General features: G+C 50.5%; 2 protein-coding genes across 11 annotated transcripts; both read right to left on the bottom strand.

Moving 5' to 3' along the window:
- Positions 1-18,910: 18,910 nt before the first annotated feature.
- On the bottom strand, positions 18,911-75,271 carry KMT5B (lysine methyltransferase 5B). 9 transcript variants are annotated; one of them, XM_060607462.3, is made up of 11 exons: positions 75,027-75,271; positions 53,151-53,386; positions 47,253-47,400; positions 42,007-42,075; positions 37,553-37,718; positions 37,060-37,169; positions 35,373-35,539; positions 35,059-35,078; positions 34,840-34,976; positions 28,355-28,551; positions 18,911-21,579 (listed from the first exon to the last, which is right to left on the bottom strand). In XM_060607462.3, the coding sequence occupies exons 2-11, from the start codon at positions 53,308-53,310 to the stop codon at positions 20,111-20,113; spliced, it is 2,643 nt and encodes an 880-aa protein (XP_060463445.3). In that variant the 5' UTR covers positions 53,311-53,386; positions 75,027-75,271; the 3' UTR covers positions 18,911-20,110. The 9 variants fall into 9 exon arrangements, with proteins under 9 accessions (XP_060463445.3, XP_060463446.3, XP_078289898.2 ...); XM_060607463.3 differs by lacking the exon at positions 75,027-75,271 and adding an exon at positions 74,745-74,852; XM_078433772.2 differs by lacking the exon at positions 75,027-75,271 and adding an exon at positions 74,169-74,386.
- A 35,466-nt stretch (positions 75,272-110,737) lies between these two features.
- On the bottom strand, positions 110,738-120,825 carry CD1H11orf24 (chromosome D1 C11orf24 homolog). Of its 2 annotated transcripts, XM_078433773.2 has the most exons (4): positions 120,659-120,825; positions 116,427-116,778; positions 113,215-113,388; positions 110,738-112,104 (listed from the first exon to the last, which is right to left on the bottom strand). In XM_078433773.2, the coding sequence occupies exons 2-4, from the start codon at positions 116,776-116,778 to the stop codon at positions 111,020-111,022; spliced, it is 1,611 nt and encodes a 536-aa protein (XP_078289899.2). In that variant the 5' UTR covers positions 120,659-120,825; the 3' UTR covers positions 110,738-111,019. The 2 variants fall into 2 exon arrangements, with proteins under 2 accessions (XP_078289899.2, XP_078289900.2); XM_078433774.2 differs by lacking the exon at positions 116,427-116,778.
- Between the last annotated feature and the right edge of the window lie 18,504 nt (positions 120,826-139,329).

The following is a 139,329-nucleotide window of genomic DNA, read 5'->3' as shown; positions in this document are numbered from 1 at the left end:
CGGAGCCACCAGGTGCCCCCAAAATAAAATCTTTAAAAAAAAAAAAAAAGGAAGAAAAACTTTCCAAAAGCTCTGATTGATGCTGAATTCCGAGAGCAGACAAAGAGGGTGTGGGTGGTCGGCCTTAGGAGCAATAGGGATTCGGGGTTATGGTAGATCGGGAGGTCCCTGTCCAGTCCCAGGCATTCCCGCAGACTGATTCCTCTGGCCTGAGGGACTGGCCAGGGGGGTCCCCAGGGCCACTAGGCAGACCAGGGTCCCACGGGCCACCGCCCTGCCACCAAGTGCACCCGCAAGGCCTATTCCAAGGAAGGGCTTTCTGAGTCTGCCTCCCTGGAAATGGAGGGACCGTTCGTCAAGCACTTGATAGGAGCAGGCCCTATGCTGTGCCCTTTACCTGTATGCAGCATTTTTGAGCTTTCGGAACTAGCAATGAAGTGAGTGTAATTAACACTTCCATCTCCAGCAGGCAGCTAGGAAGGGCAGAACCCGGGGACCCACCAGGACTTCCTCTGAATACAGGGGAGCCTTGGCTGTCAGCACCAAAAGCACCTTTGGCCCAGGAAGCGGCAGAAGCTTGGCGCAGTGGGGGTTCCCTAGAGGGCCGGCGGGGCTGTGCTCACCACCCCCTCCCAGGCTGCCGCCAGGACCAGGCTCCCTTACTTCATTTCTGAGCCTTAAAATATTGATGTGAGTACTCACAGGCCAACAGGCTGAAATCCCACATGCTCACGATTGGGTTTCAGCCCCCGCCAGCAGAGTAACAGAGCTGGGCCCCTTGACGGAGTACCTGGGTTGGACCCCACCCCAGGATGCTCTGTCAGCTAGCTCGAGACTGGGCAGGCCTGGCAGCTTCCTGGAGGCCTCTGAGCACTGAGAGCGAGTGTGGTCTTCCTTGGTGGCCTCCTGCCATGCACCCAGCCTCAGTGAATGAAGGCCACAGGCAGGGCTTAGGTCCCAGAGGGCTTAAGGAAAGCAGGTGACTTGAATGCCCACGTGTCTGGCGGATGGGACAGGCCCTCCCTCCCGCCGTCCTCCATTTGCAGGGACCCTGAGTATAGCATGAAGGGTAAAAACCTGTCTTTGCATCTTGTGCCTCCACTCACAGTGTGGCCTTGGACAAGTCACCTACCTCTCTAAGCCAGATGAAGATAATTGTTCCTACCCTAGAGCATTACTGCAGGGGTGTGGGGGTGGGGAGTGTCACTGATGCAGGCAGAGAAAGGCCTGGCCACAGAGTCAGGGCCCCGCAAAGGGTAGCTGTGCTCTTCTACTGATTGTTAGCTGGATTCCCAGAGGCTGGAGGAGACCATAATCACCTGTGGTCAGGGAGGATGCACCTGTAGCAACCCATCCCAGGTGCCACCAGGAGAGCAAAGCCCGTGGGAACTCTGGCAATATGGGCCTTATACTGAACAAATCGATGCTTGTATCCCACATGCAAAGGTTCCCGTACAAGATCATTTTACTGTTCACAAGTGACCGTGGGAAGGGACATAGCGTGAAGAACGTCTTTCAAGCCTGGCCACCTGTCTCTGTGAGAATCTGGCTGTCCTTATTTAGAGCCGACAGCAGAAATCTAAATCTGAGGTCCTACGGGCTGGTAAAGCCCTCCTGAGATCCCTGTGGGAGAACCTGGGCAGTGGCCATCCAGCTATGGGAAGTGATTCCCTAAGGCCCTCCCAGAGCACCTGCTGTGTCCCCAGAGCCTGTGGGGGTGGGGTTTCTTAAGTTTATTTATTTTGAGAGAGAGAGAAAGAGAGTGGAGGAGGGGCAGAGAGAGCATCCCAAACAGGCTCCACACTTTTAGTGCCAAGCCCGACATGGGCTCCATCCCATGAGCCATGAGATCACGACCTGAGCTGAAATCAGAAGTCAGATACTTAACCGACTGAGCCACCCAGGTGCCCCCAGAGCCTGGGTTTTAGAGCAGACCTTTCAAACTCACTTTCCAGATTTGGTGCAAACCTGCCCTGTGGTTTTTTGTTTTGTGTGTGTGTGTGTGTGTGTGTGTGTGTGTGTGTGTGCGCCTTGCATGCATTACTTTTGTAACACAATAAATGCATTTTTTAAGAGATCCTACGTATGATGAAAGTCATACCACGGAGAGGAGGCTTCTGGGTTAGAGGTCCAGAAACCTTGGTTCAGACTCTGCAGCCTACTGGGCTCCCGTCTCCTTGGTCAGCCCTAGGCTCTGAGGCTGGACTTGTGCCAGGTGGCTTTGGGACGGCTCTCCTTTCTGTTTAGAACGACCAGCAGGATCCAGGGATGCCCTGTGCAGATGGGTAAGCTGAGATCCAGGGTCACCGGTGGGAGTGAGTGACCGTGCTGACCCAGGGTGCTATGGCCCCTGCTGTGCCAACCCCGCTTGCCATTCTCCCAGCCCAGGGTCTGGCTTCTTCCTGCTGGGAGGGCCTCCCATCCCTAGCCCGAGTGCCCCCAGCCCTGTCCCCACCGACCTAGAAGCAAGGAAGCTGGCAGCCCCCAACCCCAGCCGGCCTGAAGAAGCCGCTCAGAGGTCGGTGGAACCCCACTGGCGGCCCTCCGTGTGACCTTGTCCGGTCCCAGAGCCTCTCGGCATGCCCCGTACCGGGGCAGAGTGAGAGAAGGAAGGAGAAAGGGGAAGGCAACTTTGGAAGATCTTCTGGGTCCCGGGAGGCTGTGGCCAGACGCTTCTCCCCCCCCCCCCCAGCCCCGCCGCCGGGGGCCAAATTCCGAGGCCAGCTGCTGTCCTTGCGGTGAGGAATCCGGCCCGACGGCATTCCTGCGCCACTCCCCCTCCTCGAGAGAGGGTGCTGGGCCCTGCGGGGGGCAGGGCGGGGGTGCGCAGAGAGCGGGGTGGTCCCCCGGCCCCTGGGGTCCCTCCGCGGTAGGGCCGCCCCCGACAGCGCCCCCAAGTCCCCCACGCCCGCCCGACCCGGCGCGAATCGCCCCCCACCGTTGGCCTGGCAGCCGCTAACGGCTGGCCCTCCGACTGGCTTGTCGAGGCTGCCGCAGCAATTAGAGCAGGAACAAGGTACCGCCCCCAGGCTGCGGCGCCAGCGTGTGACCCGGCAAAGGTGCCCGGTCCCCGGGGGCGGGACTACTCCCGGCTGCGACCGACCGGGGCCCACCGAGCACCCGCGCAGCCCGCCCGCCAAGCGCAGCGGCCTCGGGGCTCGGGCCGGAGACCCCGACCCTCTCCGGTCCCGGCCGCCTGCACCCACTGACCCCTCGACCTCCTTCAGCGCCTGCACGTGGTGGGTGCCCAGTGAGTGTTCAACGAGTGAAGGGACTGGGAGATCCCCGAGGTGGGGGCGCCAGCGTGGCCTGAGTTCTAATCCCAGGTCCGCCCTATTCCCTATTGGCAGTTTGGCGCTGATCGGGTGATTGCTCCTTTTGCACCTCTCTGTTCCTTGCCTGTAAAATGGGAAGGAGGGGGAGCCCCTGCCTCATGTGGTTGTTAGAAGGAATGAATGAGCGAATAGTTACAAAGAGCTTAGGACGGAACCTGGCACACGGCCAGAGTGTGAGAGGAGGAAGAGTACTGTATGTGCAGAAAAACTTTTTTAGGGCCACCTGGGTGGTTGGGTCGGTGGAGCCCTGGACTTTGGACCATGGATTTTGGCTCTGGTCATGATCTCACTCTGCTGACATCGAGCCCTGCCTCCAGCTCTGCACTGAGCGTGGAGCCTGCTTAAGATTCCCTCCCTCTCTCTGCCCCTCTCCCCTGCCTGCACGTGCTCTCTCTCTAAAATGAAAGAAACTGGGGGCGCCTGGGTGGCTCGGTCGGTTAAGCTTCCGACTCCTGGTTTCTGCTCGGGTCGTGATCTCACTGTGTGTTGAGGTCCAGTCCTGCATCGGGCCCTGTGCAGACAAGCAAGGAGCCTGCCTCAAATTCTCTCCCTCTTCTCTCTCTGCCCCTCCCTGCCTCTCTCTCTCTCTCTCTCAAAATAAATAAACACAAGAAAGAAAGAAAGAAAGAAAGAAAGAAAGAAAGAAAAAAATTAAAAACTTTTTTTAAGGTTTATTTAGAGAGAGAGAGAGAGAGAGTGCACCTGTCTGGGAGGGGCAGAGAGAGAGGGAGACAGGCTCTGAAGCAGGCTCCAGGCTCGGTGCTGACTGCCCCACGCAGGGCGCGAACCCACGAGCCGCGAGATCATGACCTGAGCCGAAGTCGGACGCTTAACCGACTGAGCCACCCAGGCGCCCCGTGGAGCATTCCCACTTGGGCTTCACCAGTTCCAGCTCTGTGTGTAGAGCTCCCCACCAGGACCCTCCCTGGCTACAATTGTGCGACTCCTTCCCACCCTCCGTTCGCGGCCTTGGCACTGTGTGCCCTCCAGCCTTCGCCTCCCCCCATCCCCAGGTGGATCCCGCCGCTCACCGAACACGCCCGGCCCTCGCGACAGAGGCACCGCGAGTACGCCCGCCATCCAGACGCATCTTGGGCACACACTGCCCAGTCCCCCGCCCCTCTGCGGCGGGCAAGGACCACGTGACTCCTTAAGTAGGCCACTTCTCCTGGGAGAGCCTCTCTGCCCTCCTATTCCCCTTGTCTCCGACCAGCAGCGAAGGATCCAAGAGAAGCAGCCGGGGCCGCGACACGACCGCCAAGGCGCCCCGGGGCCCTGAATCACCACGCGGAATTCTCCCTGCCCACGTGAGCGAACCAAGACAGGAACAACAGTCGAACATGGCCCTCGAGGGCCATGAAGGTTAAATACCTAGTACACCTGCCCGGGACTCTTCCCTTCCGTGGGAACCCAGGGAGCTGGCCGCAAGGGGAAGCCAACAGCATCGCAGGAAGGAAGGATCTGGATCCCAGGGCCGAAGAGAGGCCTGGCCGGCAACATGGGCGAGGAGTTTGCTTGACCCAGACGCAGAGCTTCGCGATCCACAGGTGCTGCCCTTGGGGGACTGTCCTCATGGCACCTGGCTTCCCCTTCCTTTGCCGTGTCCACCTGGCAAACCCCCATGCCAGGTGAACCCAATGCCCTTCTCAACCGCCACCGGAAAGCTGAATGTTCCTGAAGAACACCCTATAACTGGTTCAACTGGTTTTACTTTCAATTGGTGCCCTGAGCCAGTGGGGTCCTTACTCTGTCCTACTGCCTGTTCCGGGAGGTTGGTCTTTCTCAGCCCAGGTGACCCACTTTACCATCGTAAATGCTTCTAAGGGTACAGCTCAGGACTGTTCACGTAAGTTCTTCAAGCTATTGTGAATCAAACTGTTAGGAATATTGGTGCACAAATACCTGTTCAAATCCGCACTTTTTTTTTTTGTAATGTTTTATTTATTTTTGAGACAGAGGCAGAGTGTGAGAGGGGAGGGGCAGAGACAGAGGGAGACACAGAATCCGGAGCAGGCTCCAGGCTCTGAGCTGTGAGCACAGAGCCAAACGTGGGGCTCGAACTCATGAACCATGAGATCATGACCTGAGCCGAAGTCGGTGGCTCAACCGCTGAGCCACCCAGGCACCCCTCCTTTTCAATCTTAAAAAGGAATAAAATTCTGATTTTTCCACGGTGGCTGCCCAACACTTACTGTTCTCTGTTCCATTTTTTATAATAAGCTTCCAAAGGGTGTGAAATGCTATCTGCCTAAGGATTAGTGATGTTGAGCAACTTTCTATGTGCTCACTGGCCATTCGCATATCTATTAAAGCTTTTCATAGAAATAAACACCTAGACAAAACACACACAGTACCCTGTTTTCTTCCTCCAGTACCTTCTCCCCAATTTCCTTCTTCAGTGCTGTGGGTGATGAGATTCTCCCCCTTTTACTGACCACCTTTTCTCACCTTGGGGTGTCCCTCTGAGCCCTTCACTCACACCTCTTAGGATCAGGAGGTTGGGGGGGGCAGTTTGCTTCTGTTGTACTTCCTTGGCCCCTCCCATCTTTTCTTCTTCTGGGGAGCTCAAGCCGCATCCCCAGGACTGAACTCTGATCCCCATGTTCTGAAAGCCCTGGCCGGTCTCAGAAGCTGCCAACGGATTGCTTCCCCCCAGCGGCTGCTGCATCAGCTTGGGGACCATTGTTTCTGCCCTTGGGGGACCCTGGTAACCACAACACTTTCTTCTAGCAAGCCAGGTGAGGGTTTTGCCCAGAATTGATGGTCTCTGGCCAACCTCCTCCCCTCTTTTTTCTCCAGCTGGCACCTGATTCTTCCCCGGCCTCCTGCTTTGTTGGGAGGGGACGCAGCCACCCCTTCCTCCTCCCTACCCTTGTCTCTGCTCACCTCTCCATTGCTTCCCTTCCCCAAGGGAAGAAATTCCAATCCTACAAAGGACAAAGCTTTTTTTCTTAATTAAAAAAATTTTAATGCTTATTTTTTTTGAGAGAGAGAGACAGAGAGAAAGAGAGAGAGAGAGCATGAGCAGGGGACAAGCAGAGAGAGAGGGAGACACAACCTGAAGTAGGCTCCAGGCTGTGAGCTGTCAGCCCAGAGCCTGATGCGGGGCTCGAACTCACGAACTGCAAGATCATGACCTGAGCCAAAGTCAGACGCTTAACCGACTGAGCCACCCAGGAGCCCCCTCTCTTTTAATTTCAAATGGATTTTTTTCAGGGCGCCTGGGTGGCTCAGTCGGTTAAGTGTCCGACTTGTGATTTTGGCTCAGGTCATGATCTCGCGGTTCATGAGTTCCAGCCCCACATAGGGTTCAGCGCTGAGAGCCCCAAGCTTGCTTGGGATTCATTCTCTCTCTCTCTTTCTCTCCACCCCTTCTCTGCTTGCGTGTGCGCTCCCTCTCTGTCTCTGTCTCTGTCTCTCTCTCTCTCTCAAATAAGTAAGCTTTAAGAAAAAATTAAAATGGATTTCTTCTTGATCACAAAAAGGAATAGGTGTTTACTGCAGAAAACGTGGGAAATACTAAACGAAAAAAAGAAAAATCCTACCAGGCAAAGGTCAACGTGGCCAGTGGGGGTTTGCTTAATATCTTTCCAATCTCTCTGAGTCTATGACTTTTGAATAGTTTTGTACTTAAGGACCAGGAATCGCACTCCTGGATACAGGTCCGAACTTGATAGAAATGAGCGCTTACGTCCACCGACAGACACGCGTGAACGACGCCCCGCAGCACTTCTCGTACTAGCCCCAAAGAGGAAAGAAGTCAGATGCCCCGGAGAAGTAGAATGTACAGACGGGTTGTGGTATATCTCACAACCGAGTACCACCACGGTGACAAGGAGCACACGCCACGCTACGAAGGAATCTCACGGACGTTAACGTGGAGCGCAGGAAGGTAGACAAAAGGGGACACGCCGACCCCCAAGAACTACATTCCCCAGAATCCCCTGCATCAGGGCTCCGGGTAGTTTCTGCTGATCACAGGCATTTGCTCGAGGTCTGGGAGGCCACAGGGAAACAATGGTGGTGGTGTAGGCTTTCCCAGATGTGACACTTGGCCAGTGATTTCTGGGGGGGTGTCTTCCCGCGGCTCACCCCCTGGTGGCGCGGGGTCCCGCAATTCCTGCGTTTCCTGATTTCCAAGCACCCTTTGTCAGCGGACATGCCTGCCCTTGGCTCTCCCGGCTCTTCCAGGGGCAAAGCCCCCACGTGCCTGGGTTCGATCCCTCTCTGTGTTCCTGGCTGAGCCTGGCTTGAGACGGCCCCGTTAGAAAGATCTTAAAGGACGTAGTTGGGGTCTCTGCCTTTTGAACAGAAAAACTGGGGTTTTTAAGCCAGTTCTGTGGGTCTGGGTCTCCTCTTCCTCTGGGTCCTTGTTTAGAAAACAGAGTGAGGTCTACGCACAGTCGTGTGGGAGAGAAAGCGAGATCACGCGCAGAGGATCCGAGCCCCAGTGCCTACACTTGAGGTGACAACAGACAATCGGCTGTTACGATTATTTATCATCCTTCCCACTTAACAGATGGGAAAAGCGAGGCCTGAAGAAGTGGTGCCATTTGCCACAGACCACACAGCCAGAAGGTGGCAGGGCGTGTGTCCAAACCCAGGAGTGTGAGCCCCCCTCCTCCCCGACTCCTGTTTCTTTTTTTATTCCTTGAAGATTTGTTGCTGTTGATTTTTGAGAGAGAGAGAGACAGACAGGCAGACGGAGAGAGCAAGCAGGGGAGAGGTAGAGAGAGAGGGAGACACAGAATCGGAAGCAGGCTCCAGGCTCCGAGCTGTCCGCACAGAGCCCGATGCGGGGCTCGAACCCACGAACCGTGAGATCATGTCCCGAGCCAAAGTTGGACGCTTAACCGACTGCGTCGCCCAGGCGCCCCAGTGACTCCTGTTTCTTTAGCTGTGCCTCAGGGCTTACAGCACCCAGCAAGCCTGGAGTAGCTCTGTGTCCCAAGGACGGTGCAGCAGGATGAAGGGAGGAGGGCCGCCAGTCCGCCTCGCCTCTCTCCTGAGGCTGTCAACTGGGGCCGAGGACGGCCGTGGCCCAGGCCTGTCACCTTGTCTCACCCGGGGCCCTGCTAGTCTGTGTGCTTTTTGCAAGGCAGGGGCCAAAGCCTACTGTCGACAGAAGCTCAGAGAAGGGCAGCGCGTGGCCTGGGTCCCAGAGCAAATCAGGGGCCAGGCTGGCCTCTGGCCTGACCTCCGGGCTCCCAATCCGTCACCGGGCCGGGCTCACCCAGCACCGTGGATGGTGCTGAAGGCCCGGAGGATGTGACCAAGCCGCGGGCTGAGGTGTCCAGACTTGCCAATGCTGTTCCAGGCCTCCCTCCTCCCTCCACGGTCTCCCTCCTGGTGGCAAGAATGTGGACGTCCCACCGATGTTGCAACTCCAGGGGAGAGAGCGTTCCTCTTGCCTCCGGGTCCCAGCTAAAGTCCCAAAGTTGCATTTCATTGACTCAGCTTGGCCACGGATCCATTCCTAGACCGGTGGCCGTGCCCCGGGGGCCAGGGGCACACACTCTGGCTGGCCAGCCCTGGGCTCAGGCTGAGGTGGCTGGGAGGCGGGTCTACCCTGAGCCACGGGGACTGAGAACCGGGAGGTGACCTTTTCCGAAGAAGGGGGTCGGTGTCCAGGATGTAGATGCAGGCGATGACCACAACCGGGGGCCCGGGGGCCCGAGCCTGTTGCCGGCCCCAGCCCTGCTGGCAGCGACTGGACTCTCTTCTCCGTCTGCTTGGGCCCAGGAGGAGGCAGTAGGAATGGCCTGCAGGAACAGGTCCAGGAAATGATGGAGGATGGAGTGTTCTTTGGGGAAGGGGAGTATTGGGTGTCCCCGCTCCCCACAGACGGAGTGCTGGCCTCCGTCTCGGGGGCCCCCCCCCCGGCTGCTGATGAGGGGCGGTGCCAGGGAAGTGCGGGTGAGGCCTTGGCCTCGGGGTAGACAAGGCCCTTCCCCACCTCCACACCCGAAACCAAGCTTCACGGGACGCTGCCTCCGAGAAGCCTTCCCTGCTGTGCCCATCACCCGCTCAGGAGGCCTGCCCTGTGTCCCCTGGGCTGCCCTCATCAGAGCTCCAGCTGAAGTGTGTGTGTCTCCCTCTCAGAGGGTGGACAAACTGAGGGCAGGAAGGCGGGGATTCCCTGGTGGCCGGGGTGTGCCCAGGGTAGATCTTGGCACAGAGCGGCTGTTCGGCAAACATCCCACGAATGAAGGAAGGAAGGAAGGAAGGGATTGCAGGAAGGCCCTGCAGACAGCCCCGGGGAGCCCACGCCTCGGTCCATGGGTGGCCAAAGCTGGGGAGGGAGAGTGTCCAATCCTTTGCGGCTCCCGATGGCCGGAGTCCAAGTTCAAGTTCGACCCATCTTGACCCTCTCAACCCCGCTGGCACGGAGGCCTCTGAAAGCCACGGGGCCAGTAACACGCTGCCACGCCTCTGCCGTCTGTTTGTCTGACCCAGTGCCCGGAAGGCTGCCTGGCACGGAGACTTGCTCACACCCTGGCTCCTCCCCAGGGCAGCCCAGCTCTGCCTCCTGTCTGCCCGAGGGCCCGATGCCAGCCTGGCCGTCCCACCGCATCCTCACTGCGCCCACTACCCACGGGGCACTGGGCGGCGGAGGGAGCAGCTTCAGGATTGGGTGGCACGGGACCCAAGCCTTACCTGGGTGGGTAGGCTGGCGGGTGCGGGTGGGACTGCTCCCACGGCCCCTCATCTCCAACCGGGCACCCTGCGACCTCACCCCCTCTCGTTCCTTCTCGAGGCGCCCTGTTATCTCTCATGCCCCCAGCCTCGGTCCCTGTCAGAACATACCTTCCCCTCTCGCCTGCAGGGAAAGCGGTCAGCCTAGAGGGGACAGGTAGCGTCGCGCCCGCCCTGCCCCTGCCCAGCCAGCACACACCCCGGGGCCCTTCGCAGGGCCCGTCTCCCTCTCTGTATTTCCTGGCTGCACAGACGGGCCCGATCTTTGGGGCTGCGGGGAAACGCCCAGAAGCGGCAGCGTCTGGGCTCACAGGGGGCCGGAGGGCCGGTCAGAGGACAGCGCGTTCCCCTCTTGGCCGGTCCACCGCGCTCCCCTGGCGTGAAGGCTGTGGCGGCAGCAGGTGCCTGTACCCACGTCCCCCGTGGCCATCAGCCCTCCCCATCTCCGACCTTGGGCCACGTCCCCGGGCCCAACATGGAGCAAGTTTCCTGCTCCCCACTTCTGACCCTTTCTCCGCTGGGAGCCACCGGGCAGGATGCAGCGGTCCTGGGGGCCCACGCAGGGCACAGCCGTCTTGCCCAGCATGGCCTCCTGGGCCCCACTTTACTGGGAGGAGGAGAGGCCGGCCCAGGGGCCCCCGTGGCCGGTGGCGACCTGAGGCTTTGGCTTTTCTGGGCGACCCGAACCCGGCCCCGTGACCGAAGGGGACGCGAGAGGCTGGAGTGATTCCAGGGTCTCTGTCTCCAGGGAGGAAGCCCCTTCCCCGTCGGCCTGCGGGGGACCCCCGGGGCTAGAGGGATCAGGGCTGAGCAGACAGATCAGGCTGAGAGTGGGGCATCTGAGAGGATTCAGGAGGTGACATCAGCCGGGTGGAGAAGTGGCTGCTCAGGTAAGGGTGGGGCAGAGAGAGGGTCCAGGAGGAGGGAACAGCAAAGGCCTCCTACCCCAAGCGAGCGCCAGGCTCGTGACCAGCCTCACACACACACCCCCCCCCCCACCCCACCCTGTGCTACCAGGGCCCGCCAGGGGCCCCGGGGACTAGCCCAGTGTGGCGGAGTCCCGGGCACTCTGTGCCCCTGGTGATAGATATTACCCCACTCTGAGCCTCAGGCTCGTCCTCCCTCCCAGGAATGGCAGTGAGGATCCCAGCCCGCCAGCCTTCAGTGTCCCCAAAGATCCAAGAGAGACGCTCGGGGTCTTCGCCTGGCCCTCTGCAGGGCCAGAACGGACTCGTGTCACTGGGGGGCAAAGGGCAGACAGGCCGTGGCCTCCTCGCAAGGGTCTCACCAGCCCTGCTCCCTGCTGCGGCTCCAGGGGCTGGGGCAAGCTGGACATTGAACTCTCGGGTGAGTGATTCCACAGCTAAACAAACACGTGTTAGCCCGTGTCAACAGCAGCCAGGCCGACTTTTTTTTTTTTTTTTTTTTTTTTTTTTTTTTTGAAATCACAAGCAATTCAAAGCGACTATCGCTGAGGCGTCTGTTAAAAATTTTGCCATGAGTGGGGGCGCCTGGGTGGCTCAGTCAGTTAAGCTCCGACCTCGGCTCAGGTTCACGGGTTCGAGCCCCGCGTCGGGCTCTGTGACAGCTCAGAGCCTGGAGCCTGCTTCGGATTCTGTGTCTCCCTGTCTCTCTACCCCTCCCCTGCTCGTGCTCTGTCTCTCTCTCTCTCTCAAAAATAAATAAACGTCAAAAAAAGAGTTTTTTTCCCATGGCACATTTGGCTGGTTCAGTTGGAGAAGCACGCAACTCTTGGTCACAGGGTCGTGAATTCGAGCTCCACGCGGGGTGTAGAGATTACTGAAATCAATAAAACTGAAGTTATTTCGCTCCACAGTGTGGAGCCTGCTTGGGATTCTCTCTCTGCCCTCCCGTGTTCTCTCTCTCTTTCTCAATAAGTAAAATAAACTTAAAAAAAAAACTTTAAAAGAGAGCTCTTCCAGCAAAACTGCCCCAGTCTTAAGATTAAACAATATTACACTCTTAAAATTTTCTTTTAACGTTTATTTATTATTTTTGAGACAGAGAGAGACAGAGCATGAACGGGGGAGGGGCAGAGAGAGAAGGAGACGCGGAATCGGAAGCAGGCTCCAAGCCATCAGCCCAGAGCCCGACGCGGGGCTCGAACTCACGGACCGCGGGATCGTGCCCTGAGCTGAAGCCGGACGCCCCACCGACTGAGCCCCCCAGGCGCCCCAATATTACACTCTTAAAATGAACTTCAGAATCTTCTGCACAGACAAAAAATACTGCTTCCATCTGCGCTTTTCTTGGACTAAAAGCGCATGCAGAAAACTCTACTTTAAACATGAACGCTGTAACACGGTCAGGTAGATGCTTTATCTTCTCTTTTTTAGCCAAGACGGGAGAACGGATGAGTGTCGTGCGTGCATTACGTCCAGCCACACCTGAGAACGGAACTGGTGAACGTGGCAGGTTCAGGGCAAAGGACTGAAGGAGACGCCTTTGGTACGAGCGAAGGGGGCCTCTCGAAGGCGGTGGCTGTGATCCGATGGCCGTGGATGTTCTAGATCCATTGGACGAATCCTAGGAAGCAGGCACGCTCCCCAACACCTTGCACCGGCGTCCCCGGCCCCCCGCTTTCCTCGTTTCTGCTCCCGTGGCTTCGGCCAGTAGTTGCTGACCACCCGCCGTGTGCCACACCGGCACCCAGGCATCCTCTTCCTGCTTGACTTGATCCTCAGTGAGGCTGGCGTGACGATCAAGGCCGTTTTACAGACGGGAAGTCAAGTCAGGAGGTGGCCTGACCGGAGCCCTTGGTCCTAACCCGGGTGACTCCCTGTCTCCCTGTCTTTCCCGCCCCGGCTCCTCAGGCGGCCCCCCCGCCCCCCACCCGCCCCTTAAAACCTTCTGGACTGGCCATGCCGAACTTCTCACCATCCTTCCCGGAGAACATCCTGTCCTTCCCTGTCTCCAGGACGCCAACGCTCTGCTGCCTGTCTGCCCCTGGGGCTTAGGAAGCGGCTCCTCTGGATCCTTCTTAATCTCACCTCCTCTGTGCGTCTCGGCACATCTATCACACTTGGTGCTATTTGTGTATTTGTGTATTTGTGCGGGCAAGAGCTGGGCGGAGTCGCTCCTGCAGCCCCTGGGCCTTTTGAGGGCCCTGCACCTCTTGGCTGAAGTTGAGAAGGTTGTCCAGGGAGCAGGTAAACCCAGAAGAGGGATGGGGATGAGGCAGGGAGGCCCGGCTTGGCCCACAGAGGCATCGGCCGGAGGGAGACAGAGCTGGGATCGCGGCCGCGGAGACCAGTTCCGGTGGCCCAGAGTTTCCAGGCTGGAATGGAGATGCTTGTGACTAAGGCTGTTTGGGCGGATGTTAACTGGGGAGGGCAAAGGTCAGAGGCCAAGAGGAGGCCCACCAGGCGGCACTAACTTGACTTGGGGACCGGGCCCCAGGGGAGGGCTCACGGCAATCTCTCTTACCCCTCGGCAGCCCCAAAGTTAGCGGCAGGGTTACCCCCCATTTGACCAGTGTTTCGTCCACGCTCACGTAGCTGGGGGACAGCAGCAAGACCGTCAGCCCTCTGCCAGCCGTGACCCGGGCTGAGCATTTCCCGGGGCGGCTCCGGGCCGCCTGGAGGCTGGTCAGGCCATCCTCCGCTCCCCCGCTTACCCCCAGGAGAAAAATGTGGTTTGACTGGCAAGAGGAGGAAATAAGCGTCCTTCTATTTGCTTTGCAGGAGAGTGACCCTGGGAGGGACCGTCTCCAACCTGCCGGCGTCCGGGAGAGAAGCTAACAGCCGCCCAACCAGCAGGTGCAAGGAAATCAGAGCACGTATCCGCTCCGGGAGGTTAACTACGCAAGACCGCGTGAACGTCCCCCTCCGTGTGACTGTAGCTTCCAAAGTGTGTCCCCTGAGCAAACAAGTGCCTGAGGATCCCCACCTCTGTCTTACGAGATGACACAGGTAGCCTCCCGGGCACATGCGGTTCCTCCTGTGTGCCTGGGTCGCGTTTGTGGAAAGTCACTGTTGAGAGAGAGCCAGCAGCTCGCCAAGCTGGAGGAAACCTCGGATTTCTTCTTTGCTGTCTTGAGGCAACCTCGTGCTGGACTCTTCCGGATAAAGACGAGTCCACACCCGTCCGGGCCCAGCAAACACATGGGGCACCTCGTATCCCTTGCAAGCCCCCGGAGTCTATTTGACTAATGGGGTGAGGTCACCGGGCTTATCTGCATGATAACCTTTGGACAAAGTTCTCCTGGCCCCACGTCGCTGCATGGAAGGGAGGGTGCAAAGCAGTGACTGCTATGTGTCATCCACGGGACTTTTTAGGAGACAGAGCTTTCTAGAATTAACCTGGTGAAGGCGGGGCCTTGTGACCGAGGCTGGCCCCCGTGACCCTCGGCTCTGTGACTCTCTCCAGGCGTGGCTCCCAGTACAGCCAGGACCTCGGGAGCTGGACCTGGGGCTGAAACACAATCTCGGAGCATTTACTCACCTCACCGCGAGACTCAGCGAGGCGCCCCCACCCCCGAGTAGGGTATCTGCCCGTGTTTGTCCCCTACGGGCTGTTTCTGTCTGGGGCTGTTGCTTGGTCCTGGCACTCACAGTGAAGGCCGTCTGCTGCCATCTTGGATGACCTCAGGTCTGTCCAGAATCTTGTTCTCCCAGAACCAGGCCACTTTCCACCCCCAGGTGCCATCAGGGACCTTGTCATCAATTACATTTTCCTTTTTAAAAAATATTTATTTTTGAGAGACAGACAGACAGAGTGCGAGCAGGGGAGGGGCAGGGAGAGGGGGATGCAGAATCGGAAGCAGGCTCCAGGCTCCGAGCCGTCAGCCCAGAGCCCGACGCGGGGCTCGAACTCACGGACCGCGAGATCGTGACCCGAGCTGAAGTCGGACGCTCAACCGACTGAGCCACCCAGGCGCCCCGTTTTCTGGGGGGGGGACCCCGTCATCATTTCAGTGCAACCCTTCCCAAGTTCTGAGAGTCAATTCTGACCTCAACCTCCTGTCCTCTCTACGTGCTTGTCTGACTCCTGCTGGACTGTTCTCTGACCACAGGAGCACCTCCAGGCCAGGGGTCCACTCAGGCCGTGGACACATCTCCTGTTCCCTCACACTCTCTCCTGCCCACCCGAGCCCTATCCTTCTGCCTTCTGCGACCCCCACCTGGCTGAGAGCCTCGCACCCGGGCTGAGAAGTGCTGCCATTGGCCTTGGTTCCGGTGGGTACCTGGGACATCGACTGGCACCTAGAAGGTGACTGGTGAAGATTTCCAGAACGAATTTTATCAGGTTTCTACAGTCAGCCCGCTTTTCCTTTCTCGATATCGACTCTCCTTCGCGCTCCTTAAGCTTTGGGGACTCTCACCTCCTCCTCGTTCCCAGGTGACCTCGCCTCCTGTTTGCGGACAAAATGGAAAACCTCGTGCCGGAGCTGCCCCCCCCCCCCCCCCCACTTGTCACCAAGGAAGACGGACCCGCACGAAGACCAGACTCTGAATAACTTTACCCCTTCCCCTTTGGGAGCCCGTCCCCTCCGGAAGCTTCTCGCCTCACCACGTGGCCTGCGTTAATGAGGAGAATCGCCTCCTCGCCACCCCCCATGCCAGCTGCCACCCTTCCCTCCGTCACAGCCAGACTCCCGTCTCCCCCCCGCAGTCCGGCTACTCCGGGAAGTGCCCGCTCTCTCCCGGGTCAGGAGGAGGGCCCGGGGGTGGTCTGCCCACCTCCCCTGGGTCACCTCGCCGGCTCCCGGGGCTTTAGTGACACCCGTCACACACACACGCGGAGGCCTGTCACCCCCGCCTCCCCACCCCCGGCACTACTACAAACGTTAAAGAAACGTCACCTCACTGCCGTCCCTCCGGATGGTGCCGCTCAGGGTCTCAGACCGGGCGCCCGTGTGCGCGTTGCCCGCCAGCCTTCTGGTGTGTGAGCAGACCCAGCGGGGCGGGTTGCCCCCAAGAGGCGGAAGTCAGGATGTACTGAACTCAGCAGAAAGACTCACAAATCTGACGAGGACCTGGTAACGGTCACTCGCCTTTTAAAGACCGTTGGCCCGAGGCCAGGGGCCGTCTGCCGTCCTCCAGGCTGGAAACTTTCCAGCTGCTTCCATGAACGTTCACTTACATCCCTGGGAGGCACAGACGGTAAGAGGGGGCGGGGGCGGCCCTGGTGGGAACCCCCTTCCCAATCCTGCCCGTCCACCCGCCCTGAGAGTCAAAATCCGCTCCCCCCCCCCCACCCCCGCACCGGGCCTCACCCCTAGCGGGTGCAAGCTGTGCCCGCACCCCCACGACACCGGTGAGGGAGAAGCCGGAGGCCGAGTCACCCTCCCTCGCAGGCCAGGGCCACGCTTGCCACACCCCCGAGGGTGCAGAACTCCACTTGGCCCCGCGGCCAGCACAGCGGGGCGCACGCCAGTGACAGGGCTGGCATTCGAGGAACAGAAATCACGCCAGGGCCCCGGGCAGAGTGCTGCACGCCGGCTGGCCGCTGGGCAGGGGAAGGGACCCGTTTCAGAGACGAAAGCCGAGAGCGGACCCCAGGCCCGAGCGCCCGCCCCGCCTGCCTGGCTCGCGCCGGCACCCGCAGACTCGCGGGCACTACAGGGAGGTCGGGCCCACGCGGACGCCGCCTGGCTGCGCCGGCTCCGGCTCCCGGACTCGAGCCAGTGGGTCCCGCGTCCTCCTTCGACCAGGTTTTGCTACAGTAACTGGGAGAAGGGACCCAGGCCAGCTCTGCATGCCAGTCTTGTCCGGTTCAGCAAGGGGAGCGAGCGGGTCCTCGGGAGCCGAGTCTTGGTGGAGGGCCGTGTGGTCTGAAAGGAGCCTCCCCGCCGAGATAAGGAGCCCTTTCCCCTCGTTGTTATTATTATTGTTATCATTATCTGTTCCGAGGGAGAGAGCCCGCGACTGGGAGAGGGGGAGAGAGAGAGGGAGACAGAGAATCCCAAGCAGGCTCCCGCACGGCCAGCGCAGAGCCCGACGCGGGGCTCGAATCCACAAACGGCAAGGTCACGGGCTGGGCTCAAACCAAGAGTCGGACGCCCCACGGACGTGGCCTCCCAGGCGCCCCTCCCCTCATCTTTTACACTGAGGGGGCGTCAGAAGCAAACGGAGACCAGGGCTCAGAAAGACGCCACGCTCGCAGACGCTGAAAAGCCCGACCGTCTTTGCGTTTACAAATTCTACTTTACGTGGAAACCTTCCGGAGAAAGTCGGCCCTCGGACCTTCTCCGTTCAGATACAGCGAACACCGGCCACATTGTTTTAATTTCCGAATTTATTAAAATGATTAACCTCAATACTGCAAGTGCATGTACAAAATATTTGTAAAAAATGTCTTTAATGAAACGTTAAAGAACTTACCTCAAATGCTGAAAAAGTCCTTTTTTTTTTCAATTCTTTCAGTACAAGGAATACATTGTATCTCAAAAGTATTACAACTCAGCAAAACAATTTAAGACAGTAATTTGAAAAACGATCGAAAATTGAAAACTTTACATGTATTTTTCTGATCGCTTCCTGATTCTTACACAACGCCAGAATCTGTTACGAATCATTGCATAAGCTCGAGCTAAAAGCCGTATTGGACGCAGCCCTCTTCCAAGCGGTCACCGGCGCGTGGCCCTGGCCAGGCCCCACAGTGAAGCTCTGAGCAGAGCCAGAGCGGCCCCGAGGCCCCGAACTTTAGAAACGGAAATGGGGTCTCCCCGGAGGGTGGCGGCCGCCACCGCTCAGACCCACGGGGAGGTGGGCCTCAGAGGACGAGGCCGCCGTCAAGTTAAAGCAGACATAAATAAGTTACTAGAACGAAGCTGGAAAGCGGAGAAAGGCGGGAAACGGGGGACCTCGGGACTTCTTCCTTAAGATGGAAATTCCTGAAATGGCCGTTGCTGGTATTTCAAGAGGAGGTTTGGAGACTTAGTCTCCGAACCTCTTCGCAACGCTCCAAACTAAGGCGGGAGTGGCGGAGGCGGCCCACCGCTCTCTGGGACTTTCCAGACGCAGGGTCCGCGCCCGGCCGTCCTTACTGGCGCGGGCCGCACGCCTCTCCTACGAGGGACAGCGCGAGGCCGGGACGTGGTCCCTAACGCGCTCCGCGTGCCTGGGGACAGGCCTCGGGGGGCCGCCCCGCGGGGCGAGGTGAAGGACGACACGCGGTGCAGAGGGGGTGTGAGCGCGTGCAAGTGTGCACACGCGTCCGCGGGATACCTGAGGGGCTAACGTGCACACGACAGACGGGAACGAGACGATGTAAGACCACCAAGTAAGTCCTTAAAGAACGTGAGGAGAAACCACATTCTAAGTTTCAAACGCTTTTATGAGTATTATTAATTTCTGCTTGGAACCCGTTAGCAGTCGTTTTCAGGAACTCAAATGACGTCCCCAGAACCTGGAGGCTGGTAGGAATCCACCAGAAACAACAGTAAGCATTGAGGTTTTCTCCACTGGACTTTTCGTTACGGGCAGATTCCTTTTAATATTTTAAGACATGGGCTACTTTTCTACAGACGCTACACAAATCCCCTAAATTGATTTTACTTCGGAACACGGTATTATCTGAAAATACATGTACACATTTCCCAGAAATAAAGAGACCCCCTGGCGTGAAACACCTGCTACAGACGCGTATTCCCAAATGCTTTGTCCGATGGTTTGTAGAATAATCCACAGAAACGAAAGGTTGGTTTTGAACATAAAGTAGGAATCAAAAATTTGCTCATTAAGTTACTTAAAATTAATTTCTCTTCTCAAAGTGCTTCAAAAAAAAAACACAACAAATTAAATCTGACTCCTCTTTCTGTTTAACTGATAACAGAGTCAAAAAAAAATCTTTGATATTTTCATACATAAACTAACATAAGCTGAGAACGCTCACTGATGCAGTGCTTAAAACTATATATTTTATACTTTCCTATTTTATTGGCATGAATATTTCTAAACTTAAAAACCTTCCTGGTAAGTTCTTTTAATTTCTTACGACAAAAATTTCTCACAACACACAAATATTTACAACATATACATGGTTTTCGGTTCTTTACATTGAATTTTCAGAGACAAACGTTTTTATAGGTTTTACCACAGAACAAAAGCTGTGACTCATGTTTTTATTTCATAAACTATTATAAGTTAAAGTGAATAGAGTTTTTAATATTCCTTGTAGCATTTTACAAGTGCAACAGAAATCTTGAAGACCCAAATTAAGAGAGCTGTAGTTCATTAGATAAATGTTGCTCGTTGTCATCACATTGTTCACAGCAAAGTTTTGAAAAAATAAGCACCAATCATTCTTGCAAAGAACAATTTTATCTAAAAGGATTGAAAAGTGTTAAATACAAGGTCTTTAATTTACATGTCAAGCAATAAATACGCCGTATCGAAACCCAGCCCGCACACTGCCTACCCCCGTCCATACGCCGTACTGAAAAGTGAGCTGTACTTTTTATGTTTCTTTTTTCCCTTGTTTTTTACAGAAGCCAATTCGACTCCCAACCGATGGTCTGCTATTTTAACCAAGGCCACAAACAGCACATCCGGGCCCGCAAACAGTGTGAAACTGACAAAACTCCAAGGGGGAAACATCTAGCAAATAAATCAGAAAGCCAAAGATCATTGCTGGTGATATTAGCATATACTAGAAAACCTTAATATGCTGCTACTATGATTTGTTTTAAATTATTGTTTAGTCATATATTAAAGAGCCACTCGATGCTCTTGGTTAGAAAAAAAAAAAAAAAAGAAAAGAAAAGAAAAGAAAAGAAAGAAGAGAACCGTGTAGCCACATTATTGTTTTCAACGTCCCGTGTGGAAAGTTGCTATCACTGTACAATTTTGCTTGAGCCTTTATTTTACAACAGGGCTTTTACCTCTAACTCGGAATTGCACGTACGAAGGCTGTTTAAAAAGTACAATAAAAATGTGCACAAATCGGACCTCGGCGGAGTCAGTATGCTGTACACTTTCTACAGTACGAGGCCGAGAAGAGAGAAGGGGAAGTGCTGCCTCCACGAGGTCTCAGGTGAGCAGAAACCGACTGGAATTGTTGCTGATTCCTCTCAAGCAGGCTTCCCGGGCCAAGGGAAGACCGAGACCGAGAGCTTACGCGTTGAGCCTCAAAGACTGATCTTCTCTCCTCCGGGAGGAAATGTCGATGTCTATGGAGTCCTTCCCGACGATGAGCCGCAGGCGCTTGGCGGGAGGGAGGGGAATGAAGTCGTCCTCCTCGTAGTCCTCGTCCTCCTCTTCGCCCTCCGAGGAGGAGGGCTCGTCCGTGCTCTCGTCGTCGTACTGACTGTAGTCGTCCACCTCCATGCGGGACTCGAGCAGGGACAGCGGGTCGCTGCAGCACACCCCGTTCTCGCGGAGCCCCTCCGCGTACGGCCCCCGACCTTCCTCGTCCCGCTTCAGCTGGATCTTTAGTTTTGTGGAACTGCCGCCCGATCCTGAGTTGAACCCGTTGTTGAGCTTTGCTACATAGAGATTGTTGTCGTTTTCGTGGTCTTTACTCAACTTGATGCTGATCTTCGAAGAATTCACTCCGTCGTTCTCTTGGTCGTTCGTCTTGCTGCTGCTGTCGTGCCGCCTGCGGAGAGTCAATTTGGGAATCCCGGAGTTATTTTCCAGGATCAACTGTGCGTCATACCGTGTGATTCGCCTCTTCTTTTTACTTTTCGCAGTTCTGAAGCCGTCTTTTGTCTTGAAGCTCTCGGACGTCACAAGGGAAGCGTCACCGGGCGAGGGAGCCCAGTCCGGGTAGGTCCCGGCCGTGGCCTCCGGGCCACCGCCCTCGCCCTGCTCCGGGTGGGACCCCAGCACCTCCGGCGCCACGCTGGCTTCCCCAGGGGAACCCTGGCCCGGAGCCGGCTCCTCGGCTTTCGCCGACTGTTTCCCAAGTTTCCCCTGTCGGGATTTCTTCTTGGCCGCGCCGCTGTCGCTCCTCTGACACCTGGCCTCCCCCTTCTGTGCGCTTCCGGGGCCCAGATCTTCCTCCCGCGGCGCGGGCGCTGGCTGCTCCTGGCCGTCCGGGCCCGGTTCGGTCAAGCTGCTTTTGTAGCCGTCCGCCGCGTCCGCTTCCGGCTTGATGTCGGAAGCCTCCCTGGGATTCGCCCTCGTCCTCGCCGACCGCCGGGTGGGGTACGTGCCGGGGGCGCTGTCCCCGGGCGGCGGGGCGCCTCGCCCCGCGCTCGCTCTGTGCTCCCTGGCCGCGTGTCTGGTTAAGCACCCGCCAGCTGCTGTGGCTTGGACTGGTCCCTCTGGCTCCTTATCTTTTTTAATGGGTAAGTTTTTATACAGAACTACTTTGGGCTCTTTAAGTACTAAGTTTCCCATCTCGAGTTTTCTTGAAGCACTCTTTTGCTCCAGCCGTTTGCAATGATTTCTTAATTTTATCTTTGAAAGTAAAGGCTTTGCAGGCTTTTTCAGTTTCTTTGGTACCCTGGAATTATTTACATGAGTTAGCTTAGATGAGGTAGAGTTGGAAGAAGCTGGAATTCTTGACATAGATTGCCTTGTTAACGTTCTGCTCTGGCCGTTCTTTTTCACACCAACTGAAGATTTTCGGTTAGGAGCTGCAAGTTTAAAAAAAAAAAAAAAAAAAAGGATGAAAAGCAGGCTTGGTAACGCAGGAGCGCTCAACACAACAATGCCCGACCCTGTCAGCTACGAAACGTTAGGCTTACACCGGCACGTGCCAGACGGTCGCGTTCGCTCTCTGCCAGGCACACGGGCACCCCCTCTCTGCTCCCCTTTTACTCCCCGACTGCGGCCTCCGATTCATGGAGCATCTCTGCATTTCGCACAGCAAGGACCGGGATTTCACTCTGAGCTTGTCCACAATCTATCGTGATGCCTGTCCCAGCTAAGTACTTCTTCTCCAGAGTTTGAAGTAAGCTTAGAGAAAGAGCGGTTTTTCTTTCACAAATTCTTAACACCCTCATTCAAAACAGGTTTCTGAAATCCATTCCTCAGGAACTCAAAGCAAGCAGACCACTTGCTTTGTGATAGGGAATACAGAACGGAAGTAGATTACTAATGAGCTCTAACAGACACATCCTATCACAATGGTTTCAAACAAGCAGGAGAGACCCTAAGCAGCACATATTGTGATTCCCGGCCGACACTGGCCCACAAAGAACTGCACCGCGCGTTCTCCCTGCAACTCCGTGAGGACCAGCAGGCTTCCGAGGGCTGAAGAACTCACTCGGCCCCGTCCCTCCAGGGACCGCCCGCCGCCAACGATCAAACTCGGGAGGAAAGCAGCACGCTGCTAGCGAGGCTCTCGGGACCGAGGGAGAGCCGATCCAACGTTCTCCAGACAAGGACACAAAGGCTGCGACGACCCTACTGGGAACGGCCACCCGCGGACCAACGGGAGAGTTGACCAGATTGTCAAAAGGCTTATGTGTGACTCGAGTTTCGGCTGCCCCCGGAGTTTCTTTCCGACCTTGCCACGGACCTCTGCTCATCTTTGTTCTTCTCTCCATTTACAGTTTGGATCTGTGTGTGCAGTGTTTTACACGAGTCAATTTCTCAGTTATTTGGTGCCCCCACCCCCCCACCTGAAAACCTTTCCCCCCCTAACTACACTTTTCAGTCACTCACTACGGAGCCTGAGATGACCCAACTAACGATCCCCACTTCTCACCAGAGAACAGGGAGAGAGTAAAAACGACTGTGGGTAAACCCAGCACGCTGCCTCACGCTGCCGCCCACTACATGCCCAAGGGTTGCCAGGGCGACTGTCCCTCCTTCCACATGGCTGCACAAGTCACCATTAGTCTCTACTGAGACAGAAGAGCAAGGATGCATCACGAGCCATTTCCAAAAATATCAAACCACCGAGAACAGAAGGCTCTGTGCTCGGGCCGGGTGTCTCATGAACCGCTCTGGGGCACCCAAACCAGCCGAGTTCCCAGGGAGGAGATCCTCTGGCGAGAACGAGAATGTGCTCATCCACGTGGGCCACCACCAAGGCAGCCACTCGGTTTTAGACTTGGTAGGAGGAGTGGTTTGGATGCCGTCCAGTCGGAGAACAACTGAGGTGCATGAACTGGAATTATGCAAGCAGCCAGAAGTTGTTTTTTTTTAAGCAGAAGGATACGCAGGGCATTCTTTTGTTAAAGGATTTCTTTTACAAGACTTCCCACAAGGTAGACCGAGCAGACGTGCCTGTGGATGTAAAGGCGTGGGAGCGTCCGCCACTTGGCCGTCTCCGACGTGCCTCGAGTCCTCTGCTCGGCCCACGACTCCTCGAGGGCCATCCTATGACCCAGCTTAGCTGTTCTCGCCTGATTTTCCCTTTTTCTGGCCTGTTCTCACTCTGCACCGCAACAAGCCCTTCACGGTGCAAACGTGCACACCGCATGCTTGGCGGCAGTCCCCCGCCCGCAGTCTGGGTCCAGCCTGTCCCTCAGGAGAGGCAGCCTCGGTCGGCCTTGGAAAACCTGCTTGTGAAAGCCAGCGAACACTTTTCAGCCCTTTCCCCCTCTGCTGTCTCCGCAGAATGTGACACTGCTCACCGTTTTTCTTCCCGAAAACTCCCGTCCCGTTGGCTGCCCCCAACAGCACTCTCTCCTGGCCTTGCATCTGCCCCCCCTTCAACCGCGCCCCTCAGGCCTCTGCTGTCCTAGACCCTCTGGAAACTACCCGCATGCGCCGGGTGGTAAGCACGCCCGCCCCACGGCTCTTACCGCCGATGCCCTGGCAGCTCCCGAACCACTTTCTCTAGACCCTCTCCTAGATTACGGTTCCGGATCACCAAATACCCACCGGCATCCAGATCTTTCCGTGAGGATGGGCTCCTCACAGTCAACATGCCCAAACTGAACTCACCATCAAGCTTCGCGGCTGCTTCCCCTTCTAAATTCTCCATCCCGCTCAGGTCACCACCACCATCCACCCAGCTGCTCAAGCAGACACCGGGAGGTCCTCCTGGACTTCTGCTTTCCCTTGCTCACCCCATCAGCTGCCGCATCCCTCCTGCGGAGCCCACTCTTGCCGCGGCCCCCGAGCCATCTACCGCCCTCTGCTCACGATCCCTTGCCTGAGCTGTGGCGGCGGTCTCCTACCTCTTCTCATCTCTCCCACTGCTTCCCGGACGTTCCAGTCTGCACCGTGTGGCCAGAGTGGCCTTCCTAGGATGACGCGTCACTTCTGGGCTTTAAACTCATCAGCGATCTGATGCCCCGAGAATAAGTCCAAAATTTTGAACAACGGTCAGATCCCTCCTTCCCGCCTTCTACTCCAGCCGTGATGCACTTGGCTTACCGGAGTCCTGCAGCCACCCCTGGACCTCCACTGATGAGCCCCCTCTGCTCCGAACCTGCTTCGCTTGGCCAACCGCTCGTGCCCTTTAAGACTCAGCTGGGGCAACGCTTTGCTCAGGGGGCCTTTCCTGACTTTCTGTAGATGGCAGGTCAACCTTGCCGTGTATTTTCAGAGCACCTGAGAGTCTCCTGACTCTGGCGCTCACCTTAACCCACTAGAGGTGTCTCATTTTATGATGATTCCGAATCCACCCCTGCTTCCGACAGATTCTCTGCTTAGCTGGTGGCGGTGAGCCACCCGACAGAGAGCGCTTTATCGTTTTTGTGTTCTCCACGGCACAAAATGGACCGTATGTGAGGCTACGTGTCACTTCAACACAGAGATCTCACGTCCACGTTCGTGTATGTGTCGGCCTGGTCTTTTGTTTTAAAAGCAGCATCTCATCAAAAGCCAAGCCAGAAGGGATGCTCACCAGGGCAAAGGGCAGAAAAGACACGGACAAGCTGGGCACGGGCGCCAAGGGCTCTTCCCTCTCCCGAGCGGGTCCACCCTGTCGTCGGGGGCTCTCGAGGACGAGAGTGGCGCAGGCGGGACGGATCGTCGGTACAACGCAGGCCAACGGGAGCCCGTCCGGAGGGCTCGGACCGGCGGGCGTGAGCTACACCCCCTGCAGCTGCCCCGCTCTCAGCGCCACGGGGGACTCTCTTGCCTGGAGGCGGGGACAAATCCCACATGCGGAAACCTAAGACAGTAATTTCAGGTGGAGACACACTTTCTCAGCAATTACTGCATACCGGGTGCTGTGCAAAGTGGCCAAATTAGCGTGACCTCAACCCTCATACACATTCTCTGCAGTAATGCCACCGCACCTACGTGAACAGCACACAGGGACAAGCGTGCACGAGACCGTCCACCTGGGAAGTGGAGGACACGGGATCTGGACCAAGGCCTGTGGCTCCGGACCCGCCGTTATCGGTGCGGCCTTGAGGCGCACCACAGAGTCACGGTGCCAGCCCCAACTCCCGGGGAGCGGTCGTCACAGCCATTCCGGGGGGGGGTCCTCCAAATCGTAAGGCAGCCCTGCGTGGGCGTCAACAATTACAGCCAGACACAAGAACGGCAAGATGACATCAGAGCCTTCCGCGCGCTCGGGCCGTGCCCTGTACTGGAAAAGCCCCCGAGACGAGCGCTACCAGCGTGAACCGAGGGCCATCCGCTGCCTGGCATCTTCAGCACTTGAAGATCCAGAAAACCCTCGGTGAGACTTTAAAGGCTTCCGTTCCGGTTTGTCAGGCAACTTCCAACCTCACACGACCGACAGACTGGCACGGCTGCCCGGAACAGGGTGTCGGAAGGGCCTCCGAAGGAGCCCACAGGCTTAGCAGCAAAGAGCGTTCAGACCAGCAGCGATGTCCGTGCCAGCCGAGTTAGAGCGGGGCCCAGCCCACCATCTCTAGGACAGGTGCTCCGGAGTTAGGATAAGCTTATGGCACTGGCCTCGTCTTCTGGGCCTCACCCCAACTCGTGACAGGACTCACATCCCCTTTCGCAGCACTGACTATGGGGGCGGGGGGGGGGGTGGCCTAGCCACGGAGGCACGAGAGGCCTAAAAAACCAGAATCTTCTAACAATGGCGTTATCATTCAGGCTTGTGGACCGAATTTTTGTGAAAGTGGACGTTGCTGTTTCCTGTCTCCAGACGCTAAAGCCAACAGTCAACTCGTGGCTCTCGAGACACCTTTCAAAAGAGAGTGCACAGAAGATTGTAATTTTTCTCCCGACTAGGCAGAAATGCTTCTTTAAAAAGAATACACAAGCTGTTCCAAGCAAGCAGTTCCGTGCCCCCTTTCTCAGCAGACTGCAGGGAAGACTGGCAGCCGCACACGGAGAGGGCCCCCTGGGTCCACACGCGGCAATTACACCCGCCTCCTCTGGGAGAGGCTCGGGCAGCTCGGGCTTTGCCGCCGGCTGGCATTTCAGAAAGTCTTTCTTTCGGGGGGGGGGGGGGGGGGGATGATGGTCGAGACACAAACACCAAAAGAAATACCATCTGAGAGAATACCTGGGGGGGCTTGCAGGAATACTGCTGTGAATGTATCCTCGTGTGGGGTGGCCTCAGGGGTGACCGGTGCTAAGCCTCTGGCTCCTCCAGAGCACGGAGCCACGCCTGTCAACGCTAACACACGGCCCTCAAAGTCAGCTACCTCAACCTTCCAAGTACTCGAAACCATCGTTCTGCAGAAAGGGAATTTGAACCAAGTCAGCCCCCTCTGTAAGCAGTCACTGGAAAGTAACGCATTTCTACTCGGTAATGCTGGGACCACAGCTCAAAGGGCTTACTTGTTCGCTCTGAACTCGAGCCATGGCATTTCTAGCGGGTTCTGCGTAACTACCTGTGTATCCGTCGTATCCCGGAGCTAAGGCGTAAGCTCCCTGACGGAGGGCCCAAGTCCCACACATCTCCGTATCTCTTCAACAACTAGCAGGCTTTTAAGAAGTATTTGGTTTACTAATAAATATTCCCTAGCTGGTCACATAGTCAGTACACTTCCAGACGCTGTCTATCTTACGCTCTTTTAGACTCTGCGGTGTACTGAGTTCAGTATGTATACAGTCGGCATAGAGCTAACGCCCCCCGTGTCACAGAGCCATTCGGTGTGGGCAGCGTGGTGGCCGTGGCCGCGCTCTTTAGTGTTTCATGCACATATTTCTAAACCAGGCTTCACAAGTCTCCAGTTTCACCAAGGAACCAGACTCCAAAAACAAAACATTGGTTATGTTCCATTTATTGTTAGAACCAACAGTCAACAGTGAATGACGGGCTAACTGCTTGCTCTCTCTCTGTTCACCTGGGACAGTAAGGGCTGGAGTAGGAACGCATCACTGCTCTTCCACTACTGGGCTTACACCCGGCCCCCGGCCCCCGGCCCCCGGCGGCAGGCAGGTGCAGGGTTCACGGCAGTGGCATTCACCATCGTGGGAGCTGCCGTCCCTTTGCTCCAGGGTTTTCTGCAGGGAAGGGGTGCACCTGTGCTGGGCTGAAAACATCCGAAGACAGGGAGAGGAGCCCAGAACAGCCAGACTTAAGAGGGCACGGAGGCGCGACCAAGTAGCCGGGGATACTCGGCGCGCCGAAACGGGCGTCCCTAGGGATCACGGAGTCAAAACTTTGAGACTCTGTTCCTGTCAGAAACCAGCAGACTAACGAGCCTACAGCTTTAGTGGCAAGGAGAGGAAGCCGGTGTTACCAGAGGAAACCGGCAGCCATGAAACTGGTTCCAGGACTTCAAAGCTCCACAAACACGACGCGTTTCCTTTTTGCCCGGCTAGGCTTTCTTCGCTTTCTTTTCTTTATTCTCCATTCTCTCTTTTTCCAGTCTGCATATGGTCTTGCCCCCCTCGTACAACTGGCATCTTAAGGCTTGCTTCTTCTTCTCACCTCTCTCGCTGTTTTCAGTAGTGGCTAACACGTGTCCTAGTACAGCAACCTCCGAAACGCTCCTCTCTCCCAATTCTGAGTCTGGGAACTGGCGGTTTGGTGAATTGGTTCAGTTCATTTTGAAAAGGGCAAGCAAGCAGTAAAAAGGTGGAGGCCTCGAGGCCAGAAGCTACAAACTGCCCAAGTCCGCGTCATGGGTGCTAACGGACCGGGGCTCGGCACGGGGACGCGTGAGCGCCTCTACGCCTCTACCCGGTCCTCCGTCTTCCCGCAGGACCTAATGCCATCATGACAGTCAAACTAACACCTTGAAAATGTGTCTCTCAAACACAGGACGACCCTGGAACACATGATGAAGAACGTAATATCCAGTTACCAGGTATTCAAGAAAAGCAGACAGTTCAGTCGAGGGCACAGGACTGAATCTGGAGGTGGGACACAGACTGCTTTTGTGCTCAGATCATGTCTAGAACCTTGCAGTGCTGCTGAAGCACACGAGTCCCAGGGTTTCTCTCAAGATTTAAAAGATCAAAACTACTGAAGTGAAGCACACTTTAGAAAGATAATTGTGTGAAAATACTTAAAAAAAGAAAAAAAGAAAAACGAAGATATATGCTTATCAAATCTCCCTTACTTACTTGCATTGTTTTTTTCCTGAGTGGTATCTGCATCAGTGTTAGAGCTGACAGATTGACTGTCTGAGTTTTTGCTGCTGTCACCTAACTTTTTAAGCCTATTTAAGCGTTTATCTGTCTCTCTGAGTCCGTATTTGCTATTGATAACAGGAGCAGGTGCAGGCAGTCCCGCTCTGGATTTAAAAGCACCGGTTCCCCGTCTGAAAGAGAAAACAGCACAGGTTAAACAGCGTACTGACAGTAAGTTCAGCTGCTGAGGGCTCGAGGCCACATCAAGTCAACAGTTGTGGTGCACTGATGAGGCCTCAGTCATCACTGGAAACGTACCCGGTCTAGGACTCGAGGAAGAATTAAAACTGTATATAAAATTAACACAAAAAACCCTCTAGACGTAAAGTAACAGATTGTTGGACTACTGTCAATTCATTACTAACTGCCCATGAGAAACCACCAGGCCCTGTAGAAGTCCACGCGTAGGTGAAAAGAACTAATTCGTCAATTTCAAAACTGGTTAGTGCAATAGTCAGGTCTGCGTTGTGGCTTAAGTAACCCACCTGTTAATTAGATTCTAGCTCTGTTCTACACAATTTAACACTACAACACTGACATCAAGAATTAAGGGATTAGGGGTGCCTGGTTGAGCATCCGACTTCGGCTCAGGTCATGATCTCTCGGGTCGTGAGTTCGAGCCCCGTGTCGGGCTCTGTGCTGACAGGTCAGAGCCTGGAGCCTGCTTCGGATTCTGTGTCCCACCCCCCCTCTCTCCGCCCCACCCCTGCTTGTGCTCTGTCTCTGTCTTTCAAAAATGAATAAACATTAAAAAAAAAAAAAAAAAAAATTAAGGGATTAAAAAAAGAAACCAGAGAATTTCCATAAATTAAGCCATTACTTAAGAATTCAACATTAGATACAAAGAAACCTTAACTGGCATCCCGTATAAGGTGGCTACACTGTATCAGTGAAAATCTGACTTGTGGGACAATAAAAACTGTTTAATTTCTTTCAAGTTATTGAGATAACCACAATTAACAAAATATGACTAAATACAAGACGTCAGAAACTTGCTTTTACCACGGGGCAAGAATGATCTGTAGTCCACTCTAATAATAATTTATGTTTTTATGTAAGTTCTTCTGAAGTGAAGGTGCTCGCAGAGGCTCTGATCATTCTCAATTAGCCTAGCTTTGCAGACGTTAACTTGACTCAGTGTGTAATGGTACATTTCTACTCGGCTCTATTCAGAAGAATAAGTTAATGAGGTTACAAAAAAGCGCTACGCATCACATGCAAAAAATGAGAAATTCGTTTGGGCCGAAACTGCCTTCCCGGAGTTGCCTCACTGCCTGCCCTCAGCTTGAAGAAAAGCCGTATAACCAACTCGGTTTTTGAACTCGCCGCACAACTGTGGGCACCCTCCAGCCTGGGAGAGATGCTGGCGCCTACAGGGTCCCTCCCTGCCATCCTACGTCTCATCGCCAGGGGGCACACACCTAAACCTACTGCCAAAACGACTTCCGGCAAGCAAGGTAAGCATTCTTGCTTGTTTCACCTTTCTAGAACATATCTGGGATTCCATTTTCATTAACACTTCTGTGAAAATCACAAGCTTATCGTGTGGCTGCCTCAGTGCTGTTTTTGGAAGGTGCATGAGAAATTGCGCTAAAACCTGTAGGTGATAGTCGCCAAGCCAGGCAAGCAGTTCCCCTCCCTCCACTCCACGCTTAAGTATGCGCAGAAGGGAAAATAGGAAATGTCAAAGGCGATTCATTTCATAGGGATTAAGGGAGTAATGCGTTATTTTCAGACATTTCATGCCTTTTCCCCACAACTTGTAACATTTTTGGTTCCTTCCTAGAAAAATGGACCATATTGAAAGTACACTTCACCACAAATGATCACGGTGCAATTATTTTGTCTGGAAATCAGAGAGTCGTTTTTGTTGTTTGTTTTCTGTTTTCGTCACAACTCTACCACTCCCCTGCTGTCTACTTCCCTGACGTTTTCTTCCTAAGGAAGAAAGACCTGCTCCTGCTGCCGTGACCAGCAGAATGACGCTAGGACCTAAATCCACGAAGCACAAGTCGACAGCCAGCCAGCCCGCAGCCCCGGAGCCCCGAGGCACCGGTGGGGGGGCCGTCTGCCAGTGCGCTATCCTCCGCCACGGTCTTGCCCGCCGGTTTACACCGCTGCATCTTTTTAAGCAAACAAAACCAAAACAGGAGCACACCGTCCGTCTTACTCGGCAGTCGGCTCTGCCGTTACACAACGGACGGATAAATCTCCACGGAATGTGTGTTCTGAAGAGTGTACTTTTTCCACTGAAGAAACAACCCGTGATGGATTCGATCGCTCCTCACTGCTGGTTCCTGGAACTCGCAGGGCGTCTTTGGGTTTGCCGGCCACCACGGGCACGAACTGCTACGCTGCTCTGAAAGCAAATCCTTACTAACTACCGCTACTTCCACAGGCTAGGTTCTTCCGCCCGGGACCGACGGCCAGCTCAAAGGGCGCGCTGATCGGTAACAGCCATGGCCGGACAATTCACGTCACGCCTGCTAACAGTGTACGAGGGCCCGTTTCTCCGCATCCTCGCCAGCACTGTCAGGTACAACTCTGAAATTCCGCTGCTCTGACCGACCGTGACAACGAATCCCTGGTTCCCGTCTCCATCGTCTGCTTTACGGCCCTAGTTTCCTGTGCGGCATCCTCCTTACCCTGCCCTCCTCTCGGAGGCTGTCTCTTCCTCGTGAGCTTCTAGGAGCTTTTTATTATTAGGATTATTAACGCTCTGCCAGATGGGTGCCGTTGCCTCTCTGGTTCATCATTTGACTTCGATTTTGACCAAACGTGTTCGTGTTCACCATTTCTTGTCTTCTTTGACATACAACGTTTCCGCTACTCCAACATTAGACAGAAAGCCTCCTCGATTTTTTCTAATCATTTTGCATTGTATTTTAAACTTTAAATCTTTAATCCGCCTTGAATCTGGCTTCTCTTCCAGATGCATAATGAATCATACTAACATCATTTGTGACAGAAATCGTTTCTCCACATGCGATGTTAAGATCTCATACACACTTGCCTCTATCTCAGGCCTCCATTCATATCCCATCACCCATTTGTCCATTTCCGGGCCACTATCGAGTGTCGGTCACAACTGTCTCCTCCTAACTTTTAGGATGTGTTAAAACAGATCTCAAGCTACGCTTCAGACGTTTTTTCTTAACTTCATCAGACGTATTTTCATATAAGCTTAAAAATAATCTAATCCTTCCTATTTTGGGGTCATTCGTTAGACTTTACTCCTCAAGCGTTCTCCCGGAAAACTAGCAGTACCTAAGAATGCAGAACAATCACTATCGTGTCAGGATGGTCAGAGCTACAGACACGCATCAAACGCATCCAGGAGATTTGACCCATCATCTCGGAACCTCCGTAAACCTTCTGCTCACCGTTTCTTCACAGAGCCGGCTCTGTGACGTCCTGCGGCTCCTGGCAGAGCACGTGCGTGCGTCCTCACGGCCGGCACTGTGCCAGCCTGGTTCGCCCTGCACGCACGAGCCCTAACAGGAGTTAGCTCCTCAGCTGATACCTGAGGAAGAGCTGAGTGAGTCCTCTTGACCAGTCTCACCCTCCTTGGTGTTCCTGAGAACTCCCCAGAAGAGCTGCAATCAACTCTAAATCAGCTGCTCAAACAGTCTGAAGGTGGCTATGGCTGTTTAATGTCAAGCCTGTCCTTAAAAAAGGATCTGCTCGTGTGTCTCTATTCCTCATACTAATAACCCTGTGGAGTAGGCAGGATCACCCCCACCTGACCAGTAAGAAGAAACTGAGGCTCACAGAGGAGAACTAATCTGCCTGAGGAACACGATGACACATGAAATGCTCGACTAGTCACACAGCTGTCTCAGGCTTGGTCCGGAATCCCGAGTAGGTGGTTACCCTTCTCAGGACAGCCTCCAAAAGCTTACTTAGCATACTGTATGTCCATTCATTCATCTGTTCATTCATTCGTCAGGGACCTACTATGTGCCAAGTAGTGTTCCGGGTGCTGGGAATGAGCGGAAAAGGTAAAAGCCTCCATGGAGCTTATATTCTAAAGGGCAAATAACCAGAAACCACAAAATAATTTTATAGATAAGGCCCGAGTGTTAACTGTGCGTTCTACACACATCACGTGAAGTAACCAACGTAATTCTCACAGCGACCCTGTGAGACCGCTGCTAACATTCTCTCCGTTTTACGGATGGGTAATTCAGGCACAAAAAGCAGTTAAACTGTCCCAAGATCACATAGCTAATGACGTGCAGTCACAGGATTTCAACTCCGGGAGGCTCCAGACCTCAGGTACTTGACCGCTACCCTATGTTGTCTCGAGATAATGAGTCTGAAGCATTGTTCAAGTACAATTAAATTATTTTGTGGATTAAAGGTCTTTTTCTGCACTGGTCTAAGATTGAACCAATGTTCAAACCATTTTTTACGTAGAAAATGAAGGATTTTTTTGCTGCCCCTCCCAAAAGGGGGGGCAAAACCTCAGCAGCATCAGGAACAGGTTTCCTGCCGTTCCTTATGGCGAGGACCCCGATGATGGGAGAGAAACAGCTGGGGCAGCACAGGACTCCAGCCTTCTGCTCTCGCCTGACAGAGGGGGACACTTCCCACTACTTGGAAAGAAGGGAAGCGGGACCTCTGGGGCGTTCACAGTCCCTCCGCAGGCTGGCCAGCGGCTGGGTGACTTCGGCGGGAGCCGCGGGGCTACTGGACAGCCCTCCCCCCACCTGCAAGAGCGGCACGAAGTGGCAAGAACGAGGGCCAAGGTTCGGCTGCCCCGGGCTCAGACGCTTCGGTTTCTGTACTCGCAGTGTGGACATGCTTCTATTTACTCCCTCTCTCACAGATGGCTGTGCAGGCTGAATGAGTCAGGGTTAGCAAAGTGCCCAGCTCAGTACAAGACGAGAAAAATGAGCTCGGGGCGCATGGGCGGCTCAGTGAGTTAGAAGGCCAGCTCTTGGTTTCGCCTTGGGTCATGATCTTACAGTTTGTGAGTTCGAGCCCCACCCTGAGCTCTGAGCTGATGGTGGAGAGCCCACCTGGGTTTCTCTCTCCCATTCTCTCCCTGCCCCTCTCCCTCTAATGCTCGTGCGCTCTCTCTCAAAATAAACAAACTTAAAAAAGAAAAATGGGTTCAACAAGTCCAGGTCGGCTCCCCTGGGTGACCCATGCAAGTCCGCACTGCCTGGGAACAGAAGCTTTCCTGCAGGACTAGCAAGACAAGCGTGTGACGTCGCCTCCACGAGCCCCTGGGTGCAGAAATCACTCCAATGAGTAGTGTGAGCTAGCAGTCTGGCTAAGTCAGATTTGGGGGATTTCTACAAGGACTCCAGAATCTTGATGGGTCACAAGAGGAGCTTCCTTATTCAGAGACAGAATTTAGGAATCTTGAAGAGTACGTGCATCAAAACGTAGAAATTCCTGTGGTGAGGACAGCATGATGTACAGAGATGCTGAATCCCTGAGCTGTACAGCTGAAACTGATGGAATCTTGTGTGTCAACTATGTTCAAATAAAAAAAAAAAAAAATCCTGGGCCACCTGGGTGGCTCAGTAGGCCAAGCATCTGACCCTCGGTGTTGGCTCAGGTCACCGTCTAGTGGTTTGAGATCGAGCCCCGTGTTGGGCTCTGCCCTGTCAGTGCAGAGCCTGCTTGGGTTTCTCTCTCCCTCTCTCTCTGCCCCTCCCTCACATGCGTGCACTCTCTCTCAAAAATAAACTTAAAAAAAAAAAAAAAAATCCAGAAGCCACAGCTTGGTAATACACAGGACAACTTCAGTGTTTTCACATGATTATCGGAAGTGAAGGTCACTTGCCATTTTTTGGGCAACCCCACTCTGGCACTGTGGGTGTCTGTGTGCACACGCGCGGATATGCACGTGTACACGCGTGTACGGTACTTCCCGTCCTCTCTTTAGGCACGCTGGGACTCTGATCTACTCAGAAGCAGCAGCTGGTGATAAGAAAACTCTAAAGGCTGAGGGGCCACGGCCCCCAAAGAGCTCTGTATCCCCCGACTGTTTATGCACATTTTATCGGACCAAAGCTACAGAACGTAAGGACTACCCACCACCCCCCCCCCCCCCCCGCGTCCAAAGGAGGAGAAGGAAGCAGTGTTAGTTGGTGCCCATAATAATCATTAGGCAGTTACAAGAACACACAAGCTGTGGGCGCCTGGGTGGCTCAGTCGGTTAGCATCCGACTTCAGCTCAGGTCATGATCTCACAGTCTGTGAGTTCAAGCCCCACGTCGGGCTCTGTGCTGACAGCTCAGAGCCTGGAGCCTGCTTCGGATTCTGTGTCTCCCTCTCTCTCTGCCCCTCCCCTGCTCATGCTCTGTCTCTCTCTGTCTCAAAAATAAATAAAAACATTAAAAAAAAAACTTAAAAAAAAAAAAAAAAGAACACACAAGCTGGACATTTTACTTGACGCATACCTTTCGCAAGTATAACACTCGCAGAACTCGTTATTTTCTCCAAAGAACCCGTCTCCGTAATAACAAGAAATCTCTTCTCCAGGTTCAATGTCTCTCAGAGCCTTCACACACGCCGTATCTCGACCAGTTGACACAAACTGAAATACAATGAACTCATTAAGAAACTCATACCTGCAGCAGAAACAAAATACTTGCAGTAAAAAAAAAGTTTATGCTCACCTTACAGTTAGGTCTGCAATCTGAAAAATGTCCAAAAGATAAAGTCAATTAACTGTAGATAAGATCTGAAACACGAACAATTACAGAAATCTGAAATAAGCTTTCCACATCATTTCACAACTTTTGATAGAAGTTTAGGTCTCAGGTTAAGCGACAGGATTGTTTGTTTAATACGCTGGTGGGGAAAAATAAGGAAGTCCTATTTCCAGCCTCCTCTACAGGGAGACGAGGTTCCACGCAGTCTGACAAGGTCATTGCTGCGTCTTAGCAGTTCTGCCCGCCACTCGCACGGCCACCCGAGGAGCGCAGCTTACCGTGGTTTATAAAGGCGGCGGGACCAAGCCAGAGCTGGGCACAGTTTTTCCTTGTGGAATACATGACACTGAAGTCGTTTTCTCCGTGTCTAAGCAGCATGTTCTCCTCAATTTCTGAAAGTTCGGCAATACAACCCACCAGTAATTCTATTTTGTCATTTCGTTTCCTATTTAAAATATGTCATGTTAAAAATTACTAGTAATGATAAATAACAAGGCTTCTTTTAATAAAATACGCCTGTCCAATAAATACCGGGAATCCAGAAGACCTAGCTGTGTGCATCTTGGCTGACCCCCCCGGGACCTTCACTGGGCTACGCTCTCCTCCTCCCTGGACGCCCGACGGCCTCGGGCCACAGCCGCCCTACAGCTGCCTTAGCCCTACGAGAGACCGGGAGGTGCTCCGGGCCAGAAGCCGTGCTACCTCGTCTCCGAGTCCCCTACGGTCCCTAGTACAGCGTGGTGCAGGCAGGGAGGACTGAGACATCTGCTACAGCGAATGCAACTTGCTGAGAGTGGACGGAGGAGACAGAGACAAGCAGTAGTAGTAAAGGTCACGGGGACCTGGGATGAGGACACCACCCTCTAGAAGAGCGCCATCCAAGGGAAACGTAACAGAAGCCAAACGCGGGGTCTGCAGTGTTCTAGTAATGACCACCAGAAAGTAAAGAAAAAACAAGTGAAATTACTTTTGGTAATGTCTTTGAACCCGAGAGGCCCCCGCTACTATTTCAGCAGGTAATCAGTAGAAGAAACATTAACGGGGAACACAGTTTACCATAAAACTTGGCGCGTGAATCACATTTACGGTACTTCTCACTACAGACTAGCCACCGTTCAAGGGCCCGAGAGGCACAAGTGGCTGGTGGCTGCCGTGCTGGACGGTGCGGCTCTAGACCACAAGACCAGAAAGCTACACGTCCACCGACGGCACCGGGAGCTGGGGGAGCGGATCAGCGGACTCGATACACTACGATGTGCGCTCGCGCGCGCGCACCTGTCCAAACTGACGGTGCTCGCGCTCGCGCACGCACACGCGCACCCACCCGAGAGGCCTGGGTATACTGCTCTTTGCCCATTCCATTTTCAGGTACCTGATCCTAACGTTTCTGTTATACAAAATACGTGAGGACAGCTTATAAGAAGGGCAACATGTTCCTTCTTCTGGGAGGTGAGGTGGGAACGGGCATTAGAGGAAAAAAAACGATCACACATTCTCTCATGAATGATTTTTACCCTTCCTAGCTGGCCTCAACTTTACTACCCTTACTTAACTTAAGTTGGCACATACATGTACACGTGTATACTTAAGCAGGCAATTCGGCAGGACATTTCCACCTGTGAAGTTCCTAGGATCGTTGAGACTTCACGCCCAACCTTTCTCTAGGCCGGCAGGACGCGGAGGGCCTAGGGCAGGCCTTCCGGGACACGGAAGCCAGGTTCTCCAGCCCCGGCACCTGGACTCCTTCGGCAGCCTCACCACCGAGCAGCATTCCGACTCGGTCAAGGTGCGCGGGCCGAGAGACGGGATCTGGTTCAACTCAGGTTTCTAATTCCACTGTCCTGACCCAGGTCACTGGGCCGAGGCTCTGGCTTCGCTCGTTCCCACAACTTTCTTAGCAACGGTAACTTAAGAGAGGACTCTAACCGACGGGATATTACGGGTTTATACTAGCGTAATAGTTACCACTCTTTTGTTGCAACTATCTTGGCTCCGTTTTGTTCTGAGGAGTATCTATTACAGGGCAGTATTTCAAATCCACTGTCGGTTGCAAACATTCGCAAGTAAATAAATACCTAAAACAGAAGAAAATAATGGTACTTGTGTTAAATTGTTTCTCCCGTCAGACTCATTCAGAATCACAAAAGCAAGTCGTCACCGAAATGTGAAACGTTCAGGACCGTCAAGTGACAAACTCCGTGATTTTACAATTTCACGTATCTGAGCACCTGACGGCCTGGCCACGTTCCTCTGAAAGTTCATGGAGCATTTCACTTCCGGAACCAAGCTGTCTCTTTGGAGGGTTATACGAACGACCTTACGTGTTATTAGATCTTCACATTGATCAGCTTTATGAAAAACTGACTTACAAGTTTCAGTGTTCACTAAAATGTAAGTTTTAGTTTACTCTACTCTTATCCACACAGATAAACAGCAGTAATCTTATCAATACACCTACATGTTCCTTGAATAATTTCTCCTGCATTTTGTTCTTGTTGAGAAAATAGTGCCGTGCCCAGTCGCCTGAAGTCAAACATTTGAAGGCTTTCTCCAAGTGTTCATCTTTCTTAAAACGTTCAATGACTTCCTTTAGTTCTTCTTGCCTTCCCTTAATAGGCCGAAATCTGAACGAAATCAAAACATTCGCTTTAGTTAACTGCCATCCCTGGGCCACTGTAGAGAAATCGTGAGGCAAGAAATAACCTGAAAACAGCCAGACCTAATAAAAGAGGATAACCAGCAATCCTGATAAATCATTACTGCACAAGTAATAGCCATCACCAGGAAACAGAACTTCTCTTTCTTCCAACTGTATTTTGATTTTTTTTCTTTCACTGTTACTTCGTTAACCGAGAAATGACCAGATGACTCAAACGAAGCTGTCTGCCTCAGGCTCACACTAGTCCCGTAAATCTGGATGGTACAAAAAGACCTACAATAGAGCTGGTCTGGTTGAGAGTCAGAGCGACAAGAACTTTTCCAGAGCACGCACAACCAAGCCAGAAGAGTGCAAGGCAACGAGCTTCGGGAGGATGAAGCAAACGAAATCCTGCCACAAACAGCACACTCTCCATGTGCGCAGTTAGAAACCCCCCAAATCAAGTGCCCCAAGAGGTCCTGAAATACACCCTGATGTCCTAATATCCGCGTCAAATTAACCTTTGAGAGGTGCACTCGGAAAACAAAAAGGGCAAAAAGCACAACTCTAATGGTGGTGTTGCTAAACTGGTGACGTCAAAGCTGAAAGGCTTCCGTAACAAAACCAGCTATAATGCCTTCAGAATGCTGTACCGCTAGCAAGAGTCACACACGATGCGATCGTGGTCCAAGAAAGACTTACACTGGTAAAGCCCTTTTTCTAAAGTTGTGTTCCCAGTAAAACATGTTCCATGACAAAGGTACTTGGACCTTAATTTCAAAATGTCTTCTCATGTCAATTGCCTTTGGCTCATTTTCCCAAACAAAGTTCTTTGTTGTTGTTGTTTTTAAATCTACCAACAACAAAAGGAGTAGACTGCTATTCAGATAAGGTGTTAAGAAAAAACTATTAGTGGCTGAGAAGAAAATATACTTGAACTACACCTTACTCCAACATTTACAAACCGCACGTCTCATAAACTTGAGAACTCTAAAATCGCAGGAAGATCTGGCCCAAACTCCAGCACAGGAAGCAGAAGTCTTTTTCTAGGTGAGCTATCACAAACGTATTCGTAACATTTCAGGGACATCTCAAGCCACAGTCTCTCACCAAGGATTCCTCGCTAGGTGCCGCGTGCGCAGGTGCTGTGGTGAAAAACAGGAGAGAGAAGACCTGACCGCTGTTCTGGAATGGAGACTCCAGTGGGGCTAGAAGACACATGTATGCATCCAACAGTTAAGCAAGGCGTCGCCATGCTAATGCGAGTTAGCAGGGTACAAACGACACGCTACAGCACTTTAGATACAGAAACGCTCGCTGAAGCGTAAGATCCGTTCGCGAAGGGGTTTTGGAGTTGACAACGATGTGGGAGTTGACAATGAGGAATGCTGTGATTTCAGCCTTCTAAAGGAAAAGCAGAATACTACCATAGGCAGGAAAGAATCCAAAGAAGGATGGCACAGTGAGAGGGAGCCTACACAGAGGATCGTAAGGAAGCTGGGTTCAAAGACATGAACGAGGGAGTCAGCTGGCCGGCAACAGTGAGGGTGAGTACTAGAACAAAGAGGAGGGAAGACGTGAGATCCCGAATGGGTAAAATACTGTTTACTGGACAGGACCTCTAGAGGACTTCCGGAGCTAGGAAAGCAGGCTGACGCCTTGGAGAACAAACTACCCACGGGCTCCTGTTTCAGTAAAGCTTCTCACAGCTGGTAAGCAGGACTATCAGGAAGACTTCGAACCCATCCTGGAGACAGCAGATGGACAACTGGACAATGAAATGGACAAATGGGCAATGCCCCGTATTACTTTCCATTTCGACCAATGAGCACACCAGCCCGCCCTCACGGGCAGACGAACGCAAGTCCTTCGGACAACTCTGAAGGTCTTCAACCAGGCTGTCGGAGAACCACCACTAAAATGATCTAAAAATCACCCGCAGAACTGTGGGAGCACCCATACTCCCACGCAGGTCGACTACCCTACGGGGTACCCGTGGCCACAAGCGGTCTTCTCCAGACCGGGCTCCTCAGAAAACCCAAGTCCGTCTGGCTGCAGCCCTGCACTAGGGGGTCACGTGCGCGTGCAGGACGGGCCAGACGAGCAAGCCGCTGCCGGCTGAGGCACACCCCTGCAGGCAGCACAGAATGCGACACGGCGGGAAGCAGAAAAGCAGCAGCTCACTCAGAGCACGACGAGCAGTCCAGGGTGTCAAGCGGCCAGGCTACGAGACCCCGGAAGGGCCCAGCGATCTCCGGATTCCCGTGGAACTGACCAACGGGGACGCTCTGTTCTCAAATAATCACACGGCTCGATGCGTTCAAGAGCAAACCAAAGTCAGGGCTGAATTCGCCTAAAGCTCCTAAGCACCTGTCACAAAAACAGGTTACGGACCTGGAACGGACACTGGCTCCTCCTGACAGGCTTTCTGTGTGCCCTCCACCTCCTGAGGCATGTCCCTCCCTACCCGAAACTGCCTGCCAGCTAGCCTTAGTTTTGTTCATGATGCCAAACCATTTATATGCTGAAACCAACACTAAGTAATCAACTCTTGACTGACTAATGGTCTGCCTTCTATGTTTCCTGTGCTGACTTTCGTTTCTGCTCTCCTGCCTTCTATTGCCTCAAACACAAACAAAACCCCCAAAACCGTCCCTCGTGCTACTCACCAGCAAGAACCTCCATTTCACTTAAAATGTAATTTACTGTCAAACTCTGTCTCGGTTGGCTGCTAGAAGGCGTGAAATGACACTGAGGCAAAGGAGGAGGAGATGGTTCTGGGTGCAGACAGGAAGGGGACGAGACAGTCGTTTTTGAGAATCCTACAGAAGTACATCCAAATCACCTGGCTGACAGTTCAAGTCAAATCCCATCATGACAGATACCACAGGAAGATAAAAATTACTTAATCACATAAGACTCTCACAACTAATAGGGCCAGAGCAAAAGGCACTCAAGACCCTTGAAAGCAATGACCTGGGTCTGTATTACGGAGTAGGAAAATTCCCTCGGTCCCCTCCTGACCCACGGTCATTCTAGACCTCCCATACGAACTGTACAAAGCTATCCTCACTCACACCACGGTTCTCAAGGCTAAAGGGGAATTTAGGTTCTCTAAAGCAACCCTCTTGTTCCATAAATGAGAAAAACCAGGTCCAGTGAGGGCCGTTAACAGAGGGACTACCGTTACCCAGTCCTACTCGCTCACGGGAGCTCCGGGGGCCCCCCTGGTGGCGTTTCACGATCAGAATAGGATTTGACTTGCGTTCGCCACGGAGCACAGCACGGAGCCCAGCCGGAGACAGTGAAAGGGCCGGACACAAATATATACTTTTGAATTTAGTATCTGGGGGACGGGGGACGGGGGACGGCAAATGGCATGGCAGGGGAGGCAAGAGACAGGTGTTTGGCATTTCCCAATCGGTCCGTCCTTCCTCCCCCTCTTCATACAAACTTGACAACTTTAAATAAACCAAACATTTATTTCTCTCTTCCCACACCTCTGATCAGTGGCTGGTACGTGAAATACAAAAATATGTCATTTAAATCATTTTTATCACAAAGGGCAGAAAGAAACATGAATTCACACTCCCACACACCTGTTCCCCACTCTTTCCAGAGACTGACTTCCCAGGTTTTCTTGCTATTTGGTTTTTCTGTTTCCAAACCCAAGTGACCAGGGAAGGAAAAGCTGCAGATGTGTGTGAGCTGTGCTACTGTGCCCTTCCATGAGCAAGTACAACCAAGAGCTGACTGGAGGGAGGGGAAGAGGAGGGGGACAGAAAAAAGGGAGCAAGGGAAGGAAAGAGGAAGAGAGAGAAAACGCTCAAATATTTAAGATACCAAATAAGAAGACCGCGAGGCAATATCGTGAACACATTTCCCCCTCTCGGAAAGTTTAACTGCACACGGACAGTTGGCAGGTGCCGAGGAATCATGCTAGAACCACAGCTCTTCGCTCCTTCTTGACCTGAGAGTCGACCACCACCAGAGACATCCCCGGCTGAGTCCTACCGGCAGTGCTCAGCTAATCCCAGGGAGTGACTCCTGATCTTTTGATGAATGCTTTCTCTTACAAAATTACCCTGTTATGCAGTACGAGTGGTTCTTTAAATATAGCTGTTACTAAGACCAAGCTATTTGAAAAGGTTTGCAAAACGTTCTAAAAGTCGTGTTTATGCTGACACCTCCAATTACGTAACATAAAAGAACATCATAAAGGCCGAAACAGGTTAGTCGGTATCTTATTATTGTTTGTAATGCACTCTACCTACCTCACAGGGTTGTTGTGAGGAAAACTGTCAGATTTTGAAAAATGCCTTGAGCTCCTCGAAGGAAAGGCGCTATATAAATGCAAAAACAAACAACAACAATAAAAAACTATTTGAATAATTTGTACTTGTCATTTCTAAACAGACTTACAATAGCAGTTGTTGCAGAAGTCCTTAAAACGCTGTGACACTCGAGAAGATTGTGACACCACGGGCAGACTCAGTATAGTAACAAAAGCCGAGATGTTGAGATTCTTTCTTTCCCACACATCATTTGCCCCTCGATCATATTAAGTTAGAAGGTCTGGAAGTTTCATTACGCTTTCTAGTCAAGCACTTGACTTTACAGCCAGATTTAGGGTGACTGATTTCTAGTTCGCATCCAACAGTGGACACGAAACATACTACGTAAACAACCAAATTAAAATTCGACAGTTACAGCACTGGCCAAAGTACAGCTTGGACCAAATAATAGAGAAAAGTTCCAAAAGCCCCACGAGGACTCTTCCCATTTGTCACGTTCTCTCCTGCTCAGCCCAACGTCCAGTGAGTCTCCCCAACGCCTCAGGAGACTGAGATCTCTGGGTCACGCAGCCTAAAACAAGGGGCCGTGACAGAAAGCATCCCCCCTGCTGTACAACAGCACTCGTACAAGATCTCCGCTTGTTTTTAAAAAAAATCAGAGGCATGACTAACAAGTCTATTCTCTGGTTAGAGGGAAGAACTTAATTTTCATAACTGACAAGAGTCACTCAAATCGAAGTACTTCCCAGTAAACTGAAATTTCTATTTTGTTTGTACCATTTCCAGATATTCCGGCTGCAACTCTGACTCACTTGTGCATAAATGGAGGGACATATCAAGATTTAAACATAAGCATTCGGAATAGAGCCAGCTAAGGAAGTTCTTAAATCGTTAAATATCTACCGTATCCGAACACCATTTCTGATGGCACGCTGAAAGAAGCAGAGGGAGGGAAGAAGGCATAAAACAGAGAAACTTAAAAATTTGACAATCAAATTACAGATGTACCAACAGGGCAACGAAAAGATCCCTCACACAAGGGATACACAGACAGCTGGGACGGTGAGAATCCAAGCTGTCGTATCTTCCGGTCACATCTTTCACACCTCACAGAAAGAGAAGTCCATAAACTAACAATTTATAAGGAATATTTACGATTATTCTAATACGGCACTACAGAGTTCCCTTATTTTCTATAAAATGGTATCTTTGGGAATGACATTAAGTCAACATTCTGACAAATTCTTGCTCAAAAGATGAAGAACAGAAAAGACAGTCTTATTTTCAAGTAAGTGACTAAGATTAAATGAAAACGTGTGCCTTTCACTCAGATTAACAAGCTTCATTAATGAAACTTCTGCGTTCTTCCCAAATGTCAGCTTACAAAAGAATCCGTTAAAATACCTTTGAAAAGAACGCCTCTGGTGCAAGGTGCCCGGGGACACAGCAACGTCCCGGCTCGGCCACGCCGGCCCAAGGTGCCAGTGCTGCTGTTGGCTGACCTGCTCTAACCAGGGCGCACCAGACTCTCTCTCTACATCACCAATGGCTACTCCAGAAACTCTAGGGGTAGAATTAAACGTTGTAGCAGAAAACACAAATAAATGTTTTCTTCTGAATGTTTAACGTGGCTTAACCAGTTTTATAAATACGTATATATACACATACGTATATATATATATATATATATATATAAATTTTTTAACATTTATTTTTCAGAGAGAGAGAGAGAGAGAGAGAATGGGAGAGAGCGAGTGAGCAAGCAGGGGAGGGGCAGAGAGAGAGGGAGACAGAATCCAAAGCAGGCTCCAGGCTCTGAGCTGTCAGCACAGAGCCCGATCCAGGGCTCGAAGCCATGAACTGTGAGATCATGACCTGAGCTGAAGTCGGGCACTCACCAACTGAGCCACCCAGGTGCCCCTAAATATATAAATAGATTAAAAAAAAATTTTTTTTAACGTTTATTCAGTTTTGAGAGACAGAGCACAAGCGGAGGTGGGGCAGACAGAGAGGGAGACACAGAATCCAAAGCAGGCTCCGGGCTCTGAGCTGTCAACACAGAGCCCGATGCGGGGCTTGAACTCACAAACTGCTCAAAATTCATGAAACCTGAGATCATGACCTGAGCCGAAGCTGGACGCTTAACCAACTTAGCCACCCAGGCGCCCCTCCTTTTTTAAAAGTGTATTTATTTATTTGTTTTGGGGTGGGGGGAGGGGCAGAGAGAGAGTCCACCAGAGAGAAACTGGGAGATACAATCCCAAGCGGGCTCTGTGCTGAAAGAGCCCGATGCGGGGATCAAACTCACAAACCGTGAGATCATGACCTGAGCCAAAATCAAGAGTTGGACAATTATTCGACTGGGCCACCCAGGCACCCCTAACCACTTTTAATTTTAGATCCTGTATTTTAATTCAGGGATGCTCAGATACAGTAATGTCTTGGGTTTTAATAATATTTGTGGGGTAAACGCTAAATTTTACATTTTAGGACTGCACGTTTTTAAATGAGCCTAGGAAACTGCTGATAAGGAAGTTTATTTATCTTGAGAGAGAGACAAAGCACTAGCTGGGGAGGGGCAAGCAGAGAGGGAGAGAGGGAGAACCCCAAGCAGGCAGTGCACCGTTAGCACAGAGCCTGAGGCGGGCTTAAACTCACAAACTGCAAGATGACGACCTGAGCCGAAATCAAGGGTCGGACCCTTAACTGACCGAGCCCCACCTGGCGCCCCCTGATAAGGCCCTTTTATGTAGTCATCACGGGGCGCCTGGGTGGCGCAGTCGGTTAAGCGTCCGACTTCAGCCAGGTCACGATCTCGCGGTCCGTGAGTTCGAGCCCCACGTCAGGCTCTGGGCTGATGGCTCGGAGCCTGGAGCCCGTTTCCGATTCTGTGTCTCCCTCTCTCTCTGCCCCTCCCCCGTTCATGCTCTGTCTCTCTCTGTCCCAAAAATAAATAAAAAACGTTGAAAAAAAAAAAAAAATTTTTTTATGTAGTCATCACATCAAAACAAAGTTCGGGAGGCCAGATGGCCTAGGACCTCGCTATTCCAAGTACAGTCAGGAGCTTGTTAGAAATGGAGCATCTCAGGCCCCAGCCCACAGCTACTGAATCAGAACCTGCATCTTCACAAGACTCCCCAAGTGACTCATATGTAAAACTAATTATAGGAAACAGTTGGCAGGACTTTTATTAAAAAATAGGAGTAACTTCCTATCGTAGAAGCCAGTAACAGGTAAACTGCTCATCTTCTGGAGCAAAGGACGGCGGGAGGACGGGGAATTGACTATAGGGAGTTCCTTCCTAAACCAATGACCCTTCTGTTATTCTGATGCAGTCTTTCCATGATGGTTTATGTGCTTCCACAGTTCAGTATACAGGGCACAGTGAACGTGACCTACCTAGCTCTTTTTTCTCTTCCTTGATGACTCCAGGTCATAATTATGGGCCTTTGCAGTAATAGCCTGACCCTCTCTAAGACTGTTATGTGAAAGCGATTCATATTTCTTAACTATTACCAGGACCTTCTAGGAGAAGCACCAGTGGCCTCGCTGGGGAAAAGAAGGGAAATGGACTGAAAACAACGCAAACCAGGGGAGCCCGGCTGGCTCAGCCGGAAGAACGTGCGACTCTTTATCTTGGGGTTGTGAGTATGAGCCCCACGTTGGGTATAGAGATTACTAAAAAAACCAGACTTTAAAAACATTCCTTGAGAAAATAATTTAAGAAAAAAATAATGCAAACCAGATTTTATTTGGCTATTAGGGCATCCAGTACTGCTGATTTCCCAGCCAACAGCTATCCACCTGTCTACTTACAAAATTTAGTTAGGCATCTGCCCCTCTCAGGTCAGGGAGCTATTTAAATACGTTCTCAAGTCCACTCCAACTTGTCACTTCATTTTAGCAAGGAAAGATCTATGGTAACAGGAATCATGAAAATACCAAAGGCTCATTTTTATCCAAATTACTTCTTTCTGGATCTAGAAAATAATGGATAAACGGATCATACAGTCTTTTGTTTTCATCTTAGCAACGGACAGAATTAAAAGGGGGAAAATGGCACAAGAGTTTCCTCTAATCACCTTTATTCACCAATTCCTCCCTCCCCAACTACTGGCGACTAGTCACCTGGTGATCAAGTTGCTCTGGGGTTGTCACTGGCCCTGGAGCTACAAGCCACCACTGCAAGTATCAGGAAGGTAGGAGGGATCAGTGGCCTAGAACTGGCTCTATACATTCTCAACCTCACCAGACTTGAAAGCCCTCTGCCACTCATGTTAAGAGGGAAAGTTGTAAAGTTCCGAGTTAGTGTTTGGTGGCAATCGTGAAAGTATCTAAGGGCCATTTTCAGGGGAGAGATGCTTAAGAAAACATGAATTACAAAATTAAAAAAAATTTTTTTTTTAGACAGAGAGAGACAGAGACAATGTGAGCAGGGGAAGGGCAGGCAGAGAGCGAGCGAGCGAGCGAGCGAGAGACAGAATCTGAAGTAGGCTCCAGGCTCCGAGCTATCAGCATAGAGCCCGACGCGGGGCTCGAACTCACAAGCCGTGAGATCATGACCTGAGCTGAAGTCGGACGCTTAACCAACTGAGCCACCCAGGCGCCCCATGAATTAAAAAATTTAAAGGATAACAGACTTCAAAAGCAGTGTTAATATTTTATACAGATGGCATGTGATCCTCAATAAAGCACCTCCATGTCTGTTTTCTTCTCTGCAGACTGAACAGACAGATGCAGGTCTTTAACATTCTCTTCATTCCAGTGACGAGGTGAATCTCAAAGATTAAATATGACGGCAATACATTCCCTATATACGGTTGCATTTAGTTAGAAGAAAACTCTGTAATAAAATCATGAAAAAACCCCTGATGTAACCTACTTTATGTAGAAAAAAAAATTATTGTATTTTCAAGGCTTCACAGGATGCTTCTAAGATTTTTCTTTCAGCTTAATTATCACAACATTAAAAATAGACTAGGAGATGCTCCCCCAGCTTCATATTTTCATAGGAACAGCCTGAGATAAAATAAGAACACAGAATTAAAACTGACAAGACTCCTGGAAGCTTTTGTTGCTTTTCTTGCCTCAAATACAAAATCTTCTACAGCAAAGACCTTTCCTTTGGTGTCATCTTAAATTCTGACTAAAAGTAAAATTAGCATCTATTTTCTTAAACTCAACATCATCATCCGCTCCACTTCAGGATACAGACTTACAATTACCTGGTGTTCATTTTGTGTGTTTGAAAACCTAGATAGGGGTCAAGAACCAGACTGGTCGCCAGGTCATCGTTCTCACAGAGCTCCTTGGCAGACATTCCAGAAGACGGCACATATCGACTCTGGCCTTCGAACCCCGAATTACCATTACCTGTGAGGAGAAAGAGAAAGGAAAGTAACTCAAAGGGAAAACCACTTAAATCTACCTTTAAAACCTTTAGTTTCGTTGCCTTCTCAAGTCAGCCATTAAGAACGGAGTATGTTTTGCACAGACAGAAAGCCAAACACAGCGAATGACCGAGAGCGTTTTGCTTAGCAGATAAGATTACCAGCGTTCCCAAGAACAGGGTCTGGGTAGTCGTGAGAATCTTGGGCTCAAATAAATGCCTTCCCCGTCCCATCAAGGAAGACGAAAAACGGGATGAGTGGACGCTCACCACCGTGGCAAAAGACAGCATCAAGCGCCACTGCGGACAGGGCCGGGGGACACAGGAGACAAGAACACAAGAAAGTCTCTGCAGGAAGTGCCAGGACGGACATCAAGTACGAAGAGGGGGCCCCCGAGGGGTGAACTCCGCCATCCTCCTCTTGGGCAGGTGACTCTCACTCCCCACCTGGTAGGTGAGGCCCACAGGAGAAGAGACTTGCCTGTGACTACAGAGTCAGGAAGCAGAAGTGGGGAAAGGAGGAGAGAGAGAATGACAGGCCTATTTCCAACCTGTCTAAAACAGATTTTGAATGAATGGATAAAAATAGAGAAATGCCGGAAATACATAACCGAAGTGATGAGGTTTAATGATGGTGTTTATAAAGAGAGCAAAGGAAAGCCAAACTTAAATGGGTGAAGTTTCATCCGTGCTGATTTAAGCCTGACATGCGTGTCACAGACAATCTTTTCAGGAATGTAATTATGCCAACAGTATAACTTGAAGCCTCTCAAAATTAAGATGTGGAAGAATGAAAGACAGTGCAAGGTATAACTTTCTTTTCCACACTCTTTCAAAAAGCAAATTAAACACAACATGTTAAGGCCCGTAGGTAGGCATATGTTTTGTAATCAAGTTATTCATTTGCATGTAGGTATGTAAAAGCTATCAAAGTCGTTATGTTTTTTCTTTATTGAAATGTAATTCACATACCATACAATTCACCCATTTAAAGCGCACAGTTCAGGGGCGCCTGGGTAGCTCAGTCGGTTAAGCGTCCAACTTCGGCTCAAGTCATGATCTCACGGTTCCTAGGTTCGAGCCCCACATCGGGCTCTGACAGCTCAGAGACTGGAGCCTGCTTCTGATTCTATGTGTCCCTCTCTCTCTGCCCCTCCCCCACTCACGCTCTATCTCTGTCTCTCAAAAATAAATAAACATTAATTTTTTTTTTTTTTTTTTTTTTAACTAGGCTTCATGCTCAGCATGGAGCCCAATGCAGGGCTTGAACTCACTACTCTGAGATCAATACCTGAGCTGAGATCAATACCTGAGCTGAGATCAAGAGTGAGATGCTTAGCTAACTGAGCCATCCAGGCGCCCCATGTGTCCTTTTAGTTTGACACATTCTAACAGCTGTGAAGTGGTACCTTGTGGTTTTGACTTGCATTTCCCGGATGACTAATGATTTCAAGCATCTTTTCATGTACTGGCCATTTGTGGGTCTTTGGAGAAATGTCTGTCTATTCAGATTCCCTTGCTCATTTTAAATTGGAGTTTGTGGGGCGCCTGGGTGACTCAGTCAGTCAAGAATCCAACTTCAGCTCAGGTCATGATCTCGCGATTTGTGAGTTCAAGCCCCACATCAGGCTTTACGCTGGCAGCATGGAGCCTGCTTGAGATTCTGTCTCCCTCTCTCTCTCTGCCCCTTCCCTGTGCACACTCTCTCTCTCCCTCTCATAAAGGAAGCAAGGAAGGAAGGGAAAGAAAGAAAGCGGGAGGCAGGGAGAAAGAGAAAGAAAGAAATTGGAGTGTCTTTTACTGCTGACTTGTAACAGTTCTTTATATATCCTAGATACTAGTCCTTTATCAGACGGATATGTGATTTTAAAATGTTTTTCCCCCTTCTGTGTCTTTTCATGTTCTTGATGTTAATCCCTTAAAGCACAAAAGTTTGTTAACACTGATGAATTTCAATTTACCTTTTTTCTTTTGTTCCTTGTGCTTCCAGTGTCCTATCTAAGAAACCTCTGCCTGATCCAAAGTCATGAAGATGTATGCTTTTGTTTTCTTCCAGGGATTTTATAATTAAGGTCCTTTGATCCATTTTGAGTTAATTTTTCACACATACCGTGAGGTAGGGTCCAACTTCATTCTTTTGCATGTGGATATCCAGTTTTCCCAGCACCATTCATTAAAAGACTATTCTTTCCCCACTTAATTTTCTTTGCATGCTTGTCAAAAATCAATCAACTACAGACATGAAGGCTTATTTCCAGACTCTTGATTCTATTCCATGGATAGGTGTCTAGCCAAATACAACACTGCAGCTTGGTAGTAAGTTTTGAAACTGAGAAGTGTGAGTGTGCCATCTCTGTTCCTTCTCAACACTGTTTTCGCTGCTCTGGGTTCCTTGAATTTCCACAAGAATTTTAGGATCCGTTTGTCAATTTCTGCAAAGAAGCCAATTGAGATTTTGATAGGGACTGAGTTCACTCCCTGTAGATCCCTACAGATCCCTGTAGATCTGTAGATCATTTGGGGAGTACTGCCATCATAACAATATTAAGTCTTCTAATCAATGAACATGGGATGTCTTTCCATTTATTTAGGTCTTCTTTAATTTCTTTCAATAACGTCTTGCAGTTTTCAAACTGTAAGTTTTATAGTTTGCGTGCTGATCTATACTGCTGAGCTCATTTATAAGCTCTAATGTTTTTTGTTTGTTTTTAATGTTTTTATTTATTTTTGAGACAGAGAGAGAGAGAGAGAGCGCGCGCAAGCGCATGAGCAGGGGAGGGGCAGAGAGAGACGGAGACACAGAATCCAAAGCAGGCACCAGGCTCTGAGCCGTCAGCACAGAGCCTGACACAGGGCTCGAACTTACAGACAGTGAGATCATAACCTGAGCTGAAGTCGGACGCCTAAGTGACTGAGCCACCCAGGGGCCCCAAGCTCTAATGTTTTTTAGTGGATTCCTCAATCACGTCATCTGCAAAGAGAGATGGTTTTTACTTCTTTTCCAACCTGAATGCCTTTTAGTTCATTTTCTTGCCTAAATGCTGTGGTTAGAACCTCTAGCACAATAGTGAACAGAAGTGGTGAGAAAAGATACTCATCTTGTTCCTGATCTTAGGGGAAAAGCATTTACTGGTCTTTCAATATTAATTAGGACATGAGCTGTGGGTTTCTGTAGATGTCCTTTATCAGGTTGAAGAACTTTCTTCCGTTCTTACTCTGTTGAGTGCTTTTACCCTGAAAGGGTGCTGAATTCTGTCAAATGCTTTTTCTGCATCTATTGGAATGATCATACGGGTTTTGTCCATCATGCTACTGAAGTGGGAGCATTAATTTTCAGGTATTAAGCCAACTTTGCATTCCTGGGATAAATCCCACCTGCTTATGCAACAGAATCATTCTCACTTGTTGCTGGATTTGGTTTGTTAGTATCTTGTTGAGGATTTTGTGTCCCCGCTTTAATAGAGATATTGTACTTTTTAGGGTATTTTTTCTTGTGAGGTCTTTGGTTTTGGTAGCAGAGTTAATACTGGTCTTACTGCATGAGGAAGTGCTCCCTTTCCTTCTACTTTTTGGAACAGTCTGCAAAGAACTGGTGTTGATTCCTCTTCAGATATCTGCCGGTATTCACCAACAAAGCCATCCAGGCCCGAGACTTTCTTAGTAGTGTGTTTTAAAAATTACTGATTCAACCTCTTTACATGCTACAGGCTTATTTGGATTTTCGTACTTCTTCTTGAATCCATTTTGGTAGTTCGTGACTTTCTAGGAATTTGTTCATTTAAGTTACCAAATTTGTTGGCATCCAAGTGTTCAGAGTAGTCCATTATAACCTTTTTTATTTCTGTAATGCAGCAGTAATGTCCCCTCCTCCATTCTTGACTCTGCTCTTTTTCTCGATTAGTCTTGGATAGAGGTTTGTCGATTTTGTCGATCTTTTCAAGGAGTCAACTGTTGTGATCCTCTCAAATTTCCATTATTCACTTCTAATTTTACTCCACTGCGGTCAGAGAACGTACAATGTATGGCTCCAATCCTTTCAGGTTTGTCGAGACCTGTTGCATGGCCTAGCCTATGGCCCATCCTGAAGAACGTGCCACGTGCACCGGAGAAGAACGTGCGTTGTTGGTGGGTGGAGTGTTCTACAGACGTCTGTCAGGAAGCACTGGTTTAGGGTAGTGGCTAAGTCTTTCCCCGTTCATCCTCTGCCTCGCTGTTCTATTCATTATTCAAAGTGGGGAACTGAAGTCTCCAAATCACTGAATTGTCTGTTTCTCCCTTCAACGCCGTCAGCGTCTGCTTCGTGTATTTTGTGGCTCTGTCAGGTGAAATCACTGACGTTTACCTAAGATGGAACATTGCTTTGTTTTGCTTCATCACTGGCTCTCTTTTTGTATCATTCTTGTCCAATGACACTCAATACGATGCTGTCCGTCTTCAACTCTCTGGGTTTTTCCAGCCTGTCCTCTAAATCTGTCTACACACGGCAAAGCGTAGCCCATCTAACGATCGTTTTTCTAAATTATCACGTACCTCCAACAACTGTCAGACCTTTTTGCTCTGGGATGCCCAAAAAGGCGGCCAACAGCAGTTTGGAAAAATTAAAAACCGACCAAAAAAAGTCGCCTAATTTACCACCCGGAACCAATACCCCTGCTATAGTCGCTACGTTTCTCAATTCCTTTCGGTTCCCGTCACGTGCTACAGGGTGGGCGGGTGTCCACGAATAGGAGAAATCTATCCAGTCCTGGGATCTCTCCCTCCTACCCCAAGCAGGGATTTCTGCCTCGTGTACTACAGACACAGTGACCTGCTCTGACACGGAGAGGCTAAGGGCAGCCTGGGCCCCGTAACCTGCATAAACCTCTAACAGGTATGAGGGTAATCAGTCAGGACTGGTGCAATCTACCTGAAACCGTTCCAAATGCCAGGCAGAGCCAACCCTACTCAGAGCGGGCCAATTCCAACGCAAACGAAGGATGTTCCGGAGGGGCTAAATTAACCTCAGGAAAAACAAGAACGGAAAAAGCCGTCCTCCCTCACGCGGCCGTCCGCCACCGGGGATCTTCACCCAAGGCAGCTGCCTACCTAAGGCTCACACGCATCCCGGGGCACTGTCCTGCTCTTAAAAGAACTATTTCTTGAACTCTCCACAAGCAGCCCCACCCTCACCAAGGAGGAGCAAGGTGAGAAGTCACGCGTCATCAACAGTGCTCTGATGTCGGGACACACCACCGTCCGCCCTCCAGAAACGGAAGGAGCGGCGACAGTTTGTGACGCTGCCCTAAATTCCGTTTCCCCTGTAAATGAGAGTTGAATTTATTATTCACACGTCTCAGTTTTCAAAGAGATACATACTTATACTTACATCAAACATAAAAATACAGTTTGAACTTCAAAGAAATTCAGCAGCAGCACTTTAATACAGTTTATAGAGCAGGTCAGCCATTCAGACATCCACGCTACAAAACAGAACTTCAAGTTATGGATACAAAAGCATAATTAAAGCGATCTTATTAAGCACCGAACTCGAGGCGTACACGTCAGAGGAGAGTAAGGACTGTCAAAACTCTGAAAGGGTGAAAAAGAAAGAAAGAAAGAAAGAAAAACCTGCACCGTTAGCTGGGAGAACATGAAAACTTGTTTTGGAAACAGCAGAGACAGAACACACGGTACAAGCTGCGAGGCATCACCGCCCCGCGCGACAACGGAAATGACAGTTGCATCGTGTACATACATCTGCTCGACCTCCTCTCAACCGCGTGTCTGCCGGCCTTCGCGGCCTCCTTCCCCGCGGGCTGCAATTTGGCCGGGCTCTGCGGATGGTCATTAGACAACTTGCCTCCACTCCTCCTGCCATTCACCACCATGTTCTTGGATTCTCCCAACCACTTCATGCCCACAGACCGCCTGACCCAGGTGCATTGAGTCGTTCTCTTCAGATAGCTTAGAGAATAATTCCAACGTTCTCTCCTAACAAAACAAAACATGAAAAACAGAACCGGGAGGTAAGTACGTAGGAGACCATGCCACCCGGACCCTTGAGAAAGGTACAAAGTATTGAAAGGAATTCCGTCTCGGGCTGCCGGGGCCACCGAGGGGCCACCGAGGAGCAGCAGCCCAGGCTCTGCGTTGGGCGGGGGTGGGGTGGGGGGTGGCGCGGGGGCGCTCAGCAAAGGGCCACCAGGAGGGAAGGACAGGAGCAAGTCAAGGCCCGGCCGTGGCCCCCTCACCAAGCACACCCCGAGTTCGTGCAGGACGCCACCCGAGGTGCGCCATGCGCTGCCCGACGCCTCCGAGGACAAGCGCACCACAAGTTCGTCGAGAAAAGGGAGGGGACGCACATCCATGCCAAAAGGACGAGGGAGGTGCTGAGCGACGTCCTGGCAGCCGTGAGGAGAGTGGCAGCCAACGACTGAACTCCTTCCCTCTGTATGTAATAAATAATAAAGACTTTTTCGGAGGAAAAAAAAAAGGTAATTTAGTAACTAATGTTTCCACTCTTTAAGGACCACTCGGCTCCCCAAGCCATCCGGTGTCATCTGTGCTGTCATTCAGCACGCCCAGACTCTGGACAGGAATTTACTCTTGCTCATTGCTTGTGCTGCAAACAGCCACCGACAAAGAGTTAAGTGCTCGTGAGTATCTATCTCTTGCTCGCCAGTGAGAATAATTTTGCACCTTGTTATGCGGACGTTTAGGTACAGCTTAATAATCTGCTCAAATTACACGTTTTGGTAGCGGCGTCTGGGTGGCTCGGTCGGTTAAGCATCGGGCTCTTGATTTTGGCTCAGGTCACAATCGCACGGTTCCTGAGTTCAAGCCCGGCGTTGGGCCCTGTGCTGGCAGTACAGAACTCACTCAGGACTCTCTCTCTCTCTCCCCCTCTCTCTGCCCCTCCCCTGCTTGTGCACTCTCTCTCTCTCTCCCAAATAAGCAAATAGGGGCGCCTGGGTGGCTCAGTCGGTTGAGTGTTCGACTTTGGCTCAGGTCATGATCTCGCAGTCTGTGAGCTCGAGCCCCGTGTCGGGCTCTGGGCTGACAGCTCGGAGCCTGGAGTCTGCTTCAGATTCTGTGTCTCCCTCTCTCTCTGCCCCTTCCCTGCTCATGCTCTCTCTCTGTCTCAAAAATAAATAAAAACATTAAAAAAAAATTTTTTTTAAAAACAAAATAAGCAAACAAATATTAACAAAAATTACATGTTTTGGGAACAGTGTATTAACTGTGTGAGAAAATCCCAAGGATGTTCTCTTCTGTTACGAGGAGAGCTTAAGAAAAGGTGTCTAAGTCAAGCTTTGTCCACAACAGCTCTGCCTTTCTGTTGTCAGTTTGAAGTCAATGCTCAAGGTACTTCAGGGACCGATACTCAAATATCAAAGTCTTGCCCATCATGAAATGTCTGCCTTTACAATAGCAACAAAAATTGAGTAATTGTAATATCTGCTAATATAGAGAGATCCCTCACCATCTGAATTTTAATTAGCTGAATTTGGGAAGTGAATGATTTGGCTAGTGAGGGATGCTCATAATCTGTAAGGCCCTTTGGAAATAAGAGTGTAACAGATCACAGAAAGGGGTGCCCGTGGCATCACCTCATTATGGAATTATGCTCTAATATAAATCAGACTAAAAAGGCTCCAGGATAAGAAAGTGCAAAAACACAAAAGTTCAGAGCTAAAGGTACCTGAAGAGCCCAGTACAGTTCCTTCCATCTGCACGTGGAACCGATGCCAGAGAGGCTGACGCCCGTGCCCAGAGCCACACGATCAGGCTGGGGGCAGGATCCCCAGGAGAACCCGGCACTGCCGCCCGAGGGTCTCTCGCTAGACCACCCACAGGCCGACTTCCCTTATTTTTTTACGAACGCACAGAGCAACACAAATGATAAACTATTCTGAGGTACTTCCAGAAATGTATACTTGGTCACGCCTTTAACAATACCCAACAAAAATACAAAACACTGAATTTTTACCTGATCTCAGGTCTCCTCCACGGTCACAGGACTTGCGTGTGACTTCACGGTGGTAAAGTGCGTGTGTGAGGCACACGCTTACGTACAAGGTAAAGAATGTCTGATCCGTACTAAGGATGCTGTTTACAAACGTTCCCTACTATGTGTTCTTCTCCTGGCTCTTCCACTTAAATTCAACTGGCACTCAACTTTCATTTGCCTAGCCTTTCCTTTTTCTTGTCCGCCTCACGAAACCCAGAAAACGCTGCACGAACAACGGAAAAGGCAGGTACGGGGCGCCTGGGTGGCTCAGCTGGTGAAGCGTCCGACTTCAGCCCAGGTCACGATCTCACCGTTCGTGGGTTCGAGCTCCGCGTCGGGCTCTGTGCTGACAGCTCGGAGCCTGGAGCCTGCTACGGATTCTGGGTCTCCCTCCCCCCACCCGCACTGTCTCTGTCTCAAAAACAAACATGAAAAAAATTAAAAAGAAAAAAAGGAAAGGCAGGTAAAACTACAGACACAGTGGTTGTAAGCTGAAGATTTGTCAATGATTACGTTTTATCAGACTGAACACGAGACCTACCGATGACCAGATGTCCTGTATGTGTACTCAGAAGAAAAGGCAGAGGAGTTAGGAGCAGTATGCTTCTGAAGCATAAAGACAAAGAAAGCCTGGAAAAAAGGCAAGGCCCACGACACTCTTCCTTCGCCTGTGCCTGTAACAGTCCGACCCATCTTTTCGTCTGGCTAACCTCTTCACGCTCCAGGGTCTTCCTTGACCCTCACCACCAAATTCAGGTGGACATCCCTACTACAAAACTTAGGTGGAAACCCTTATGTCACTACACTGCAATGGTCTGCCTGCCTCCTTAACTGCCCGAGTTCCTGAGGCCAAGAACTCGTTTTCTCGTTCTCCAGCACAGCACAAACCGGATCCGAGGCCCTCAAGTGACGAAAGAATCGATAAATGAAGGTGTGGCCTATGCCTAACAGGAACGATCTCTGTATGTTTTAGGCTGTAAAATACCACAGTTATAACCTGACCCTCTCAAGTCCTCTCCTTAAGACGTGAGTGCCGCCACTCGCGCCTCCCTACCACCCGCCCTCCCGCCTCCGCCCGGAGTCTGTGCCTTCGCAGGACCAGGACAGGACCAGGACCAGGACCAGGACCAGGAGGACCAGGACCAGGCGAGGTGCATCTGGTCCTTGAGGAAGTCCATCTCGAGAATGCCCTCACGGAACACACAACTCGTGGAGAATGGCTGGAGAATGTGTTTTTAGGACTCAGCAGTCCTAATATCCCTCGATGATGAGACGTAAAATAGAACTACACATGAACAGAAAAGAGCAACGTGGCTTCAGAGAGATTTAAGGGACAAAAGGAACAGTAAGTAATCTCTCCGCTTAAGTCCCAACTGAGATTCTCACTCAGATAAAAAGCAGAAAACCTGGGGTGAAATCCAGCAACCTGCTTTTAATAAGCCTCCAGGTGACCGTGACTGAACTCGGTGTGAAAACTATTGTTCTCAGCTACTTCCTCATCCGCTAGCTCATCTGAGAGGGCAAAGAACACAGGCCAAAATTTTAACCTGAGGACATTAGACCTATCGACCAATTTTTTTCCCTGAGAATGAAGCACAGTTCGCCAAGAAGTCATTTTAGCAGCACACTGCAGCCCAGTGCGGGGAACACAGAAATTATACGTAATTCCAATGAACTGAGGGTGAGGATTAATGATCCATCCAAACTGAAGCAAATTCATAACCTCAAGCCTCATTTTTTACAAGTTTTGTTTTGTTTTGTTGTAGAGAGAGTGTGTGCGAGCAGGAGAGGGGCAGAGAGAGAGAGCATCTCAGGCGTGCCTCACACAGCGCGGAGCCCGACGTGGGGACCGTGAGATCACGACCTGAGCCGAAGTCCCGAATGAGCCCCCCAGGCGCCCCTCCAGTCTCACTTCTGTTGCAGCCAACCGATATTATTTTGTTTGAACTTTTAAGATACTAAGGTATCACGCCGCCAATCACAGAACATGGCTGAACTTCACTGGTATGACTACACTGCCCGCCTGGATACATTCTAGCTGAGGCTCCCATACGCTCCCCTTGTCCAGACGGCGGCAGTTACCATTAAGGCAAAAGACACTACTTAAGCTCACAAATGAACTGTTTCGTAAAAACCAGTTCTAGTGAAACTATCAGAATTTGGGGGCTATTTATAAATTTCTAGCTCAAAATGAACGTATGCCCTACTAATCATGAGGTCGCTGTTTGTTTGTTCTGGCCTCCTGAGTGCGGACTCTTCTCGTTGGTGCCATCTTTCCTCTAAGACCACAAGCTGAAAGAACACTTACATGTTAAAGGTGGAGACGAATCCCAAAAGCTCACACAGCTGACATCGTAGTAGCCTGTGGAGAAACACGGGGAGGCCAGCGAAGCCTAAAGCCTTTCACGGCTCCCACAGCGGCCCCACGCCCAACATCAGCAAGGGTGCGGTCTCTCTGGCCCGGGGAACAGCTGGCTCACAAATACCACCATGGACTTGGCTTGGTTGACAGTGTCTGAACCAACTGGCCACTATATTCAGAAGTAAGAATTACCTGAAATTTACCCCAAAATTGGCAGAAAAAAAAATTTCAAAGAGTAGAGGTCACTCCTTAAACGGAGTAACGATGCCAAATCCCTCTCTGTTCCGATTCCCCTGAACAACACGGATCCACTTCTACGTCAACTTTTTTCCGATAAATGCAGTCCAGCACTGCAAATGTGTTTTCTCTTTCTTAGGATTTTCTTAATCACACCTTCTGGAGCTTTACTGCAGAATACAGCATATCATACATGTAATATACAAAACTCACGTTAACCATTTATTTTGTCGATAAGGCTTCCAGTCAACAGTAGACTGTTGGTAGCTAAGTTTTTGGGGAGTCAAAAGTTGTATGTGGAATTCTGACCACACAGGGGGTTCAAGGGTCAAGTGCGTAAATCAGGAAAATTATTAGACATCTATTACATTCCGGTTCCAGGCCCGGGGGATACAGCAAAGGACAAAACCAGGTTTCTGCCCTCATCTGTGCTTACATTCTAATGAAAAAATTGCTGGGAAGTAACAAATTAGCAATTAAATGCCAGCACCTTGGAGAAAATCAAGCGGTTTCTAAGCGGCAGGGAGTGTTTCAGGTGACACGGGGGTGGGAAAGGGAGGCAGCAGTGGGTGTGCAGAGGACCAGCACAGAGTCCAGTGTGGCTGCGGCGGGGTGAGCAGGGAGGGGGCAGGAGGGAGACCGGAAGGGGTGCCAGAACATGTAACGGAGAGTGTCAAAGCCACTGCTGACACTTGGGCATGGACTCTCAGGGAGATGGAAAGCAGGACTGACGTGGTCTAAGTTACAATTTTAAAGGCCCACACTAGCCGCTTGCTATGTGGAGGAAAGCTCACAAATAAATGCTTTTTAAAAAGCAGATCTAATGAAGCCAGTAATAACTGGGGAACATGAGAGAAAGCACCGGTTAAGAGGCTACTGCAATGAACCAGTGGCCTGGGGCAGCACGGGTGGCAAGAAGTCACTGGTTTTGGGATCTTTTCTGAAGGTTCGCAGATAGACAGGATCTGCAAGCAGACTGCGGGAAAGAGGGGACTCTAACAGGCCTCCAAATTGAAGCACAGAATTTACAGAGGTGGCAAAGACTACAGGCAGCTCAGGTTTTGGCAGGGGTCGGGGCGCAGGACTTGAGTTTCGGTCATGTTCGAGATGCCCAGGAGAGACAGACGCCAGACGGGGCCGCTGGACCTCAGGGCCTGGAGTACTGGTCCAGGCTGGCCGGTGCCCTAATGGGACAAGATGCAATCACCCAGGGGGTGAGTGCAGGTGAAAGAAGGCTAAGGACACAGGGAGCCGCCCTCAGACCAGGACCCAGCAGCAAAGGCAACTGAAAGGAGCAACTGGTCAGGGAGGAAAAGCAAAGACCAAACAGGGACCAGCGCTTCAGGAAGCGCGTGACCGACTCGGGCACGGGCCGCAGACGCTCACAGGGCAAAGCTCTTTCAGTCATCAAAACTCAAGGGCAAGATGGGCCGCTGACGATCTGAGAACAGACGTGAAGTGTTGAAACACGGGCTCGTGGGGAAAGAGTTAGATGGCAGAGGGGAACATAGGGAATAATGAACAGAAAGAGTCCTAAGTCCTGTGTCATTTGTTTCAAATGAGAGAAAGCTGCATGTGACCGAAAGAATACATGTAAATTAAACTCAGGGGAGGGAGATGAAAGGAAGGTTAATTTGAGATCAGCATGCCTTCAGAGTTTATATGGCTCCTTTTTAACAACAAGTTTTTAAACAAACAGATTCCCGGGGCGCCTGGGTGGCTCAGTCGGTTGAGCGTCTGACTTCAGCTCAGGTCATGATCTCGCGGTCTGTGAGTTCGAGCCCCATGTCGGGCTCTGTGCTGACAGTTCAGAGCCTGGAGCCTGCTTCCGATTCTGTGTCTCCCTCTCTCTCTGCCCCTCCCCTGCTCATACTGTCTCCCTCTGTCTCAAAAATAAATAAAAACATTAAAAAAAAAAAAAAGACGATTCCTTTTCTAAAGGAATAACAAAGAGCACCTGAGCGTAACGGGGCGTTCCTGAGGGGGCTGCACAAGCTCGGCTCCCTCTACTTTCCAGAGTGCTCACAAGAACAAGATCGGTGCAAGCAGGCTCTAAGGAAGGGCAGTTGAGGCAGCACTCGGGGACAGCCAGTATGTGTCCCTGAGAGGTTCACCCACTCTGAAGTCGACCAGAAAGGAAGATTCACTTCACGTGGCTTCACTGGACCAACAGGTGGGGAAGGAATTCAGATTCTTCAGATTCTACCATCAACCGTGGATTTAAAAAAAGGGCCGACGGGGCACCTGGGTGGCTCAGTCTGTTAAGAGTCTGACTTCGGCTCAGGTCATGATCTCACGGTTCATGGGTTCGAGCCCCGCATTGGGCTCTGTGCCGTCAGCTCGGAGCCTGGAGCCTGGTTCAGATTCTGTGACTCCCTCTCTCTGCCCCTTCCCCGCTCATGCTCTGTCTCCCCCCATCCCCTCTCTCAAAAATAAATAAATGTTAATAAAATTTTTTTTAAAAGACCTGCACTCCAAGAGGACAATATTTAAAGACTTACAGTTGTATTTAAAGAGGAAACTTTTTAGGGGCACCTGGCTGGCTCAGATGGTGGAGTACATGACTTGATCTCGGGGTGGTGGTTCGAGGCCCACGGTGTGTGTAGAGATTACTCAAAAATAAAAAGTGTTTACAGTGCCTGCGTGGTCAGTTGGTGAAGTGTCTGACTCTTGGTTTCAGCTCAGGTCATGATCTCAGTTTCCCGAGTTCGAGCCCCGCATTGGGCTCTGTGCTGACAGCGTGGAGCCTGCTTGGGAGTCTCTCTCTCTGCTCCACCCCCCTGCCCCCACTCACGTTGTCTCTGTCTCTCTCAAAAATAAATAAAAATAAAAAAGAATTTGCAAATAAGTTTATAAAGAAAAACAAGAGGAAACTTCCTATGATAATACCACTAAGGTAAGAGGCACACCACACATTTCAAATCACCAACAGCATTCCCTATCTTTGGGGGAATGAGATGAACATAAAAAAATTTACCCTCCAAATGTTTACAGCAAATCTATTTATAATTGGAAAAAAAAAAAAAAACCCAACCAAACAAAAAACCCAATACTTAAAAAATTTTCAAAGCGAAGCAGAGTTGTTTCACAGAAAATGTGCTTGCTTCACATCAAGTGCCTGCACTGTTCCAGCAGTGACAGAGCATCAACAAACGTCAATGTCCTTCTCTCCTTTCACTGTCCCTTTATGGGCACACAAGGGGTTATAGACTGTTGAGTGACTTCTGACTTAACTGCTCATGCTCAATTTGAAAACTCTGTTCCAATCCTTTCCTACTTGAATGTCTTAAACACAAACCAGAATTTTAAAAACTGTCAGTAAAATGAAAACAATGACTCTGAATAAATCAAGAATTTTAATATAATTCCTGTGACACCATCAGGAATTTTCTAACCAGGTGAGCCTGGGTGACTCAGTCGGTTGAGCATCTGACTCTTGATTTTGGCTCAGGTCACGATCTCAGTTCGTGAGATCAGTCCCCAAGTCGGGCTCTGTGCTGGCAGCATGGAGCTTGCTTGGGATCCTCTGTCTCCCTCTCTCTCTGCCCCTGCCACACTCATTCATGGTCCGTCTCTCTCTCTCTGTCTCTCTCTCTGAAAATAAACAAACATTAAAAAAAAAAAAAGAGGGGCGCCTGGGTGGCTCAGTCGGTTAAGCGTCCAACTTCGGCTCAGGTCACGATCTCACGGTCCGTCAGTTTGAGCCCCGCGTCGGGCTCTGTGCTGACTGCTCAGAGCCTGGAGCCTTTTTCAGATTCTGTGTCTCCCTCTCTCTCTGACCCTCCCCCGTTCATGCTCGCTCTCTGTCTCAAAATTAAATAAATGTTAAAAAAAAATTTTTTTTTTTTAAATTCTCTAACCAGACTACATGTTGAACTTGTCTCAGGCAGTTTATCTTACAGAAATTATCCAACGGCAAAGAAACAAGTCCCATGTGGTTGAGAAGGTAGCACACATTTTTAAGGTTTATCTTTATTATTTATTTTGAAAGAGAAAGAGTGCTGGCAGGGGAGAGGGGCAGAAGAGAGAGGGAGAGAGAATCTTAATCTTAAGCAGGCTCCATGCTCAGTGTGGAGTCTGATGTGGGGCTCAATCCCACAATTGTGAGATCATGACCCAAGCTGAAATCAAGAGTCTGACGCTTAATCAACTGAGCTGCCCAAGCACCCCTGCACACATTTTTAAAAAGCAGGATTAAAAAAAAAAAAAAAAAAAGCCTGCCGGAGAACTTTTCAAAAACTTTACTGAGAAAAAAACAGAGCAAACAATTTTCAAGTGATTCAGCTACAATATCCTAAGAAAACAATCCGAAACACCAAATAGCTAACAGAATTATCTCCGGAGAATGAGATCACAAGCAATTTTTTTGTTACGCGGTATATCTTTCACAAGGTTCAACTTCTCAAAATGAGCATGTATTACTTTTATAATAAAAATTTGGCACAGAGATATTAAAAGGAAAATAAGACATCACAAAAATCCTTCTGCATCATTTTTATGTATGTCGTCAAAGCCAATTTCTAAAACCTTAATTATGGCAATTCAAACATCAGGGAAGTCTAACACGTCACTGAAATACTTCCACAAGTTTCTGACGCCTCTGCTTAGAGACCGTGATACTCAAGCACCACAGTCGCAGCCTCCCTAGAGCTTTATTGTTAAAATAAGCACAAGGAAGACAAACACAAAAGCATAAAAATGAAAGAAAGCACTGTCCAGAGAGAAAACAACCCCCCCACAAAGAACAAAAATGCCCCCCCCCACCCCCCACCCCCCCCCCCTGGGGCCAGCAGTGAATGCACAGGCTAGGGTCAGTGCAACCCACCAGTGAAGTACAAATCCAATTTCCCTTCTGGGGCCTCACACGTCCAACCTCTGTGCAATAGCAGAAACACAAGTAGTATCTGGAAATTGTTAGGAACTACCAGTAACACGACTTACCTTGCTGATCCCCAAAAAGTCCTGCATGGTGCGGCCCTGCCCCTCTCCCCGCGCTCCAGCCAGACCTCCAGACACAGCCCGGGGCCTCATCCCGCTAGCGTGCTAGGCGTGTACACGGGCTCTGTACCTGGGATGCGGTCAAGCTGCCCATCAGTCCCCCCACCCCCCAGTCCTCCGTCCCACAGGCTGCCTTCTTAGAAGCTTTCTCTTTCAACTGTCCTCGCTTCTTCGTGTAATTACTTGACGACACCTGGCTTTCCCATTGCAGCGGATGCTAGCTAAGGTGCACTCTGGGATCACCGGAACCTAGCACAAGACTCAACAAAGCACAGGTCCGTTCCTATCACATCTCCCTTTTTAGGCTCAAACCTAACTGCTACATACAGGCCAACTGGTGATTAGTACTTTCTTTTGAATCTAAAGTTACAAAAGGACTCCACAACGATATATCAAAGAATTGCAAATCTGTCTTTATCAAATTATGCCAAATCCATCTGTAATCAATAGATATCCAAGGTCCCACGGAATTCTAAAATAATAATTCATACTATCAGGCCAATATAAGAAGCCCCCCCCCCCCCCCCCCCGCAAAGCTATCAGAATCACGTGTGATCAATATCCCACGTTACAATACGCTAAGCCTAGAATACATTTTGACAAGACAGTTAAGCACTCGAGAAAACTATCGTGAATTTATGATCAGACTTGTAACCTTACAACTTGCTCTTATAAATACTGTCAGAAGTGTCATTTGCGAGGTCAGATGACTAAGTATCATTTCTTCTTTTTCCCCAGGTTTTGTAGAGTCAAAGCGATCAAGCGTTTTGCTTCAGCCAACTTAACAGCATCCCCAGGCAGCCTCAGGTGGTAAAGCCCCTTCTGATGCGGCAAGAGATGGCACCAGACTGGGAGCAATTTCCCACAATGCATCGTAATGCTCCCCCCACCCCCTTTCAGGATAAAACGATGGCCAGAGACAGGATCATGAATCATGCTGAAATGGCAGTGCTAACTGCTACAAAGGAGACTATAGTAGGCTGGAAAACGGTCCCCAAAGATATCGGGTCCTAATCTGGAGCCTGTGAATGTTTATAAAGCAAAGGTTCTTTGGAGAGGCGGTTAAGTTACGGGTTCTGAAACGAAACAGGTTATCTGAGTGGGCTCTAAATGCTATCACAAGCAACCCTACAAGAGGGCAGCAGAGGGAGATTTGACAGGAGAGGCAAGGACGTACAAGCTAGGGGAGGCAAGGAACAGACTTCTGTCCCACAGCCTCCAGGGGGAGCCATACCACGCCTTGATTTTGGCCCTGTGAAACAGCGGGCGAACTTCTGGCCTCCCCAGCGGAGAATACATTTCTGCTGTCTTAACACACCAGATTTGTGGCAGTTTGTTACAGCAGCCACAAGAAACTAATACAGAGACCATGACAAAGTAAACCAAAGGAAAAATGCTTTACAGTTACCAGACCCCCAAAACACATAAAATTGCAACGTATCACAGGAAAAACTTATAAACACCTTTAAAAAGTTGTTTTAAATATACTTTTAAAAACGGTTATTATGGGGCACCTGGGTGACTCAGTCGATTAGGCGCCCAACTTCGGCTCAGGTCATGATCTCGCGGTTCGTGGGATTGAGCCCCGTGTCGGGCTCTGTGCTGACAGCTCAGAACCTGGAGCCTGTTTCGTGTTCTGTGTCTCCCTCTGTCTCTGACCCTCCCCCATTTATGCTCTGTCTCTCTCTGTCTCAAAAATAAATAAACGTTAAAAAAAAGCTTTTAAATAAAAAAATAACAACGGTTATCTCCCCCCTTCAACTGCCATTATAAATTCATGGCTACAGAGAGAGAGAGATACAGATTTTGAAGATAAAGCTAGCATCTCAATCACACATTTTGCTGAGGCACTGTGCTTTAACCCCAGATAACCAAGACCTTCCGTAGAAGTGTTACGATTGAACATTTGTTTATATTTATGTAAACATTTTACAATAAAAACGAAAGTTAAAACCCAGAGAGGAGATTTTTCATTTAGCAGAACATCTGAAACACTCCTGGTAAGTCCACGAGCAGACATCACAACACTTAAACCCACTTATTCGGCCACTGATCTGCAACTGAGTGTGTAATCAACCCGTCTCTAATGGTTGTCGTATGAAATGTACTGATTCATCAGTCTTTATTTATCCACATCCGATATGGATCACAACAAAGGATTCGTGTCTCCAATTGTCTCAGTAGCATTTTCAAAATAAAGGTGTTAGCTGATGCGGTTGTCGGGAGAAATTCCACAGAAACAAAACAAAACAACCTGCTTCCCCATCTGTCCACATCTGGCCCATTTGCTTACCTAGTAGAGCCTATAAATAAAATCAAGGATGCTTCCTTTGTTACTCTTCCCTGAGACCCAAACAGCATTTTACTTTTCTATAAACAGATGCCACCTAGTGTCAAAAGTCTGTAAGTACAGCCAATAATTCCTCAGAAGATAGGGGGTAAATAGAACAAAGAACAATCAATCCATTCTCACAGGGCAAAGACAAGGGTGACGAAAAACTTCCAAAAGGTGACTCTTGGGCCAGGTCTTAAAGGCCAAGACTAAGTCTGCAAGGGGCAGAGCACAGAGGGTTCAGGATGTGGCTCTCGATGGATGGGGGTCAGTGCACCTAGGTTCCGCTCCGGCCCCATTCATTACCCTCCAGCAGTACAGCCACGGACAGGTCATTCAACCTCACAAACGCCTCATGAGTACGATGAAAATAGGGCCTACTTCCCTGGTGTGGCACAGGATTTAACAAGCAGAAATTGCTAGTAAAATAAAGATCTCCAACTGTCCCCTCTTTTCAGGCAACAAACACGGAAACAGAGGGTCAGACAGGTTGCTGCATTGTTCACAAAACTTAAAACAATCAAGCAAATGGGGCACCTGGGTGGCTCAGTCGGTTAAACATCTGACTCCTGGTTTCGGCCCAGGTCATGATCTCACGGTTTGGGAGTTTGAGCCCCGCGCCGGGCTCCGTGCTAACAGCACTGGGCCTGCTTGGTATTCTGTCAACTAAATAGACTTAAAAAAAAAAAAAAAAAAAAAAAGAAGCAGAAATTTGCCCTCCATTCCTTATCCTAGAGTTATGACTCTCTCAAGAAAAATATCGTATCACCATACCCATTAAAAGAAATACAAATTTTCAAGAGAATAAAAAAATACCAGATTTATGCTACAGAACAGAGACCAGCCTTGCATGTCGTACTGCTCCCGAAGAGAAGGAATGTGACTCTGGCAACAATGTATGATTACAAATCATACCAAACTACACCTTCACACGTCAACAACCAGAGGGACTACAGATTTTGTTACAGTGGAATCCCGCTTGATGTGTTTCTGGTGAAACATTTTTTCCTTACTGTAACTCCACTTTCTTTTTCAAGATTTTAAGTAATCTCTACCCCGACGTGGGGCTTGAACTCACAACCCCGAAATGAAGAAGTCAAGTGCTCCTCCGACTCAGCCAGCCAGGCACCCCGCTGTAAGTCCACTTTAAAAAAAATAAATAATACTTCCTTCACTTATTACCATTTAATTCTCACATCCTGTGAAATAGGAACTTCTTTTATTTTTTTTGGTTCCACACAGGAAAGGTTGCAGAATTTGTTCAACTGTACTCCGTGAAGTATCCTGGTGGCAAAATGCACGTGACTGGAGGCAGAGAGGAAATTAAATCAACGAGAGCAGTGGACAGCGGAGGAAAAGCTCTGGTGTTTCACGCGGAAGGTTGGCAAGACTTGGTAACAAATCAGACACAGGTGGTGAGGACCAGAAAGGAATTTGGGACGGGTCAGGAGTCTCCAGCTGGGGAGACTGCAAGACCGCCATTAACTGAATTAGGGACTAAAGACGGAACAGGTTTATAGGAAAGATGAGAAAGCTTAAACGTGCTAAATTTGAGAAGGGGGTCACCATCCAAGTGAAGTGCTCATAAGACACCGTAATCCGGGAGAAAAGTGGGGGCCGTTAAGACGGTAACGTCAACAAAAGGACTTTACAGGTTCCCAAGCATTTCAACATTCTCTCAATTCAAAGAATCACAGAACTTCAGAGCTTTTTGCCTCGGACTGAAAGAAACAGGCTCAGGGGATAAATTCCCTGCCCAAAGTAATTCACTTCTGACAAGGTAATATGCTACCAATACATGAAACCAAAGGGAAAAAAAACTTGAGTTTTACCATGGGCCTCCCTTTTAAATGGAAGGAAAGGAAGAGGGAAGAGAGAAGAAATACAACGGGCAAGAGGCACACACTGGGAGAGAAACGGGGGTCTTGCAAAGCAGCACCCGCTTAGTTTGGGGATAAGTGCAGTGAGGGGCCTGGCACATCGTCCAACACACAGCTAAGTAAACGTCTGCTCAAGACACGAGTGAAGAAAAGAACGCGGCAGGGGTGGCCTGGCAGGCCCCGCCACGACAGAGAGCCCTCTCAGCCCTCTTCTCCAGGCACCACTTTCACAAGATTGCTCTTACCAGCATCGGAGAACTGTGCTGGCACCTGTAGGCCCATGTCACTTACGCCCGCCACAGCCCCTTTCCACGTGCTTGTTAACACTGAATAAAAACATTACGTTCTCCAACGTGCACTCTACATACAGTTAAAGTATGAAACACGCACAATGACTTGCACAACACCCCCGCTATCATCCCCATTTTACAAACGAGAGCAGGCTCTAGAGAATCAGAACCAAGTGAAGCCAAGGCTGGGTTACGAGCCCGTACACTCTCGACACTATGAAGGAAGCGGTACAATCCTGATGCAGACAAAATCTTAAACATACTCGGCCCCGTACTTGAAGAGTAAGAACCTAGAACGAAAGACGCACGGTTCCTAATTTCATGGAGCTCAGAGGATAGTGTGGAAAGAGAAACAACCCAGTAAGTATGAAACCACAAATTCCAGGAAGAGCCTTAAAGGGAACAAATAGGATGTTGGCAAAGAGAATAATATGAGAACAGACTTGACATTGGATGATCAGGGAAAATAAAGAGCACATATACAGAAAAAAAATCACCCTTCTTTTTTTTTGGGGGGGGGGGGTCAAAAACACTCCTGGCACCTATTTACATGTAAGCACCAAATATTTTCTGAGGCAACTGGCTTTGTCTAAATCCTCTTGGACCCTGAGTGAGGTTTGTTTTTCTCTTTTGAAGGGCAGAGAGGTCTCCATATGGCCTCTCTAGCCCCAGACTCCACTGGTTCACCAGCTGAAGGATCAGGCCCCCCTTTACTCCTCAGTGGGGAGAACTTCATCTTCCTAAGAGTAGGTTGGTTTTCTTGCTAAAAATACATATCGCTCCACGTCATGCAATATCATAAGCGTTTCCTTGAAAATAAAAATACTCCTCAGAGATCATTACACTGTATCAGTTACTGCCCCCTTGTTCTACAAATCAGACAGACAAAATGAATCATTCTGCAGACGTAGAATCCACCATTTATCAAGAACCTACTGGGAGCCATCGGGCGGGCACTGTTCGTGGTGCTGGAATACTGGTTGTGTCCGTGGAACGCTAGAGGGCGCATGTGAGCTTCAGCTTTTAGGAACATCGGCGTGGTTAACAGGGTGGGAGACCGTGCAAATCCAAAGGGAAGCCCGTGAAAATTGGGTATCTGAAGAAGAGGGCAGAAAGGTGCAGTAGCGGAAAGAGGAATGACCCTTGCCTGAAGGGGCCTTCTGCCTGGGAGGCAATCCCAATGCCATCAAGGGAATTCTGCTGGGCAGGAGTTCTGATAAAGACGCTCAAGTTAAAACACAGGTGCCTGTTTCATCCTAACACATGACAGGGTTCACCTGCATGGCAATCCTTTGAGGCAGGTGAGGCGGATACTGACCCTACAAATGAGATGGCTGAAGCTCAGAGACCAAGTTGCTTTCCTGAAGTCAAAGTGCTATTTGATGGTAAGGCTGGGTCTAAAACCCTAGTGTTTGAACTGAAGTCTGGGGTTTACTCCAATACTTGAGCCACATGTGCATCACCCATAAACAAAGAGGCTTATCACTGGGGAAGGCTCCCCTACGTCTGTTTACTTTTTCTTCTGTGTACTATTATAACAGAAAACAAAGACATCTTGTAGAGATGCAACTTACAAATAGGAGCCGTGCAGAAGTAGAAGCCATCAAGCTTTTGGAGCCACTGATAAGCTCTAGTCTCTCAATTCTAGAACCCAACTGACTGTAAACTACCGATCAATTCGATAACATTTCAGGAAAAAAAAGGGGAAAAACTACATAGGATATAGAGATGAACTATGTCTTACCAATTAGAGATATAAGAAAAAAATTTTTTTTAGGTAGACTTCATGCCCAGCATGGGTTCCACCCTGAGATCAAGACCCGAGCTGAGGTCAAGAGCCGGACACTCAACCGACTGAGCCACCCAGGTGCTCGAGAGATGTCAAAATATTAAAATAGCTCTTAGAAGTTAAGAAAATAGGATAGCAATTAAATGTAAAAGATAAAATGTAATTTGGAATTGTAAGTGATCTCGAGATTAAAGTTCAGTTGACAAAGCTGAGGCTTGGCCCAGTGTCTTATATAAGTAATGACAGAGCAGACTGAAACATAGGTACTGGTTCTTACTCCAATGGTCCTTCATCCAGCTCCAGAATTATATGTAATGTAGCCATAATTGCACACAACGCTAGAAGACTGTGTAGTGTCTGAGTTTGTCTCTCACACACATCCCACAGCCCAAAATCTGGCTGGCACCGGCGGGAGCCAGAGGCAGTAAGTGGCCAAACTGGTTCTAGGAACCCTTTAGCATGATGGATGCAGAACTGTGAAGCAAGCCATAACTTAGAGCAAAACATAATTTAGAGCATCAATGACTACAGAAACTGGTGACTTTTTTTCCTCCTCTTGTGAGAATGTTTTAGAATGCAAATGGTTCCTGGTTCCATCACCAACTATATAAAAATAACATATCCACTCTAACTCACTGCTTCCAAGCAATATGGGTGTCAAAAGTTGTTTTAAGCTAACGTTAGACATTAATGCAGCTTTACAAAAATAAGGTTAGGAGTCTTTTCTGTATGGATGGATTCTCCCCATGGCATTCCTTTAAAACAGTAAAAATCAGGGCACCTGGGTGGCTCAGTCAGTTAAATGTCTGACTCTTGGTTTTGGCTCATGTCACGATCTCAGAGTTTGTGAGTCGAGCCTCCATTGGGCTCTGTGCTGTGAGCACAGAGCCTGCTTGGGATTCTCTTTGTCTGTCCGTCTGTCTCTCTGCCCCTCCCCCACTCATGTAAGCACATGCAGTCACTCTCAAAATAAACTTAAAAAAAATTAAAATACAGTAAAACATAATCCGTTCAGGAAACACGCTTGTAGTCCAAAGCACTTGTGTACCAAAGCGAATTTCAAGAACCATTGGCTCAGTTGGGATCATGTGACATCTGGCATCACATACTACTCGTACTGCAAGACACTGCTCATTTATCAAGTTGAAATTTATTAGAAATGTTTGCTTGTCTTGCAGAACACTTCCAGAACAAGTTACTCGCAATCCAAGGTTTTACTAAAATCCTGTAATGCAGTTAAATGAAGGTATATGTTATTAAAATTTGTGAATATGTCTGTTGATCAAAATAGATTTGTAAGTGATAAGTACTTTCTTCCATTTGACTCGGAAAAGAGAAACTCAGATCACGTTAATAAATATAGGGTTAGTATTGGTCAGGAATGACCTTTCCTCTCAGCCAAGACTTCTATATTCTAGGAAACACCAAATTTGGGGGGAAAAAAGGGACTGCAATAAATAACTAAAGTAAAAACAGGTCTGTAGAATCTGGGGTGTGGGGTGGGAGGGGGGACGATGTAGAGTTGGTAGGAAGATTTTAAAGAAAGGTGTTAAACTTTCCCTCATTAAAAATCCTTTAGGGGCACCTGGGTGGCTCAGTTGGTTAAGCGTTCAACTCTTGATTTGGGCTCAGGTAGTGACCTCATTCATGGTTTGTGGGACCAAGCCCCGTGTCAGGCTCTTCACTAACAGTGCGGAGCCTGCTTGGAATTCTCTTTCTCGCCCTCTCTGCCCCTCCCCCACTCTCACACACAGGCACACCGACTCACTCCGAAAACAAATACACATAAAAACAAAAATCCCGGGCACCTGGGCAGCTCAGTTGGTTAAGCATCCGACTTTGGCTAAAGTCATGATCTCACTGTTCATGGGTTCGAGACCCATGTCAGGCTCTGTGCTGACAGCTTAGAACCTGGAGCCTACTTCGGATTCTGTGTCTGTGTGTGTCTCTCTCTGCCCCTCCCCGGCACCACGCGCACACTTTCTCTCTCAAAAATAAATAAAACGTTAAAAAAAATTTTTTTTTAAATCTTTTAGACAGGGGCACCTGGCTGGCTCAGTCAGTAGAGCTTCCCACTCTTGATCTGGGAGCCATAAGTTTAAGGTCCACATTGGGTGTAGAGATCACTTAAATAAATTTAAAAGTCTTTTTTGTTGTCGTTTTATTTATTTTTGAGAGAGAGAGAGAGAGATAGAGAGAGAGAGAGAGATAGAGAGAGAGAGAGACAGGGTACGAATGGAAGAGGGGCTGAGAGAGAGGGAGACACAGAATCTGAAGCAGGCTCCAGGCTCTGAGCCATCAGCACAGAGCCCAATGCGGGGCTTGAACCCACAAAACGTGAGATCATGACCTGAGCCGAGGTCAGATGCTTAACTGATTGAGCCACCCAGGCGCCTCCACTTAAAGTAAAAAAAAAAAAAAAAAAAATCTTTTTTAAGGAAAACCCTTTAGACAATGCCCTAGGGTACTCACTCCCTACTGTTTGCTAGGACCCCTTCCTTGTACAGCTCGTTCAATGGAACTCAGGCATTAATTAAAACTTCAAGGCTTAAGTCACATTTCAAAATTAAGAGCTCCAAATATAAAGTTGTTTTATGAGTTCAAAGTTGGCAGTCTACCCAAGAAATTACTTTTCAAATCACTGTGTTCTAATGCGTAGAACACCCTAATGATTGCAATTTAAAGTGCATTAGCTAGTTTTAATTTTATCTTGTAATAATGTGGGCTTGTGCTTCTTACAGCAATTGAAACCATTTCCTACATCAAGACAGGCCAGTAAAATAAGCTTTCCCCCCCAAAATAAAAACTAAAAATCAGACTGAAAAATTAAGTTACATCCTATAAAGAAAATGTCTTTCTATCGCATATAGCTGGATCTGAAATAAAACTACCCCAAGCATGTAGTTACCCCAAACAGGGTAAATATACCCTGTTTATTCGGTGTATCTATGTGACCAACACTGTGCCAGAGTGGAGCAAAGACACACGGTCCGCTGCATGGAAAACTCAAAAATTGCCGTGTCCTAGGGCTAACGTAGAACACGGTCCTGTAAATGTTGCTCCATGGAGAAGGATTTTGGTGAGCGGAGAGAAAATAAAGCTCATGTATGGTAGGCAAGAATGTAAAAGAACGTAATCCACACGGTTTATCCAAAAGAATTTGCTCATAAGCCACAGGAAGGCCACTCCTGTGGACAGGGGAGCTGTTCACAGGCTACACAGGTCTTTGCAACACAAATGGGCCACATTCTCACATTATCTTATGTGGAGAAAAATCAGATTCAACCCCAGATTTGTATGACCCAAGGGGAAAATGACACACCAGCATCCCCCACCCACAGAACACTATGCTTGGACACGCAACCAACCTGTGACCGCTTCTCCACATCATGCTCTGCCCTACCCCCCAACCCTCATCCACCTCCCCCCAGGATACCCCACTGGTATCTGGTTCAAGTACGGAAAGCAGTTCAGTGGGTCTGAGAAGACAGGTGAACATACCAGTAAGAGAGAACTTAGAAATGACTTTTGAAAGAATCTGGTTTCGAAGTTCACGGGTACAAAATTGAGTCCTCCACTCATCTTCTCTTGAAGACTAAGTATCCACAATACTCCTTTCACTCTCAAACTAAGTTGCTTTGTGAACGACAACGTTTTCAAACAACATCAGAACTGACACCTTTCAAAAACTAAATACAAGCTACAAACCTCAGTAACTTGGAGACTAATAAATTCACTTTCATCAAATGCCTCCCCCAGGCAGAGGAAATAAATAATGACCCCACAAGTTCACAAGAAAGCTGAAGGGACAGGCAAGTAACCAAATACAATACCAAGTAACAATTGCTCAGGGAGCTCAGAGGAAGTGTGCGGCCTCCGGAGCCGGCCGTCCCTGGTCCCTGCACCGTCCAGGGACGTAAGCAGGTCCCTCCGGCAGGTAACACTCCCACTGGGCCTTTCTGAAGGATGGGGGCCCGGGGTAGGGGGCTAGGAAGGCCGGGCAGGATGTGACCAAGAGATGCCAGGCATGGGAAGCTCGTGGCGCTAGGGCCTCGGAAAGGGAGAGCAGAATGTAGCATGTTTAGAGATTAAAAATTGGAAAATGGGCCTGAGTTGCCCCACATGCTGGGATGAAAGCGTTTGTGGACTTTACTCTTGGAACACACGGCGGCGTCCCGACAGCGACGGGGACACAGCTACGCTGCAAGTGGCTAAACGTTCCGCTACAAGATAAACGTGTACCTACAGCAAGCAACTCTTTAGCTACGTTTTCCAACACGTACGAGTTGCCGGCGGTTATTTCCCGCAAAAATGCTCCCCCCACTCTGGGCCCTTTTCAAAGTATTTACGCTTTCACTATGAATCTTCAAAAGTTACAGGCGTGTTCTCCATAGCAGAGACTTAAGGGAAAAGTCTCGGCTGGCAACTGCTTCCACTGATGATCCCACGCAGCCGTCTTCGGACCTGGAAGCCCACGTTTAACTGTACTCTCGCACAGCTGAAAGCAGCTCAAGTCCAAAAAAGTCCCGACGAACAATCACAGTCACGACCGACCAACTCATCTGCCGCTACTCTCTACACGAGACCTCGCCGCGGGACTCCGTGTCACCTGGCGAGTTCCTAAACACCACCTTCAAAGAACACACGTCCACCTCCCTAGTAAATCTTAGCTTCCCCCCTCGACGGATCGGAAGTGACAGCTCCAGAGCGGGGTCAGAGGAGCCCAAAGAGCGAGCGAGCGAGCGAGAATATCTCTCCGGGTCCAACGTGCTTCCACACCATTCCCGCAAGCTGGGTCCCGCTGTCACCTTGAAAACACGTCCCCCCCCCCCTCCCCGCCCCTCGCAGGTGGGAGCGACGCCGATACCCATCACCTGTGGGTGTGCAGAAGGACAACCGACACTCTGCGAGGACGGCCGGGGCCCGAGGGGGCCCGAGGCCGGCGCCGCTGTCGGCGGAGGAACGGGGAGGGGTGGGGGACGCGCCCCGGAGGCACCCTGAAACGAGGCTCGAGCCCAAACAAAAACAAGCCGAAGTGGAGCGCGGCAGAGGTAGCAGATTGGGCGAGCCCGATCACGGCTGCCCATTGGAGAAGAGGGAAAACAGAGTCCCCCAATCGCGAGCGGCGGGGCTGCTCCCCTCGTGCGGCCGCGGGCCGCCCCGGCGCTGCCCGGCCCCGCGCTGCCCGGCGGCCGCTACCGCTCCCTTCCGGCGGCGGCGCCCACTGCAGGGCCCGCGCCCCCGCCCGCCGCCGCCGCCGCCGCCGCCGCCCGGCCGCCCAGCCGCCGCCGCGCCCCTCCCCCGGCCGCCCCCCCCCCACCCCCGCGCCCCGGCCCCCCGGCCCCCGCCCGGCCCGGCGCCCCCGCTCCCGCCGGCCCGCCCCCAGCCCGCCGCCGTCGCCGCCGCCCGGCGCCCCCGCACGCCCGCGCCGCGCCTGCCCCCCCGCTCACCGCCGGGCGCTGCCCGCTCCTCCTCGGGGCGCGTCGCGGCCCCGCGGCCCGGCCGCCGCGCTGGGGGGGATCCGCGCTGCCGGGCGGCACTTTCCCGGCCCCCCAGAAAATTAATCACCAAAATATAATTCCCGAGAAAAATGGAGAGTAAAATCCAAGATGGCGGCGACTGCCGCCGCAGCACCGTCCGCTCCATCCGCTGCCGGGAAATAAGTCCCAGCCGCGGCCGGAGCCCCCCGCCCCCACCGCGCCGCGCCCCCGCGTCCCCGCGCCCGGCCTCACCTCGCCTCTCGCGCGGCCGCGGCGCTCCAGAGGCCGCCTCCGCCGGGGGTCCGCGTCCCGGGTCCTGGCGCCGCGCGCGCCGCCGCCGGTATCCGGGCGCCTTCACCTCATAGCCCCGGAGCCTCGCCTCTCGCGCCGCAGACGCGTCGCCGCCCCCGGTGAGCCGTCCGGACGCCGCCCGGGAACGGTGGAAGGACACGAAAAGGAGTGCCCTCGGCCGGGCGGAGGGACACCACGCCGCCTCGCGCCACCCCTGCCGCCTCTGTTGCTTTTACGGGCCTCGCGGGGGGGGGGGGGGGGGAGGCGGAGAAACACGGGCAGGAAACGAGTTCCTCGCTGGGTGCTCCCGGCGGCGGAGGGACAAAAAGCGAATTTTGAGGGAGCCCAGACGAGTCGTCCCCTCGCTTCGCCCGCGGCGGAGGGATCCGCGCTGAGGGTCGGCAGGGATCCCTCCGCCCCTCGCTGCCCTTTAAATCGCGGCTGGAGGCGGCGTCGCCGCGCGCCCCTCGGGCGCCACTCCGGCTCCGCGCCGTGTCGCGCGCGCTCGTCCCCTGCGAGGCCTGTGCGCCTGGTCCCCCGTGCGGGCCCTCCGCGCCGCTGCACCCGCCGGGGAACAGCTCCTGAGCCCGGGCGGGGGGCAGCGCCGAGGGACGGGCGGACGGGTGGGCGGGCTCGCTCCTCGCCCCCCGGGGTGCCGGTGGCGCCGAGGGGAGGTGGCCCCACGCAAGGCGATCTTCTTTGTTGTGAGAGTGGGTGTCGTCGGAGGCGGATACACCCTTAATGACCGCATGGGGAGCCTGAGCATCCCCACGCGTAGTGTGGGAGGGAGCGTGCACTCACCAGGCCGCTGGCTCCCCGGCGTCAGCAGGCCGGCCGTGTCTTGAGCACCTACTGTGTGCCTGCCCGGCTCGCCGTGAAACCGGGCCGCCGCCGCTTCCCTCCCCGCCGAAGGTGCGGCCCCCCGCCCCCCTCCCCGGGACCTCAGGCAGGTGCGCAGGATGCCGAGGCTCTGGCACACTCCAGGTGCCGCGCCGCGGTTAGAGGTCGAAGCACCGCCCTTCGGGCCCCGCAGCCTGAAAATAGTGGCTACAGAATTACAGTAACGAGAGTGGCACGTATACGGTCTTTACTGCCCAGTGGGCACCTCGCTCGGGGCTTTGATGCCCTGTCTCGCGGACTCTCCACCGCAACCCCCAGGAGGTGGGGACTGGGGCGGTTCTCGCTGACGCTGGAAACTAAGGCGCAGCGGGTAGGCGACCCCGAAGACAGCTAGTCCGGGCGTGAGCCGGAGCCCTTCTCCGGTACTCCGGTGAAGAATGTGGACCTCAAGAAGGCCATTGGCCACGCAGGGGGCAAACGCACGGAGGGGGTGCCTGAAGGTGTCCCCCTGGGCGGCGGAGACCCGAAGGGTGGGTTGGGGTGTGTTAGGGAAAGGGGGCGATTAGGAATCGTGGGGCCAACAAGTTCAAAGGCTTGGCGGGGAGGGGAGAGGCGGGAAGAGGCTCTGGCCTCTGGAACTGAGGGAAGCCCAGCCTAGCTCCTACAGGGACAGGTTGGCAGGGCAGGTGGATAGACGGATCCCAGGAAGAGCCCCGTGTCTGCCTTGGTTTCCCCTGCACCCCCAGAGCCTGGCGCAGAAGAGGCACACCATAACAGATGATTCAGTGGATGGCCCCGAGGGCTGTGGGCCAACTAACACAGGTGCTTACGTCATTTTCCCTCCTTGACCTTGAGTGGTAGACACCATGCTTATTATTCCTTCCACAGATGGGAAACTGAGGCACAGTGATTTACCAAGAGCCTGTGTGTAACAGGCAGAGGCAGGTCTAGATGTTCAAAACCAAAGCTCCTCCCACTGCCAGCACCTTCCTGCCCCACTTCCCCCTCCGGAGGCCAACTGGGCTTTGGGGGGGGGGGTGGGGGCGGGGTGGCCGAGAGTGTGGGCAGAGTCTCACCACCCCTCAAGTAAAGCAGACCCGGGCCCATAGCCCGGATTCTACTGGATCAGAATTCACCTTGCCATGGTCCCCTCTGCAGACACAGCTAACAAACGATGACTTGGGTTTTGTTGTTAGTTTCCGATTTGTCATTAAACTTTCTTTCTGAGATTTTCATAGTGCTTGCTTCCAAATACTCAAGTTACATTCCAGAAACACTGAGATTGCCTTGGCCACCCCTCCCCCACCGGATGCCCACAGGAGGCGTGTACACCAGGGAAAGGGTGGACCATCTGCCTGCAATGGGCAGCCGCAGCCCCGTGTGGGTCTTGGTGCCCAGGCCCCAAGTCCAACCATGCCTGAGCAGCTCTAAACAACCCTGAACACAAGTGTCCTCCCCACGCCAAGCTTCCAGAGTTCACCCCAACACAGACCCCCGGGACTGACGCTCAAACCCCCACCCCTATAAAGCCCCCCGGACCCCCAAGATGCTGGCACCTCCATTTATTCATGGCCCAGGGCCAGGCCAAGTGTTCTGGGCAGTGACTTGCAAGGGAGCAGGCCAGGCTCACAGCCTGGCAGGAGAGCTGGGTGGGTAGACCCAAGCACAGCGTCCTCTCAGGCTCCCTAGTTCTGGATGCATCCCTCCCTCCATCCCTTCCACCCCACCCCCGCATTGCTGGCTGCTCTCCCAGCCTCAGGGGTGGCTCGGGGGTGGGCCAGAGTTCTTGGCACAGCTTAGATGGGGCTCAGGACCTTGATGAAGCCATGATAAAGGGAGGCCAGGGCTAAGCTGGGCAGAGGGCACAGCCTGGGGCAGTCCTCCTGGGGGAGACTGGAAATTTGACTTCCCTACAGTGAGCATGGCCAGCTGGAGACCTCCTGCTGCCAGCTGGCAGGGGAGGGGTGGACGGGGGACAGGAAGTCGTGTGGCCAGACACCTGCCCAGCCCCCATGTGATAGGAGGCACTGGCATTTACACCGCGAAGCCTCTGGATGCCCCAGAGTGGAAGTGCTAAGCCACAGAGGCAGGGGGGCCCCCACCAGGCCTGGACAGATGGAAAGATATTAACAACTCCAAAGAAAGACTGAGTTGGCGGAAGGGGCCCGGCCAGCCCCGGAAGCTCCGGGAGTGCCGGCCCAGCCCCGAGCTGACCTGGGAGTGGCACCCTTGCCAGGGCACTGGCTGAGGCCACAGAGCCTGTTCCGGTCCTCCCAGCAGGGCCCCGGGGCACTCCAGAGACCCGGTCTGGTCCCACCAACCCTGCATCACTCTCCAGTTTCCCCTCTTCGAATGCCGGGTTCACCCAGCGACTGGCTGGCAGGGATTTGCTTAGTGGAATCTTGTGTCCACAGGGAGGGCCTGCAGGTCAGGCTGACCCCAGAATTCCAGGCTGGGTGGCGGTGGCTTCTTGTAAATTGATGTGTTGACTTTTGAGCTCTGCATATGAGTCTCACCAGTCCCCCACCCCTACCCAGAAGACAGGTCTGTCCTGATGAGAGCAGGTGTCCAAGACCAGCAGGAGAAGGACAGGGAGCATACCCAGGACCATCCTGGTGACCCTGTTGGATGGCTGCTGGCTCCCCGGCCAGCTGCCTAAGCACCACTAGGCCCCCTGCCCCATCCCTGCCTTCCACCTGCCCTCACACCGCTCACCTCTCCTTTGCCAGATGAGGAGACGGAGCCTCTGAAAGACCAGGTGACCTGCCCACGGCCACATAGTCAACAGCAACAAGACTTTACAGCAGCTTCGACCAGGGGCACAGGTCTGACCTGGATTTGAACCCCAGCTCTGCAGCTTACCAGCCATGTGATTTGGGGCAAACGATGCAGCCGGTCTACACCCCATCCCTTCACCTGTGAAACGTGCCGGTCCTTGGTCTGCCCAGATCTCACTCGTATCTTTAAAATCGTCCATACGCTGGGGCGCCTGGGTGGCTCAGTCGGTTAACCGTCTGAGTTCAGCTCAGGTCATGACCTCGCAGTCTGTGGGTTCGAGCCCCGCGTCGGGCTCTGTGCCGACAGCTCAGAGCCTGGAGACTGTTTCAGATTCTGTGTCTCCCTTTCTCTCTGCCCCTCCCCCACTTGCACTCTATCTCCCTCTGCCTCAAAAATAAATAAACATTAAAAAAATTGTTTTACTTAAATCATCCACATACTTCACACCCAAATTCTGCTCTCCAGCCTGGCCGCCGCCTCTGAACTCCTGACTCCACCGCTTAGGTGTTTAACGGGCATTTCACGTATAGCTTGGCTAAAACTGAACACACGCAGCCACGCACGCGCACGCCGGCACCTGGGTGTCCTGGGATTCATGTCCACCTGGGACACTCAGGCCCCAGGTACAGCCTTGGGCCCCTGAGGGATGGTGCTCTTTCGGGTCCCCACCTCCAACAAAAAGATCGACTGTGACGACCCCTGTCCTCACACATGCTTAGAAGAAAACAGAAAGGAGCAATGGGCGGCTGAAAATCTGGCGTCCTCAAGGGCAGGAGAGCATAATCTTACTATTCTTTTAATAATTTCAAATGTATAGGAAGTTTCTGAAGATAGCAACAAAGAATTATTTTTCCTGAACTGTCTATAAGTCGCTACCCAGATGCTCCGCGCCCTCAGAGCACATTAGGGTGTATTTCCTTCCAACTGAGATATCCTCCTACAAAACCAGACCACGGTGATCAAAGTCAAGAGGCTACATCGATAGGTTGCTGCCGTTCAATCTTCGGATCACATTCAGATCTTCCCAATGGCAACAATAATGTCCTTTATAGCAAGGGGACTCATCCAGGATCTGAGTTCCCACGGTTGTCAAATCTCTTCAACTTCCTTCTGGAACATTCCACACTTCTTTCTGTAACCTGCATGCCTTTGGCACTCCTGAAGGTTACGGGCCAGTTATTTTGTAGCTCGTCCTTCAGTTTAGGTTTCTCAGATGGTTCCTTATGGTTTGGTTAAGGTCAGGTGTCCTGGGTGGGAATGATGCAGGAGGGAGGCTGTGTTCTCATTGCGTCCCATCAGGTGGTGGAGGGTTTCCATTTGCCCGGTAGCTGATGACGTCCGCTCCGGTCACCTGATGAAGGGATAGCTGTCAAGCTTCCCCACTGGAGAGTCACTTGTTTTCCGTTTGAACTAAGTAAGGATTCTGTGGAGAGGTACTTTAAGGGGATGCAAAGATTCTGTTCCTCATCAAACTTCCAACGTGTTAATATGTATCGGTATAGACTTATGGGTTCCTGTTTTTTTCAATAGGTTGTAATCTGTTCCCCCTCTCCCTTTCTGTCTTCCTCCTCTCTTCAAATATTTTTGTGGCATCTTAATTTATAGGCGCCCGAAACTGATAACAGCACAAACGCCAATCAACAAAAGAATGGGGACAAACTGTGGTCTATCTATGTGATGAAAACCTACTGAGAAATAATATTGAATGAGTTACAACACGGATGAATTTCAAAAAACATTTATGTTGAGGTAATAGAAGCCAGAAACCATAGAGTAGAAATTGATGTCAAATACGTGGGGTCCCAGAAAACAACAACAACAAAAACAAATCTATGGGGATAGAAATCTGAAGAGTCATTTGCCTCTGGGCAGGTGGGAGAAACTTCCGGTGTGATGGAAACATTCTATATCCAGGGCGCTTTGGTGGCTCAGTTGGTTAAGCGTCTGACTTCGGCTCAAGTCATGATCTTGCAGTTTGTGAATTTGAGCCCCACGTCGGGCTCTGTGCTGGCAGCTCAGAGCCTGGAGCCTGTTTCAGATTCTGTGTCTCCCTCTCTCTCGGCCCCTCCCCTGCTCGCTCACGCTCTCTCTCTCTCTCTCTTTCTTTCTCCAAAATAAATGAACGTTTAAAACAATTTGTTTTAATTAAAAAACAAAATTCTATATCCAAGGGTGGTTACCTGGGAAGGAAGGCTGTGAAATCTCTCAAGCTGGATGTCTAAATTCTGTACAAATTACTCCATGTAAATTATACTCTCAAAAAAGGGGGGAGGGGGGGGCGGCTGGGTGGGTCAGTCGGTTAAGCGTCCGACTTCAGCTCAGGTCACAATCTCGTGGTCTGTGAGTTCGAGCCCCGCATCGGGCTCTGGGCTGATGGCTCAGAGCCTGGAGCCTGCTTCCGATTCTATGTCTCCCTCTCTCTCTGCCCCTCCCCCGTTCATGCTCTGTCTCTCTCTCTGTCTCAAAAATAAATAAACGTTAAAAAAAATTAAAAAAAAAAAAAGGGAGGGGATTCTGGGGGCGGGGGGAGTCAATTGAGCGGGCCACTGCTCAAGGAAAACTTCTCCAGTTTTTCCATGACTTGTCCTGCAACTGAGTACATTCTGCAAAATAGTGTTTCCTTGGGTGTTTCCCAGACGTCGCTTCTGAGAATGACCCAGGTTCAATGCGCAGGCTCAGGGTCCAAAGTGCAGGTGAGGGAAGATCCTCCCTCCTCCCCCTGCTCCTCCCTCTGAGCACAGTGCTGGCTATTGCTGGGGGTTAAGTGACGGGGGGCAGGGAAACTGCTCCTGCTCCTAAGAGACTTGATGGAAGCTTCCACCACCCGGTGAGCTTCCCCGCCGCAGGCCCTCGGGCGTCTCCCAGCTGCTGTCTGGCCTAGACTGGACTCGAAGCCTCCAGCCAATTTTCAGTTGCCCTTGGCTTTCCTGGCCAGGGTATTGTATCCTGCGTGAGGCATCAGGGTTTTCTCTATTTCATCGCCCTTAATTCCCTCATCATTCCTCACAGATACGCTTTGGGCTATTGGCTTTTCCCTCGGTAAATTCCTAGGGCGGGTGTTTTCGGAATCAAAAGTAGAGATGATTTTCCTCTAGAGCACTCTGGGTGGCCAGGCAGAGAAGGGGAATGGGGCCGAGGCCCCGGGCATTCAGAGTGGAGACCCTGACTTCAGAGTTAGGGGCCCCTTGGAGGTTCGAGAAAGTCTTAGGGTAGAGAAGGGAGCTAGCTCACCAAGGGGGAAAGAAGGGGCTTTGACTCTCTCACTGTGAGATCATTTTTTTTTTTTTAATTTTTCTTCTTTAGCAATCGCTACATCTAACGTGGGTCTCGAACTCATGACTCTGAGATCGAGAGTCACATGCTCTTTCGACTGAGTCAGCCAGGCGTCCCTGTGAGATCATTCTTGGTCTTTAATCAAAGAGTAAAAGAGAGGCCCCTGGGTGGCTCAGTCAGTTCAGTGTCTGACTCTTGACTTCAGCTCAGGTCATGATCTCATGGTTTGCGAGATCGAGCCCCATGTCAGCGCAGAGCCTGCTTGGGATTTTCTCTCTCCCTTACTCTGCTCCTCCCTTGCTTGTGCGCTCTCTCTCTCTCTCTCAAAATAAATAAATAAACCCCCCCCAAAAAAAAGAAAGAAATGTGACAAGTCCCCAGTGAGCTAACTGAAAGAATAAGCGACAAAGAGAATCTTTCTTTGTCCCCTCAATCCACAAGCATAAAATCTACTCCCCAGCCCCCAGGCGTTGCCCCCGGAGGTGCCCAGGCCTTGGCAAGGACCCTCAGGAGACAGAACCTTCTGTGACCCAGACTAGAGCTCAGTTTGGGGCGTGAGTTGGCCTGAGCCAGCTGGGGGAACCAGCAAGAACTTTCTGGAGAGAAGGAGGTCTCTAGGGGAAGGCCAAGTGAACATGCTGATACATCCAGCGGGTGTGGGGCAAATGCGCCCCAGGGTGTTACACGCAGTGGCTCGGCAGGCCGGGCACAGGTTCCACCCACACTCCTAGCGCCACCCTCGGCAGCCGCGGCCACACTCTGGTCCAGGTCCCTGGCCTCCTGCATCTGTGGCTGTGGAGGTAGAACTGGTTGTACGGGATCTCGATCCAGCCTGATCCCAGGCACAGACTCTTCGTAGGGTAGACCTCTTTCCGCCAAGCAAAGGAGAATCTTTCGATCTGGAAAGGGCTCGGCTCAGAGGGAGGTGACTGTCTTCCTCATTTGTATTCGTTTCCTGTGGCTTGAAACAACAGAAAATTATTCTCTCACAGTCTGCAGGCCAGAAGTCCAAAATCAAGGTGTGGGCAGGGTGCTCCCTCTGGGAGCCCTAGGAGAGGATCCTTCCTGTCTCTTCCAGCTGCTGGGGGCTCCTTGCCTCTTGGCTGCGTGCCTCCAGCCTCTGCCTCTGTCTCTGCACGGCTCCTCCCCCATGTGTCTCTCTGTGTCAAATCCCCCTTACCTCTCTTTTATGGCAGTTGTCATTGGATTTAGGGCCCACCGAGAGCATCCAGAATGATCTATCTCCCCTAGAGAGCCTTAATTAAAATTATATCTGCAAAGATGCTTTTTCCAAATGAAGTCACGTTTGCAGTGACACAGACATATCTTTTGCGGGGGAGGGGGCGCCAGTCAACAAAACTCCATCATTATCTTTTTTGATGCCTGCATTGTCCCCAATTGGGCCGATGGGAACCAATTCACACTGGCTTTGGCCCCATTTTATACGCCTCTGTTGTTCTTTGAGCCTCTGCCCCAGGAGCAGTCATTTCTTCAAGGAGCAGCCAAGCTCTGGGTCCCAGGCACGCCCAGGGCCACGGAGCTGCTCCCTGGCCCTCTCGATGGACCCAGCCACAGACCACGCATGTCTGTGTATGCGTCTGTACATAAATATGACATACATTGGCATATACGTAATCTGCACACACATTGACATCTATATTTCTTTACCTAAAAATGTATAAACGCAGATTTCAATCTAATTCCAATACAGAACTATAGGTTCATTTTCATTTTTCTCCCTTTCCGTGTTTGTGACTCCCTTCACCAACAGTTAGGATCCGTGGCTACTGTCTTTGTCTGAGCTGCCAAAATACAATACCACAGGCTAGGAGGCTTAAACAACAGACATTTATAAACAACATCTATTTCTCACGATTCTAGAAGCTGGGAAATCCAAATCAAGGTGCGAGCAGACTGCGTGACCCTGCGTGAGGACCTGCTTCCTGGTTCACAGTCGGCCATTTTCTTGCTGTATCCTCACTCAGCAGAGGGGACGAGGGAGCTCTCTGGGGTCTCTTGTAGGAGGGCACTGATTCCATTCATGAGGCCTCCTCCCTCACGTCCTGGTCGCCTCCCCAAAGCCCCACGTCCCGATGCCATCACTCTGGGTATGAGGTTTCTGTATATGAATTTGGGGAGGGGGGGGTCACAGACGTTCGGTCGTTACTTACTTTGGTTGCCCCAGATTTGGCCAGTGGAAACCCCTTCAAGATGGCACCTGCCCCTTTGGACATGTTCCTGTTATTCTTAGAATACTTCTTACTTTGTGAAGTCACGAGAAATCTTAGGATCAACTTGTACTTTCCCTGCCCCGCTCCTTGAACCAGTCATTTCTGTAAGAAGAGCTGCTTTCTGTTGGTGGAGAATGGATTTAGAAAGCAAGGCCTTGGTGCCAGGCAGGTTCATTTCCCCTGGTGTGTCATTGTTTCTAGGCTATCTTAGCTTCTAGGCTTATCTTACATGGCAGAAAATATACGGGAGTCACAGAACACACAGACATACACCTACATATTTCACATATAACTATTATTGTTTCTACACAGTCTGTCAGTCAAAAACGATGGCGGCTCAGTCGGGTAAGCGTCTGACTTCAGCTCAGGTCACGATCTTACGGTTGGTGAGTTCGAGCCCCGCGTCGGGCTCTGCGCTGACAGCTCAGAGCCTGGAGCCTGCTTTGGGTTCTGTGTCTCCCTCTCTCTCTGCCCCACCTCTGCTTGTGCTGTCTCTGTTTTTCAAAAAACCAGACCAAACAAAAAAACCCGATGAGTTCATCTCCCTTCCCCAATGGTGAGAGGCCTGACTCCCATTCACCTCAATCGATGTACTCATTATTTGCTCAAGTCTAAAAGACACAGAAGGCAGCTTCAAAATTACCGACCCACTCTACCATAGAAAGCAACCCTGTTAACAGGAGTTCAATGTCTGTTTCTGTGATTCGTTCAGGTTGTTGGATGCATGAGGGGTTTGCTCCTTTTTTTTTTTAACAAGTTTATTTTTTTCAAGTAGATTCTACACGTAACACGGGGTCCCAGCTCAGGACCTGGGATCAAGAGCCATTTGCGCCACCAACCGAGCCGGCCAGGCGCCCCGGGGGTTTGCTGAGTTTTATTGCTGAGAAGTGATTTCTTGCCATGCCTACGGCGAGTAGATTCCATGACTCGTCCGCCTCTCCCCCGGCGGTGGACTTTTGGATTGCCTCCGGTTTGGGGTGCCGTGAATGCAACCACCAGGAGCATTCGCGCACAGGTCCTTTTGTGGGGACATATTTTCACTTCTCTTGGGTAGATATCTCTGAGTAGAATGACTGCGTCAAAGGGTAGGTGTGTGTTTAATTATGAGACACCGCCACACCTTTCCCCAAGGGACGGCACGGTCCTCCACCCCCACCGGCACAGTGGGAAGGTTCTGTTGTCTCGCATCCTCACCTGCATTTGATATGATACTGTCGGTCTTTTTAGTTTGGGTCTGTCCATTTTAGGGGGTGTGGAATAATGTTTCATTGTGCTCATAGTTTGCATTTCTCCGATGACTAAGGGTGCCGAGCATTCTTTTTACGAGCTCATTGTCCATTGTGTATCTTCCTTTGGCAAAGTGTCTGTTCCAATCTTTGGCCAACTGTTTAACTGGATTTTGTCTTATCGTTAGTGAGTTATAAGCATTCTTTATTTATGTGGATACAAGTTTACCTGTGTGTGTGTGAACCACCTTATTCTAAAAACTTGGACAAGTTAGATGAGATGGGCGTATTTCTGGAAAGACAAAGTACTATGGACAACAAAGAAGAAATAAAAAATTGAATAGCCCAATACGTGTACCTATCAAAGTAATCAAATTCATTATGAAAAACTTTGTCCGGGTGCCTGGGTGACTCTGTCAGTTAAGCGTCCGACTTCGGCTCAGGTCATGATCTCAGGGTCTGTGAGTTCGAACCCCGCGTCGGGCTCTGTGCTGACAGCTCGGAGCCTGGAGCCCGGTTCGGATTCTGTGTCTCCCTCTCTCTGACCCTCCCCCTCTAGTACTCTGTCTCTGTCTCTGTCTTAAAACTAAAATAAACACACACACACACACACACACACACACACACACAAAGAAAAACTCTGTCTCTCGTTCTCTTTCTTTCTCACACACACACACTCACACACATGCACACTCTCCAGGCCTAGATGTCTTCACTGGTCCATTCTAGTGTTTATTTAAGGGAGAAATAGTATAAGTCTCATACAAACTGTTTCAGAACACAGAAGAGAAGGGAATACCTTCCAACTCATTCGGTAAACCTAGCTCCATCCCAATGCCCACATCTGACAAAGACGTTGCAAGAAAATAAAACAGCACACCATCTTTCATGACACGCGGGCAAATATTCTTTCCATTTAGAAAACGAATTTATTTAAATATAAGGCCAAAGTGTTTAAGGCCATCAACAGGAAAATGGGCAACATCCCTGGCAGGGAAAGGGGCATATTTAGTGGAAAGAGCCCTGCCGTCGCTGATGCTCGGAACTGGATGCCAGAAATTCCACCGCTGTGGTCCCCTCCCCCAGCCCAGCGGTGGTGGGGGAAGGGGGTGAGGCCACAGTGCGGATGAGAGTGGGGACCGAGGCCTGGCTTCGAACTCCTCACCCTCTAGTCACTCCAGTAAGGAAGAGATGTGCTCTGCATTCATCCCTTCATTACACAAATATTTACGGACCGTCTCCTTTCTGCCAGGACCTACGCTAAGTAAGGGCTAGGGACAAAGTGACTCTTGCTGTCATCGTGCTTCCAGTCTCCTGGATGAGACAGAGCCAAGGCGAAAAGACCCTTGGGGAGAAGGAGGGAGGCAGGGTGGGGCCGAGGAGGGTGGGGCCGAGGAAGAGAACTGTTTCAGAAGCAGCCACAGCCCAGCTCCACCCGGGGCCTCCTGGGACCTCAGCGGGCACAGGTACCAGGCCCTCCCAGGCCAGCCCTGGCTGCTCTCCTGCAGGTGTGGCCGCTCCTCCTCCAGGAAGCCTTTGTCCCCCCATCTCAAACAGTCCAGAGCCAGCGTTGAAGACACCTGGTCATTGGCACCCTGCTGGGACCTGGGAGGGCAGGCTCCAGGCAGAAGGCAGGTGGCAGGTCGTGGAAAGAGATACTGGCTTCATTCCCCTGGGTGCTGGCCACCAGGGAGCTCAGGAGGACGAAAGGGCCTCAGGGAAACAGAGCCAGCCCATCTCCTGGCCTTGAGGGAGGGCTCTTCCGTGCAAATATTCTTAATAATATATATTAGCAAAATAAACCCAGCGATATGCACGAAAGATAAAACCACATGATGGCAGGGGTGCCTGGATGGCTTCATCTGTTAAGCATCCAACTCTTGATTTCAGCTCAGGTCGTGAACTCACGGTTGTGAGATCCAGCCCTGCGTGGGGCTCCTTGCTGGGTGAAGAGTCTGCTTGAGAATCTCCTCCCTCTCCCTCTGCCCTTCTATCCCCCCACCATCTCAAATTTAAAAAATAATAATAAAAACAAAAAAACCCACAGCTGATATCACACTTCATGGTTAAAGAGCATTAGGCTTTCTGCCTGGATGGGGAACACACTGGCTACATTTACGCCCACACTTCTGCTCAACACATACCCCAGGGCCTGACCAGTGCAATAAGGTAAGAGAGAAACTTAAACAAAAACTTTTAACTTTTATTTATTTTTGAGAGACCGAGCATGAGCTGGGGGAGGAGCAGAGAGAGAGGGAGACATAGAATCCCAGGCAGGTTCCAGGCTAGCTGTCAGCACAGAGCCCGACCCGCGTCTCAAACCCAGGAACCGTGAGATCATGACCTGAGCTGAAGTCAGACGCTCAACCGACTGAGCCACCCAGGCACTCCAAGAGAAAAATTTTAAAGCATAAAGATTAGAAAGGAAGAAGTAACCGTCCCTGCTAGTAGATAGCATGATTATTTACATAGTATATCACATAATAACAACTTGTTAGTAGAACTAATGCATGAATTTAGAGAAGTCACAGAACACAAGGTCAGTCTAAAAAAATCAAGCGTATTATTCTAAACCAACAACAAACTGGAAAAAGAAATTTTAAAAACAATTTCATTTACAACAGCATTTAATCCTTAGGGCTAAGTTTCACAAACGCTATGCAAGACCTCCATGTTAAAAATTGCCAGACGTGTCTTAGAGAAACAAAGGAAGACCCAATTAAATGGAGAGAGATATCCTCTCTATGGATTAGACGAGAACAAAAGACTCCGTTTAAAAAATGGACAACAAATCTGGGGCGCCTGGGTGGCTCAGTCGGTTAAGCGTCCGACTTCGGCTCAGGTCACGATCTCATGGTCTGTGGGTTCGAGCCCCGCGTCGGGCTCTGGGCTGATGGCTCAGAGCCTGGAGCCTGCTTCCGATTCTGTGTCTCCCTCTCTCCCTGCCCCTCCCCATTCATGCTCTGTCTCTCTCTGTCTCAAAAATAAATAAAAACGTTAAAAAAAAATAAAAAAAATTAAAAAATGGACAACAAATCTGGGGCGCCTGGGTGGCTCAGTCGGTTAAGCGTCAGACTTCCGCTCAGGTCATGATCTCACGGTCTGTGAGTTCAGGCTCCGCGTCGGGCTCTGTGCTGACAGCTCGGAGCCTGGCGCCTGCTTCCGATTCTGTGTCTCCCTCTCTCTTGGCCCCTCCCCCGCGCTCTCTCTCTCTCTCTCTCTCTCTCTCAAAAATAGACAAAACATCAAAAAACATTTTTTTACAGAAATGACCAAGATGGCATGCAACAGGTATAAGGATAAAGAGACTGTGGTACGTCCAGAAAATGGAATATTCTTCAGTGATCAAAAGAAATGAACTATTAAGCCACAAAAGGATATGGAGGAACTTTAAATGTATATTGCTACGTGAAAGAAGCCAACGAGCAAAGACCACATACTATGAGATTCCAACTGTAAGACATTCTAGAAAAGATTAAATGGTAGAGGCAGTGAAAATTTCCGTGGTTTCCAGGGAATTGGGGGGGGGGGAGGGGTGCAGGCAGAGCAAAGGGACTTCTGGGATGTGCAGCTGTTCTGTGTGCCACAGTGACGGTGGATTCATAGAATGCGCCACACCCATGCGGAAGCTTAACGTAAAATATGGGCTTCAGTTAGCAATAATGTGTCAACGTTGGTTGATTGATGAGTGCAACAAATGTGCCCCACGATCGCACGATGTCAGTGATACAGGAAACTCTGGGGGTGGGGCGGGCGGTATACGGGAACTTTTGTATTGTCAATTTTTCTGTAGCTCTAAAACTGTTCTAGGAGAAAGTCGAGGGGCGCCTGGGTGGCTCAGCCCGTTAAGCGTCCGACTTCAGCGCAAGTCACGATCTCACGGTTGGCGAGTTTGAGTCCCCCATGGGGCTCTGTGCGGACAGCTCGGAGCCTGGAGCCTGCTTCGCATTCTGTGTCTCCTTCTCTCTGCCCCTCCCCTGCTCATGCTCTGTCTCTGTCTGTCTCTCTCTCTCTCAAAAATAAATAAAACATTTTAAAAAAATTAAAAAAAAAAAAAAAAGAAAGTCGATTCGTTTAAAAAACCAACTGAACAGAGGATTTGAGTTTGCTGATCACAAACGCCTTTTGTACCCTGCTGGGCTCCTGAATTAGTGTCACGTGCGCGAGGCAGGCCTCGGTTGGCTACCTGATGCTGCGTTCCAGGCCGAATGGAACAAGCTGGACTAGAGAGAGAAGAGAGCAGCTCTGCAGGGAAAGGCAGAAAGTCGAGGCGGGGTAGCGGCGTGTCCAGACAGAGCTTGGAGAAGAGCCGTTTTCGTTACTTTGTCTTTCCAGTCTCCTGTTGCTAACTCTGGGGCGGGCTAGCAGGCCTTCCTGCCCGTGGGTTCCATATGACATCCGTGAAGTGGGACAGCATGATATCAACCTCGAAGGAAAACTGGGGGGACTCGGGGGCAGTGGTGTTGGCATTCAGTGAATGTCAGCTCTGACTCAGTCACCGTTGTTCCACCTTCAAGTCGTTCCGATAAGGTCCCCACCTTGGGCCCTACCTGTTTTTAATTTTTATGTTTGAGAGAGAGATAGAGAGATAGAGAGAGAGACAGAGCACAAGCGGGGGGAGGGGCAGAGAGAGGGGGAGACCCAGAACCCGAAGCAGGTTCCGGGCTCTGAGCTGTCAGCACGGAGCTCGATGCGGGGCTTGAACCTATGAGCCGCGAGATCGTGACCTGAGCCGAAGTCGGATGCTTCACTGACGGAGCCGCCCAGGCACCCCGTGAAATTTTTTGTATTATAAGTAAAAGAGGCTTGACGACGACGAGAATGTTCACCAAGGAGTGGCTGAGCTGGTTGGCCATGGGCTACAAGCCCGAGAAAGAGGATAGAAGATCAGATTGAGGGGTTCTGGGTCCGGCCGAAATGGCTCCAGGGGAGTCTATGCAGGCTTCCGCAGGGTCTCTCAGTCTTGGCTCTCTTGACATCTGCAGCCAAAGGGTTCGTTGTCCCGGGATCTGTCCTGCATCTTGTAGGATGATTAGCAGCATCCCACCCACCACTGTCCCTGGTGGTGACAAAAATGTCTCCAGACATGGCCAAACGCCCTCTGGGGACAGCATCACCCCCGTGGAAGAGCCACTGAGAGGGGCTGGTCTGAGTCCCACAGTTCCTGGTGGCAGGAAGATCCCGGCGCGGCCATGGGAGTGGGCGGCCGGACCAGAGGCAGGAAGAGAACCCACGAGGTAAAGGGGTCAAAGGATCAGGAAGCTACCAGGTTCCGGCAAGAAGGTGCCGTGAGGTCACCTGAAAACTTCTCTGCTCACAAACACCCAAGATCGTTTCTAATGCACGGCTGAGCTTGTTTGCTTGCTTTTAATCGAACATCATTTTGTTGGGGTTGGTTTTGGTAGACGCTTCTGGGAGGTTTCCCACGTGTGTCCCACCGCAGTGAGCGTGTGGAGCTGTCCCCCTGCCCCCGCGTTCCTCATGTTGCCTGTTCAGAGTCAAGCCGTGCCCTAACCCCTGGCAACCGCTGGCCTGTTCTCCATCCTCTTCTAGAATGTCCGATCAATGGAGTTCTTCAGTACATAACCTTTTGAGGCTGGCTTGTTTCACTCAGCACAATGCCTTTGAGAGCCTTTCACGTCGCCGGTGCGTTAACAGCTGGTTTCTTTATGTTGCTGGGCCGTATTCCAGTGTGTGGCTGTTTGTCCATTTGTCGGTCTGTGCCTCGGTCGCAGGATGTTTGGGTTGTTTCCAGTTATTTGCTGCGATGAATAATGCTGCCGTAAACATTCACGGACGGGTTTTGGTGTGAATGGAAGTTTCGGTTTCCTTGGGTAAGCAACCGGGAGTGCCATTGCTGGGCCAATGGGTATGTGTTTTAAAAGACTGCCAAACCATTTTCCAGATGTACCCCTAAACAAAAATATTAACAATTTGCCATGGGGTTTGTGGCAAAGAATATCCCTTACATATGCGATCTGGTGTACTTCTGCTGGGCCAAAGGGTGGTTGCATTTCTAATTTTGATAGTTTTTCTAGTAGGAATTTACACTACCTACCAGCATTGTATTAAGGATTAATTTTTTTTTATGGAAAAGTAACACGTATGGTAACAATAGTGTAAAGACCAGGAGGGAAGAAACGGAAACACACTATCGTGAGTCGCTTACATTATGCTGAAGTGGTGTAATGGCACCTGCAAGGAAGCAGTCATAAGTTAAAGGTACATACTACAAAGCGACCACCGAAACAGGAAACCAAAGACTTTTAGCTAATAAGCCCACCAGAGGAGATACAACGGAATTCTAAGAAATATGCAATTCCTACAGGGGCGCCTGGGTGGCTCAGTCAGTTAAGCGTCCGACTTTGGCTCGGGTCACGATCTCGTGGTTTGTGGGTTCGAGCCCTGCGTGCTGACAGCTCAGAGCCTGGAGCCTAATTGGGATTCGGGGTCTCCCTCTCTCTCTCTCTGCCACTCCCCCACTTGTGCTCACTCTCTCTCTCCAAAATAAATAAACATTAAAAAAAATTTTTTTAATACGCCCCTATATACTATCTCCAAGAAACAAACTTTAAATATAAAGGCACAGCTAGGTTGGAGGCAAAAAAAAGAAAAAAAAAAGGAAAAAGATATATCACGCTAACACCAGTACAAAGAAATCTGGGGAGGTTTTATTAGTATCGAAGTAAGTTTTAGGGGGAATGTTACCAGATATCCCTAATTTTATTTCAGTGTGAAAAGTAGGTCATTTTATCGAGGGGGCATAACATTCCTAAATGTTTATGTGTCTAATAACAGACCTTCAAAATACATGAAGGGAGAAGTGAAATAAATATAAGAAAGAAAGCACAAATCCACAATTTCAGCTGGAGATTTAATACCTCGGTCTCAATAGTTGATAGAACGTGTAGATGGAAAATCGGTAAAGATATAGAAGGAGTTAAACATTATCACATGGCTTGACTTATTGGCATTTATAGAACACATCATCTAACGACAGCAGAATACATTCTTTTCATGCCCACGTGTTAGACCATATCCTGAGCCATAAAACAAGTCTCAATAAATTTAAAAAGATTCCCTTTATACAAAGTACATTCTCTGACTACAATGGAATTGAATTAGAAATGAATGACAGAAATAGCTTTGGAAATTCTCCAAATTCGCTAAACAACACACTTATAATAGATCAAAAACTCAGAAGGGAAATTAGAAAGTGTTTTGAACTGAATGAAAATGAAACACAACACATCAAAATGTGTACCTAAAGTAGTATCTGGGAGGGAATATAAAACACTAAATAGGTATATTAGAAAAGAAGATGGGGAGCCTGGGGGGCTCAGTTGGTTGAGCGACCGACTTCGGCTCAGGTCACGATCTCGCAGTCCGTGAGTTCGAGCCCCGCGTCGGGCTCTGTGCTGACAGCTCGGAGCCTGGAGCCTACTTCGGATTCTGTGTCTCCCTCTCTCTCTGCCCCTAGCCCACTCGCATTCTGTCTCTGTCTCTCTCAAAAATAAATAAACATTAAAAATTTTTTTAATTAAAAGAAAAAAAGGAAAGAAGAAAGGTCTCAAAGACTTCAGCTTCCACGTGAAGAAACCAATAAAAGAAGATTAAATTAAACCCAAAATAAGCAGAAGAAAGGAAATACCGAAGATGAAATTCAAATGAATGAAATAGAAAACTGAAACAATAGAGAAAAATCAACTAATTCAAAAGTGATTTTATGAGACCAATAAGATTTATAAGTCTTTAGCTATATTGATCAAGAATAAAGGCGAGAAAGAGGGCCTAGGTGGCTCAGTTGGTTAAGCGTCTGACTCTTGATTTTTGGCTCAGGTCAAGATCCCAGGGCCATGGGATCGAGCCCTGTGTGGGACTCCACACTGAGTGTGAAGCCTGCTTAAGATTCTCTCTCTTCTGCTTGCTCTTCTCCCTACTCGCACTCTCTCTCTCTAAAAAACAATAATAAAATAAAATACAATAAAGGAGAGCAGATACAAATTAATAATTTCATTCATGAAAGAGGTGACTCACTCTAAGATTTACATATATTAAAAGCGTAGTAAGAATTAGGAACAACGTGCTACAAATTCAGTAACTTAGCTAAAGCAGACAAGTTCCTTGAAAGACACAAGTTAGTAAAACTCACTCAACTGGGCCGCCTGGGTGGCTCAGTTGGTTAAGTGACCGACTCAGGTCTGTATGGGACTCAGGTCCATATGGGACTCTCCACTGATCGCATGGAGCCTGCCTGGGATTCTCTCTCTCTCTCTTTCTTTCTCTCTCTCTTTCTCTGCCCTTCCTCAACTCTCTCTAGCTCTGTCTCTGTCTCTGTCTCAAAATAAATAAGTAAACTTTTAAAAAGAAGAAGAAATAAATAACCCATGTAGCCATACATCTATTAGGTAAATTTAATTTGTAGTTAAAATTCTTCCCACAAATAAGCTCTAGGCCCAGATGGCTTTGCTGGTGAATTTGACCAAACATTTAGGGAAGAAAAAAACACACCACTTCTATGCAAAATCTTCCAGAAAATTGAAGAGGTGAGATTCCTTCTTCCTTCCTTCCTTCCTTCCTTTCTTTCTTTCTTTCTTTCTTTCTTTCTTTCTTTTTCTTTTTGCAAAAATTAAACTCTTTAATAAGATATGACCTGACCATGCTTGTGAATGAAATAGTACCTGATACATAATATCCCATCAGAATATGATTTTCTTAAGCTTGCAATTATTTTTAAATAATTTTTTCTCATTTTTAAAAAATTTACATCCAAGTTAGTTGGCATATAGTGCACTAATGATTTCAGGAGTAGATTTCACTGATTCATCCCCTGTGCATAACTCCCAGTACTCATCCCAACAAGTATCTTCCTTAATTGCCCTTACCCGTTTAGCCCGTGAGAATATTTCTTAACTCATTCTTTGAGGCCAGAATTATTCTGAACCTGAAACAAAGACTTTACAGGGGAAAACAAACAGACTTATAAAAACCCTTCAGACCACTATCTTCATGAACACATTCTTCATGAAAACATTCTTTTTTTTTTTTTATTTAACGTTTATTCATTTTTTAAATTTTATTTATTTTTGAGAGAGATGGACAGGGTATGAGTGGGGGAGAGGCAGAGACACCAGGAGACACAGAATCCGAGGCAGGCTCCAGGCTCCCAGCCGTCAGCATAGAGCCCCGCAAGGGGCTTGAACCCACAAACTGTGAGATCATGACCTGAGCTGCAATCAGACACTTAACCGACTGAGCCACCCAGGTGCCTCTTCATCCAAACATTCTTAACACATTTTCAGGAAATCAAATCCAATGATATGTTAAAAGGATAACATATCATGACCAAGTTGTGCTACTGTAGGAATACGAGATCGGCTTCACAGTAAGAAATTTAGGAAAATTAATGTAACTTGCCATATTAACAAGCCAAATAAGAAAAACTATATTATCATCTCAATAGATGCATAAAGCATTTTACACCACCAACCGTTCCCAGTAAAAACAGGAAGCAAACTAGGAATAAAAGGGAACCTCCTCAATTCGATGAGGGAGGGCATCTATGAAAATCCTACAGCTAACATAATCATCCCAATTCAACATTGACTGGAGTTTCAGGGCAACGTAATGAGGCAAGAAAAAGAAATCAATGACATTAGATTGGAAGGGAAGCAGTCAAATGCCTTTACTCACAAATGACATGATTGTGTTGAAAATCCAGTGAGATCTACAAAAAAGCTATTAGTAAATGAGTATAGCAAGACAGCAAGATGCAAACATTGATTGTATTCCTACCTGCTCGTAACAAATAACATGACGTACAATAGCATCGAAAATGAAATAGGAAAAAATGAGGTGAAAGGTGGTGTGTAAGCCTTACACATCAAAAACTACAAAATATTATTGAGAGAAACAAAAGAACGCCTGGATAAGTAGAGACACGTACCTCGTTAGTAGGCTGGAGACTTTAATATTGTTCAGATGCCAATTTCCCCCCACTGATCTAGAAATTCAACGCAATTTCAGTCAAAATCTTAGTAGACTATTTTTTATAAACATATTTTTATCTATTTACTATTTTACTTATTTTTTATTTATTTTAAAAAGTCTGTTTTTTAAGTTTATTTATTTTTTGAGAGAGGGAGAGAGAGAGCAAGCAGGGGAAGGGGAGAGAGAGAGAGAGACACACACACACAGAATCCCAAGTAGGCTTTGTGTTGCAGTGTGGAGCCTGATGCAGGGCTTCAACTCACGAACCGTGAGATCAGGACCTGAGCTGAAACCAAGAATCGGATTCTTTTTTTTTTTAATTTTTTTTTTAACGTTTATTTATTTTTGAGACAGAGAGAGACAGAGCATGAACGGGGGAGGGGCAGAGAGAGAGGGAGACACAGAATCGGAAGCAGGCTCCAGGCTCTGAGCTGTCAGCACAGAGCCTGACACAGGGATCAAACTGAACGGCAAGATCATGACCTGAGCCCAAGGAGGAAGCTTAACCAACTGAGCCACCCAAGCGCCCCTCTTTATTTTTTAAAGGAGGCTCCACACCAAACATGGGGCTCAAACTCACAACCTGGAGATCAAGAGTCACATGCTCTATGGACTGAGCTGGCCTCGCGCCCCTTAGTAGACTATTTTGTAAAAAATTGGCAACCTGATTCTAAAATTTGCATGGCAATTCAAAGACCCCGGATGGCCAAAATAGCTTTCGTAAAGAAAAAGTTGAAGGACTAACATTGCCTGATTTCTTTTTTTTTTTTAATTTTTTTTTTTAATGTTTATTTATTTTTGAGACAGAGAGAGACAGAGCATGAATGGGGGAGGGTCAGAGAGAGAGGGAGACACAGAATCGGAAACAGGCTCCAGGCTCTGAGCTGTCAGCAGAGAGCCTGACGCGGGGCTCGAACTCACGGACCGCGAGATCGTGACCTGAGCCGAAGTCGGACGCTTAACCGACTGAGCCACCCAGGCGCCCCGCCTGATTTCAAGACTTAACATAAAGCCCAGTAACAAAACAGTGTGGTGTTAACATAAAGACAAATAAAGCAATAGAACAGAATAGAGATTCCGAAGTCCATAAATATATGGGCAACTGATTTTGGAGAAAAGTACAAAAGCCAATCAGTGAGGAAAGGATAGTCTTTTCAATAAATGGAGTTTGAGCGACTGCACATCTCCATGCAAGAGCAAATTTCAATCCATGCTTCTCAACATATACAAAAATTAACTCAAAATAGATCATAGACCTAAATGTAAAATATAAAGCGTCTAGAGAAAAAATAGGAGAAGGGGCGCCTGGGTGGCTCTGTCGGTTGAGCGTCCGACTTCGGCCCAGGTCATAATCCCGCGGTCTGTGAGTTTGAGCCCCACGTCAGGCTCTGTGCTGACAGCTCAGAGCCTGGAGCCTGCTTCGGATTCTGCGTCTCTTTTTCTCTCTCTGCCCCTCCCCCGCTTGTACTCTGTCTCTCTCTCTTTCTCAAAAATAAATAAAATATTAAAAAAAAAAAAAAAGGCAGACAGCATCAAATGTTGATAGAACTCTTACAGGTTAATGGCAGGAACTTAAAATGGTACAAACACTTTGGAAAATAGTTTGGCTGTTTATTAAAAAGTTAAAAAGACAGGGCGCTTGTCTGGTTGGCTCAGTTGGTTAACTGTCTGACTTTGGCTCAGGTCATGATCCCAGGGTCATGGGATCGAGCCCACCATTGGGCTCTGAGCTGACAGCACAGAGCCTGCTTGGGATTCTTTCTCTCTCTCCCTCTCTGTCTCTCTCCCTCTACCCTCCCCTGCTCGCACTCATGTTCTCTCTCACTCTCAAAATAAACAAAGAAACAAAGAAATAAAAAGAATAAGAAAATGAAAAAGAAAAAGAAAATTGTTAGATCACACCAATGTTTCCAACTCCCACCCAACACCATAGGTTTTATTGTAATTTTCTCCCTGTTAAATTTGTTAAAAAATTTTTTCTTAATGTTTTATTTATTTATTTATTTATTTATTTATTTATGACCTGAGCCGAAGTCGGGTGCTTAACCGACTGAGCCCCCCAGGCACCCCTCTCCCTTTGAAATTTGTACCTTCTTTCTCCAACTGTGAGAAACATGTCTAAGTCCATAATCCCTTTAATCAATTCCTTTCAATGTAACCGACTCTGCCATGGATGGTCCCCCACACCAATGCCCCCCTCACCATACACAGACTGGCCACCTATGCCAGGAGGCACAGCGCTGTTTGCAGGCTCTAGAAACCCGCACTGGTCTTCCCTCCTTCATGCACACTCTCCTCACCTTTCTTGGGGCCCGACCCCTGCACCTGGCCACTACTCTGGGGGTGTCCTCCTCACCCAGCTAAGGCTCAGACACTCTGCACCAAGATACCTCCTATGCGGACACCCTCATCACTAGGCTCTGAAACCCCATGCTGAGCTGTCACCTGTGTGGACACCTCAGGGACTCACCCACATCAGGGACACACCCTCACACGACTGCCCTCTTGACGTACTAGTGCTGTGCTGAGTCACATCGGAACTTGAGGCAAAAGAAAAACTCGGGGCGGGGTCATCTGGGTGGCTTGGTGGGTTAAACACCTGCCTCTTGATTTCGGCTCAGGTCATGATCTTGCAGTTTTTGAGTTCGAGCCCCGTGTCGAGCTCTGTGCTGATGGCTCAGAGCCTGGAGCCTGGAGCTTGTTTTAGATTCTGGGTTTCCCGCTCTCTCTATGTCCCTCCCCCACTTGTCTCTCTCTCTCTCTCTCTCTCTCTCTCTCTCTCAAAAATAAATAAACATTAAAAAAACTTTTTTTAAGGAAAAAAAAAGAAAAATTCAGTAATACTGATCCTTAGTTTAATGTTTTGATATTTTACTCATTACGGATTTTTTTTGCATGTATTTTGACTTTTTAAAATCCTACATTAAAATGTGATTTATCTTAATTCTGAGTTTCTGAACCCCCTCTGAAAGGTTTCCCCCAGGGTGAGTTCCTCACTCTCCTTACCATAGTCCTGGCTGTGCACCTTGGCCTTGCTGTAGGACATCAAACTTTGTCTCCACCTACACAAACAACCTTCTATTTTCTGCCCTACCTAAGGGCTTTTGGGCTGAATTGCTCATAATGGGAAGAGAAAGAAGGTGAAAACTGAAGGCATTTCTAATGTCTAAGTATTTAGCACATGTTTTCAGGGCCTCCGTTTGTATTCTTAGACTGGACGCTGCAATTGTTTGGGGTTAAGGGAATCAGTGGAAATTCCGAAATTAATAGACGTGTCTTTCTTCCTGAAGAACTCCAGACACAGCTGAAATATCAATATTTATCTCCCCTCTGAAGATGTTTACAGTTCTTTTCTTTTAAGTTTATTTATTTTGGGAGAGAGAGAGAGAGTGCAGAGCCCCACCCAGGACTCAAACTCACGGACTATGAGATCATGACCTGAGGTGAAGTCAACAGTCAGATACTTAACCAACTGAGCTTCCCAGGTGCCCTGATGTTTATAATTCTTCAGTCATTTTTTGGTTAATATCTAAATGTATTTTCTTCCAAAAAAGGAAAAATTTACCTCTTTACTTTTCCCCACACTCTACAAACAATCCTTGTCCTTTGCCTTCTATTAAGAATTCAGTGCATCTTGGGACGCCTGGGGGACTCAGTCGGTTGAGCGTCCGACTTCAGCTCAGGTCATGATCTCGCAGTTTGTGAGTTTGAGCCCCACATCGGGCTCAGTGCTGACAGCTCAGAGCCTGGAACCTGCTTCAGATTCTGTGTCTTCCCCTCTCTCTGCCCCTCCCTGCTCATGCTCTCTCTCTCTCTCTCAAAAATAAACATAAAAAAAATACTTTTTTTAAAGAATTCAGTGCATCTTTTTCCAGAACTTTCCCCATCCTTTCATATAAATATACATATACATATACGTATACATATGTTTGTTTATTAAGAGATAACATAATACCTAAGCAGTATGGAGGATAGAATAAGGCCTTGGTAGTCCCAGCCTCTTGATATTCATGACCTACTGGAATTCCCTCCCCTTGAGTGTGGGAAGGACCTGTGACTTGCTTCTTGTAATCGGTACAATGCAGCAAAGATGACGAGATGTCTGTGATTACAAGTAAGTGATTATATTATGTATGATTGCGATGTCACACAAAATGGCAGAGTAGGAAGCCCTAGGAGTTGGTCCTTCCACTGAAGCAATGACAGAGCAGAAAAGAGGGGAACCAACCTTTCCGGAACTCTGAAACCTAACTGGACGCTTATAACAATCAGAGGGATGCTTAAAGAAGACAGAAGCTGCTATTCTTTGGTTAGAGAGAAGTGTGCACGAACCGTCTATCATCCCTGTTCCTCAGTCCTGCCACGGCTGGGGGGGGACGGGGGCCCATGCTGCTGGAACGGCTGGCTTGTGCCAGGGTGGACAGGAGCGTCCTTGTTCTTCATATGTTTGGGGTTGTACTTTTGTGTTGTTATGGCAGTGTTTTGAGGGGTGAGCGCAGATGTTTGCCTTGGTTTCGGACCTCTTAGCTGTAGAAGCTGAGATCCCCTGGCAGGATCTATGGGGAGATTTAAAGAGACAAAAAGAGACAGCAAACTTTTTTTTTTTTTTTTTTGCCAGACATTTAAAAAATCTTTGTCAGGTCACTGGCTGACCACAGACTTAATGGAACAGAAACTTTCCTGACCATGCACAATAAGGAATACACACTTTGCAAGAATAGTTTGGAAAAGTCACAGATGCCAGCCCTCAACAAGCAAATGCTAGCCATCCCTGAGGAGTGAGAGCATCAGATTTACAGAGTTATTTCATTATAATAGTCACAACATCCAGTTCTCAGCTAAAACTACAAAACGTACAAATAAACAGGAAAACATGGCCCATTTCACAGGAAAACAATTTTGGCAGGCTACATCTCTGAGGAAGCCTGGACATTGGCCATTGCTAGTCAAGGACATGAAATCAATTCTTAAGTACGCTCAATGAGCTAAAGGGAATGATGGACGAAGAACGAAAAGAAATAAGGAGAATGATGTTTGAAGAAAATGAAAATATCATTTAAGAGAAGACATAAAAAACAACTAAAGAAATTCTGGAGGTGAAAAGTATAATAGCTGAAATGAAAACTTCACTAGAGGGACTCAACAGCAGATGTGAGCAGGCAGAGGAAAAGGATCAATGAACTTAAAGATAAGACAATTGAAACTCTACAGTCTGACGGGCAGAAAGAAAAAAGAATGAATAAAACTGAGCAGAACCGGGGCACTTGGGTGGCTCAGTTGGTTGAGCGTCTGACTTCGGCTCAGGTCATGATCTCACGGTTCATGAGTTCGAGCCCTACGTCAGGCTCTGTGCTCACAGCTCGGAGCCTGGAGCCTGCTTCAGATTCTGGGTCTCCCTCTCTCTCTGTGTCCCTCCCCCATTTGCCTCTCTCTCTCTCTCTTTCCCTCAAAAATAAATAAACATTAAAAAAAATTTTTTTTAAGAAAAAGAAATGAGCAGAACTTACAGGACCTGTAGGACACTACCAAGCACACAAACATATGCATTATAGGAGTCTGAGGAGAAGAGAGAGAGGAAGGAGCAGAAAAGTATTTGAAGATATAATGGCTGAAAATGTCATCAATCTGAAGAAGATACGGATATCCATATCTAAGAAGCTCAACAAATCACAAGCAGGATAAATTCAAATAGATCCACACTGAGACACATTATTTTTTTAACGTTTATCTAGTTTTGAGAGACAGAGAGAGACAGAGCACAAGCAGGGGAGGGGCAGGGAGAGAGGGAGACACAGAATCCGAAGCAGGCTCCAGGCTCTGAGCTGTCAGCACAGAGCCCGACGCGGGGCTTGAACCCACAAACTGTGAGATCATGACCTGAGCCAAAGTCGGATACTCAACTGACTGAGCCACCCAGGTGCCCCCACACTGAGACACATTATAGTGAAATTGTCAAAATCTAAAGACAGAGAGAGAATTTAGAAGGCAGCAAGGGCACAGCAACTTACCACATACAAGGAATCCTCAAAAAGATAGCGACCTGGTTTCTCCTCAGAAACTATGGAGTCTGGAAGGCAGTGAGATGACATATGTGAAGACCTAAAAGAAAAAAACTCAGTCACGAATTCTATACCCAGCAAAACTCTCCTTCAAGAATGCAGGAGAAATTCAGGTATTTCCAGATAAACAAAAGCTGACAGAGTTTATTACCAGTAGAACTTCCCTACACAAAATGTTAAAGGGAGGCCTTCAGTCTTAATTGAAAGAACGCCAGGCTGTAACTTAAAGCCATAAAGAACATCAGTAAATGTAACACAGATAAATACAGAGGCCGGTATTAGTGCACTTCCGATTTGTAACTCAGCCTTTTTTTCTTTCATATATGATTTAAAAGAGGAGTGCATAACACAATAATTGTAAGTCTATTTTAATGGGCAATATATGAAGATGTAATCTGTGGCAGAAAACAACCTAAAGAAGGGACAGGGATTTACAGGGGCAGAATGTTGATATACTGTTGAAACAAAGTTGGTATTATTCAAACTAGGTTGTTATGAGGCTAAGAGGTTAATTGTAATCCCCAAAGTAACCACTGAGAAAATAACTAAAAAATATATAGAAAAGGAAAGAGGAAGGGAATCAAAATAGCTTTCTACAAAAAATCAACTAAATACAAAAAGAGGCAGTAGTGGAAAAATTGAAGAGCAGAAAAACAGAAAACAAATAGCTAAATGGCACAGTAAATCCTTCCTTATCAGTAATTCCTTTAAATGTAAATGACTTTAATTCTCCAACTAAAAGGCAGAGATGGGAAGATTGGGTATAAAAACATGATCTATCTATATGCTGTTTATAAGAGACTCACTTCAGATACAAAGACACAGAGAAATTACAGTAAAAGGATGGAAAAAGATATTCCACACAAATAGTAATCCAAAGAGAGCGGATTATATTATTTTCAGACAAAATAGACTGTAACCCAAAAAGGTTATAAGAGCTAATGAGGACATTACATATTCATAAAAGATTCAATCCGGCAAGAAGAGATAACGGTTATAAACATATACCTACCTAACAAAGGAGCCCTAAAATATATGTGAAGCAAAAATGGACAGAACTGAAAGGAAAAATAGACAGTTCTACCAAACAGTGGGAGATTTTAATACCTCACATTCAATAAAGGATACAACAATGAAAGGTGAGCCCATAAGAAGGAGACTTGAACAACATTATAAAACGGACTGGACCTAGCAGACATAATACAGACACTCTACCTGAGAACAGCTGAATGCATGTTCTTCTCAAGTACACGTGGAACATTCTTCAGGACAGATCATGCGTGAGGCCACAAAACAAGTCTTAATAAATCATAAAAGATGGAAATGGTAGAGAGTATGTTTTCTGATCACAAGGGAATGAGAGTGAAAATCAATAACAGAAGAAAAATTGGAAGAATCACGTATATGTGGAACTCAAACAACACACTCCCTTTTTTAAAAACATTTTTAAGTTTATTTATTTATTTTGAAGGGGGAGGGGCAGAGAAAGAGGGAGAGAGAGAATCCCAAGCAGGCTCCAAGCTGTCAGCTTAGAGCCTGATGCGGGGCTTGAACCCAGGAAACCGTGAGATCGTGACCTGAACCGAAATCAAGAGTCGGACGCTTAACCAACCGAGCCACCCAGGCGCGCCCCGAACAATGCACTCTTAAACAATCAATCGGACAAAGAAGCAATCACAAGGGAAATCAGAGATGGGCACCAGGAGGTGACATCCCAGGTGATGTCCCAGGAGGGACATCCACAGCAGTAAATGCCTGTATCCAAAAGGAAGAAGGATCTCCAATCAGTAAACTAGCCATAGGCCTTAAAGAACTAGAAAAAGGAGAGCAAAGCAAGCCCGAAGCCAGCGGAAGAAAGGGAAGTAGCAAGGATTAGAACAGAGGTGAACACAATGGAGGACCGGAGGACAATCGAGGAAATCCATGAAACCAGGAATAGGCTCTTTGAAAGATCTACAGAATTGACAGGCACTCAGCCAGATTAAGGCAACAAAAAGAACAGATGACTGAAATTAGAAATGCAAGGACACGTACCGTGTGGTTCTACCTAGATTCCACCGTGTCTAGAACAGGCAACTTCATAGAGGTGGAAAGTTGGGTCGAGGTCGCCAGGGGCGAGGGGAGGGGAATGGAGAGTCATTGCTTAATGAGTACAGAGTTTCTGTTTGGGATGATGAAAAAGTTCTAGAGGCAGATAGTGGTGACGGTTACACAACAGCGTGAATGTGCTTGGTGCCACTGAACTCGTACGCTCGTAGAGGGTTAAGGTGAAGATGGTGAGTGTTATGTTACGTCAAATACGAGATTACAAGAAATTCTTTTTAATTTTTTAATGTCTATTTATTTTTGAGAAAGAGAGAGACACAGAATGCGAGCAGGGGAGGGGCAGAGAGAGAGGGAGACACAGAATCGGAAGCAGGCTCCGGGCTCTGAGCTGTCGGCACAGAGCCCGACACGGGATCGAACCCACGAACCACAAGATCATGACCTGAGCTGGTAGGACGATTAACTGAGCCACCCAGGTGCCCCCAAAATACAAGAGTTTATATCTATCTTGCTTGGAGACTCTCTTGCTGGCTTTGAAGAAGCGGGCTATCCTGAAGCCGGCTGCCTACGGAGTAAGCCTCACGGCGAGGAGGGGAGGGAGGCCTCCAGCGCCCCGGCCAGCAAGGAACGCAGGCCCTCAGTCCGGACACCTGCAAGGAACTGATTCTTGCTGACACCATGCGAGCTTGGAAGCAACCCCTTCCCCGGGTGAGCTTCGGATGAGGGCGCAGCTCCAGCCAACTCCCTGGTTAGAGCTCTGGGAGACCCTGAAGACAAGACCCAGCTAAGCCGTGCCCCGATTCCAACTCCCAAAAACTGTGATAATAAACGTGTGTTGTTTGAATCCGTGGTGATACTGTTACGGAGAAACAGGTAACTCCGTAACGCAAGCACGACGGTACCGTCCCGTCAGTAACTTTCCCTTTTTTGCTCAAAAATACGTCTTGAGAAACTGTTGATTCGGTTACAGATAGTTCTAGCTCGTTCTTTTAAACTGCTGTGCATATTTCAGGGTACTATTGAAGACTGTTTAGAGCATGTGCAATTTTCGCCTTGACAAATAATATGGTCATTGATGTTCTAACACGTGCCTCCTCTGGGCTTCCGTAGGGCAGAAACTGAGGTGCGTGAGAACATCGATGTTCTTTTTTTTTTAATTAAAAATTTTTTTAATGTTTATTTTTGAGAAGAGAGACAGAGCGAGAGCAGGGGAGGGGCAGAGAGAGAGGGAGACACAGAGTCCGAAGGAGGCTCCAGGCTCCAAGCTGTCAGCACAGAGCCCCACGTGGGGCTCGAACCCACGAGCGGTGAGATCGTGACCTGAGCCGAAGTCGGACGCTTCACCGACTGAGCCGCCCAGGCCCCCCCCCCTCTTTTCTTAACATCTGGGCGCACCCACAGCCCACCAGGCACAGCCCCCTGGCCACAGTGGATTGGACAATAGGAGGCCCTGGGAGTGGGACATCGCAGCTTAGATGGGCCACTGCTGGTGCCGAGGTTACAAGCCAGAGCCCCTTGGAGAAAACAGACCCTAAGTCTTACAGAGGCAGGGGCTCTGCCGGGAGGAGAATGCAGAGGTGCAGAGAGAAGAAGAAGAAACGGAGAGGGGTGGACAGCTCTGCTCCCAAGGCTTCTGTTCCTTCCGATCCAAGGTTGCCTGAGACCAAGAGCCGCTCAGGGCTCCTGGGAGTTCTCTGGGGGTCTCAAGATGCTGCTTCGCTGGGGCGGGGGGGCTCCCAAAGATTCAGGAGAAAGGCCAGGCGAGGGGGTGGGGCCTCCCATTTCCATGCCTTTCCAGTTACGGGGTCCAGGACCTCCCGCTGGGAGTCCCCTTGTGCTCCTCTCTCTGCTCACCTGGATGCCTTTGTACCTGCTTCCCTTGCACAGTACCCCGTCCCACCGGGTAACTCCGCAGTCAGCAGGGTGAAACCGAGCCCCTGCCGCGTGCCCTGCTCATGGGACACAGTGTGCTTATTCACTGAGAACGCCACTCTGGTCAGCAGGTGGCCCCAGTGAAGCAAAGCTGGTGTTCGAGTCGATTCGGCGGTGGGAGTGTGGGACGTGGGCACGTGGGGACGTGGAGCCAGACGGATTGGACCCAGAGCCTGGCTCCGCCCTTACCCGTGCGGCCTTGGGCCTCACCTCCTGCCCTCAGTTTTCCCATCTGGAAATGGGGGACAATAGTGGGTCCGACCGTGTGGGGAGGCAGCGAGCGCTGTTGGGCGCTCTAGGATCTCTGTTTAAGAAACAATCCCTCTTGGGGCGCCTGGGTGGCTCAGTCCGTTGAGCGTCCAACTCGGTTTCAGCTCAGGCCATCGTCTCACGGTTTGAGAGTCTGAGCCCCGCATGGGGCTCCGTGCTGACAGCCTGCTTGAAATTCTCTCTCCCTCTCTCTCTCTCTCTGCCCCTGCTCTCTGCCTCTCTCGAAAATAAAGATTAAAAAAAACCCTTCTTGGGGATTAAGAGGACGCTCATGATGAGTACTGAGTAACGTGCGGAGTCGTTGAATCCCTAGATCGTGCACTTGAAACTGATTCAACGCTGTACGTTAACTATGCTGAGCTTTGAAAATATCCTTCTTGGTCGCCCGCGCACCTCGGTCTGCTGCCCCGTCCCTCCTCCCAGCCCCGCGCCTGGCTGAACCTCTCCAGGTCGTGGCCCGAGGTCACGGCCTCCTTGCCCGCCCGCCTTCCTTCTTCACCCTCCCCGTGGACTCTGCTGAGGCCACCTCACGAAGGCCACCTGCCTGAACCAGCAGCCACTCCATTGTCCCTTTCTCACCCGGCCCTCGGCCGCGTGTCTCAGGTTCCAGGATGCCACACTCTCCCGGTGGAAGGAGTCACCCCTTCTCTGTCCTCGGACCACCTGCTCTGGCCTCCTGGCTTCAAACGCCATCTCCGCTGACGGCCCCCCATGCGTCTTTCCCGTGGGGGCCTTCCCAGCCCGTAGACTCGTGTCCCATGCCCTCCTGACACCTGACGGGCATCTCAGGATTCCCTGCCCCACCTCCCCCCATCGCCCAGCAGGGGGCAGCGGAGCCAGCGGCAGAAGCGTGGAACCTGGGGCCCTAGCGCTGCCCCCCTGCTGCTGTGTGACCTTGGCCAGGTTCACCACTTCTCCGGCCTCAGTTTCCCTTCTGTGTGTGTAGGGGGGGTGGTGAGGAGGATGACAGTTCTGTCTCATAGGGTTGTAGCAAGGGTTAAAGGAAGCCATGAGCAGCGTGCTGAGAATAGGGGTGCATTGCTCCCCATTTCCTGGAAAGGACGTCACCCCCCTCCCAGCCCCTCAAGCCCCACACGGGGAGGTCATCCTGACTTCCGCTACGTGTGAGTGCGGGTGTGGGGTGTGGAAAGAAACAGTGGAGGTCCCGTTGACTCATCTTCCAAAACGTGTCTGCACCTTCTTCTGGGTCTCCCCCTGGGCGGGGGGGGGGACACACCCTGGCCCAAACCGAGTCATCACTGCCTGGGAGGACCGGGCCCTCGGGTGCTGCCCTCCGTGTGGCAACCAGAGCCACCATTTACTTAAGAAGTTTAAACCGCATCTCTGCTTCTCTCTTCCTTTCTCTTCTCTCAACTTGTCATCATGGAAATTTCCAGACGTGCCCAGAGAGGGAGCACGTAGCGGACCCCGCTGCGCCCACCAACCATATTCCACGGCAACAACATGCCGTCTGGTGGTACCTTTGCCCCCGGCACCTTCCCCTCGCGCTGAAGTGTTTTCAAGTGAATCCCAGGGCGGCTGGCCGGCCATCTCGGGTCGTGAGTTCGAGCCCCACGTTCCTTAGGCATGGAGCCTACTTAAAAAAAAAAAAAAAAAGTGAATCCCAGACAGCAGGCCACTTTGTAAGGACTTCAGTGCAACAAAATAATTTTTAAAGCCGAAATCGATGACATTCTTCTGCGGAGCGAACTCCTGGGCCTTCGCCTCCTTCCCTGCTTCACGCTGGCCATGTCCTCCGGGCCTGTCCCCACTGTCTCTCCCACTCTCCCCTTCTGTCGTCCACATTCGCCAGCTTCTCTCTGTCATGGTCCCTCCTCCCTCTGCCTGGATCTCCCATTTCCCAGATTTTTCATGAACACTTCCCTCTGGCCATGCCCATCCTGAGTCTGCATTTGGATTGTTTCCCTATTGAAGTGAAAAGCCATTAAGGGATCCAGGTGGGGGCGGGGGGCAGGGGTGGGGGGGTGGGGGGAAGGGATCTGGGTTATATTTTTTATTTCTTATTCTTAATTTTTTAAAGGCTTTTCTTTAAGTTTATTTATTTATTTGAGAGAGATAGCAAGCAGGGGAGGGGCAGAGAGAGAGAGAGAGAGAGAATCCCTTCCAGACCCCGCACTGTCAGCACAGAGCCCCACATGGGGCTCAAACTCACACACTGTGAGATCATGACCTGAGCTGAAGTCAACAGTCTGATGCTTAACTGACCGAGCCACCCAGGCGCTCCTGGGTTGTATTTTTAAACCATCGCTTTGGCCGCTTTGGAGCATGAGTTGGGGGGGCGGGGGGGGGGGTCAGGGGCACGAAGACCGTAGTCTGAGTTAATTAAATGAGATGATAGCTACCACTCAACTGTCTTGGTATGCAGTAAGTGCTCAAAAAATATTAGCTGTTATCCGTCCCTGTGCCGCACGGACACTGGTCCGATTTTGAAGCCGAGAGAGGTTCTGTAGATATAAAAATTGTGGCTGAGCGGGGACACGGATGGCTTGCTCAGCGGCCCCGCTGGCTGCTTCTGGGCTGGAGGCACAAGGGTCTGTGCGCGAGGTTGCTGCACTCTCCCTGAACTCCTGGCTTCCTTCTGGGGGTGGGGGGAGACCGTTACAGGCACAGATGACAGAATTGCACCGAGAACGGTGTCCCACAGTACGACACCCCGGTCTGGGAGCATGCGGGGGCGAGAGTTCGTCCGTGCGGGGTCACCAGGAAGGCTTCCGGTGCAGGGAGAGCTAGGCTGGCGGGATCCCCGGCCCTGGGGAAGCTGGGGGGGCTGCGCGCGGCCAGGACCAGCACCCAGGGTGAGGGAGGGAGGGGTGGCCGCCAGGGGGAGCCCTTGGACCTCGCTGGCTTGGGCACGCAGGGGTGCCTCCAGAGGAGACGGGCCAGCTGCCTGCCTTGGGCGCCCCAGCTGCCTGTGCTCCCCCAGCGAATCCCGTCCTGCCACTTGCTTGGAGGGTGGTCTTGGGCAAGCCACTTGGCCCTCCCACACCTTGGTCTCCTCACTGGAGGGAGGAGAGACCCCATGGGGGCCAAACCCCGAATCTGATTTTCACTGCACCCCGGCCTTCATTCGGACTCTCAAACAGGGACCCTGCTCCTTCGTGTCAGTGCTGCTCCGGGCACCGAACCAGCCACAGCCCCTGCCACCAGAGCAAAGAGCCAGGAAGAGAGTCTCTGAGTCCCCTCTGCCAGGCAGCCTTCTCTGCCCTTCCGGGGGGGGGGGGGGTCGGGGGCCTCCTCTGTGTGTCCACCTCTTGCCTCCTTGCTTTCCTCACTCTCACACATCACACTCTGAGCTCCCGTGGGCAGGGCAGGTGAATTCATCCCTGAATCTCCAGTTGGTTGGCAAACAGTGGGTGCTCCATAAATACCTGATTGAGGTATTTATCAGGTATCTGTGGGTCTTTCGAGCAGGCCAGGAATGGCTGCCTGGCTCACTGCAGTCTGGTGGCCTCCAAGGCGGGGGGCTAGCGTGGGACCCAAACCCGTGCCCCCCCCCCCAGATTTGGACGGTCTCTGCCTCCCGTGAGCTGTCTTGAGACGGCCCTTTCCCTCATGCTCTGCTTGGCCAGGACCCCCCAGAAGGGTTTGCCTTGGTCTGGAGTGCCAGGCAGAGCAGCTGGGCCTTTATCTTGGGGAGGCACATTGGCAGGGAAAGGTGTGGTCACGTTTGGGTGTTGAGGGACCCCTGGCTGCAGGATGGACGACGGCTGGAGCGGGGCGGGCAGTTGGTGGGGGGACCCAGGCAAGGCAGCGGCCGCAGGGGCCCGTTCGTAAGGATACGTGGGCAAGTCGGTGGAGCACGTGACTCCCGATCTCGGGGTTGTATGTTCGAGCCCCACGTTGGGTGTGGAGATCACTTAAAAATAAAATCTTAGGGGCGCCTGGGTGGCTCAGCTGGTTGAGCGTCCGACTTCAGCTCAGGTCATGATCTCGTGGTTCGTGAGTTCGAGCCCCGCGTCGGGCTCTGCGCTGACAGCTCGGAGCCTGGAGCCTGCTTGGGATTCTGTGTCTCCCTCTCTTTCTGCCCCTCCCCCGCCCACACTTTGTCTTTCTCTTTCTCTCTCTCAAAAATAAATAAACATTAAAAAAATTTTTTTTAAATGGTCTCTTCTTTAGGGTTCAGAGCACTTAGAAGCAAGCATTGACTCCCCTCCCCCACTAGAGCCAGGCCCCACAGCCCTGGGCCCACAACAGATTATTCTATGTCTCCCCATTTCACAGATGGAGGAGCTGAGTTCCAGAATATTCCACACTTGCTCCAAGTCACACAGGAGCTGCACGCTTGGTCTGGGAACACAGCTTTACTGCTCTCACTGTCTTGGGCAGGTAGGCCGAGAAAGGCCCGAGGCCACCCTCAACCTGGGCAGGTGAGTCGCTGGGTCACACCCTGAATCTGGCCCTCGGTGTGCGAGTATGCCTCCCCCTCCTCCGTGCCTCAGTGGCCCCACCTTTAAAATGGGGATCGCGCTGCTTCTCTTGGGGTTGAGGTGGGGGATAAATGGGTTAGCGCATTAGGCACGAGGGCAGCGGCTGGCCCGACGGGCGCTTAGTGTTGGCTCTGAGGGCTGTGCGGGATAGGGGAGCCCAGGGACGTCCTCCTGCTCAGGGGAGAGGGCCCTGGGAGCCCTGAGGCCTGGGGGTCGAGCAGGTGCAGGCCGACCCGGCCACACTGTGGAGCTCACGTGTGTTTGACGTGAGGCTCTAAGCTTGCGCCACGGCACGGTTCAGAAAAGGGGCGTCTGTGAAAAAGGCTCTGCCTCCACGGGGTGCCAGAGATGGGCTGGGGCTCCCCCCACCGAGCGCGGGGCAGGGTCGGGCATCAGAGCGAAGCCCCAGGAAGCAGCACAGACACAGCAGACCCCCGGGCCGATGGTGCAGTCGACGTTGACGAACACGAGTCCCGTCAGGTGCATCCCAGCAAGGCCCCCCACCCCTCGCCCCCGGCCCCGGCCCGGCCGGGCGCAGCGGTGGACGGGACACGACGTCCACAAACGGGGAGACACAGGTCTGAATGGAAAGCAGTCGTTGCTTTAATTCTGGTGAGGATCCCCACCGGGGCTCTGCCAGGCCTGCCCGTGGCGGGGCCACTGCCCGCTCCGTTGACATGATTGTTTACAAAAATAAATATGAACAAAGCAACTCTCGAGGGCTCGTGGAGTCAGTCCGACAGCAAGTAGATATGCTTAAGCGTCCGGCACTCGTCCTAATTGCACCAAAAGAATCTGGAAGCACTTGATTTGGTCTCGGAGGCAAGACGGGAGGAGGGGCGGGCTCCGCCTCCCGGCCCCTCACATCTCGGAGTCCGCGTACATCCCGTTGATCAGATAGTCTACCTGCGTGTACTCCTTCTTCCTGTAGCTCTCGTAGGCTTGCAGGCCCAGCAGAACCAAGACTACGATGAAGAGGGTCACCCCGAGCAAGAGCACCGCCAGCAGGAAACTTTTGTTCACCAGGGCCTGGGGAAGGGGCCGGGTGGTGACCACCAGGTACGGGCCCTGCGTGCTAAGCGGGCACGGGGCCGAGGCTGGCACCTGGGAGCCCCCCGAGCTCGCGGGTGTCGGGGCGGTGGACGCGGTACCAGGAGGGGTTTCGGGCCGCACCTGCTCCGGCGTCCGGGGCGTGTCTGGGCCCGCAGCTCCCTGGGTGGACGGCGCGTGGCCTGGCCGCGTCGTGGGGGCCGTGGCCTCCACCTTGGGGGTGGGGGCGGAGTCAGGGGCCGGCACCGGCGGCGTGCTGGCCGCCGGCTCCCGGGCCTGGGCCTTGGTGGCGGTCACTGCTGTGGTGGACACGGGAGCCACGGGAGCCGTGGATGGGCGGGTGGGCTCTGGGGTTGTGTCGGCGAGGGTGGGCGTGGGCCCACTTGTCGTGCCAGCCCCGGGCCGGGCCGTCGACGCCCGGACGGCGGGGCCTCCTGTGGACATGTCAAGCGCGTGGGGACTCGCGGGGGGCGCGGGGCTGGCTACGGGGGGGCCGCGCGTGCCTGTCGGGGCGCTGGCATTCGCTGTGGTGCCAGCTGTGGTCCGAGCAACGGTGGCCGACGTCGCGGGCGCCGTCGTTCTTGGCAGCGGGCTGACACTCGGGGTCGGCGCGGGGGCTGTGCCGGGAGCGGTCGCGGAGGACGGGGTCCGCCATGTCGACGCCGCCGAAGCTGGTGAGGGTCCTCCGGAGGCTGCCGGGCCAGCTGTGTCTGTCCTGAATGTGCTCCCTGCTGTGACTGCAGGAGAGCTGGGGTCCGCCCCCAGAGTCCCTGTGGTCAGTGTGACAGGAGGCGTCAGCATGGTCATCGTTCCAGACGTGTCATTAAGGACTCTTACAGCCGCCGTCACCGAGGCATTCTTGGATGAATTAGCTGTCTGGCTAAAGACTAGGTGCCCTTAAAGTCAGAAAAGGGAGAAAAAGATACAGTCACTTTCCATCCTGGGCAGGTGGATTATTCAGGGAGCGTCTTTTTTTTTTAATTTTTTTTAATGTTTTTATTTATTTTTGAGACAGAGAGAGACAGAGCATGAGCAGGGGAGGGGCAGAGAGAGAGGGAGACACCAAATCCGAAGCAGGCTCCAGGCTCCGAGCCGTCAGCACAGAGCCCCATGCGGGGCTCGAACTCACAAACCGCGAGATCATGACCTGAGCTGAAGCCGGACGCTCAACCAACTGAGCCCCCCCAGGCGCCCCATCAGGGAGCGTCTTAATTTCTGGCCCACTGGCCTGGCCGGTGGGGGCTGACCCCACGGTGCAGCGAAATAAAGGAGGGGACGTGGGAGCACGTTCCCCTCCCATCTCCTCCCGCACACATCGAGCCTGCCGCCCACCGGAGAGGCGCTCGCCACTCTGACGTGAAAACTCCCTTCCCTCTGAACCCTGAGCCCATCGAAGGGCTAAGAGCTTCCCTCTCTGATCCAATTCCCGAAACATCAGACAGAGTGAAAGTCTCACCTCAGAGGCGTGATTGACCATTAACAAAACGCATCAAACACACACCCAGGTTTACAAAGCAGACAAACCACGGCCCGGATGGTCACACCATGAAAGAATTCTTGGCTTTATGAAAGGATTTGCGGCAGGAATTCCTGGAGATGAACGGTGCCTCGCACGGAGCAGGAGTGTAATGAAATATTTGATGTATGAACAGACGAATTCCTCTGTTCATACAGAGGAATACAGCCTGTTGGCAGGCTACCACCGGGCAGTTGGGATTTGCAGGGGAGCCCCTGCAGGCCTGAGGTTGGTCCCAGGATCAGGTTTACAGGAGAAATTTTGCAGGGCCAAGCAGACGACCCTCTCAGGGCTCAGAGGTCAGTCCCCTGGGGACTTTCTACTCAAGCTGGCCCCAGAGAAGCTTGGCCTGATGGCCCTCCCCGGCCTAGCACCTGGGTGGCCCCGGGGCTCCTGACTCGCTGGCCTAGGCTTGCACACGTCCCTTGGGCTCAGGGTGCTTTGGGACCACTGCAGGCCTGACTAGCAATCACACGGCTTTCTCACTTACGTAGATCCTGGGATGGAGCTTTGCTTTCAGATAAGGACAAGGAGGAAATCCAAACGAGCACAAGGGCTGTCCACATCTTGTGGGTGAGCCAGGAGCAAGGCTGGGCGGTCCCTGAGGTTCCCAGCTGGCCACTCCTCAGGCTGCTAACAATTCCCTGCTGCCGGGCTGAAGGATCTGTGGTCAAGAAAGAAGGCGTCTGGTCAGTAACGCACAGCCTCACCTGGGACATGGGGCATGGGCCTGTGCCTGCCATGGAGGGTTCTGGAAGGTCCGCATACTGAGCCGAGTCTTCCCACCAGGGCCTGGCACCCAGGGAGCCTGAGATGCGTCTCAACCATGGTGGTCTAGTGATCCGCCCGGTGCCTGTATTTGACAGGCTCAAAGCACTCCTTGACCCAGCTTCACTCTGTGTCTCAACCTCCCAAGTGCCCGTTCTCCCACCCAGAGTTCCTGGTGTGAAAGAGGAGTAGACAGAGGGTCAAGACCTGACCATGCTCACAGGGCCAAGGCCTGTCGATCACCAAGATTGGCCAAGATCACATATCAGCCCCAACACACTTCTGTGCACCCCACGATGGCTGACCACACCCTTCACATGGGAGATATCATTTAGCTAGCCAGCCAGCCATCACCCATTCGTCTATCTAACCATCATGTGCCATTCGTTCATCCATCTATTATCCACCCACCCATCCATCAGTCTATCCAGCCAACATCCATCCACCTGTCTGTCCACCTACTACCGCATCCATCCATCCATCCATCAACCCATTCACCAGCCACTCCATCTCTCCATCATCCATCCACTCATCCATTCATCCAATCTTCTGAGTGCCCGCTCATGTGCCGAGCAGTGCACTTAGAACAAAAAGATGAAAGCCGGACAACTCTTTCCTTCAGGGAGCCCGCCATACAGTAGGAGACACAGAAAAGAGGTCACTGCAAGTAAAAAGCAGAGGTGTGATTCAGTGCTGGGAAGCAGGCAGGTGATGGCACACGGGAAGGCCTTGACATGTAAGTTGGAGGCTGGTCCTCTGTGTGGAGGCCCGGAGTTCTGCTGGGGGGAGGGGCATGGCCAGGGAAGGCTTCTGGGAAAGGGACACGTGGGCCATGTTCTGAAAGACGGATGGGATCCACGTGGTGGAGAAGGGGCAGGGGCAGGGGAGGTGAGTGGGAGCAGCAAGGCCAGAAGCCAAGAGACCTAGGATCAGCCCAGAGATTGGCAGCCTACCACCGGGCAGTTGGGATTTGCAGGGGAGCCCCTGCAGGCCTGAGGTTGGTCCCATGACTGAACACTTGATCTGGACACGGGGCAAACAGAACCCAGGCATGCTGGGTGCTGCAGGGCGGGCAATGAGCCTGGGGCTCCTGAGGGAACCTCCAAAATCAGTCCTGCCCGAAGACACCCAAGGCCTTTGGTCTTTCCACTGGCCCTCACCATGACGTTCTTGAGCCGCGACAGAACGTCCCGGAAGGCAGCCCTTGGGTCATGTGAAAACGCCCTGATCAACTCCTCACCCAGCACGGATGCTACTCACTGTGCTCCGTGGCCCCATAACCAGGCTGGCCCCTGGGGAGCGGGGCAGGCTCACTGTCCTCCCACTGGCCCTGAGTCACGGATGAATCCCCTTCAGCGTCTCTATCCTGGCCCCGATTCGCTGCCACCCCACAGCTTCCAGAGAGATCCTTGTAACCCACAAAGGTGACCCTGCCTCCACTGCTTAAACCCCATAATATCCCCGGATAACCCCGAAGTTCACTACCATGGCCAAGGTGGCCTTCAAAGTCTGGCCCTGCTGCCTCTCCCCGATGGCCCCACCCGCGCTGGACTTGTGAAATCCCTGCAGGTTGTGACCCAGCGCCGGGCATCATTCTGCCCCAGCAAGCACTTCTAGCCTTGCCGGGGGCTACGCAACACGGCCCCTGTGCGCCACGAAGGGGTGTGTGGCCACAGGGTGGCTTTCTGCCTCCCGTGATCTGGGAGACTATTGTGAAACCGCCCTGTGACTGGGAAAGTCTGTCGAGGACAAACTCTTCGGGAAGGCTGGCTCATTCCTCGATGCTTCTCACCCCTTTGCGAGAGTCCCCAGCTTTCTTCTAGCTTCAAGTTGCACCCTCCATCCAAAACTGTCCATGAGGGCTCCTGGTAGCTCCCAGGTTGAGAGGACTTAGCCCTACAAACCACAGATTTGCATCTGTTTTCTAGAATGCAAAAGGCATTCTTTGTTCTGACAGAAACAAGTGGGGGTAGGGTGGGGAGAGAAGAATCAGACGAAAATCACAACATCATGAGAGGCAAGAATTGAAACTGGAAGGTTTCGGGAACAAAGAACTCACACTCCCCCATGAGCTGAGGCCACGCAGCTGGGCTCTCGCTAAATAAATGTATTTAAATGGCTCTTTCTTTGGCCAGTTACGTCTACTGAATGCATCTGAAATCTCCCACTGCTGAGTCCAGCACGCTCCCTGTGTGAGGCCTGGGTCGGGGGTCTGCTGCGGTGGGGTGCTGTGACCGGGGCTTCCTGAATGTTCTGTTGTCCCCCTCGCTACCGATCTCTAGGGCAGGCTCGGCAAACTTTGTCAGTAAAGAGCCGGATGGCAAATGTTTTAGATTCTGCGGGCCACGCGGGCTCTGTCTCAGAGACTCAAGTCTGCTGCTGTAGCACAAGGGCAGCTGTGGACCGTGAGTAAACGCCGGGCGCGGCTGCGTCCCGATAAAACTTTATGCACAAGAACAGGCAGCCGGCAGACTTCGCCCGCGGGCCAAAGTCTGCCAACAACCCTACACTAGCGTTTCAGTGAACTTCAGGGCTGATAATCCAGCTAAGGGAGGGAGGGACTGATCTGCTGTGCCGAAACAGATTTCCTCCTTCTCTTTTGGTTCCTCACGCAGAACAGACGGGACAGTCTTGCTCCCGGTCTGGGGACAGCCTCCAGGCGGCTCCTCCCAGGGCCCCTGCTGTGAGCGGGCTCCTCCTCCACCCCCGGCATCGGGGAGGGGCAGCACCCCCCCCCAAAGAGGGGTTCCCCCAAGCATTTTGCTATTCTGACCCAAGGCCAAGAGAAAACCTCCTGTGGTATCTGGCATCTGGGTCACAAGAACAGGAGAGGGCCACAGAGGACCACGTGCTCCCAGGCCCTCCTGTCCACCCCTGCTCCCGGACCCCCCTCGTGGGCTACCTCAGAAGGCGGGCCCTCTGACGGTGACGCACCTGCGAACAGGCCCCCCTCGGGGCTTCGCTGTCTTTCCCTTTTGCTCTCTTCCTTTTCCCACTCCGTGGTAAAGCCCTCTCGGGGCCCCCTCCGGGCTCGCCGTCCCGACACCAGGCAGGTGGCCTTGCGGGCAGGGCCGTGGACACTCACTAGAGGCAGCCGCTCAGGGCGTGCTCCCGGGCTGGGCCATCTTCCTCCGTGGAGAGCTGCGGGCTTGGCACCGTGCGCTCGCCGGCCGAGGTCTGGCTGTGCGGGGCGCGAGAGCAGCGAGGAGGCACACCCCCAGGCCGTGGCATGCTCTGGGGCACATGGGCGACGTGGGCAGGTGCCCCAGTCTGCTAGCAGACGCATCTAGGGTTGGAAAAACAGTAAACACTCCTTAGGAGAAGCACAGGGGGAAAACCCAGGGAGGAAGGGGACACTGAAATAGTGTTAAATAGATCATTATACTGGGAAAATGACAGTGTGTGTCAAAACTTTCGATGTCAGGACTTAAAAAAAATTTTTTTTAACACGTATTCATTTTTGAGAGACAGAGACAAAGCATGAATGGGGAGGAGCAGAGAGAGAGGGAGACACAGAATCCGAAGCAGGCTCCGGGCTCCGAGCTGTCAGCACAGAGCCCAATGTGGGGCTCGAACCCACGAACCGTGAGCTCGTGACCTGAGCCGAAGTGGGATGCTTAACCGTCCGAGCCACTCAGGTGCCTCAATGTCAGGACTTCTGATGTAGCACTTTCTACTGCTAGAATTTCTTCAAAGGAAGCCACTGGATGGGTGTTTAAAGATGGAGATCTAAACAGATGTTCACCGCACTGTTATTTATGACAGCAAAACAACTGGAATGCTTACGTCAGATTTGGTCCCATCCACATATCAAATACTATGGTGGCTGTTCAAAATATACTACTTTCGGGGGGCCTGGCTGGCTCAGTTGGTGAAGCGTGCGGCTCTTGATCTCGGGGTTGTGAGTTCAAGCCCCACGCTGGGTGTAGAGATTGCTTAAAAAATAAAATCTTAAAAAAGATACAACTTTCTATTTATTGACATAGGAATATGTGCAGCATGTATCATTAAATGAAAAAAGCAGGTCACCATGATGCTATTTTTATTTATTTATTTTTGAGAGAGGGAGAGAGACAGAGTGCAAGCAGGGGAAGGATAGAGAGAGAGGGAGACACAGAATCCGAAGCAGGCTCCAGGCTCTGACCTGTCAGCACAGAGCCTGATGCGGGGCTCGAACCCACAAACTGTGAGCTCATGACCTGAGCTGAAGTCGGATGCTTAACCCACTGAGCCACCCAGGTGCCCCTTAAAATTTTTTTTAATGTTTATTTATTTTTGAAGAAGAGAGAGTGCAAGCAGGAGAGGGGCAGAGAGAGTGGGAGACACAGAATCCGAAGCAGGCTCCAGGCTCTGAGCTGTCAGCACACAGCCTGATGTGGGGCTCAAACCCATGAACTATGAGATCATGACCTGAGCCAAAGTCGGCCTCTTAACCGACTGAGCCCCCCAGGCGCTCTGATGCTATTTTTATTTAAAAAAGACATTTGTTAAGGGGTCTAGAGAGATTTACACTGGAACATTAATAAAGTGGTTATGCCAGGGGAATGAATTTCCTGGTGATTCTCATTTTCTACTGCATATATATGTCTTTTTTTTTTCTTAACACCAGCATGTATTGCTTTTGGAAAACATTTCTGAAAGGCTCCAACCAAAGGAACCAATGCCTGATTTTCTTCAAGTACTTTGAACTATTAGGCAGAAAGGCACAGAGTAATCCTACCGAACAGTTTCACATACAGATTTTAATAATTTAGAGAAACTCCGTGATTTACATATCAGGAACTCCATCTTCCAAACTTTAGAAGAATCAGGAGTACAGTGGTAATGCAGAGATATTAACAGCACAAATGGAAATCATCTCATTGGTGAATATTTAATATAGACTCAGGAGATTAAGAAACAGCTCATCACCTCCTAAAGTGGCAGATATTAGTAGGTGGTGACGCGTGAGGACCCCCACGGGCCCACTCCCTACTACGAACGCTCACAAGTGCACACACACAGCCACACGCACCCTCGTGTGTGCACACAGCCACGTGCGTACCCAGCCGCACACACCCACAGGCACACACGTGCACGCATGCTGCCACATGTGGATACGTGTACGATCACACGCACAGTTACAAACACAAAGGTGGGTGCACATATGGAACGTTTTTCTAAGGCCATGTCAGGAAACACCACAAGTTTCTCAGGAAACTTCTACGGGATACCATCAGCGCTTATTCACTCCCAGCCGGAGGGGCTGGTGATCACTCCCACAGAAATGGGAATTGGCTGCTGTACTGGAGTCAAGAATAAGCCCTCGTTGGGTCGTGACTTCATCTCTCTGGAATGGTCCTGCCTCCACTTTCCAACAGCATATTCTCAATGTCACGATCTGTGTGTGGGGACCTGCGCTCATCTTTATAAGGTGACTCACAATGGACAAAGCATTAACAAGATTTAAAACGATAGTCTGTCCCGCAAAGGCTTCAGTAAGCCTTAAACGAGGGTCGGGCCAGTTATTCTTACGGTGCAGGGAGACTGGGTCGCCCAAGGTCTCAGACTACGATAGATGGAAAGGAAAGAGACCCCTGCAGCAATAAGAGAATAAACAAGAATGAAGTTATTATTAAGCGGAAGGCCTGAAGAGGGAAAGACAGGTGTTAGGCTGGTGCCGGGACTTCCTCTTTCTCAGCGATCAGCTCCCCGCAAGTGCTGCAGGGAAGGGGCAGCACCCCTTGAGAGAGGAAACACCCCCGTTAGAAAGGCACCCCCAGGCTGTGGCCATAGGTGTCGATTTCCTGATCCTTTTCTGGTCCACGATCTCGTGATGCCTCCCAATACGCCCTGTCTCTGAATTCTTGTGCTCCCAACCTTGGCTTGATTTTTTTTTTTTTTAAACTCTTTTATGAAGCTGTTTATCATATGCTGAGCGCTGCGTACAAGTTACACGGACTCAGACTCCAAACTGCTGAACTCCTTTTTCTGGCCTTAGTCAGGTTCCCAATATCCGGCACAAGTAATCCTTAGGCTCAGTAAGGGACTGGGCAGTGTTACCCCCACATTCCATCACTCGTGATATTTATCAGCAGCCACGTGACCTGGGCCCCCACTCCAGGCTGGAGAAGCTGTATATACCAAGGAGCAGGAAATGCAGCAGCAAATATAGGGCAAACTACAGATACCTAATCCTGACACGTCACCTGGCTGAACTTTGGTCTCAGAACCCAAGGAACACAGGTTTGTGGTTTTGTGTATATAGACAGTGCCCTGTGGTCTAACGGATGTGTCTGCGTGGCAGATGGAAACCTGCAGAAGTGGGTATCATCTTAATCACAATGCTTGCTTCCAGGTTTCTGTAAGCTTTGGTATCACGGCTAAACGCTGGATCACAGGCTAATTTTTGTCGGCGGTGTGGGCTAATTTGACATTCCTTTGTCCGCTAGGCAAGTCCGGCATATAAGTGGGAACCCATATTTTAAATACTTTCCTCACCGATTTTATTGAAATTTCAGAGATGCTTCCTCCAGGGGGTAAAAATAACTGCACGTTGGCATAGGCAGATTTCTAAGCACGATGTTTATGTCTTATGGCAAGCCATGTGGATGCTGATCCCCTCCTATCAGCCGGATAGTTGACGGCTCACAGAAAGCAGCCACCAGGCTCACATGGGGGAGGCAGGCAGGCAAGCAGATGGAAATGCACAACCCCCTCCCAGGTAGAGGGCCTGGGTCACCTAAAAGGCCAACTCTTTCTTTGAGGGCAACACCTCCTGCGGCCCAGCCTTGCCCCGGGAAGACCTTTGAGTTCTCTGAACATACAGGAGTGTTCCAACTCTCCCATCCTCCGCTCCCGAACTCGAACTACCCGGGCCTCTTCTCCGATTTGGGATCCCCCTGCTCCCTGCAGCCCTCCTCCTCCCTCCAGCCTCTCGGACCCGCATCCGTGCCCATTCTGAGTCTCGGTCCCCAACGGGCTCCTTCCGTTCCTTCTTCTCCGCTATTCCTCACCTCCAGTCCTCTCGTCTTGCCCCTGTGCCCCCACTGATCTTTTCTCTGTCACCCTCCTGCCTCGCGTGCCCCGATTCAAGCCTCCTCCTGCCCCCACCTCCCTCTCCCAGGCGCAAGCCGGTCCAGGGAGCCGTGACAACAGCTCCCCGGACGGAGGCGCGGGCCCCTTACCCGGCGCGGCAGGCCTGCGGCGGCCGGGCGGCCGTCGGACGGCGGGGAAGTGCCCGCGGCCCGGCGTGGAGACGTGGCCGGCAGCGGAGCAGCGCCCGCGAGCCAGGACTGCTCGGGGCAGCAGCCCTAGCTCGGGCCCCGCCCGGACCGCCCCGGAACTGACGTCACTAGAGGCGGGCCCGGGAGGGCGGGGCAGTCTCGGCAGGAGCCCTGAGCGGCCGGGTGGTGCCAGGCGCAGCCGGAAGTGAGCCGGAAGCCAGGGGCGTGGCTGCTCGTAGACCCCGCCCACCGCGGGGCGGCTCGGGCTCCGCAGTGCTCGCAGCCGGAAGCGGCTGGAAGCGGCTATTTCGGACGGGTGGCCGGCGGAAGTGGTGGTGCTTACCCTCGGCTGCCCGGCGGTGGGTGCTGGGTCGGGGCAAGGGACGCTCGGACGTACCCCGACGACACGCAGGGCCCCGAGCCCTAGGGGTGACCCGCAGCTCTGCCCTCCTCCCTCATACTTGGTCCAGCCCCTGGTGATGGGCGCTGGAGGGTCCAAATAGTAATGAAGAGTGGGGATGGTGGCTACTGTGCTTTGAGCACTTACAACGTGCCAAGACCCCGGCTTGGTTCAGTGATTTACCTGCAAGTTCATTGACTTAAGTTTCCGACGAGCACTGTTTTCCCATTTTACAGATGCAGAAACTGAGACTCACAAAATGTTCTGCAACTGTAAGACGCGGGATCACAATGGGGCAAAATGGAGTGTAAAGGAAAGTGAATAGGACTTGACCTCACTCGGAAGCAGTCTTTGCACATTACTGGTTGTGGCTGAATCCCAATCTGTGTAACACTCTTTATCAGGTCCCCTCAAATCCAAAGAAAGCCTGTCTGTGAAGGATGATCTCAGCGAGAATAAACAAAAGGCTTTATTCTCAGGCTGTTTTGAAACCTGTCCTGGGGTCCTCGGTTAGGAAACTGAACCAGACGGGGAAAACTGAGGGCGTGCAAAATCAGACGCCTGCTTGAGCTCTGGGATTACCTGAAATGTAGTTTTGAGCCTGCATCACTCCCATCTCCAATGCAGCCTCCTAGCTTCAAGTTGTGTAGAACTCACTCTGCAAAGACAAGTTTGCTGAGAGCCAGGCCAGTTGGGAGAGTTCGTGAGGACAAGATGCTTTTGCTTTGTGTGGGCTTTAATTTTCGCAACTAGCTCCGATCTAACGTGAGAAGGGCAGTATCTATGTTGACTTCACGAGAGAAAATATAGCCAAATAACCAACTGTATGTAGCTCTATGCCTGTCTTCCTCAAAAATCAACATCTGCGACTCTTTTAATCTCCTCTTCGGTAAAATCGGGACAATTTTTATTGCTAGGGCTGAAATTACAAAGGTAGAGACACAAGCCTCCTTCTCAAGGAGCTTATAGTCTAGGGCAGTCTAGCTCTGTGTGCTTTTGTAAATAAAGCTTTATTGGTACACAGTTGTACCTTTTTGTTATGTGTCCTCTCCCTGCTTTTGCACTGCTGGATAATTGCAGCAGAAACCGTATAGCTCACAACGCCTGAAATATTTACTGCCTAGTCCTTTACAGAAAATATTTGTGAGCCCCCAGTCTAAGGTATTACTGGAGAATGGTTTTCAGACAACAATGGAACTATCTTGACAAGATGGCCCCGAATACAGGGAAATTCATTCTCTCATGGGGGAACCTAGCCCCTTTTCAGTGGATTGGGGTCACCTGGAACCTAGTGTCCATCGAGCACAGCTCTGGGAACTGCGCACCTGCTTCTGTGGAGTACTCTGGGAAGTAAAGCAGGGTCCGTGCACAGCTACTCATGGCAGAGAAGGGCATACTTAAATCCTCAGTTTTTTGTTTTAGGGCACAGATCATCTCAGGTGCTTTCTATGCAGAAATAGCTAATAATACACTCAGAGCCCAGTCCTCCTAGTTGTTGAATGAACGTTATTGCTTGAATATAGTCCTGCTAGATTCCACCTGTAGAAGGCAGGGTGGAGTCACCCTGCCTGGCTTCAAATCCCAGCTCCACTTTTTCACTGAGTGACAGCAAGCAGAAAGCTTAGACTCTCTGTGCCTCAGTTTTATCATTGCTCATGGTAGTTCTGTTCAAGAAAGTCTCCATGAAGACCAACTTAGCAAATTCTGAACCACTACTCTTCAGGAAAAAAAAAAAAACAAACCAAGGGCAATATTTCCCTTCATGCTCAACCCTTTGTTGTCATTATTAATCGAAGGGTTTTTTTTTTTTTTACTCTCTAAATAGAAAATTAAGGAATTAAAATTTGAGAAGTTTTAGAATAAAAATGGATAATTGATGAGGATAGAAATATAATTATGTATCCACTATTGGATTGATGTTCTTGACCTGTCACTTGTAATGTTCAGAGATATTAATTTGTTTTTCAGTTATTTACCAAGGCTAACTGGAAAAAACGTCTTAAAGACTATGAAACGAGGCTTCAATGGATTTACGCTGAGGTTTTTTTAAATTTTAATTTCTTAAAAAGTATGTTTTTAACTTGAACACATGTTTAGTTAGTTTAGTAGAATTATTCAAAAGGTTTTAGGGGCACCTGGGTGACTGAGTCGGTTTAGCATCCAACTTCGACTCAGGTCGTGATCTTGTGGTTCGTGAGTTTGAGCCCCGCGTCAGGCTCTGTGCTGACGGCTCAGAGCCTGGAGCGTGCTTTGGATTCTGTATCTCCCTCCCTCTCTGTCCCTCCTCCACTTGTGTTCTGTGTCTCAAAAATAATAAATATTAAAAACAAAAAAAGTAAGAGCATTATGCTAAGAGAAGCCAACTGGACAAAAAAGACTACCGTTGAGAAAGGTCATCTAGAGGACGTGACCTCCGGTTGACCTGTGAGCTAGACCCCCGGGGAACTCAGCCTCTGCCCTCTGTCCTTGGAGCAACTTGTTCTGCGAGCGTCCTGCAAGACACAGAAACATTTCCAATAAATTTTCACTTGATAAACGAGCGATGTCTTGCAACACGAGTAATATGTGATGCCGAACGTCACATGATTACACCTGAGCCAACGGTTCTTGAAATTCGCTTTGATATACGAGTGCTTTGGATGACAAGCATGTTTCCAGAAGGAGCTATGCTGGCAAATCAAGGTTCTACTGTACTCCACTCCACTGCAAAGTTCTGAGCCGGTCTGAGGAGGGGCTGCTACCAGCCTCTCCCTCAACGGCAGCTACAGATCCCCCTGCTGCCTTCACGGACAAGGGCTGCGCGTTACCGGAGTCATTCATATCCCAGGGACTCAGGCAGGGAGCGTGGCTCAGAGTCCAAGAAATGAAAAATCCAGGGTGGAGGGACTTTGAGCTCAAGCAGGGACTCTCATCAGAAACAGTTGATTTAAAAAAAAATTGGTTTTAAACGTTTACCTCCAACTTATGCAAACAACGTACCTTGTGTATCCTGATTTCCAAAATTGTGACGAGATCATCCTTAAAAATCTTGATCAAGAATCTTGATCATGGGGAGGAGATGACAGGAATGCCTATTACAATTTAGTAAAAAGTGGCTAACATGGTTTGATAAACATTCTTAGCAAACTAGGAATAAACGAATATTTACTCAAGACGATAAAGAATAATTATTTCAGGGGCGCCTGGGTGGCGCAGTCGGTTAAGCGTCCGACTTCAGCCAGGTCACGATCTCACGGTCCGTGAGTTCAAGCCCCACGTCAGGCTCTGGGCTGATGGCTCGGAGCCTGGAGCCTGTTTCTGATTCTGTGTCTCCCTCTCCTCTGCTCCTCCCCTGTTCATGCTCTGTCTCTCTCTGTCCCAAAAATAAATAAAAAACGTTGAAAAAAAAATTAAAAAAAAATTATTATTTCAAACTATTATCCCAATCTTACTTATTGACTAAAATTAAAAAAAACTAGAGATGTCCCTATAAAGACAACTCTTCTCCAGCTCTTAGTGAACATTGTTCTAGTCAAAGGACTGACAGAAAAGCAATAAATAGAATACATTAAAAAAAAATTTTTTTTTACATTTTTAAAAATTTAAATCAAGTTAGTTAGCATATAGTGTAGCGTGGGTTTCAAGAGTAGAATTTAGTGAGTCAATAGAAAACACTTTTTTTTTTAAATTAAAACAATTTTTCTAACGTTTATTTATTTTTGAGAGACAGAGCATAAGGAGGGGTGGGGGGCAGAGAGAGGGGGAGACACAGAATCCGAAGCAGCCTCCAGGCTCCCAGCTGTCAGCACAGAGCCTGCCGCGGGGCTCAAACCCGCGAACCACAGGATCGTGCCAAACAATGATCAAGCCAAAGTCAGGTGCTTAACCCACTGAGCCATCCAGGCGCCCCTAGAGTACACTTTTTAAAGGCAAGCTTTCATTATTTACGTAAAATGTGATTACCTTCCTAAAATGTTTAAAGGAGTCCATTTAAAAATCAATTCAAAGTTCTAAGAACAGGGGTGCCTGGGTGTTCGTGCTCCTGCCCTCTGCCCTGCTGTCCTCTCGCGTGAATTCTGCGATCCGACAAGAAAGTCACTCTCTTGCCACCGTGGTGTCTTCAACGTCCTTGTCCTTAAGCACACCTGCTTGGTGACACGGCACCCCCAAGGTGAATTCTTGCCTACACCTGGGTGCGGAGGAAGATCCGTGGTCCCCGGCCTCGGCAGGGCCCTCCGAGCTGCTAGAAATCCCACACTTTCCTGGTAAACCCTTGGTTTCCGTTACGTCCTACTCTCTTCAACCCTTCATTCCTTCTCTCCACCTGCAGGCCTGAGCCTGAGGCCTTTCCTTCGCCCTTTCTATCAGGTTGGAGGAGGTGGAGAAGCTGAGCCCGCTCACTAACCACTGCCCTCCTGTCTGGTCTACCCCTGCCTCTCGACAGCCGGCTTCTCACCGAACCTCCTGAGATGGGTGTTTATTCCATTAACTTTCCACTTTGTTTCTTTTTCTAAGATATGCATATAAGACTACAAATGCTGGGGTGCCTGGGTGGCTCAGTCGGTTAAGCGGCCGACTTCGGCTCAGGTCATGATCTCACGGTCCGTGAGTTCGAGCCCCGTGTCGGGCTCTGTGCTGACCGCTCAGAGCCTGGAGCCTGTTTCAGATTCTGTGTCTCCCTCTCTCTGACCCTCCCCTGTTCATGCTCTGTTTCTCTCTGTCTCAAAAAAATAAATAAACGTTAAAAAAAAATTTAAAAAAAAAAAAAAAGACTACAAATGCCTTCGATGTGCTGCTTTCCCCGTGCCCCACGGTTTGGGGCTACAGTATTCTTGTTATTTTTTATGTTTTTATTTTTATTCTTGTTATTCTCAATTCCTATCTAAACTCTTCCTTGGGCGGGGGTGGGGGGGGGGGGGCGGCGCCTGGGTGGTTCAGTCGGTTGAGTGTCCGACTTCAGCTCAGGGCATGATCTCGCGTCCGTGAGTTCGAGCCCCACGTCGGGCTCTGTGCCGACAGCTCGGAGCCCGGAGCCTGCTTCGGATTCTGTGTCTCCCTCTCTCTCTGCCCCTCCCCTGCTCATGCTCTGTCTCTCTCTCTGTGTCAAAAGTAAACCTTAAGAAAAATTTAAAAATAAATAAATAAACAAACCGTTCCCTGGATCCGTTTGTTACTTGAACATGTGTTTCTGAATTCCCAAGCACATAGGGATTTTCCAGTGTTTTGTTTGTTTTCAGTCTCTAGGTTAATCGCACTGTGGTCAGAAGCAGATTCTGTATTATCTTAGTCCTTTGAGATTTGTTGAAACTGCTTTATGAACCAGTATATGGTCACTTTCAACAAATGCTCTGAGTGTGCTTGAAGAGAATGTGGTTCCCAAGTGCTCTATATACACAAATCAAGCCGCTCATTCAGTAATTATGTTTTCCAAATCTATCTCCCTACTGACTTTGTTTACTTATTCTGTGAGTGAGAGAGAAGTGGTAAAATATTCTTCTTTTAAACTTTTTTAACTTTTTTTAAATTTTTTTTTAATGTTTATTTATTTTTGAGATAGAGAGAGAGACAGAGCATGAATGGGGGAGGGTCAGAGAGAGGGAGACACAGAATCTGAAACAGGCTCCAGGCTCTGAGCTGTCAGCACAGAGCCAGACGCGGGGCTTGAACTCACAGACCGCGAGATCATGACCTGAGCCGAAGTCGGCCGCCCAACCGACTGAGCCACTCAGGTGCCCCTAACATTTATTTATTTTTGAGGGACAGAGAGAGAGCATGAGCAGGGGAGGGGCAGAGAGAGAGGGAGACACAGAATTTACCTTTTACCTTATTTTGTACTTTCTATATGTCCTACCTCTGTGTTTCCTTATCTCTCCTTTCTTGACTTTTTTTGGATTGATTATTAAAAAAAAATTATTCTACTTCTCCCCTCTGCTAATTTAGAACTTATGCACTGTGTTTCTATTCTTTTAGTGAATACCCCCAGAATTAAAACATTAGTCACCTGTGGGGTACCTGGCTGGCTCAGTCAGTGGACCTCGTGACTCTTGATATTGGGGTCATGAGTTCGAGTCCCATGTTGGGCATAGAGATTACTTTTAAAAAAGGAAAATTAGTCACCTGTCTTATCAGTGTCCAAACATAATCAGTAGTTATGACTCCTCCAGGATGAAACCAGCCTCTCAGAACTTGTAACTCCGTTTATCCCCTCCCGATTTTTGTGTTATCATTGTTATGTATGTTGATTCGATGATTTTTAAAAAATACTCTGTGAGACAAGGTTTCTTTGCATTTACCCAAATGTTTATGGCTTTCTTTTCTTTTCCTTCCTTCTTGTTTCTCAGGCCTCCTGTCTATGGTCACTTTCCTCTTGCTGAAACAAATCTGAGTACCTGCTGATTGAAGTCTCCCAGCCTTTGTTTTCCTGAAAATGTCTGTACCCCTTCCTTATTCTCGAAACATATTGTTCATAACTAAGAAACTCAAGATTGGCACTTATTTCCTCTTGGTGCCCCGACGGTGCCCTTTGCCTGCCTGTCTGACTTCTGCCGATGCTTTTGAGGCATCAGCTGCCCGTCTCGCCGCCTCCCCGTTGGAGGCCATCTGTCTTTTTCTTGCAGCTTTTCGGAATATTCTCATTGTCTTTGACTCTACTATGCTATCTCGCAGAGTACATTTCTTTTTCTTTTTCCACTTCCCACTGGCCTGCCTTCCCCGATTTATGATGAAGCCGGGATAGGAAATGGCAGTGAAAATTTCCATTCAGAAAGGAAATAGTGCGAGACATTGGGAGTCCGTGGTCCAGCCCGGTGATGAAATCCTCTGGCCAGACAACAGTGGGTCCCCTTGCCTTTGATGAGCCCCCGGTTCTGCTCCCTTGAAGGGGTCCCTGCTCTTTGTCCTTAGTCCCTGGGTCTCTTTTAAGAGGCTGAAAACACAACACACAACAGCCGGATCATACATAACCACACAACGTGCAGCAGCCCGCCCAGAAAACCAACCACTTGCCCAGAAAAACCAACCTCTTATCTGCAATAACCAGTCCAGCAAGCCAGCGTGCCTGTAAGGCAGATTTGCAGGAAGCCACACAGATCTCTTGCAATGGTGCCAGAAACGAAACAATAACGTCTGTAAGAACCAGCCCAATATGCCGGATTTGATTAATAACTGACGATTTCCATCATTTTTGTCCCTGCTTCCAACTTAAGACCACAGGAAGCCAAATATGTTCCCGTCACCAGCACACAGGACGCCCCACTCCTGGTCAGCTCCCCGTGCCAACAGCCTCCAATCGGGGCACCCCTGGAGCCTTCCCGTCCCCCAATAAAGCTTTCTTGCTGCTCTGCCTGCCCCGAGTCTCTGCAAAACGCAAGTGATGGTGGTTGGCTCCCTTCCTATGGCAAAAGCTCTGACTTCGTGGCCTTTACTTGTTCTCATTTGGGTGGTCTTTGTTTTTTCCCCACGCTTCCCATCTGTCTCTTTGCAACGGAAACGACCATCCTTGGGGGGCGTCCACCACACGTGTACCTCAGCTCGCACCTGAGAAAAGAGGGTGACCTGCCCCGACACGCCTGCGCAGAGGGCCCAGCTTGCTGAGTGCTTTGCTGCCAGGGCCCTTGAACAAAGGCTCCCTTGTGGTCCATGACCTGTGGACTTTCTGCTGCCCAGAAGACCCATCTGCACTCAGGTTCCCTGGGAAGTCAGACTCCGAGATGCCTCCAGGGATCTCTGGAGTGGGGACAAAGGTCTGGGGCCTTTATTCCCCCATATCAGTCAGGCATTGAATGCAGCTGCCTCAGGAAGTGGCCTTGACCTTGGGACAGGCAGTTTCCATTGTCTAAGAGCAAGCTCAGGAGAGGGACTCCACCGAGAGCAGTCCAGTTGGCCACCCACCCTTCAGGTGGCCGGGGAACGAATGCTCCAGTCCTGGAGGCAGGATGTGGGGGAGCTGTCTGTGGGGGTTTGCGGGAACCCCAAAACCTGACCCCCCAGAAGCCAAAGGAACCTGCACGTTTGTCTCAGCAGAGAAAACAATGGCAGTTGACTTGTGGGGCTTCAGTACCTCCAGGGATTGAGGCCAAGCTGAACAGGGTGCCTCTCACTGAGTCAGAGCTCTCAGAGCAGAGTGGATACAAACAGGCCGTGGACAGTTTCCCCAAATCTAAAATACATCATTTCCAAAATTAAAAATTCAAAAGAGTAAGTGCAAAAAAACCAAAACCAAAAACAAAAAGATAGTCACGGCTGAGAACCTTCCGAAAAATCAGATGGAAAAAGTGACAACAGAGCAAAATTGCAGGGAAAGTGGAAATGAACACGAAAGAGATAGGAAATCTGCAAGTCAGGACTGGAAGTCCCCAACCTCTAATGATAGAAGGAAAAGGGGGCTAGAGATGGGGTAGTGATTCAAGGAGTCCCACAGCACTGGCACCAGCTTCTGGGAGAGTCTTCCCTGACCGCTGTCCCCTGCACCCACATCAGAAGTGTGCACTTGGGGACTATGTCCTCCTTGGGGGATGTCCCGCTTTGGCAGCCTATTCCTGCCCACGCAAGCTTGCAGGCCTACCGGCCACTTTTGTTTTAATGCCCCGACTGTATAGGGTTTTAAAGTCTGGTTTCATGACTTACTATTTTTTTTTTTTAATGTTTATTTTGAGAGAGAGCAAGTGAGCAAGTATGCAAGTGGGGGAGGGGCAGAGAGAGAGAGGGAGAGAGAGAGAATCCCAAGCAGGCTCTGTGCTGTCAGCAGCTCAAACCCACGGACTGCGATCATGCCCTGAGCCAAAACCGAGAGCTGGATGCTTAGCCGACTGAGCCACCCAGGGGCCCCTGGTCTCATGACTTCTCCGGAAAAACAGTTCCCTCAAAGCGCTAGCAGCAGACTGACCTGTTTGCTATTTGTTTTCAGGCTGTTTGCTTGTCCAAGGAGATACACCCAGCTCACCCTGGATTGTATTCCTTGCCTTCCAACCACCAAGTGGAGTCTGGTCTCTGTCTCTGAGCTGAGCATTTGGGGGTCTTTGCCACTTACAATCTGCCTGGCAGCCTTGTTTCGTGCTACGAGGTGTCTAGAAGCAATCGGATTTTCTTAACCTACAAGGCTTCAAATTTCTGGAGTCTTACTATCTTATTCGTTCTGCTTAAAAATGGGTCCTTTGGGGGGTGCCTGGGTGGCTCAGTCGGTTAAGCGTCCGACTTCGGCTCAGGTCACGATCTCGCGGTTTATGAGTTCGAGCCCCGCATCGGGCTCTGTGCTGATGGCTCAGAGCCTGGAGCCTGCTTGGGATTCTGTGTCTCCTTCTCTCTCTGCCCCTCCCCAACTTGTGCTCTGTCTCTCTCTGTCTCTTAAAAAATAAATAAATGTAAAAAAAAAAAATTTTTTAAAAAGGGTCCTTTTTTGTCTGAGCCTATCACTTTCTTCTAATACTTGGCTAAAGGTGGCTACCTGCTTATTGGATTAACAGGGGCACCCCACTCCCACTACCAATTTGGTACGAGGGTACTATACTGGCTGCTGTAAGCGTAGCTGAGCCCAATTGGACTCTAATGTTACAAAGTTCAGAATATTTATTAATATGCTTTCCAATTCCAAATGCGGGTAACTTTGCGAAACTACGGCTTGCTAGGTTCTGGTGAAGTGACAGAGAGACCGGCCTTTTCAAGTATTTGGACGCATTGCCAAAACACCCTTCTGTCTCCAGCTCCGTGAGTGTGTGAGGCCCCGTTCTCTTCATGACCTCAACCCTAACAACATTTTGCAATAAGTAAAACATAGAAACGGATAGGAGAGGCCAGACATTAAAGAGACTTGCGAGCATTTAAAACGATACTGGTCTTCTCACTAATTTTTGTTATTTGCTATTTTTTTCATAAAATATGTTATTTGTGTTAGCATGCAATGGTTTATCATTGTTATTTTAAAATAAATGTATAATTTAAAGACTCCTCAGTTTTAATCTTTCTTTCTTTCTTTCTTTCTTTCTTTCTTTCTTTCTTTCTTTCGAGTAGGCTCTATGCCCAATGTGGGGCTTGAACTCATGACCCTGAGATCAAGAGTCACATGCTGTACTGACTGAGCCAATCAGGCACCCCCCCACCCCACTGCTTCAAAAAATGTTAGGAGTATAAAAGGGTGCTGAGACCACAAGCTTTGGGACCCCTGGTATTCCTTGGGGTCTCGCCCTCTCCCTGGCCAAGCTCACCCTCTCCCCTAATAGTGGCATCTGTTACCTCTTCTGTGAGCTTCAAGGGTCTGTTTTGAAACTGAAAATTCAAGAATTAATTCTTTTTTTCTTTCCGGCTCTGGCCCCCTGTGCTGGGACCTGCTGAGAAACGTCACAACAGTGCTGAGTCCAGTCACTGTTCCCAGGACCTGTCGCACAGTCCAGTGGCACAGAGAGAGCAGTGAGGGAGACAGAGAATTACTCCCTCGTTATCTGGGGGAAGAAGGAACATCAGGCTTACTTGCCCTTCGCAGAGATCAGAAAAGAGTTTTGTAACATTTAATGAGATAGAAAAATGCTCTTGTCATTAAAATGAAAACAAAACAAAACCCAGCACATTGTCAACCCAAGAACTTTGCATTGGCTGTTCCTTTTGTCTGGAACGTTCTTCCTCCAGATGTCCTCTTGACACCATCCTCTGAACGTTCTAGTCTCCCCTTCTTAGTCTACCTTCTCAACGAGATCTTTCCTGACCATTCTGTGTTTTCCTGATCCCCCAACCCCGCTTCACATTTTTTTCCAAAAATTTTCTGACATATTGTAAGATTTATTTGTGTAGACTTGTTATCTGTCTCTCCCCCTCTCAAGCGTAGGCTCCGTGACAGCGGTGGTCTTTGTTTGGAATCCAAAGCTCCTAGAACAGTGTCTGGCATACGGCAGGTGTTCAGTAAATATTTGTAGGATGAATAGTTCCCAGGTCGATAGGCAGAAGAAACATTCATCCAAATCCGACGCGAAAACAGCACGCGGGAGCCGTAAAGCTGTGTATCACCCTTCGGCTCTGATTTGAGCCCGACCCCCAAGTCTTTCTCAACTTCCAGCCCCAAGTCATGGCTACACCGGGAACCCAGAGTCTAAGTGAAGTCTGGCCCAGGTGACTCTCGCGCCTACTGCCATCTGAGACCATAACGAGAGAGACACCCAAAGATGTATGTGCAGGGACGTTAGCTGTGATATCAGGTCCAACACCGAAAACATGGAAGAAGGCTAAAAGCCATGCAGAATGCTGAAGTAAGTTGTAATTATCCGTACGCAAGATTACTAAGCGCCTAGTAAAAATGAGACAGCTCAGTTGGTTCAGCATCCGACTCTTGGTTTGGGCTCAGGTCAGGATCTCACGGTGTGAGATCAGGGATCGAGCCCTGTGTCGGGCTCTGGGCTGACAGCGTTAGCAGCCTGCTTGGGATTCTCTGTCTCCTTCTCTCTCTCTGCCCCTCCCCCACCCTCTGTCTGTCAAAAATAAATAAACAGTAAAAAAAAGTGATGCCTGTAAAGAACTGCCAAGAATATGGGGAAATGCCTAGGACATAATATTAGGTGGGGAAAAAAAGTAAGATAAAAATGGCATATAAAATGCAATTACTCCTTTGTAGCTTCTGAAATTCGTCTGAATGTATTGCCAGCTGAAAAATGTAAAGAACAAACTAAAAAATGCAGCTAAAAAAAAGAATGAAATGATATGTATAAACATAGGAAAAAAGTAGTTAAATGATCCTCTGTCTCTGTCTTTTTTTTATAAGCTGAAATGATTAAACAGCCAGAAACTCCAAGGTAATCAACATTAAAAAAAAAAAAAAAAAAAAAAAAAGGGAGCTTCTGGGTGGCTCAGTCGGTTGAGCGTCCGACTTTGGCTCAGGTCATGATGATAGCGGTTCCTGAGTTCGAGCCCCCTGTCCGTCTCTGTGTTGACAGCTCAGAGCCTGGAGCCTGCTTCCGATTCTGCATCTCCCTGGTCCCGTTCTCGAAGATCGTGTTCCTGAGTCTCGAGTGCGTGGTGGAGGGCGTGTCTGCTCCATGCAGGGGTTTCCTGCGCGGCCCCTGGCCAGGCTGGCTGGCGCTTACCCATTGGCATTCTGTCGCTCCCTCCGGCCGGCTTTAAGAGCTCTTTCTGGGGTTCCGCACGCCTGCTGTTGGGCCACCTGGTAACTTGCTGCCCACCTGCTAAGATGCGCCCTTTGCCGCCTGCTCTGTGGCACGGGACCCGGAGGGCGCTGGGGACAGCGGAGCAGAGGGCGGACTGCTCGTCCTGATTCTGTGTGTTCCTGCCCCCCACCGCCACCCCCACCCCTGGCCCCGAGGTGGCTTCCTAGCAGAGGGCCAAGAGCGAGACACTTGGCCAGCCCGGGCTTCCCTGGCACTAGAGGGTGGATTTCTGGTGAGTGCTGCTGGCACCACACCTGGGTGACCTTTCCAGCATCTTCTTCCCTCTTCGGTGAGGGCAGGACCTCCGCTCCGGGATCTTCTTTGTTGTGCCCTTGGTCCCAGCCCTTGTGTCTTCTGGTCCTGTGTTCTTTGGAGTTCTCTTTACCGCCGGCTGTCCAATTCCCATTACTCTCCTCCCCATTACCTTATTCTTTAAAAAAAAAATTTTTTTTAATGTTTATTTATTTTGAAGGAGAGAGAAACAGAGTGCAAGCAGGGGAGGGGTGGAGAGAGAGGGAGACCCAGAATCCGAAGCAGGCTCCAGGCTCCCAGCTCTCAGCACAGAGCCCGACGCGGGGCTCGAACTCATGAGCCATGATACAGCTCGTCTATTTAAAGTGAAGGGTACGGGGGCATCTGGGTGGCTCAGTCGGTGAAGCATCTGACTTCAGTTCAGGTCATGATCTCCTGGTTCAGGAGTTCAAGCCCTGCATGTGGCTCACTGGTGTCATCAGAGGGTCTACCTCAGATCCTCTGTCCTCCTCTCTCTCTGCCCCTCCCCTGCTTGTGCTCTCTCTCAAAAAAACAAACAAAACATAAAAAAAAAAAAAAAAAAGTAAAGTGATGGGGCGCCTGGGTGGCTCAGTTGGTTAAGTGTCCAACTTCGGCTCAGGTCACGATCTCATAGTTTGTGAGTTCGAGCCCCACGTCGGGCTCTGTGCTGACAGCTCGGAGCCTGGAGCCCGCTTCGGATTCTGTGTCTCCCTCTGTCTCTGCCCCTCCCCTGCTCATGCCCTGTCTGTCTCGCTTCAAAAATAAATAAACGTTGGAGGAAAATTAAAAAAAAAAACACAAACATAAAGTGAAGGATACAATAGTTTTTAGTATATTCAGAGAGTTGTGCAACCAATCACTTTCACTGAAGTTGGAACATTTTATCACCCCAAAGGAAGCCCCGTAGCCATCAGCAATCACTCCCCCACCTACCGTCCCCCCAGCCCCTTGGCAACCACTGATGTGCTTTCTGTCTCTAGGGATTTGCCTCTTCTGGATGTTTCAAGTAAATGGAATCCTACAATATATGGTCTTTTTTTTTTTTTAAGTTTGTTTGTTTGTTTGTTTGTTTTTGGTAATCTCTACACCCACTGTGGGGCTTGAACTCAGAAACCCGAGACCACGCCCTTCCGACTGAGCCAGTGGGTGCCCCGATATGTGGTCTTTTGTGCCTGGCTTCTTTCATTTAGCACCCCAGTTTCATGGCTTCTCAATGGTGTAGGGCGTATCAGCACGGCCCTCCTTTTTACTGCCGAGTTAATATCCCGTTGCATCCGTAAACAACGTTGCGCTTATCCATTCATCTGGACCTTTGGACACTTGGGTTGTTTCCACTTGGGGGCTATGATGAACGACGCTGCCGTGAAAACATTCACGCGCACGTTTCTGTGCAGATTTTTGCCTTCGTGTCTCTCCGGTCGGTGCCTGGGAACGGGACGGCTGAGTCACACGGTGGCTCTGTGTTTGGCCTTTGGAGGGGCTTCCAGAGTGTTCTGAGTAGGAACAGTGTAGGACGCACTATCGTACGTGGGCTTGACTTCCTCTGTCCCTGTTCGTCTCTCTGGGCTCCACCTGGGCAGTCTCTTCCTTCTGTCCCCAGAGCACTCACCGTCTCGTCTATTCGGTTCCCAATTTCAATTGTAATTTTTACGTCTGCAGTCGTTCTTTTCCCTCCAGTTTCTCTGGACTTTATTTCTTTTTCTAAAACTTTTTTTTTTTAACATTTACTCATTTTTTGAGACAGAGACGGAGACAGAGCACAAGCAGGGGAGGGGCGGAGAGAGAAGGAGACACAGAATCCGAAGCAGGCTCCAGGCTCTGAGCTGTCAGCATAGAGCCTGATGTGGGGCTCAAACTTGCAGACTTACGAGATCATGACCTGATGCTTAACCAACTGAGCCACCCAGGCACCCCGTATCCTGTTTTGTTTCTTTAAACATTTGAAGAAGGTTGTCCAGATTTTATGGCTCTGGACCACAGTTTGCCCTTGCTCGTGGTGGTTCACGTCCTGATGTGCTCTGTGAGTTCCAGAACTTTGAGGGCGCTGCTCAAAGCACATAGAACATTGCATTGCTCCCCGGTTGCCTTTGCTTCGCCAGGCTCTGTGGGGCTCTACCAAAGGGGACCCCTTTAGATGGCACCCTCCACATCGAAGTCTATGTGGCTTCTTGTTCTAAGCCTTTTGGGTACAGGGCCAGGCCGACACGTTCTCAGGGAGACTTCTTGCTTCCTTCTCACGTGTTCCTGCTCGACTCCCGAGCCACAGCCAACACAAAGAAGTCTTCTCAGGGTGCCTGGGTGGCTCAGTCGGTTAAGCGTCCGACTTCAGCTCAGGTCATGATGTCACGGTTCGTGGGTTCGAGCCCCGCGTCGGGCTCTGTGTTGACAGCTCAGAGCCTGGAGCCTGTTTCGGATTCTGGGTCTCCCTCTTTCTCGGCACCTGCCCTGCTCATGCACTGTCTCTCTCGCTTAAAAAAAAAAATAAAATAAATAAAAGTAATTTAAATATAAAAAAGAAGTCTTCTCCCTCCCATCCTCACGGCCCTCCATGCGGCAGATAATTTTGTTGTTGTTCATTCACCGAGGATGTCTCTTTCCTGGGGATTCTCAGCTCCTTGTGGGTTTCTGATCTGAACTCCCTCCCGGCTCTGAGGTTCTTGGGAGCAGAGGCACCCCCAGGGCAAGGCCAGCTGCAGCCGGCAATGGTCTTGGTTTCATTTAATGCAGTATTTGAAATATACGTAAACACACAAAGAATACTGCAGTGACTTCCATGAACTAATCACACAGCCAACTTTGGAGCTCACTCCCCCACCCCCACCCCCGTCAGTAGGGTCTTGAAGCAAATTCTAGACATTATGCCATTCCATCTGAAAATACTCCAGCACGCATCTTCCAAATGATGAGAACGCTTTATTTTATTTATTTTTTTAAGTTTATTTATTTATTTTGAGAGAGAGAGGGAGAGAGACAGCACAAGCGGGAAAGAGGGAGAGAGAGAGAGAGAGAAAGAGAGAGAGGGAGAGAGAGAGAATCCCAAGCAGGCTCCGTGCTGTCAGCACAGAGCCTAACGTGGGACTCGATCTCACAAACCGTGACATCATGACCTGAGCCAAAATCAAGAGTCAGACATTTAACTGAGCCACCCAGGCGCCCCTTGATGAGAACTCTTTAGAAAACATAGCTGCATCATCCGCATTCACAACAAAAATGTAAAAGGACAATTCCCTTATAGCATCAGTGTTTACGTCTGCTATCATCAGAGCTCAAGTTGCCAGTTGTCTTGAAAATATGAGTATGGCTTTTTTAAATTTTTTTTTTTTTTTTAACGTTTATTTATTTTTGAGACAGAGAGAGACAGAGCATGAACAGGGGAGGGGCAGAGAGAGAGGGAGACACAGAATCAGAAGCAGGCTCCAGGCTCTGAGCCATCAGCCCAGAGCCCGACGCGGGGCTCGAACTCACGGACCGTGAGATCGTGACCTGAGCTGAAGTCGGACGCTTAACCAACTGAGCCACCCAGGCGCCCCGAGTATGGCTTTTTTAAAAAGTTTATTTATTTATTTGTATGTTTGTTTTGAGAAAGAGAGAGAGAAAGAGAGAGACGTGGGAGGGGGAGAGAGAGAAGGAGAGAGAGAGTCCCAAGCAGCCTCGGCACCGTCAGCACAGAATCTAATGAGGGGCTCAGACTCACAAACCACGAGATCATGACCTGAGCCGAAACCAAGAGTGGGATGCTTAACCGACTGAGCCACGCGACCACCCCAATATGGCTTTCTTTTTATTTCTGGCCTGAAAGATGTCCCCTACTTTCCTGCCAACTCCATCATGGCTTTAAAAAGTTGTTTTGGGGGCGCCTGGGTGGCTTGGTCGGTTAAGCTTCCGACTTCAGCTCAGGTCATGATCTCTCAGTCTGTGAGTTCGAGCCCCGCGTCGGGCTCTGTGCTGACAGCTCAGAGCCTGGAGCCTGTTTCAGATTCTGTGTTTCCCTCTCTCTCTGCTCCTCCCCCGTTCATGCTCTGTCTCTCTCTGTCTCAAAAATAAAATAAAACGTTAAAAAAAAAAAAAAAAAAAAGTTGTTTGTTTTTTTTTTTAAACTAATATTGCTTCAGTATTTTTAGGTGTTCTGTTTCAAGAGGGGCTCTCTGGATATCTAGCCTGTCATTTTGCTGGAAACAGAAGCTCTAACCACAATTTTGCTTTAAAAACGTCATCTCAGGGACACCTGACTGGCTCAGTCCAGGGATTGTGTGACTCTTGATCTCGGGGTTGTGAGTTCGAGCCCCATGTTGGGTGTAGAGATTACTTAAAAATAAAACCTTAAAAAAAAAAAAAGTCATGTCTGCATATGTGCCTAGAAAAAAAAAAAAAGACTGGAAGGAAATACATAGCAATGCTAACAGCAGTGAGATCTCTGTCGTGAGATTATACATGATTTTTATTCTCTTTATCCTTTCCTACCTGCAGGGAGCATGAATGAATTCTATAATCAGAATACAAAATAAATCCCATTAACCTCATTGGAACCATAAGCATTGCCTCTGAACCTGGGCTCCTCTCTCTTCTTTCAGCCTCACTGACACCAGCCTGAACTATAAAGATCATAGGGGCTGCCCCAGGCCATTCTCACGTTCCTCAGTTTATTGGGGCTGGCAAGGGGAGAATCCTGACTGCATCCCCGCTGCCTGCCCATTGACTTGCCCATGGCTGAGGGTCCTGGGCCACCGGGGAGGGGGGCAAGGCAGGCCGAGGGTGGAGTTCTGCCCAGTTTTTTCCTAGGTAATCTGCAAACCTGCCCGGGGGGGAAGATGTGAGGAAGGACAGCCATCAAAGTGTCCCTCAGCAGTCTCCACCTTGACTGAGGGGATTCGGGAGAAAATTGACATCCCTGACCCTGCAGAGGTCACTTGGGCAGCCCTTTGTGCAGGACTTGGAGGGCACCGCCCCCCCCCCCCCCCCCCCAAATCCCAGCCCCTGGGGTCCTTGGCTGATGCAGGCTGTGGCTCCGGGCCAGGCCCTCAGCCTCTCTGAGCCTGTTTTCTTATCACAAAGTGGAGACACCAGAGTGTCCCTGGCGGGGGTGGGGGTGGGGGGTTGGCATGGGTGCTTGGTGGCTGCCACGCATTTCTAGATGTGTGGGTCCCCGGTGTCTACCGAGGAACAACAGGCCCTGCTTGTGAAAGTCGTGGGCGGACCAGGGAGACTCAGAGCCTCCCTGCCCTGAGGAGGACCCACCCAGGTGTCAGCAGGTTCCAGCTTGGATGCCCAGGACCCTCCTCCAGGCTTAGGCCAGGAAGCCCAGCCCTGGTCCTTGCTGCTGACCCGCCAGGGTCGGGGTGGGGGTGGGGGGGGGGTCCCTGAACCCTGCCAGTAGCACGATGTGTGTTACCCGGTTACCTTACTCCCCAGGCCAGCACCTGCTGTCATCCCCATTAACACCTGTTAGAAAACTGAGGACCCCAGGGGTTCAGCAACTTGCCCAAGCTGGCATTCCAACCGTGTCCACCGATCAGGGAGCCTGCGTTCTGTCCTCTTATCTTGACAGCATCAGGTATGCGTGGCGGTTTCTCCCGGAGGTGCATCTTCTGAGACTCCCCCCTCCTATCGCCCCCCACCCCACCCCGATTTTTGCCGAGAGCGGTTTCTTTGGTTCCCCAGCGCCAGGAAGAGCCAGGCAGGGCAGGATGCTGCTGCCCCCTCGTGGCCGCATGGCTTACTGCAGGTCCGAGGGCGCGCCGCGCCCGGAGCGCGGAGATGCCCGAGTCCACCTGGGCCCCGCTGGTCTCAGCTTCTTCTCCGGGGAAAGGACACAGGGCTTTGCAGGCAGCAGAGATAAC

The sequence above is a fragment of the Panthera onca genome, chromosome D1 (genome assembly GCF_046562875.1).
Source record: "Panthera onca isolate mPanOnc1 chromosome D1, mPanOnc1 haplotype 2, whole genome shotgun sequence".
In the NCBI taxonomy this organism is placed as follows: Eukaryota; Metazoa; Chordata; class Mammalia; order Carnivora; family Felidae; genus Panthera; species Panthera onca.
The sequence above is the reverse complement of the archived record's forward strand: the minus strand, read 5'-3'. Positions and strand labels throughout refer to the sequence as shown.

Bases quoted from the DNA above. Each gene is read 5' to 3' on its own strand.
- KMT5B (XM_060607461.3), bottom strand. From the start codon at position 74,940: ATGGAGCGGACGGTGCTGCGGCGGCAGTCGCCGCCATCTTGGATTTTA. The intron at 37,170-37,552 runs GTAGGTGTATTG...CTTCTGTTTTAG, and splicing joins AGAAATTATTCAAGGAACAT to GTATTTATTTACTTGCGAAT. The intron at 35,079-35,372 runs GTAAGCTGCGCT...GACATTTTTCAG, and splicing joins CGCCGCCTTTATAAACCACG to ATTGCAGACCTAACTGTAAG.
- CD1H11orf24 (XM_078433773.2), bottom strand. From the start codon at position 116,778: ATGCGTCTGCTAGCAGACTGGGGCACCTGCCCACGTCGCCCATGTGCC. The intron at 113,389-116,426 runs GTGCGTCACCGT...TCTTGACCACAG, and splicing joins CGAGGGGGGCCTGTTCGCAG to ATCCTTCAGCCCGGCAGCAG. The intron at 112,105-113,214 runs GTAAGTGAGAAA...TCTGACTTTAAG, and splicing joins AGCTCCATCCCAGGATCTAC to GGCACCTAGTCTTTAGCCAG.